The sequence below is a fragment of the Balaenoptera ricei genome, chromosome 11, assembly GCF_028023285.1.
Source record: "Balaenoptera ricei isolate mBalRic1 chromosome 11, mBalRic1.hap2, whole genome shotgun sequence".
Classification (NCBI taxonomy): Eukaryota; Metazoa; Chordata; class Mammalia; order Artiodactyla; family Balaenopteridae; genus Balaenoptera; species Balaenoptera ricei.
This window is the reverse complement of record NC_082649.1, coordinates 38,466,098-38,593,721: the sequence shown is the minus strand read 5'-3', so window position 1 is coordinate 38,593,721 and position 127,624 is coordinate 38,466,098. Positions and strand designations below refer to the sequence as shown.

Genomic DNA, 127,624 nt, shown 5'->3' with positions numbered 1-127,624 from the left:
ACGAAGAGCAGCCCCTGCTCACCGCAACTAGAGAAAAGCCTGGGTGCAGCAATGAAGACCCAATGCAGCCAATAAATAAATAAATTTATTAAAAAAAAAAAAAACCTAGACAGGTGGGGTAGGTTGGAGATGGAATACATTCTTCGTCCTATTTTGGTGTGTCCGTGCGTGCGTGAGTTTCCTCCCCAGAATGATTCTTGTATTCCCTATTTTTTTTTTTTTGTATTCCCTATTTAATCCTCCATAAACACACAATCCATCTCTACAGACACTAATGAAGGCTATTCTCCTGTGCTCACTCCTCCCCCTTTTTTTTCTAATATTGTAGCACCAATCCAATAATTTGAAGAATTGAAAATTTTCATTGTCTATTAGTGCACTTGATTATCTTATTCTAAAGGTTGGCCACAGAGTTTCACTTGCAATTTTACCTTGTAAATCTAAGCAGTTACCAGAAAGTGAAGGAATGGATGAGAGGTCAGACCATAAAAAACAACTAAAGAGGTAGCAGGGGAGGTCTTCAGGAGCCTCAGATCAGTACTATCCAATAAAAATTTGTGAACCACATATGTAACGTTAAGTTTTCTAGTGGCTACGTTAAAAAAGTGAAAAGGAACAGGTAAAGTTAATTTTAATAATATATTTTATTTAACCAAATGTATCCCTAAATAAGTCCCAATGTTATCATTTCAACAGGTAGTCAATATAATTATTAATGAAATATTTTATATCCTCATTAATGTAAGTCTTCAAAATCTGGTATGTATCTTACATTTGCAGCACATCTCGATTCAGACTAGCCACATTTCCGGTGCTCAGTAGCTACATTTGGCCAGTGGCTATTGTATTGGACAGTAAATGCAATAAAGTGGTATTGCAGCTTTAGAGGAAAAAGCAAGAATTGAAAAGAAATGGCTTTTAGAGAAAGACAATAAGCAGCTATCTCAGCTAGAAAAACCAAGGTAGGGGAAATCATCAAGTAAAATTCTGATTCATCATTTTTCAAATGTACCACATTTTCCAGTGTAGAATGCTATTACAAATTTTGATTATTGTAATTTGGGCCAGATTAGGGGAGAGGGAGTTGTGGGATGAAGGGTAGTGTGTGCCTGGGCATTTTTAGTGCCTTAGGCTGCCTGACATTTTAATTATACTCATCAGGCAATCTTCTAACCTTAATTTGATTTCTCAAGTAAACTTTCCAATGGGAAAAGGATATCCTCTACAGCAAATGCATCAGAGCCAGATCAGCCCTGGATAAAATTATTAAATTACTAAATGGGCAAAGTTGACTATCAAGATGTAGTTTCGGGGCAAGAGTCTTATCTGAAAGAGCTAGCTGACAGCCTTACCCATCAGCACATTGTGAAACTGTCATTTTGTACTGGGTGTTCACATGACATTGCTAGATAACTGAGAATAAAATATCTAACCATGGTCTTTTTTTTATTAATTAATTTATTTATTTTTAAATTTTGGCTGTGTTGGGTCTTTGTTGCGGTGCGCGGGCTTCTCATTGCGGTGGCTTCTCTTGTTGCAGAGCACGGGCTCTCGGTGTGAAGGCTTCAGTAGTTGTGGCACGCAGGCTCAGTAGTTGTGGCTCGAGGGCTGTAGAGTGCAGGCTCAGTTGTTGTGGCGCACGGGCTTAGTTGCTCCACAGCATGTGGGATCTTCCTGGGCCAGGGCTCCAACCAGTGTCCCCTGCATTGGCAGGTGGATTCTTAACCAATGTGCCACCAGGGAAGTCCCTAACTGTGGTCTTCTTTTTCTTTTTAGAAATTGACATTTTAAAAAATAAATTTATTTATTTTATTTATTTATTTTTGGCTGCGCTGGGTCTTTGTTGCAGCACTCAAGCTTTTCATTGCGGTGGCTTGTTGCGGAGCACGGGCTCTAGGTGCACGGGGTTCAGTAGTTGTGGCACGTGGGCTCAACAGTTGTGGCTCGCGGGCTCTAGAGTGCAGGCTCAGTAGTTATGGCGCATGGGCTTAGTTGCTCCACAGCATGTGGGATCTTCCCAGATCAGGGCTCAAACCTGTGTCCCCTGAATTGGCAGGTGGACTCCCAGCCACTGTGCCACCAGGGAAGTCCCTAACCATGGTCTTTTAAAATAAACAATCGAGAATGTTGGACTTTATTTTCCCCAAATAGGTTTTTATTTTAATACAATTATTCCCAAACAATTCTACAGGATGTTATGAGATATTTATTGAAAAATAATCAATGCTAATTATACAACCGTCTTTCAGTATCCATGGAGGATTGATTCCAGGATCCCCCTTGGATATCAAATCCACAGATGCTCAAGTACCTTGTATAACATGGCATAGTATTTACATATAACCTATGCACATCCTCCCATATACTTTAGATCATCTCTAGACTACTTATAATACCTAATACAATGTAAATGCCATGTAAATAGTTATAAATATAATGTAAATGCTATGTAAATAGTTGACAGTCCACAGCAAATTCAAAGTTTTGCTTGTTGAAACTTTCTGGAATTTTTTTTTCCCGAATATTTTCCATCTACAATTGGTTGAATCCAAGGATGCAGAACCAGTGGATACAGAGAGCCAACTATATTTTTCATCTAAAATTTATTTTTAAATATATCTAAGAAAAACACTATGCTCTTTTATATAGTTGTTAGTGTAACTGCCTTTAGAAAATGCTGTGCCTACCTGAAAACTTTAGGAAATCCCAGGATTCTCGAAAGCATAATAATGGGAGGCACATGGAAGCCTAAGCAATCGCTGAGCTGATATATGTTGTCTATTTAATAATCATTGGTTTATGTTGTTAGGTATCTTATTTCAAAATATATTTATGATATTTTTCACTTAATAAAGTTGTTTTATCTACTTTGTTTGGAGGTTGTTCTAATATAAAGTTTTAAATATATGTGAGTGAAGTTTTTATCATTTCTTGCAGCAACTAATGCATCTATGGATTCATATTTTGCTGTCTATGTGTGGTAGGCTGAATAATGGTCCCCACAAAGATGTCCACCTCCTAATTCCCAGAACCTGCGAATATTTTCCTTTACGTGGCAAAATGGACTTAGCAGATGTGGTTAAATTAAGGCTGTTGAGAAGCAGAGATTATCCTGGGTTATCTGGGCCTGGCCTAGTCATATAGGTCTTTATAAGAGGGAGGCAAGAGAGTCAGAGTCAGAGAAGGAGATGGAAGCAGAGGTCAGAGTGATTTGAGAAAGGGTCTATCATCACTTCTCAGCCTTTTGGCTAAGATCAAGTGTAGAAAGTCTATGAGCCAAGGAATGCAGGCAGCCTCTAGAAGCTAAAAAAGGCATGGACACTTATTCTCTCCTAAAGCCTCCAGAAGGAATGCAGCCCTGCCAACCCATTTTAGACTTTCAACCTCCAGAACCATAAGATAATAAATTTGTGTTGTTTTAGGCCACTCAGTCTATGGTAATTTGAAACAGAAGGAATAGAAAACTTATAAAATATGTTGATTTGAGCACATATTATATTATTGCCAGTACATGATAATTTAAAAAGTGTTCATTATAAAAAAAAAAAAAAAAAAAGTGTTCATTATAAAATAAATTTGGGAGATGGACAAGAGTCCATATTATAGTGTTTTCATATCAATAACTAGACAATTATAATAACTAGGATTGTTGAACTCTAAATAACTACTTATTGGTGGCGGCAATACATTAATTATTAAATTATTTTTTAAATTTATTTAACATTAATTTATAAATTAAGCTACAAATCTTTATAACGAGCAACATATGTTATCAACAATGAAAAACATATATGGACCCCCTACTGAATGCCAGGCATTACCCTAGAAACTAGCAGTCAACAAGACAGAAATGGTGCCTTCCCTTGTGGAGGTGACAGTCTAGCAGAGGAGATAGACATATACACTAATTAGAGTCATGGCAGGTATTATGAGAATCTACCATGGGGAGTGTACCTAACCTAGTCTGGGTGGTCAGGAAGGATTTATCTATGAATGATGTTTAAACGGGGACCTAAAAGAAGACTTGGAATTGGCCAGGAGGGAAGATGAGGGAGGAAAAAGAATGTCTCAGAAAGCTGGGACACCAAATGTAAAAGCCCAGCAGCAGTAAAGAATTCAAGGCATTTGAAGAACTAAAAATAAAAACAGTGAACGCTTTTCAATTCAGGGTAGTTGAGATCTTCCCCACACCACTTCCCTCAAAAATAAAAAGGAGGGAAAAAACCCCAGAAACACAAATTTCATCTTTATTGAACTGGTAATCACCCCGAACTACAATGCATGAAAATGGAAAATGGATGGAGGGTGATAAAGGACTTAGCAGACCCAAGAAAGGTCGCGTCTAAGTGGTGGGGAAGATGAAACCAAGGAGAAGCAAGGCAGGTCACCAGAAGGGACCCTGGAAAGACTCAGGAATTGGAAGCAGGTAAGACACAGGAGGAAATTAGAGGAGCGGAGATGGAAGGAGTGTAGTGCTGAAAAGAGAGATTTGTTTGAAAATCTGTTTAAGAAGTGGTCAGATCCCCAGGTCCCGACTCCACCTGATATAATCAGGCTACTACTTTTACCTTCATGTGAAACAAGAAATGTCACCTCTGGAGAAAGTAAGCCTGAGGAGTTCTAGATGTGGGGACACCGGCATAGATCAGAGAGGGAGTGAGACGCCTTACTGAATAAAGAGGAATTAAGTCTGAATCTGAAAATGAGACACCCAGGCCTCTTCTCTTGCTCACATACAGAACTTCACAGCCAAGTTCTACTCTCAAGCAGAAAATAAAGTGTGCTTCTCAGGAAAAATTAACCATGCCAGAGAAAAGAGCCCTGACATTTAGGGGACCCATAGGAAAAGCCTACAGTGAATCCCTTCAATTGACAAGACTCAAACACACACTCGGGGCACCCAATCAGCTTTTAGGACTTTACTCTTAAAATATAAGTGGACAAAAATCATCAGATACTTCAACATAAAAAAATTAAAAACCTTCAACATGTGAAAATCAGGGGGGGAAAGGAATCACAGGAAATAGAGACAATGCAAGGAGCATAAAAATACTTCAAAGAAAGCATAGTATCAGAAAAATATATCCATGAAACAAGAACAGGATGCTAAAAGAAGAAATAATCTAAGAGCAAGAAAGAGCAACTGGAAATTACAAATACCGTAATAATTAAAATTCAGTAAAAAATTATATACTGAAAGATAAAGGCAAAGAAATCCTCAAAGTAGAATGGCCTTGGAAATTGTTACAGGTCTGAAAGAATCATGAGAACATTCTGCAAGCTAACTGATCTCTGTTTTACAATTGGTATTATAGGGAGATAAAATGGTGGGCAGATGGGGAGCACTACCCTAGATTAAAACAGGCTAAAGAAATAAAACAACCAAATGCAATATGTGAACTTTGGATCCTGGTTTAAAAAAAAAAAAATGGTTATAAAAAAGTGTTCTAAGGTCCTTGCATTGTCCAAGGAGAGGTAAAAGTATAAATTTAAATTTGTTAGAGAGTTATACTTTTTATATGATATAAAATTAGATATATGTGATTATTGGCCTCATTTCTTTACCCAGCATCCACATCTCTGCCATGGCTTCGTGAGACTGGGGCAGGAGTGACAGTGTGCTAGTTCTAAACCTAGGCCCGAAGAAGCCTGATGTGTTTCTGCTTGCCCTTTTGCACCTCTGCCATCTCCAAGGGAAGAGTTTTCCCTGGGTAACTGCTGCCCTTCAGACTGAGCATCAGAAAGAGTGCAGAACAAAAGACAGCAAAACATCAACAGGCTAGAATTAGAGATTCTTTTTTTACCCTGCCTTTCTCCCAGAGAAAGAGAATTAGCGCTTCTTTATTCCACTCCCTATTTTCCAAATTTTCTAAGGAGCATAAGTTAGTTTCATTCTCAGAAAGAAAAAAAAAGTTCCTAAAGAAATGAAATCACAAATTCTTTTTGCAGAGTAATGCATATTTGTTTCTCCCAAGAAATGAATTTATCAGAGTGCCTTGCACACAGTGGATGGGCAATAAATATTTGTGGAATGAAAAAAGGAACTCCCTTAACTCACCTCTCCTGGCTTCTGCTGCGATTCTCTTTGTTCTTAGCCTTTCTCTCCCTTCTAAGACTAGCTTCCTCCCTCTCCCACTTCCAGTTTCTCTCTCCCTTTCTGATTCCTCCTTCTCCTTCCCTACCTCTTTGTCATTCTCTCTTTTCCTTCTGCCTAACTCTAACTTTCTCCTCCTATACTTCTCTCCTTTCCTTTTTCCTTCCCCCTTTTTTCTTTTTAATTTGATATTGCCTCCCCCTTTCTTTTTTCTCTCCTTTCCCCTTCTCCTTAATTGGGATTTCTCCTTCTTAGCTAGACATAATAAATAGTTATTTATTATGTTTATTGAAAGTGTATTATTTATAGAAATTTATCCTGTTTTTAGCATTTAAATAATTTTAAAATGTAAAAATATATTTGTATGTGTACTTAATTTTTAGGAGCTATTTTGATAACACATTAAAAACTAAATTAAGTTGCTTTTAATTATGGGTGACTCTCCTTTGACTTTTCAGTGGTTCAGTGGTTCTGGGTAGAAGAGTTTCACCACCCTTACTTATTTATTTATTTTTTAATTTTTAATTTATTTATTTATTTATTTTTGGCTGTGTTGGGTCTTCGTTTCTGTGTGAGGGCTTTCTCTAGTTGCGGCAAGCGGGGGCCACTCTTCATCGCGGTGCGTGGGCCTCTCACTATCGCGGCCTCTCTTGCTGCGGAGCACAGGCTCCAGACGCGCAGGCTCAGTAGTTGTGGCTCACGGGCCTGATTGCTCCGCGGCATGTGGGATCTTCCCAGACCAGGGCTCGAACCCGTGTCCCCTGAATTGGCAGGCAGATTCTCAACCACTGCGCCACCAGGGAAGCCCACCACCCTTATTTTTTTATTTTTTACTTTTTTATTTATTCTTTTTTTTTTTTCCTTTTTTGGCTGCATTGGGGTCTTCATTGCTGTGCACCGGCTTTCTCTAGTTGCGGCGAGAGGGAGCTACTCTTCATTGCAGTGCGCAGGTTTCTCACTGCGGTGGCTTCCCTTGTTGCGGAGCACAGGCTCTAGGCAGCGGGCTTCAGTAGTTGTGGCTCGTGGGCTCTAGAGCGCAGGCTCAGTAGTTGTGGTGCACGGGCTTAGTTGCTTCGTGGCACGTGGGATCTTCCCGGACCAGGGCTTGAACCCCTGTCCCCTGCACTGGCAGGCGGATTCTTAACTACTGCGCCAGCAGGGAAGCCCCAACCACCCTTATTTTATACCTTTTCAAAAAAAGGAAATGTTTGGGGTTTCCCTGGCAGTCCAGTGGTTAGGACTCTGCACTCTCACTGCCGAGGGTCTCGGAACAAAAATCCCACAAGCCACGCAGAGCGGCCCCCCAAAATAAACCTTAAAAAAAAAAAAGAAGAAATGTCCTCCAGTGACCTTCAAATCTTCAAAAGTCTCCTTACTTGGACAGACAATATTTTCACATGTAAGCGAGGTCATCTTTCGGAACTTTTGGAGCCTAGGCCAAATTCCACTTCCTGACCCACCTTCCCATATATATTTCTCTCCAAGTAGAATCAGTTTACAATGAGCATTTTGGGCAAACTTGAAAGAAAATAAATCACAATCATGCATTGGTCACTGATCCTCTTAAGACCTTAGATTCCTTCTCATCAAGTGAAAAACTTGGCACTGATGATTTCTAAGGCCCCTTTCACATTTGGCATTTCATGATTGAATCCTAAAGAATGGAATTTCTAAAAGAGAAACATGAGGCCCAAAGGGTGGATTTTCTAAGGAATCCTAGAATTTCAAAGCTTGAAATTGCTCTCTTCAACCTTGTTCATATATTACTATCATGTGATTAAAAATCAAAGAGCAGCTAAGGAAGGACGCAGTAATTCCTAATAATTCCTTCCAGATCCAGCCTAAGAGGGGGTGTGTGTGTGTGTATGTGTGTGTTTGGCAACCTCTTAAGAATTAGAATCTATGAGGGTACTTACTGTACTGTTAAAAAAAAAGCGCTAAGAAAAGGACATATTTGATAGAGAACCAAATGTCCCCTTAAGAAAAGATGTTAAATTCTCTTTAAAATAATAACTATTGTTGTCAATTATTATGAATAAAAGGAGAAAATATTGAAAATATCTTGTCACTATAAAATATTTTTATTTTCATTCAAACTGCATCATAAATGTTAAGGAAACCTATATATATATATATATATATATATATATATATTTTTTTTTTAATTGGAGTATAATTGCTCTACAATGTTGTGTTAGTTTCTGCTGTACAATGAATTGAATCAGCTATATGTATACCTATACCTCCTCCCTCTTGGACCTCCCTCCCACCCCCCACCCCATCCCACCCATCTAGGTCATCACAGAGCACCAAGCTGAGCTTCCTGTGCTTTATAGCATGTTCCTGCTAGCTATCTATTTTACGCATGGTAGTGTATAAACTAGTATATTTTGATATACAAACAATTTACAATTGACATTAAGGAGGTCAATTTTATCTCACAAAAAAGTCTTTCAGTGTTCCTTGTAAAGATAATGTTGGTTTGGATGGAGTGTGTATATAACATTAATACTAATAGAGCCTTAAAATTTTCTAGTGCTTTGAGGTTATAAAATACTTTCGTATACATTTTGATTATGTTTTCTTCCTTCCACATCCTCATGGCAGAGGTAGGTCAGTTATCTTACAGATTGGGAAACCCAAGCTTATGGGTGACTTGCTCAGTAACTGGTGGAATGGCCTCAAACTGAGGTCATCTGGCTCTTTTTCCAATGTTTTGTTTTTTGTTTTTTCACCATGTCATACTGCCTTATGAATCTGATGCCACTTCATGTTTCTATACTTCCTTTTCATGTACCTTGTACATTCACAAACATTGACTTATTTCCAGGTAGGCGTCACAACTCCAAATAAGCAAGGAGAACAGTTTGTTTGGGCTCCTTGTTGACAAGCAGAAGAAACCTTTCTGAATTTGCCTAGTTCCCATTATTTATCTTATTGTTTATCTGTTTGTTTTTCATTACAAAGTTTCTCAGAGAGCAAAGTTAAGGGGTCAGGACACATGCTTTGGTAAACAGATTTTGTCTTTTTTTCAGTTATTGAAAGTTTGGCGAAAGGAGGAAGTGTGATTTGAGCAAAGTAAAAGAACCTGGAGGTTTTATGTGTCGGCTCAGTGGGTGACTGGAATCTGTTTTGTGAGCCTAAATGTCACTGGTTCAAATCCTAGTTTGAAGAATGTATATTTTGGGGCTTGTCTTTTTGTTTGCTTTTTCAAATGCAGTTGTGTTTTTTTTTTTTTAATATTTATTTATTTATTTATTTGGTTGTGCTGGGTCTTTTAGTTGTGGCAGGTGTGCTCCTTAGTTGTGGAATGCAAAAACTCTTAGTTGCAGCATGCATGTGGGATCTAGTTCCCTGACCAGGGATCTAACCCAGGCCCCCTGCATTAGGATTGCAGAGTCTTAACCACTGTACCACCAGGAAAGTCCCCTCAAATGCAGTTTATTTAAAACACATGTAAGGGTAAAAAAAAAAAAACTTCCCAGCATTCTCAGTATTGGGTTCAAGAATGAGACTTGTGGGGACTTCCCTGGTGGTCCAGTGGTTAAGAATCCACCTTCCAATGAAGGGGACGTGGGTTTGATCCCTGGTAGGGGAACTAAAATCCTACATGCTGCGGGGCAACTAAGCCCGCGGGCCTCAACTACTGAGCCCTCTGAAGCCCACACACTGCAACGAAGAGGCCACGTGCCACAACGAAAGATCCCGCATGCCACAACGAAGATCCCGCATGCCGCAGCTAAGACCTGACACAGCCAAGTAAATAAATTAAAAGAAAAAAGAATGAGACTTGTGTGTTCGTAAACACGGGCACTGTGAGCGGTCAGAGCTGGTGCACCAGATTGGAAGGTCAGAGTCTGTTTGTAAACTGATAACAAGAGTAATGAGAGATGAACATATCGTCAGTTTACACACAGCCTCTGCTGAAGCCCGGGCTAACATGTACATTTTCTGACTCCCCATTCTGAACCCCACAGGACTTCTATTTACAGAGGTTTATTTGATTCTTGAATCTCAAGTTGAGCATTCTCTTCTATGTACTTTGAAAAAGTCATAGAGGGACTTCCCTGGTGGCACAGTGGTTAAGAATCCGCCTGCCAATGCAGGGGACACGGGTTCGAGCCCTGGTCCGGGAAGATCCCACATGCCGTGGAGCAACTAAGCCCGTGAGCCACAACTACTGAGGCTGTGCTCTAGAGCCCATGTGCCACAACTACTGAAGCCCACGGGCCTAGAGCCCGTGCTCCGCGACAAGAGAAGCCACCGCAATGAGAAGCCCGCGCACTGCAACCAAGAGTAGTCCCCACTCTCCGCCAACTAGAGAAAGTCAGTGCGCAGCAATGAAGACCCAACGCAGTCAAAAATAAATAAATAATAAAATTAAAAAAAAAAAAAGTCATAGAATTCTGAGATGAATTGTCTTGGCATGTGGGTGGGAAAGGGAGGGAGTTCATGCCCCCCAACAAAATCTCAATGGGAAATGTTAATAGATTACTCTCCTGACAGTTATTGGAATTTAACCATTAAGCTTCAAGAAATTGTTTTAGTATCCTTACCTTTCATCATTCCATTTTACCCCTTTTCTCTAACACTCAAAATACACTCTACTACCGACATGTCCATTACCTTCTAAAAAAGGACAATATCTAAATAAAATTCCCCAATTATATTACAATGTGGAATATCTTTCAAAAGTTTTTTAAAGCATTTATTTTTCTTTTTAAAGTAATTTAACCTTAATATTGATATTTTCCCAGGAAACCAAATGGATACATTTGCAAATAGCTCAGTGTGAAGAAAATATATTTCAGCTCTTGGGTAGGACTGGCCTCTAGCTCCAAACTTTTTCTTTAAAAAACTTTTTTAGCACAAAAAAACCCACAGAAACAGAAGACAACACAAAGAAAATGTTTGCCTTAATCACTTATTCTAAAGCAAACACCCTTGTAACTACCACCAGGTCAGAAACAACTTCCCTACCTACCCCTGGAAGCCCCTTCTGTAGTCACTTCCCAGTCACAACTGTTTCACCACCAACAAAGGCAGCGAATAAGTAACCATTATCCTAACCTTTACAGTAAACATTTCACTTCCTTTCTCTTACATGGTTTTACCACCCAAATGTTCTCCCATAGACAGAATAGTTTCCTCCCTACACACATATATACACTTTTAAAAAACTTGACATATCTTTTGTCTTTTTTTTTTCAACTTTACAATTTTTCTCCTGAAGAAAAGAGGCCTTTTGACCTGTAGAGTCTCCCGCAGTCAGGACTTTGCAGATTGCATGATCCCGGTGCAGTTCAACATGTCCCTCTGTTCTCTGTTTCCTACGAATTGGCAGCTGGATCTCAAGTCTAGACCCGATTTAGGTTCGATCCCTGTAGCAGCATTTTAGGTGTGGTCTTCCCTCAGGAGGCACATAATGTCTAGTTCTCTCTCTTTTTATGATCTTAGGAGCTGTTGATGCATAATGCCTATATCTATTAATTCACAGGGGTTTGCAAAAGTGGGACATTCTATCATTTCTTTTTTACTTCATAGTGGAATATTTTGATGTAGATTCACTTCCCCTTATCTCCTATTTGGTTACCCAAATAACCAAACTTAACTTTTTTAAGTTCCCTTAGAGGAGAGATCCTGCAATCATCATCTATGTAACTCTCTTGGGGTCCTACACCTTTGGACTGTGGCTATATGTTTGTTGAATTTGCAGATGAAACAATCCCTATAAATGAGACTAAAAGGCATAGTGAAGTTTTATGTAAAGCAGATGTACATTAATAAAGATTTAGTAGAAAATTCCAGCCACTAGAAACTTAAAATTCTTGCTTCTCTGGTTGATTATGTACTCAAGGTACAGTCTGTTTCCTGCTGGTCATAAAGCTTTGTGACTTTCATGAAGAGATTGTTAATGAAGGTGAACTGATGAAAGTGAAGTGAAAAAGATTCTTGTGAATCTACTTTGGGTCAATATACAGGGTTCTGGCCCCCCTCTAAAAAGTCAAAAATTAAATAATTTACATCTGTATTTATATTTCATCTATATTTGAGCACAATTTTGGACTTCCAAACAAAAGTGATTATTCTTTCAAAAAGTCTCATTTGATACGTCTGCAGTGATCTAGAGATTATACAACCTAAAGCATTTAAAAAATTGTTTTTGCAAATGTAATTATTTTGAGAGAGTTCAAAAATCTTGGGATTTGGGGGTTGTTTTTATATTTACTACATATGAAGTAGTATGCAGAAAGGATAATTAGTTTTTTATATGATAATTGATAATAGCTATTACTTTTAAAATATTTTCATTCTAAGACAAGTCAACCTTAAATTAGTTGGTTTGTGTTAACAGCTGATGACATTTAAGGTGCCACCTGGAAGTGCTCAGTTCACTTGGAAGCAGTTAGGTGGAGATGCCGAGCAAGAACTTTGGGGTCAGATGGTCTGAGTTCTCAGCCCACCAGCACCACTTAGTAGTTTAATGACCTTAGTTACTTTACTTGTTTATGTCTTGTTTTCCTCCTTTGTGAATCTGAGTAGTAAAATCTATCTCCCAGGTGTCAACCAAAAAATAATGCAGGAGACTGCAGATAAGAAAAGTTTATTTGGGGTCTTAAGAATTACAGTTGGGGAGACACAGATTTGGGTAACCCTAAAGGAGTGTTCCTGGGAAGAAAAAGAATCAGGGGCTTATAAAGACAAAAAGCCACGAGGTTGTTAAAAGTTGCCTTGTGAGAACTATGATTGACTCCGACTCGAGTCATACAATATTTGTCCTTAAGGAATCATGAGTTTTTTTAAGGTAAGGGTCCAATAAGTAGACAGACTGTCAGGAGTTTCTGTCAGATGCTCAGGATTACTTCATCAGGTCAAAAGGTCAGATTCCATCCAGACCAGCCATGCATAAGTCACACTTCCTTAATGGCCTCCTGGCTCCATTTTAGAGAGCTCTCAGCAATACCAACTTCATTTTGAGTTTCCTTTCACACAGGGCTGTTGAGAAATTTAAGTCATGTGAAATATTGGGAAAAGTGCTTTGTAATATTTACTGGTAGTAGATGTTATATTTAAGGAACTTAAATAACTCAGTTAATCAAATAAACTGAATTGGCCATTATGACAATTGAAAATTTCAGGCCTCCCAATTTGACATTAGAGAGGTTTCAGCTCCAGGGACTTCCCTGGTGGTCTGGTGGGTAAGACTCCACACTCCCAGTGCAGGGGGCCCGAGTTTGATCCCTGGTTGGGGAATTAGATCCTACATGCATGCTGCAACTAAGAGTTTGCATGCTACAACTAAAAGATCCCACTATGCCACAGCTAAGACCCGGCGCAGACAAAATAAATAAATATTTTAAAAAATAATAATAAAGAAAGGTTTCAGCTCCAGATACATCTGAGAGATTCAGATTTTGGAGATGCATTAAATTAGAAATAAAATGGTAAAAATCAGCATACACCTCTGCTTTCTGTGACTCTACATTTTTCATACTCCATCTCCTTGATGTCTACGCAAAAAAAGTACCAGGACTGATATGCTTTTCATTATATGAGATTAGAGACAAAAATAGAACCATTTAGTCTTAACGATTGATTAAAAGACACAGTAGTTAGCCTAATTCTCCAACGTTGGGGACAGATTTTTATATATTACAAATCTGCAGAGAGAAACCCTTCCAGAAAGGAAGAATTTGTTTCAAGAACTGTCTTGGATGAACATCAGAAAAGTTTTTTCTTCCTTTTGACTCAGAGGATGTAACGTTGTACTTTATAGAAATGGAAATACAGGCATTAGTTTGAATAATTCCCTATATTACTTTGGTTGTAAAGTTTGGATCCTATAACACATTCAAATTGGTTTATATTTAGTTTTACTATTGAACACTGTGACAGAGACAATGCTGTGTTCATCAAATCCTTTTTCTTGTTCATTTTCCCTCAGCACACAGGAAGTTATACCTCCTAGCCTTCTTAGAGTCAAGTCAGGTTTGGCCGGGTGACTAGTTCAGGCCAATGAAATGTCAGCAGAAGTGAAAGGTCCACATCCGGAGGAGGCAAAGAAAAGCCCTTGCAGGATTCTCCAGTCTAGCTCTTCTGGCATCCCTGATGTGAAACCTTGTGTTGGGTTGGCAGAGCCAGGGATGGAAGCAGCTGGGAACGCTGTGCCACCACGTGAAGGTGAGCTGCCCTGTAGAGTCACCTGACCTACTAGTGACCTACAGGTGACTAGTGCAGCACCTAGCCCATCCTGATTCAAACACAGTACTGGATGTTTTACAGTCATTGTAAGTGAAGTGAAAGAATAGAAATGGGGACTGACCCTCTACACCTCTAAGATAAAATTACAATGAACAAATTTATAGCTTCAGTTTTTTAAAGTTGTTGCCCTTAATGAGGCAATTTTACTATACAAGTATCTGGCAACCATTTGCAACCTACTGGAATGAGATATTTTCTTATATTCCTTCCATTTCAAACCTAATCATAATCATTAGCCCCAAATTAGTTTTTAGACTCTTAAGTAATGAAAAAGAAGTCGACTCAAAATTTAAGAAATCGTGCTATTATTAACTTAATTGGTTTTCAACAATTTTAAAACAAAATAGTTTGCATAATCAGTATAACTTTTTATTTAACTAGTATAACTTTTTATTTAACTAGTATAACTTTTAAAAGTACAAAAACCAGTAGAAATCATGACAGAAAGGACTGATGCTATTTCTTTTACGCTTTATAGGTCATGGACTATACATAGATAATTTTTTGAGTGTTGAAATATTTTACTAGTAACAACCAATTTTCCAATAATTTGCTTCAGGTTGATTAAAAATGTGTAATTCAGCTTTGCTTGCTATACTATGTAGTTTCCTTAAACTCAAGGTTTGAGAAAAACGTGGAGTTTTCCCCCCTCCTCTAGGTCAGAATGTATATCCAGGAGAGGGATTTCCAAGCAAAAGGTGTTTAAGGAACTCCATTATTCTCACTACCTCCTCCCCCCAAATGTATGTAAAGATCCGGGCTCCACAATTTTCTAAAAGCATTGGCTGTCCCGGGGCTGCGCGAGCTTGTTTCACAATTCAGATAACTACTAACTTTTCCGTTTCAGACTTCTAATAATTGAAAGAGGGTATCCGCAGCTCAGAAATCGATCTACCGTGGCTGTGCAGCGGTGGGAGCGTCCTCCGTGGGACGGTGGGGCGTGTCGGGAAGGAAAAGGGACACCCTGCTGCGCGCGGCCCAGGGGGCTGGCCGGAGCCCGGCCTTCCCGGCGTGCCCCGCGCGCCGAGGGGGGACTCTTAACGTGAAGCGCCGGGTGACTCAGCCGCGTGGCCGCGCGGGCCGGGGCCGGGGCCGGGGCTGGGGCTGGGGGGGGCGCGCGCGCGCCGCTGCGGCCCGGGCGGTCCCAGCGGCGGCTGCTCGCGGCGCCGTGTGCGCGCGCCTCCCGGGCGGATTCGGACCCCGAGTGCGAGAGCGCGGCAGGGAGCTTCAGGTAAGTGGCGGCACGAGACCGTTCGCCTCGAAGACCCGGCGGGCCTAGTGCGGCAGCGGGCCTGGCCCCGGAAGGTGCCTTTGTGTCGGGGGTAGGGGGCTGACTCCTCAGGACGCCGACTCCTCAGGACGCCCATCGGGCGGCAGCCCGCCGGGTCGGACCCCCAGTTTGAAAGCCCGCGGGGCTACAGTCATCTCGAGGCACAACGTTGGCTAATGGGTTCCAGGCGCCAGTTTCCGTGCTGAGGGTAAAGCTTGGTAATCCGGGGAAGAAGGGGGGTCGCCTTGGGTGGAAATCGTCAGCACAGTCGTGGGGACAGCTAAAGTATAACTTGACTTTCCTGCAGGCCTTTGGTGTTTTTAATCCCAACAGAAGAGAAATGATGAGAGCCCCGGAGTGTTTATTGATAAAACATTTGCGGACGTGTTTTTTCTGGCAGTTAATTGAATTCATTAAAAATTAGGTAGTTGGTCGGACTTCTGGCTCTTTGCACCCCTGCTTCAGTCTTCCTTCTCTGCCACCCACAAATTACTAGCTTTCATCAGTGCCTCTGAGTGCAAAAGAGCTGGGGGAGCCTGAACTGGTAATTTTCTTTTAAATAAAACCTTACTTTTTATAGCGTTCAGTGTTTTCAGGTTTACAAGCCTAGTTCTGCACTATCAAAAAAAAAAAAACTCTTCTATTTTGGAGTTTGTGATTCTTTCTGAAAATTCCTGGATTGATCCGATTTATTTTTAAACGAGAAACCAGTGAACAAACTAACAGGATAAACAGACTGTGAGGAACAGTTTAACCAGTTTATGAAAATGCATTTTCCAGGCTCTTTAATTGTGCCCCTGTTAGCTGTTAAACAACTAGCTGCAGCTGTTACCTGAGAAATTAAGGTTCTTTTTTTTAGTGGTCCCCCAAACAGTGTTGTAGTTATAGCAGTTGAATTTGAAGAATCCAGTTGAAGAACTCCACCCTTAACTCCTCTTCCTCACCCACCGACCCAAATTCTGGGACAGTAGTTCTCAAACATAAGTTTGCTCCTTAAGAGTACCAACACCCCTCCCAGAAATTTTTTTTATAATTTTTAAAATTGTTTATACAATTTTTAAAGGTTACTTTCCATTTACAATTACCAAATATTGGCTCTACTCCCCGTGTTGTACAGTACATCCTTGAGCCTTACACCCAATAGTTTGTACCTCCCACTCCCCCAGCCCTGTATTATTCCACCCCCACCCGGTAACCACTTGTTTTTTCCCTGTATCTGTGAGTCTGCTTCTTTTTTGTTGTATTCACTGGTGTGTTGTATTCTTTTAGATTCCACGTGTAAGTGATATCATACAGTATTCGTCTTTCTCTGACTGTTCACTTAGCATAATGCCCTCCAAGTCCATCCATGTTGCTGCAGATGGCAAAATTTCATTCTTTTTTTATGGTTGAGTAGTAGTCCATTGTGTGCGTGTGTGTGTGCGTGTGTGTGTGTGTGTGTGTGTATTCTACATCTTTATCTATTCATCTGTTGATGGACACTTAGGTTGCTTCCATATCTTGGTAATTGTAAAGAATGCTGCTGTGAACATTAGGGTACATGTATCTTTTCCAATTAGTGATTTTGTTTTTTTCAGATATATAGCCAGGAGTGGAATTGCTGGGTCATATGGTAGTTCTGTTTTAGTTTTTTGAGAAACCGCCATACTGTTTTCCACAGTGGCTGCACCAATTTACATTCCCACCAACAGTGTACGAGGGTTCCTTTTTCTCCACATCCTTGCCAACATGTTTTATTTGTGTTCTTTTTGATGATAGCTGTTCTGACAGGTGTGAGGTGATATCTCATGTGGTTTTGATTTGTACCTCTCCCAGAAATTTGATTCTAGAGATCAGTGATGGGTTTCTGAGTCTGCATTTTAAGCAAGCACCCCCTCCCTTGGTCTGTTATTGGTGATCCAGGGACCACACTTTGAGAAACACCAAAATAGGGCTGGCCTGAGAATTTTTAGAACTGCCCAACTTCCTTATCCCTTTATTGATTTACTCTCCCCTGCCCCCTAACCGATCATAAGCCAAGAAAATCTGACTCTTTGGAAGGAAACTTTAGAAAAGATAGTGCTTTCTTGGACTCTGACACCAGGGTAGGAAATACTTTCATACATATTGTAATATTGCCTTAGAGATGGTCCGTGCCTGTTAATCTGTCCTTTTACCTTCTGGGAGCTGCTTCCAGTAGCATCAGCTCATAAGTTATGCCATTAGGCCAAATCTTTCCCCCTCCCAACTAATTTAGTCTCCTTCCCCCTAGAACCAGGACAGCCAATGCCTTGTATTTCCCATTGCCTTGAGCTCTCAGATTTCCTGACATGTACCAGTACCAGTAGCATTTATGAGGGCTTTCAGGTCATCTGAACATTAATTCAGTCATCAGATATGCCAGTAATGCCTGTTTTGTGCACAGCACTGTAGTAGACCATTTTAGCAACAACATTGCAAAGATGTCAAAGAGTTGCCTTGCTCCCTTGAGGTAGATATGAGGGCTGGATAACCTCTGCTCCCAAAGCTTTTTGTTTCTTAGTTCTTCTTCAAATAGATGTGTAGGGATGAGATTAGAGTTAGACTGTGTGCTTCTGACTTTTTTTCTGTCTTTGGTTTCTTCCTGGCATCTCATTTTTCTTACTAATCTTTTCTGTTGATTCACAAAATACCACATCTTCCCTTCTATAGCCCTGGGCTTTCCGATTATTGTGTCTTCCTCTGCCCCTGAATCTGAACATGCCTACTCCTCCTTGGCTAACTGGAGTAAAAAGTTTAGGGAAATTGTTGGCATACTGAATGATTTCTAGTTGGAAGACCCAGAGTCATGGAAATATGAGGCTTAGAGCTATAAGGGAACCTATTACAAATGTATCTATTGCAATCCTCTTGCCTTTTAAGATGAGGAATCTGAGAGATGAGACAGCAGAGTGAGGACTCCTGGCTCCTAGCCCAGTGTTCTTTCCACTAAATCATCTCAAGAAAAATGCTTCAAAAATGGAAAAGGTTGGGCTTCCCTGGTGGCACAGTGGTTGAGAATCCTCCTGCCAATGCAGGGGACACGGGTTCGAGCCCTGGTCTAGGAGGATCCCGCATGCCGCGGAGCAAGTAGGTCTGTGAGTCGCAACTACTGAGCATGCGCGTCTGGAGCCTGTGCTCTGCAACAAGAGAGGCCGCGACAGTGAGAGGCCCGCGCACCGCGATGAAGAGTGGCCCCCGCTTGCCGCAACTAGAGAAAGCCCTCACACAGAAACGAAGACCCAACACAGCCATAAATAAATAAATAAATAAATAATTTTAAAAAGGGAAAAGGTTTAGAGAAGTTCAGTTATAAGTAGATAAAGAAAACAGAGACTTTCACATGAGTACAGAAGCAGTATTTGGAAAAATGGAGATTGAAGGAGAGTATGTTCTAACCACATAAATCAGGAAGAGTGGGAACACTAAAATAAGGAACGCTGAAGCTTGGAATAAGTAGTAATAGAAAAAATAAGAGCAAATAGTTATCTTGTAATCCCAAGAAATGTTATGAACTTGGTATTTTTTTTTTAATTCGGTAAAGGTTAAAGTAAGTACATTGGTGAATTTTTATTAAATGTTAGATGTTTGAGCAATGTCCAGAATCTTTTGAAGTTGTCGCATAACTGTACTGTTGTCCTTACCCAAGTTATTAGGTATCTCTGTGGGAGACAGAATATAAGACTGATCTAACTGCTAATCTGATTCAATATACTTCTTATGAAAAATGAGATTATTGGAATAGTATATGCATTTCTAGAATCATAGGAAGGAAAGAAGTATGGATGAAAGAAGAGAACCCTTTGCTATTTTTGCTTAGAGTCCCCAAAGTAGACATTGTTTTTTGTTTTTTTGAATAAATTTATTTATTTATTTATTTTTGGTGGCATTGGGTCTTTGTTGCTGCGCCCAGGCTTTCTCTAGTTGCGGCGAGCAGGGCCTACTCTTCGTTGCAGTGCGTGGGCTTTTCTTTGTTGTGGAGCACGGGCTCTAGGCGCGCGGGCTTCAGTAGGTGTGGCATGCGGGCTCTAGACCACAGGCTCAGTAGTTGTGGCACATGGGCTTAGTTGCTCCGCAGCATGTGGGATCTTCCCAGACCAGGGCTCGAACCCATGTCCCCTGCATTGGCAGGTGGATTCTTTTTTTTTTTTTTTTTTTTAATTTTATTTAATTTATTTTTTTGGCTGCGTTGGGTCTTTGTTGCTATGCGTGGGCTTTCTCTAGTTGCAGTGAGTGGGGGCTATTCTTCGTTGTGGTGCGCGGGCTTCTCATTGCCGTGGCTTCTCGTTGTGGAGCACGGGCTCTAGGCGCGTGGGCTCAGTAGTTGTGGCTCGCGGGCTCAGTAGTTGTGGCTCATGGGCTCTAGAGCACAGCAGGCTCAGTAGTTGTGGTGCACGGGCTTAGTTGCTCCGCGGCATGTGGGATCTTCCCGGGCCAGGGTTCGAACCTGTGTCCCCTGCATTCGCAGGCAGATTCTTAACCACTGCACCACCAGGGAAACCCGGCAGGTGGATTCTTAACCACTGTGCCACCAGGGAAGTCCATCCTAAAGTAGACATTGTTGAATTGTTCTTGTATATTCATGAAAGTAGAATTAGAAATAGTAAGGACTTAGGGCTTCCCTGGTGGCGCAGTGGTTGAGAATCTGCCTGCTAATGCAGGGGACACGGGTTCGAGCCCTGGTCTGGGAAGATCCCACATGCCACGGAGCAGCTGGGCCCGTGAGCCACAACTACTGAGCCTGCGCGTCTGGAGCCTGTGCCCCGCAACGGGAGGGGCCGCGATAGTGAAAGGCCTGCGCACCGCGATGAAGAGCGGTCCCTGCACCGCGAGGAAGAGTGGCCCCCGCTTGCCGCAACTAGAGAAAGCCCTCGCACGAACCGAAGACCCAACACAGCCAAAAATAAATAAATAAAGCAGCTATAAAAACACTTTCATGCATCCTTTAAAAAAAAAAAAAAAAAAAGAAATAGTAAGGACTTAGTAATTAGTAGACATTGTTATGTTCCAGACACTGTGCTAAATGTTTTTACATCCACTGCCTCATTTAATTATCTCCATTTTATAGCCAAGGAATCTAAGACACAAAGAGCTTAAGTTTGCCCAAAGTCATACAACGTGTAAGTGGCAGAGCCAGCATTCAAATTTAAACTGACTCCAAAGCCATTACAATTTATGCTCAATAGTGCCCTCATTATACTTCATTGGGCAGTGGTTAAGAATGTGGGCTTTGGAGCCAATTTTTCCTGGGTTTAAGTCTTAGTGCCTTCATTTACTAGCTTGGATATTCATCAGTTTCTGTGTCTCCGAAAAAGACGTTGTTATAGTACCTACCTCAGAGGGTTATTAGGATTGGGTTAATTCATGTAAAATGCTTTGATTTGCACCTGACTATTGTGAGTTCTCAGGAGATGCTGGCTGTTAACTGTTTTTTTTTTTTTTTAATATTTTAATTTAAGATATTTTCTTTAGATTCAGATTTCAGATTCAATGTCCTTTCCAGCATTGAAATATTAAGGTTTTTATGATAAGTATAGATATAAATTAAACTTTATCTCTGTTCTTACTATAACATGGGGGCAGGGCTTACTAACATTTTGGAAAGCACTGGGGTGTAGTAGAAAGATCTGTGACATGATTTGGTTAAGAAAGTTCAACTTCCTTAGAATAAAACAACTAATGATCTACACTTCTATATGAAAATCACAGTCCATACCTTAAAACCATGTAAGACGCCTGCATTGTGTTTGCCCTAAATTACTCTTCTTTTGTGGGAGAGGGTAAAATTTAATTTTTGCAGTTGTATCTGTGTATTAGTTTGCTAGGACTGTCCTAACAAAGTACCACAAACTGTGTGGCTTAAACAACAGAAATTTATTTTCCCACAATTCTGGAGGCTGGAAGCCCAAGTTCAAGGTGTTGGCGGGGTTGGTTTCTTCTGAGGCCTCTCTCCTTGGCTTGTAGGTGGCTGCCTTCTCCTCCCTGTGTCTTCACATGGTCAGTCTTCCCTCTGTGCCTGTGTGTCCTCATCTCTACTTAAAAGGACACCAGTTGTATTGGATTAGGGCCCACCCTAATGACTTCATTTAATCTTAATCACCTCTTTAAGGCCCTATTTCCAGTCACATTCTGAGGATTTAGGGTAATGGACTTCAACATATGAATTTTGAGGGAAACACAATTTAATTTATCTCATAACAATCTGTTTAGGGAATTAAATGTCAGGTAATCTGAATGTTCCATTGTCATTATTGTTGAGCGCCCTCTGACTTGGGATTCGAGCATCATCCTTTATCCTGTGCCTACCCACCTGTCCTACCTTCTACCTGTTCCTTAGAACCATGCTTGCTGTTGAGTACCCTAAGAAGCACACCATGCCTCCACATTAAGCCCTTGTGTTGGATTTAAAGCTACCAAGATTATTCTGTCATCCTATTGAATAATCTGCTTGAGAAACTATTTCATGTTTTTAACCTGAATTCCTAATTTGTCTTATATTCCTAATATTTCTTCTTTAATCTAGATGGGAAAATTTTAAAAAATTACCAAATCTCTTTAGTAATATATCATTTTCTTCTGAAACTTTAAAAAATTTCTTTTAAACTGTACTAAGCTTTAAAAATACTCCAATATTTTCTTGAAGAGTTCCATGTTTTTACAGATACATTTTCCTTTGTCATTTTAAAAGTAATAACACATTCATTTTAGAGACTTTGGCATACTCAATAAAACAATTTTTAAAAATCACATATGATAAGCCTACAATTAAGGGAGAATAGTTGTTTATATTTTTAATCTTTTTTTCTATGACTATATTTATTGTTTCAACCTGCCCTTTTTAAGTCTAGTTTACCTATACTGTTTCATGCTATTTTAGTTATTATTCTAAAACTTTTTTAGCCTTTCAACGTGGCGAATTATATTGATTTTAGAATGTTAAGTCAACCTTTGCCATATGTATTATCCTTTTTGATGTATCTGGGTTTGATTTTTTAATAATTTGTATAGGATTTTGTGCTTATGAGAAAAAGTCATCTGTAATGCTTTTTGGTAATGTTCTTGTCAAGTTTTGGGTCAGTGTTATGCTGGCCTCAGAAAATGGATTGGGATATAGGCCCTCCTTTTCTGTTCTCTGGAAGCGTTTGTATAAGATTGATGTAATTTCTTCCTTAAAGGTGTGGAAGAATTTGCTAGTCAAGCCACTTGGTCCTGAAGTTTTCTTTAAAGGACGGTTTTAATTATGTAGTATGGTTCTGCGTAGTATTTATATATCATCAAAATAATCTATGTCATCTATCTATTTGTATATAAATATACACACATATATATTAAGCTGCTTATTGAAGGGAGTTGGTGTATACATTGTGGAGACTGGACTAGGCCATCAGGAACGGCAGGCTGGGACTCTTGGGCAGGAGTTGAAGCTGCATTCCAGTCAAATTTCTTCTTCCTCAGAGAAACCGCAGTTCTGTCCTTAAAGCCTTTCAATTGGTTGGATCAGGCCCACCCACATTATCTAGGATAATCTTCCTTACTTAAACTAAAATGATTAAAGACTTTAATCACATCTACCAAATACCTTCACAGTAACACGTAGATTAGTGTTTGATTGAATAACTAGGACTGTAGCCTCGCGGGTTGCCGTATAAAACTGACCATCACAGCTTCTCTGCAGTCTTGGCTATCTTACTAGTTGTCTAATGCCTTCAGACAGATGGGGGTTTTTTTTGGTTTTTGTTTTCTGTTTTACCCATCCCATTCTGATGGATGCGTTATTCCAGGGCATAGGACTTGCCAATGTGTGGAAGTCACGGTGGGTGTGGGGAGAAGGCAGACTGCAGCTTGGCGCAAGGGAAAAAAAGTTTTTTTTCCCTTGAGGATTGCTGGCCACCAATAGGGTGAGCTAAGCAAGAGATTCTTTATTGGGGGATATTTTTAGGTAGACTGGACTGAACTAATAAAAGTTTTTGTAGTCCTAGATGGAAGGTGATTGGGACCCAGATTTTTTTTGAGATTTATGATTGGTAAAATTGTGGGGGGAAATTGGGAGCCCATCATCAGGTTGCCAGCCTTTTAGGACATTAAAAAAAAATCTATCATTTTCTGTCACCATTATGTTGTAAAAGAAAAGACATTTAATATCGAAAAAGAAGTAAAGATTTAATTTAGGTACCAAGAAAGCATTACACTAATATGTACCATAATTTTCAATTCACATTTTAATATTTTTGAAATCAGGCTATATCTTAAAATCATGTATGTATTTAATATAATAGTGCTTTCCTGAAACGCTGTTATTATATTGATGTCTTAGTCAATGTCAGGTGTCTTAAAACTGGGATAATAATTGTGTGTGTGTGTGCCCGCCCCCATGTGTTACATCATCTCCATTGTCCTCATTTTTGCTAAGAGTCGGTGAAAACTTCTGATGCTAATTGATACTGGTCCTTGAACCATCTTCTGACACAGTGATTTTGGATTGTCTCCAGAATTTTCAATGTTTGTTCTATTGCTACAGTACTGATCCATGGATCTGTCCCCTAAGACCTTCCGATCTTTTCTAACTGTACCAAAACTTAGCTCTTTCTTATAAAATGCCCTACTGTATTGAGTAATACTTTTAAATTTTTTTTAATTACACTCCCTTGTACTGTTTAAAGACATTATTGCTAATAGTATATCTTTGGATATTTCCTGGAAGTTTGCCATTAAGTAATCTTTAACAGCTTGTGTATCTATAGAGGGTTTTAGATAATAGCAAGCAGAAGAGTGCCCTGGACATTAGGGACTTCATATGTTGACTGGCTGTTTCTTAGGAGTCATGAGCTTTGCCTGGTCTGTTATGTACCTTGGATTGTTCCTAGCTTAAAGGTGTCGTTAGAATGACCATAACTAGTTGAATCCATCAAAAGATAGAAGCACCTGTGTGGAAATTACAGAATTTGGTCTACCTTGTTTTTAGGTAATAAAGTTGAAAGTTACAGCAGAATTAGGTAAGGTCTTAATTTGAACTCGGGGAACTCAGATTGTAAAATCAACCCCTATCTGGAGTTAATTGATTTAGAGGTCATCTCAAAGCAACTATTTAAACAGAAAAGGTGCTAGGTGTGCCTATTACTGGCACAGAAAGGTCATATGTCCTGGCTCCAGATCCTGGGCTTGAAATCATATCTCCAAACCTGTGAAACTTACGTAGAATTCATGAAGTAAATCAGACCTATAAGGAGAGGCAACGCAGCTTAAGGGTAACATGCATTTGACTCTGGAGCCAGAAGCCTGGGTTTTGAAGCCTGGCTTTACTATTTATTAGTTATGTGACTGTGGGAACTTAACCTCTTTCTTCCTCAGTTTCCTCATCTGTAAATGGGGGTAATAATAGTACCTACTTCATAAAAGTTTTTTTTTGAGTATTAAGTTAAATAATATTTATAAAGTACTTAGAATAATATGTAGCACATGATATATGTTCTCAGTGAAGTTTAAGTCCATCTGGACTTAAGATGGAATGTTTGTGGTGATTTGGCATATTGAAGAATCTCAACTGATTAATTTGATTCCAGTGTAAAATGTGTTCTTGAGTAACTGGGTTTAGATTTGATTATTAGTTTAAGGATGTAAGAAAACTTTGCATTTTGAAAGGGTGCTGCAATATTTAAGAACTTCTTGAGATATACTAGATTCAAAAGTTTACTTTTTTAGGATTTACTAAAGTTTTTTTTTTTTAATTTATTTATTTATTTTTGGCTGTGTTGGGTCTTCGTTTCTGTGTGAGGGCTTTCTCTAGTTGCGGCAAGCGGGGGGGCCACTCTTCATCGAGGTGCGCGGGCCTCTCACTGTCGCGGCCTCTCCCATCGTGGAGCACAGGCTCCAGACGCGCAGGCTCAGTAGTTGTGGCTCATGGGCTTAGTTGCTCTGCGGCATGTGGGATCTTCCCAGACCAGGGCTCGAACCCTTGTCCCCTGCATTGGCAGGCAGATTCTTAACCACTGCGCCACCAGGGAAGCCCCTAAAAGGTTTTTTGAGTACTTAAAGATTTGCTTGGGAGACAAAGTGCTAAAACAAGAAAAGAGAACATATTAAGATGATAAGTATAGTTTTAAATGTTTGGCAATGTCAAACTTAGGATCGTGGTTTTAGGGGATTAAACTATATTTGTCTTATTTTATATTTTAAACTGAGTAGTGAGTAAAAATGTTATTGTTATTTAAGTCTTTTTTTTAATAGGTAATTTGATAAAGTTGTAAAGGAAACTGTTTAAAGGCCTTTAGACAGTTATAAATTAATGTAAGGTCTTAAGTCTTAATTTAAATCCAAGTAACTGTAATATAGTCTCTTCTGGCACAAAAGCTGTTCTTGGGCATAAGTTATATGGACAAAAAGGTACTAAGGGCGGTAAGTTAGGGATGTCAAGTAGAGAAGACAGGAAAATATATCCAAGCAGTTATAATCTTGTCACTACTGTCCTTGTGCTTTTATCTGCCAGCTTGCTAGCCTGGCCTCAGCAATTCATAGAGGAAAATGAAGGAGAAGGGATGTGGAATCAGAGGCGTTCCTGCCTTTCTGTGGAATTGGAATGCCCTCTTCTCTCCTTTATCTCTTCTCTTGTTACGGCTTTCTTCCAAGGTAGAAATGAGGAAGAGAAGTGGTTCTGGCAACAGATATCTTCAAATGTTATGCCTTGCCCAACTTGTGTAGTTTTTTTGCCTTAAATTCTATTTCCTAGCCTATTAATGTAGTTTCACCAAGTTCTTGGGTATTTCCCTTTTTTCCCCATCCTTTGCGCATTTTTCTGTTGGGTTAGTTTCATGCATTTTCATAAGCCCTTGAATATTGTGATAATAACTCTTTGTAAAAGTCTGTTGCAAATACAATTTTTCAAGTTTTTTTTTTTCTTTATAGGATTCCTTGCCATACAAAAGTTTAAAAAATTTTTTGTAGTCAGATTTGTCTTTCTCTTCTTTTTTAGCTTTTGGGTTTTTGGTCTTGATTAAAAAGGCCTCCCTACTCTAAGTTTGTAATCTCCTAGAATATTCTTCAAAAAGAATATTGTTGTGATTCAGTCTCTCATTCATGAGATGAAAGGGTATACCAGATGAGTTGTTCCCAAACATAGCTAGTCCACAGGATCAGCTGAGGAGTTTGTTAAAAATTCATATTCTTGGGACTTCCCCGGCAGTCCAGTGGTTAAGACTCCGCGCTTCCACTGCAGGGGCATGGGTTCGATCCCTGGTCGGGGAACTAAGATCCCACATGAAAAAAAAAAAAGCACATTCTCAGATCCACCCTAGACCTACTAAATCAGAATCTCTGGGGAATAGGGCCCAAGAATGTTTTTAACAAGTTCCGCTAGGTTATTCTGATTATCAGCTAGACTTGAGAACCACTGGACAAAATAATCACTAAGGTCTCTTCTGATCCTAAAATATCACTTTTCTGTATTATGTAACTCTTGTGTTTCACATTCTCAACAACTAGGATTGTAAGCTCTTTGAAGGTAGGCAGGACTGTGTCTTAGGTACTACCCTTCTTGCTGTCAACCCACTGAGATCCTTTCATGCCTAGACAATTCCAATAACCTCTTACTCTTCTAGTCCCTCTGTGATTGTATTTATCTTAAAGCAACGTGTTGAACATGACACTTCTCTGTGTAAAAACTTTGGCTACAAGACAAAGTCCTAACTGTATTTTACTTTATAGCTCAAGGCCTCCATAAGCTAGCTCCAGCTTGGTTTTCAACCTTATCTTCTAGGGCTGTTGTATACAGCCATCTAAGTTGTGCGTTGTACAGCTCCTTAAATGATGGTGTGCATGGGGTTCCCTGAAGTCGTATGGTATGGCGATTCTGATTTCTCCCACCCTTCACTCTAACCTGGTTGCTCTCCCCACCGCCCGCACTCCTTCATATAGTATAAAGCCTGTTCACGCTTACTTTCCTGCTTGTTATACACCATTCATCCTGTCTAAAATGCTCTTTCCTTTTTTCTCTATCAAAGTTCTACCTATTAACATCTAAGAGTGGAGTATTAAACAGCCATTAAAAAGAATGAGGACGACTTCTAATCACTCCTATGGAGTGAATTTGAGATACATTGTTAAGTAAAAATAGCAAAGTACAGGACTGGATATGGTATTCCATCTTTTGTATAAGAAAAAGAAGAATTAAGAATTTATATGTATATACACACATTATGCTTATTTCTATAAATAGAAACATGAAAGATAAATTAATAAAACTAGTTATCTGTAGGGAATAGATAGGAAAATATTGGAGGGAAAGGGGAAGGGAGAGACACTTCTCTGAGCATTCCTTTTTTGTAACAGTTTAACTTTTGAAGAATGTAAATGTTTTACATATTCAAAAATTAAATTTAAAAATAATGAAAAATAAGCTATAATTGAGTGTTAAAAAATGAACCTAAATTACAGGACATACAGAGAAAAAATAAAAATAAAATAACTTGAACATAGCACACTGACTGTACATCCCTAGTGGGATATACTTTAAGGACAAAAAGAATTGACCCCCAAAAGACTTAAACTCAGTAGGTTTATTGTTAGTAATATTAACGTTATAATTTAAAAACTAGTTTATGAACCAAGATTTTCATTGTGAGAGAAAAGATATAGTACTAATATAAAGTAAGTAAAGAAAAACTAACTATAATGTTGAATTTGAGTTGAAAATATCAATATAAACTCTTTTTTTGTTGAAAATATCAATATAAACTCTTTTTTTTTTTTTTTTTTTAATCCCCAACTTTGCTTCTAGACCATTTCAGGAGACGATGACATCTCAATAGCTATGAAGACACCTAGTGCTCAGATCCTGATTTATAAATGCTTTTGTCCACTAAAAGGAACAAAGGCTCCAGGGAGGAATAGCTGATTCTAGGTCTGGGTCAGAGATGGTAAAAGGTGAGCTTAGAAAAATCTTGTACAAAATAAAATAGAATAGAATAGAATAAAATAAAATAAAATTCCTCTCACACACACACACACAAAAGAATAAAGCTGCTATGAACTTTCATTAAGAAAAGAAAAATCTTGTACAGGAAGTAGCCTCATCAGCCAATAGAATTAGGGTTAAATGACACAGATGAAGGCTTGAAGGGAACCATATTAGCCATAACTGGGACTATTTATTTATTTAATTTGGTTGTGCTGGGTCTATTTGGTTGTGGCAGGTGGGCTCCTTAGTTGTGGCATGTGGGCTCCTTAGTTTTGGCTCGCAGGCTCCTTAGTTGTGTCATGTGAGTTAGTTGCGGCATGCATGTGGGATCTAGTCCTCTGACCAGGGATCAAACCCGGGCCCCCTGCATTGGGAGCGAGGAGTCTTAACCGCTGTGCCACCAGGGAAGTCCCACCTGGGACAATTTGAACCAAAAATTGGACAACTTGAAAACAAATGATGGTAATGGATTGTTACAATACATTAGATTAAAACAAATCTTTGAGTTCATAATAATACTTAAAAGGAAGATAAAGGGAGAGTGAAGAAATAGTTTACTTAACAGAAGAATGCTAGACAATAAATGTAGGAGGAATGATAAAATTAGAAAGTTATCATTTTGTAGTCCCAAATGTAATAACTGATTCAGGCAAGAATCATCAACAGATGCTAAAACCACTGGGTGAAAAGTTATTGGGAGATAGGGTATTAGATCTCTCTTTACAATGGATAGACCTATGGTCACCACTTTAACCACATGATCAAACTTATCCCCTGTAGTGGGGTAGCCTGGCATTATGTGCCTCTGATGTGATGGCATTTGGAAGGACTTAGCTTTCATCTATACATGTACATACTCTTGTTTAAGAAAATTAAACTTGTATCTAATCACGTGGAAACAATCAGACGGATGTTAGAACTGACCTAGACTTCTTAATTTAAAAAATTTTTTATTTTTATTTTATTTTATTTTTTATTGAAGTATAGTCGATTTACAATATTGTGTTAGTTTCAGGTGTACAGCAAAGTGATTCAGTTATATGTTTTTTCAGATTATTTTCCATTACAGTTATTATAAGATACTGAATATAGTTCTGTGTTATATAGTGAATCCTTGTTGCTTATCTATTTTATGTATAGTAGTTTGTATCTGTTCATCCCATACTCCTAATTTATCCTCCCCCCCTTTCCCCTTTGATAGCCATAAGTTTGTTTTCCATATCTGTGAGTCTGTCTCTGTTTTGTATATAGGTTCATTTGTATTATTTTTCAAATTCCACATATAAGTGGTATCATAATATTTGTCTTTGGCTTACTTAGTATGATATTCTCTAGGTCTAACCATGTTGCTGCAAATGGCAATATTTCATTCTTTTTTATGGCTGAATAATATTCCATTGTGTGTGTGTGTAGATATCTACCAGTCATCTGTTGATGAGCCCTTGGGTTGTTTCCATGTCTTGGCTATTGTAAATAGTGCTGCTGTAAACATTTGGGTGCATGTATCTTTTTGAATTAGAGTTTTTGTCTTTTCTGAATATATGCCCAGGAGTGGATCATACGGTATCTCTATTTTTAGCATGGAACCTCCATACTGTTTTCCATAGTGGCTGCACTAATTTACATTCCTACCAACAGTGTAGGAGGGTTCCATTTTCGGACCTAGGCTTTTTTAAAAAGTCAATTTCATGTAAAACAAAACAATCCCCCCCAAATTGCAGGGGGGGGCAGTGGTATAGAATATGCAAGATTAAAAGACTCAGAACAACCAAATGTAAGGAATGAGCCTTGATTGAATTATGGATCCAAAAAAAAAGGTTCTGAAATTAAATATGAGGCCAATTGAGTAAATTTGATTATGGGTTATATATTAGTATTATGGAATTGCTCATTTTCTTAGATGTGAAAACGGTACTGTTGTGTTTTTTAAGAGAATGTTCTCAGAATATGCTTGCTAAAGTAACTGGGTGAAGTGTTGTGATGTCTGTAACTTTAAAGTGATTCAGAAAAATGTGTGTGGTGGGAGAGCACAGGCTCACACACAAATTAGGCAGATAATCATTGGTCAGTCTGGCAGATATATAAGATTTTACTGATTGTAATGATTTTTTCCATTTTCCTGTAGATTTGAAAAGTTTCAAAATAAAAAGTTGAGGAGAAAATCTTATCTTTACTTCAGAGCCCAGCTCAGATTTTGTCTCATATGAATACTTCCTTTTCCCAACCATACTATCTAGAGGTGATTTTCTCTAACTTTTATGTTTATCTTAAAACTTGAATGCCACATGAGAGCTACCTGAGAAGCTGACTTTTTAAAAAATTATAAATTCCCAGACCCCACTGTAAAGATAGGCCCGAGAATCTGGAACCACTGGTTTGAATACTTATTCTGTATTTATTACGTAAATTTGCTTATCTTTTTCATATATCCCCACCTAACCAGTCGGAGCTTAGCGCTAACCCTTGAAAATGTTGCTCAATCCTTTGTGTCCCTCAGTGCTGGCACAAAATGCCATGTGCCTTCCACACAGTAGGTGTTTGGAAAATATATGCTGACTGTATATGTTGACTAATTTGTTGATAATCTGAAGAGACTACCAGAAACTTCTCTATAATTTTGAGAGATTTAAAAAAAAGAAACCTGGCTGATAAAAGTGCTTAGTCAGTACAAAACATCCATTAGAAAACTGTACAGGTTTTAGTTCTAAAACTACAGGTTTGGTTTACAGAAATAACATGTTTGTTATCAGCAAATGTTTGGAATTAAGAGTTAACAGTGGTATCATAATTAAGTTTTATTACCTCTGCAAATGGATATATAAGGATTCTAGTACTTGTTCTCTATAAAAATACAGATACCCAGTGATACAAAGAGTTGTTGGTACTGGAACTGAGGTGATGGGTAATGTGGAGGCTAGGTGTTAACGCAAGAAAGAAGAAACAAGTAGAGATTTTAAAAATAAGGACTTTGAATGATTTTTGTAAGCTTGAAGCTAGTTTTAAGTATATAAACAGTAATAACAGCTAACTTTTTTCATTGTTTACCATATGCCAGAGATTGCTTTCTTTGAAGTATTTGTAATCCCTAAAACAGTTCTTCCACGTAGATACTATTATTATTAACTTATAGATGAGAAAATTGAGTCTCAGAGAAGTTTTTCATGGGCCCAGACTCACACAGCTAGTAAGCTGTGTGGGCTCCAAAGCGCTTGCTGGTAAGGTGAGAGGCAGGATAGCTTGTGATTAAGTGTAGCTTCCCTTAGTTTGAGACTTCATGAGGGAACCACATGGAAAATGGGAAAACCTTTTATAGCATTAGTTCTTTGAAAAGAAAAAAGCAAAAGAGAAAGGGGTTAGGGGAAGGGGATTGATCTTTACCAGGGATTAATTATACAATTGCTTAGGCCCACAGGGAGAGTATATAAGAAAGGAATGTGTATGAGCCTTGACCGGTATTCAAGAAATGCAATATCATGAGAAGTTATTTGCCTGCACAGAAAAAAGTCTTCTAACCTATCTTTAAAGTATATAACGTATTTATGTGTATTAAAATAGCTGAAATAAACTTTTAAAAATTTATTTATTTATTTATTTATTTATGGCTGTGTTGGGTCTTCGTTTCTGTGCGAGGGCTTTCTCTAGTTGCAGCGAGCGGGGGCCATTCTTCATCGCGGTGCACGGGCCTCTCACTGTTGCGGCCTCTCTTGTTGCGGAGCACAGGCTCCAGACGCGCAGGCTCAGTAGTTGTGGCTCACGGGCCCAGCTGCACCACGGCATGTGGGATCTTCCCAGACCAGGGCTCGAACCCGTGTCCCCTGCATTGGCAGGCAGATTCTCAACCACTGCACCACCAGGGAAGCCCTAAACTTTTTTACTTTGAATTAAAATTTTGATTAAATACTGTCTCTTAATAATAAACAGCAAAAATGCTCTAGTATTAATACATCTAATTATCCACACATTTTTTAAAAATATTTCATTGGAATGAATTACAGCAGTGATATTTTTAGGTAAAGCAAATTTTTACTTCCATATAGTAAGAGTTAGAACAAACAAAGCTACATTCTGGGTAATAAACTGGTATGGGGAGTCTGTGCAACTGCCATATCCATTAAATTTACTGTTCTATGAAACTTAACACAGTAATTCTAAATTAGTAAAACTGGTGTTAATCATTGCAGAAAAAAAGGTAAACGAGCAGTTAAGACATAATTTTAAAGATTAGAAGGAAAAATTTACCTGTTGACAACTTAAAAATACCATTTTAGAAGTTCTAGATAAATGACATAGAGAAATGATGTCAAGATTGTTAAATTAAAATTATACATTATATTTGCACAGAAGTAAGATTAATCAGTGGAACAGAGTTTAAAAACCAGACCAAGCATAAATTATATATTAGTATTTGATGAAGGTGACATCTCAAATCAGTGCAGAAAAAATGGACTCTTCAGAATATATTAAGGCAGTTAGTTGGTTAACCATTTGAATTTTGTTAGATCTATATACTGTGCTGTATGCCAAAATGAATTCTATATGGGTTAAAGGTTAAATGTAAAAAAAAGATATATGAAATCAGTTGAGTAAAATTTGGTACAACCATATAATAAAATCTTGTGTACCATTGAAAATGATTTAAGAGGGACTTCCCTGGTGGCACAGTGGTTAAGAATCGCCTGCCAATGCAGGAGACACCGCTTCGATCCCTCGTCTGGGGAGATCCCACATGCCGCAGAGCACCTAAGCCCGTGCACCACAACTCCTTAGCCTGCGCTCTACAGCCCGCGTGCCACAACTACTGAAGCCCGCACGCCTAGAGCCCGTGCTCCGCAACAAGAGAAGCTACCACAATGAGAAGCCCGCGCACCGCAATGAAGAGCAGCCCCTGCTCACCACAGCTAGAGAAAAGCCCGCGGGCAGCGACAAAGACCCAATGCAGCCAAAAGTAAATAAATAAATTGGGGAAAAAAAAGAAAAATATTATTTAAGAATATGATTGACATACAGCCAAGTTCATGATATGTTAACACCATATAGTAGTGTTTACAGCAGAATTTCAAATTGTAAAAATGAAAGGAATATATGTATACTTAGGAAAGTTTGGAAGAGGAGTTACGGGTAATTTTTGTCTTTTCAGTATTTTCTTCCAGGAACAATGAAATGTACAGTACTGCCCAAGTGCAAGATTATTGTTTGTCTGTTTTTTAAAAATTCTACAGGAGTAAAAGAGCTAAAGAAAAGACAGCTTGAGGACTTCCCTGGCGGTCCAGTGGTTAAGACTCTGTGCTTCCACTTCAGGGGGCGCGGGTTTGATCCTGGGGAACTAAGATGCCACATGCTGCATGGCGTGGCCAAAAAAAGAAAGAAAGAAAGAAAGAAAAAAGACAGCTTGGCAGAAAGGGAAGATATGGTGTGTTCCTGAGGGAAAAATGGAAAGACACAGAAGATCAAAAGCAAATGGAAAGTTAGGCACCTGAGGCAAAAAATAATTCAGAGAATTCTAAAAGCAGTACAGTATGTCATTTCACTGAATCAAAAAGAGAAATGTAGCTGAAATCAGTAGAACTATACAATAGAACATAAAAAGTATATCCAAAAGTGGAGGATGGGTATGATGAGCTTAAAGAGCCAAATAAATGCTAACTCAGCAGTTAGATAAGGGAGATTCCATACTAACTATATGTCTCTTGCCCTTGTATAGCACTTAATGCTTTTTGAGGGCTTTTCCATACATCCTCATTGAGAAAGGATTGCCTAACTTGGTAGTGGCCAATATCATCCCATTTTTATGGATGAAAACACTGAAGCTTAAAGGACCTTTTCTTGGTGACGTGGCTTAGTAACAAAGCCAAAGCCAGAACCTGCTTTGCCTCAGTCTAGTGGGTGGTCTTGTCATCATATCTTGTTGTCATCTTAGACTTGCAGGGAGATAAGAGCAAGTTATGGGAAACATCCAGTGATTCTAGTCAAGCCTGACAAACTTGATGCAAATAAATCACTGCTATTACCTAATATCTACCCAGCATGGGTTTTTTTCCCCACCCACCCAAATCTTTTAAGGCTCTCAAAGGTGAAATTTTGCAAGTGTTGATAAAAATGAATGACTTTTTAAATGACCACATTAAAATGAGCTATCATATTTCACTTACCAAATTAGCAAAGATGAGGAAGATTGAAACACTGAGTGTTAGCCAGAGTTCTGGAGAATGGATGCTCCGTGCTGCCCAAAGGAGTATAAATTGGTATATTTATAGAGGACAGTCTGGCAGTACATATCAAAACCTAAAAGTTATTTACCTTTCTCCATAGCAATTTTATTTCTAGGAGTTTATTCCGAGGAATAAATGGAGCCCATGGAGTAGATGCCCAAAGATATATCTGTATGTATTTTACCACAGCTTTGATTTTTGAAGTTTTTATTTCTTTCTATATTGACTGATGTTTTTCATTGAGCATATATTGCAATATAAGCAGTAAAACACTAATGCTATTTTTATTCATGGAAAAATATAACCCTTCTATCACAGGATTCTTGCATTCTGACTATAACTCCTGTTTGATAAGAACTGCAGCAACAATGACACTGGAAACTACTGGTTTTCTCTTTAATTTTTGACAAGCAATAGAAAGAAAAACTTCTAAAATCAATAATGGATGAAGGCAGGATGGTTTGGGGGAAGCAGTGTGATTAGATGAAAAGAATATGGGAAACAAAAGACCTAGATTTGGAATCTATCCTTGCCTCTTAGCCAAAGTTGTGATTTAGGCGAAGCTGCTAACCTTTCTAAAGCTTCTTGTTGTAAGTTTTTCAGCAGTGAAGTGAGGATAATTACAGTCTTTCTCCTAGGGTTGTTTTAGTTTCAAATGAGATTAGATTTGTAAAAGTTCTTTGCAGATTCTGTGGTTCGGGAATAACAATAATCCACTTTATCAAGTGCTGTGTGCCCTGCATTGTGCTAAGCACTTTAAGTGTGTTGCCTTATTTAATCCTTATATCAGTCCTGGGTGGTTAACGGTTATTATCCTCTCTTACAAGTGAGGGAGTTGAGACACAGACTTAGCCTGCCCAGGGCCACAGTTATAAGAGATAGAGCCATAGTTAGAAGTCATATTTGGGGAGCAGTGTAGCAAGAGGTCTCTAAGAAGTATTCATCTCACCAGTCTGCCAGAGTTCTTTGAGGAAGACAGCAAGTATGGGGGAAGGGAGAACCCAGTGGAAATAACTTACTGACAGAGGTCTCTTTTCTTTGCTAAATTATTATGGGTTTGGGGACATACTGTAGGAAAACTATGAGATTTAGAACTATTTAAAACTATGAGATTTAGAAATATTATGAATAGATTTTATATGGGCTTAATACTGGAGTGGTCTCACTCAGTATTTTTAGAAATAATCTAGAAAAAGGAAAACCAGAAAGCCTTAAACAGTCAGAAAACAGAATTTCTTCTGAGATTAGAACATTAGGGGTACACATGCAAAGGGAGTGAATAGAAAAGCTTCAGTGGAGTTGGTTTAAAAAATACATATACCCAGAGTACATTTTGAAGATGGCAGTCTGTTAGCTATCAATTAATAATATCCTAGGAGATCTCCTAGATATTTTAGATTGTATCTATCACCTCTATTGTCTCTCCCCTCACCTTCACCCCTTTTTAACCTTCTATTCGCAGAGATGCTGGGAATCATCACCAGAGAGCATATGTGAAGCAAAACTGGAAAAACTGTTCACCTTTAATAGAACACACTAGCAGAGTTCTCATTACTTTGAATTAAGAAAACACAGTGGAACTAGACTAAAGTCAAAGTAGTTAAAGAAATGTAGTGGTTTTCACATAAGAACAGACTGAAAGGACTAGGATTTGTCAGTGTGGAATGAAGGTTTGGCAAAGATATAATTACTTTCTAAATTCAAGTGTGGAGTATAGACGAAGGGTAGATTGGTTCATTTACCAAATTCTGTGGCATCCTACCTCATCTTTACCTCCTGGCTTTTACGCAGAAAGGAGACATGGCCCTGAAGTATAAAAGGATCCTACCTTTTAGAAGATCATACCCTTGTGTCATTAACAGTCTGAAAGCATTATGCTTTTGAGATACATCCGAGTTGAGTTTGCCCCCACCCTCGTTCCAATGAGATTTTCAAAATCTGAGTAGTTCAATTGCAAGATACTGAACTTAATTAACTACAGATTACATTTCCATTATCTTGTTTTCTTCATAAATAATTGATTAGAAGAAATTGCAAGTGAAAAGAAGAAAATACATAGACTTATTATCTAGATTATTTTGGATTAATACTTGAGACGATTATGTTCTAGGGAGAAACCAGCATGTCCTTTTTTAGGTGCAAAGAATATGTGGAGAAAATCCCACTATCAAAGATTGTATGCAAATCTTCCAAGGTGGGGAGATTATGGTGCTAAATGGTTTTGCTGTTCCAGGTCAGCAAAAATAAGACTTAACAAAATAGGGGCCTTCACGGGAGGCTTATGAAATGAATAATAAAATGTATATTTGTGTAGCTCTTTAGAGTTTAAAAATGCTTTCACGTACTGTGCGGAAGTGATGCTTCAGCTGGCTTGCTGGATATTAAGCTTGTTTTGCTTCACAGCTATACAGTCTGAGTTCCATTATTAATATATTTCTAACTCCTAGTTCTTTTCTGAAGCAGTCTCTTCAGTGACTGTTAGGTGTACCAGGGCTGTGTCATGATCCTTTGTTTCCTGTAGTTGTACATTGCTGTGACTTTTAGATCTGTGTTGGCCATGAATAGTTTTGTAGCAATAGAGAACTATATTGTTCAAGTGCTTTGCTTATTTCTTTCTTTCTTTTCTTTATTATTTTTTTCCTTAGATCTGTTCTGAGGACCAAGATTCAGTTGGGGGATGGTTACAGAAATGAACCATGGTAGGCAATAAAAATATACATTCAAAGTTGAATAAAACATCCATCCTGTTCTGGTATATGTTGAAGAATTTGGTGTCGGTCAGTTTACTTCTTAGGTTTCATAGATCAAGAGAGTTTTCTTCTGTCATTCTAGGATTGTAGAAACATTAGTTTATAGGGGACTTTGGTAAATGATGGGTTAGGTAATTTCTTAAAGTGTGTGCCATTAAGCATTAATCCTGAGATGGTTTCTTGAAAAAAGGAGTTTTGAAGCCAAATTCTTTTGGGAAAAGTGCAAATTGAGTCCTCTCCTGGAATTTCATGGTACACTCTGATCCTATTCATTGAAACATTGTTTGTAATAGTTCAGTTAGAAACAACTTAAAAATTCAAAGATAGAGTAGAATCATAGAATATTATACAGCAGTTAAAAAGGAATGAACTAGATAGATATGTCTTCCAATATGGGTGGATTTTTAGAAGGTTAATTTAGAAAAACATATTGCAGAATGAGAATGATGTATATAGTTTGTATGTTTTTTAAAAACTGTATGCTTTTATAGTATACCTGTATAGCATGAAAGCATTTTTTAAAGTCTAAAAGGCTTCATACCAAGCAGGTCATGATATAGTTACTTGGAGAAGTGACTGGGATTGAGTATGATGGATCAGTGTCCGTTCTTGCCTTATCTATCAGGTTTGAATTTTTTTAGAAGGGAAATATTCATGTATTATTTATAATAAAATTAACAAGCATTTTATTTGTATTTAGTTAAGTGCTCAGCAAGTTACTTTCTTTTTCCTCACTGGAGATATCTACCCTGCTAATTTCCAAGTATATCTTTCTATTTACTAATTCATCGTATATAAGTTAAACTGAAGTTTGAGCCCTGGTATTATAGACTAGGAAGAAGATGTTTTCATTATAGTCTATTACAGTGAAACTTTTTCACACATTATAAGGAATAAATGAAGTAACTTATACAATAAATAATCTAGTCTGTGCAAATTCTTAAGAAATCAGCTTATTCAAATTTATTTTGTTTTGGTCCACGAGATCTTTTGGAGAGCAACAAAGAGAAGTTCGAACTTAGTTGTTGAGCAGCTAGTGAAGAGTTGAGAAGTAGCTCAAGTAGATGGAGTGAAACATAGTTCAAAACCAGTTAAGCTTAAAGAAGCAGACCCCCTTTTGGCCTTTCCAGTGTTAGTAATGCTTTTTCCAGTTTCATGGATCTTCTTTATCCTGTTCTCCAGACTTGATTTTGACTTTGACTTTGAAATCTTCTGAATCAAACTTGAAGGCAGTGGTGGTTCTATTTGACTTTACCAATTGCTGGGGATCAATTTTAAGGGGCTGAATTTTTTGTGTAAATATGTTTTTCTTTAAGAAAGGGTAATCCTGAAAAAGCTGTAGCCACATTATCAGGTTTTCCAGCAGAACATTCACTTTATTTCCTCAATTTGCCTTATGTTGTAAGAGCTATTGTCTGAAAATTCAAGATTTCATCAACTGTGAAAGTATCTCTTTCTTTAAAATTATGTTTTCAGGCATATGTGTTGGCTCCTTTTTTCAAAGGGGTCACTTTTATACTTCGTGCAAGTTAAAACAGGGACTAAATGATCAATCAATTTTATGCTCAAAAATGTATTAATACAGGTTATGAAGTGATTCAAAATTTAATGCACATTACAAGTGTTTATTGGCACCTCTGCATGCTTGCATCTCAGGAAGTTCAGAGTATTAAAACATGTTGCTGATCTTAGTGACATAACTTCGTCCTAAAACAGTGTTATCATGCAGTCCTTATGCATAAAAATTGCTAGTGATATGATTCTTCCACCAGAACACCAGGTGGAACTCAGTGCCGTATAAACTGTGAAAGTGCTTAAGTAGGGTGAATTTCAGGAATTTTGTCAGCAGTTGGGCAGCCCCCACGGATGGAAGGGCTGCTGGGCAGGGTGTCATTACCTAGAAGAAAGGTGTGAGGCCTCCTGCTCAGGGCCCCCCCCCCCCATTCTGCCTAATCAGCAAATGCCTCGCACGTGGCAGTCACTCAGGAGGTGGTGTTCACAGTGGTTGTGCACTGCTGGGGGACAGTTAGCCTTATAGCCAGTGATATCTTGGTATAACTTTGAGGTGGGGGTTGAGGGTGGAGCATAAGGGAGAGAAAGTGAAAGAGAGAACTTATAAAGGAGAACTTGAGCAGTATAAGTAAATTTTTTTTTTTCTTTTTAAGTGCAGGTGACTTCTGGTTTCTAACTCTCATACGAGCATTATAGTTGTGATTCTCATTTCCTAGTGCTTAATTGTTGCAGGAATGTATGTGTCTCAGTTTTTAAAACCATATGGGCTGGTTTTCTTTAATTGACAAATTGAACTCTTTGCCCCCTATGTGTCTCTGTGGATAAACACCACCAAATTATTTTACCACCATTTAATATGCAGAATTGAACGTGAATGTGGCCAAAGTCAGTGGATTTGATGTCTGTTTATGAATAAAGCTTAAAATTATTCCCTAGTAACAAGTTTATCAGCGTTCTTAGTGATTTGGTAAAGACAATTTAAATCACAATTTAGAGCACAATTCCTCTCAATATAAAATCACAGAAATGTTTTAAGATGTCATTTCTTCTCAGAATAAGAATGAGAGCTGTCTGTCAGTCCTCTAGTTAGGAGAAGGTTCTAAATCATGTACATTCCTGTCTTCCAGGATTTCTCCCTGATCAAGCAGACAGTTCAGGATACACAGTCCAAGGATGAATGTTCACCGTGGCACTGAGAGCGACAGGTTATTGCGGCAGGAGGCCAGCTGCCTGATGGATGAAGCCTCAGCTGCAGCCCAAGAAAAAGAAGCAAATAGCCTGGCTTCTTCTGGTCTTCAAAATCTTACTTATCCTCTAGGTCCCAGGAATGATGGTACGATGATTAGATCTTGACTTAATGTGGAGGGCTTTCTGACACCTCAGCACCTATTCTGCCCAGAAGGCATAAATGTTCTTAATAAATAAAATATCCAGTTAATTAGCTTTGCTTATATACCACAATTATATAAAGCTATCACAAAAAACCTCCACTTATTTAATCAGTTTAGTACATTTAACTTGGTAATGGTATAAGAAAAATAGTCTCAGGTTTGGAGTCAGAAGACAGATTCACATTCTAGCTCTGCTGCTTATCAGCTGTAACCATGGATGAGATCCTTAATCTTTCTGAGCCCTGCTTTCTTAATCTAGAAAACAAGGTTGTTAATAATTCTTCTTACCTCACACGGCTAGAAGACTGTTGAGTTAATGGATGTGAAGGCTCTTGGTAAATTGTCAGGTTCTTTTTAACTTTTAATAAAAACAATAGCAACAATAATAATAGCAATTACCATTTATTGAGCACTCACTGTGCTAGAAACTTTACTTTTTTTAGATCAAGGGTGGCAGACTATGGTCAAATCTGAACCACTGCCTGTTTTTGTAAATAAAAATTTGAAACACAGCCATCATGCCCATTTGTTTACATACTGTCTGTATGGCTGCTTTCCTGCTATAGTGGCAGAGACTGTGACCCACAAAGCTCAAAATATTTACTTTTTAGCCCTTCACAGAAAGTTTGCCGATCCCTGCTTAGATTAATCCTCCTGTTACAGATGAGGAAATTGAGGCTTCAAAAGCTTAGGCATAACTTGCTCAGGTTCACACTGCCAGGAGGTAGGGGACTGGGTGGGATTTAAACCTCTGTCTTTCCGGCCAGCGTTCGCTGTTGTTTTATATATATCAACGGACAAAAAAGCAGAGTGTGACTGCCACCCTAGAGTGCCCCATTACGGAGAATTTATGCAATGAGTCTCTTTTCCTACTCACCCATTTAAGCAGGGTGGAACCTGAGGCATCCTTCAGGAATCAACCCAATTTAATTGCGTCATAGCTGGGGGAAAATCAAGTGTTCTAAAGAAGTGAATAAGTTAGGTACCTACTTTCATTTTTAAGAATAGCACTTTGAGTGTTGAAAGCCTGTCTTGGTGATTAAAGCGTTTCTTGCTACAGGCTTGCCCATGGATTGTGTGGAAACTTAGCTCTTTGTGAGTTGAAAATTTATCAGAAGCTCTAGGATATGATCCCTAAACAGGTTTTTGGTCTAGATTTTGGTTTCCTTTTCTCTAGAAGCACATGGGGAAAGAATTGAGTGTACTCTAGCTAACAATGAATTATTGTGTAGAAACTTAAAATACATGAAGGGCGGGAGTGAGATATTAAGTTGTATCTATAACATTTTATTTCTTTCCAATGTAGGAAAATGTTAGCTAGCCAAATCTAGGTGATGTATACATATTGTATTAACTCTGCTTTGGTATATTTGAAATTTTTCATTAAATAAAAAAACATTATTTTAATATATTAGGAGAACTCCCTATTTAAAAGAACCTTCTAAAAAAAATGTACAGCTATATAATAAAAACAGCAAACATCAATTAAAAAAAAAAAAAAGAATCTTCTGGTAATCCTTTTGAAAATACTTTCCCCTGATTCTCTTCTGTATACATCCAGATTTCATATATTTAGTTTTAAGCCTGTTTACATGATGTGGTATTAATACATTTTTAAGTGCTCTCACATACTTTATTTCAGTTGATAGTTAAACCAGTCCTGTGAGGTAGGTGGAGTGAACATTATTTTCATTTTACAGATGATGAATCAGGTTTAGAAAAATCAAATAAATTACTTAAAGAAAATGGCTCTTTGGTGATACCAGGACAAAAACTCAGATTCCATGAATGAATCCTAATCCAAGACCATCCGCACTGGAACTTTTCTGTTGAGAGCAAGACCTGCCTGTTCAAAAAACGGTGTTGGTAATGTTAGGATTCTCCTACGCATAGTGAAAATGCATTTTTCAGTGAATTTCTAGGAAAAGTGACAATTAGAGACTATCACTATCCTTTCTGGAAAATAACATTTAGAAATGTTTTTTAAGAATGTGGAAAACAAATAGTTTTGGCTAACAGAGTTATCAAGTTCCTTAAATAAAACACAGGAAATATGAGTGTTATTTAGAGATAGAAATGAAAACGGAAATAAAAAAGCGATGCCTCTGTGAAACAAGACTAGGGAAGGTTAAGCAGTATGGCAAAGGATTGCTTGTTTTCCACAGAAATGCTTCTCTAGTGTTTAATTATTTTTAACCATGTGTGTAGTTTACTTTAAAATTGTTTAATTGTTCTATTTTAAAGTGTAGGCATTACTGTCTTCATTCTCCCCTCCCCAGCACACACACACACACACACACACACACACACAGAGACACACACAGACACACACACACACACAGACACACACACACAGAGACACACACACACACACAGAGACACACACACACAGAGACACACACACACACACACACAGAGACACACACACACACACACACAGACACACACACACACACACACACACACAGAAGAAAAAGTTCAGGGGGACCCAGTATGAGTCTCTAGTTTGTGTTTTTTCTTTACGTGTTTTAGCCAAGAGTTTTTGCGTAAGGATACTTAAAGTTTGGGTTTTTTTGTTTGTGTAATGGTTTTTGTTCTTGTTTTTTTTTAAAGAGGACAAGGTTTATTTTTCCCCAGGGCTTTTTGCTGTCAAGTTATTTTGGTTTGTTTGTATGATCTTTTAGACCTTCCACTTGACTCTGCCTCTCAGCCAGCAAATCTTCAGTTCCCTCACATGATGCCACTTCCTGAAGACATCAAAGGCTCTTGCTTCCAAAGTGGGAATAAACGGAACCATGAACCCTTCATCGCTCCAGAACGATTTGGAAACAGCACTGTGGGCTTTGGCAGTAACGTTCATTCTCAGGCACCAGAGAAAGTGACACTTCTCGTAGATGGCACACGTTTTGTTGTCAATCCACAAATTTTCACTGCTCATCCAGATACCATGTTGGGAAGGTAAGTGATATTTCCTTCCAGATTCACTCTGTTCTCTGTGAATAGAAATACCTACTGTTTGCCTTGCATTAGATTTGAGAATAAAAACATTTCATTGCTTATTTTTCTACCTTCATACTTTTGCGAGACAGAGGACATAAAAACCTTATATGTGTTGGTGATTTTGGGGGGTGGGTACTTTCATTTACAAAACCAGTATAGTGAAATGAGCCCCCCTACAAAAGGGAGTGCAAAAGGTCCAAATGGTGTCAATTTCTAATGCCTCCACTACTGTTCAAGTTTTCTGAAACTGGATCTTTGTATCTGGCTGTTTTGTTTGACGATTGCTCTCTTTATTCGTCGTGTTCCTTCCTATGTGTTGCTTCATTCAGACTATAGTCTTACCCTCCCCTCACCACCTCCTGCCTCCAGCTTTTTAGGGTTAGAGCTTAGGGATGGAAGGAGTCTACTGAGGAGGAGCGCTGTCCAGGAAGTACTTTCAGAGCCTGGGCTGGGAGTTAGGAGATCTCTTTCTGGCCAACTGTAGACCTTAACATGAAGAGCAGATTGGGATAAGAGTAAAATAATTTGAGTGTATACACACACAAGCATTTGGCGTTTGAGGATTTCATCTAGTACTTGAAAGTGGATCTAACCTCACTCCGACTTTGAACTAATTTGAACTGAATTAGAAATCAGAATCGATCACACTAACTTGCTGAATTTTAGGCTAAGTGGAATCTAGCTGTTCAAATATGTGTGTACTTAAACATATACATACAAATTCATGATGAACCATTTTTAACCAGAGCCAAACCTATATATTTCTTAAACATCTGAATTAAGATTAAGATAGAACATTAAAACATTTTCTAAATTGGCCCTAATCAGACTTGACTTCACGTCTTCAGTCTTGGTATCGCCACCATTTCCCCCCAGGCCCTTCCAAAAGGGCATTCCTCAGGGTAGGCTGTCTGTCTGAAGTAGGTTGCCTCCAAAAGTAGCGCTCAAGAAAAGAAAAGCAAGCATTTTCTGGGTAATAGACCCCTTTATCTACATGGTTCATCAGCTGAGTCAGCCGAGGTCATGAATTCTGAGTTTCTTAGGTTTGTTCTGTCCTGTGGCTACGTAAAGTATTCATAAGCCTAGCCAGTGAGCTTACAAATGTGGGCCACTGGTCACAAGGGGGACAAACTAAGAAGCTGAGAATGGATTAATGCAGATCCATGCCACTAGTGGATGAATGACTCTGAGGGGGGATTATATTTATGGCATGTTGTTCACTATTTTGATTCATAGCTGTCTCGGCTACACTTCAACCAAAACATTCCAGAAAAATGTCAGCATCCTTTGAAGACTGCTTTTATCTAAATGGATTTCTTATGTATGGTGTAGTGATTTGGAAAGCATGTGAGTCTTTTTCAGACCTTGGAAAACAGCCAGTTCAAAGTGGATGATAACAGTTTTGAACAGTTGGACAGCAGGGCTTCCCAACAGGTTAAGGAAGGAAAAGGCAGTGAGTCCCCAGTGGGCCAGCTGGAGATACCAGCGCCTGTCCTGTCCTGCTGCTCCTTCCACAGCGCCGACACAGACGGGCAGCAGGAGTAGTAGAAGTCATGGGGCCAGTTTTACTGGAGGGGCTCTGAGAGAGAGAGGAAGGATGGGAAAAGATGAATATAAAAGCAAGACTTCCTCCCTGTGCCCTCATGAGCTCTGAATTCATGCCCAGAGCAGGCCTGCCTCTCTGAAATATGTCAAATTGCTGATGATCCTAATACCTACCCTCCTTTTCTACTTGACCTGAAATTCCCATCATTAGTTACTCCTTGGATTGAAGAAGGGCATTTTTTCCGGAGTTACGCCATTAAAATCTACCAGGAAAGGGAAAGCAGTAACATCTGCACCTACTAATACAGATTCATCTATCAGATTAGATATTGAAAAGCAAAACTCAGAGATATCGAGGATGGTGTGCTGGATAGGTACATGTTGATGGGTGAGGAGAAGGAGACACTGTCTTCCTGAGCTGCCGGTGCGTGGGCAGGTTCCTGGGCGCTGGGGAGGGCAGGAGAGGCGACTGTCACACACTCCAGAGACTTTCCAAGGGCCAGCCCTGCAGGTGCTGTTCTACTTTCTTTGCTGTCACAGAAGCTCACTACAGTGAACTGTGAGGGCTTGCTGCTTTGTTCTTCCTTGCACTCAAACACTGAAAGCAATTGCTGCCTTCTTTTCCTATCTGAAGGGAGTTTCCTAAGACTTGAGTGTGTCATATAGGGGTTGAGTCCTAGTGCTCTGTTTTTAACTTACACTGAAAGAGTGGAACGGAGTCTTCCAGAATGAGGTGAAGTAGGGAGAAGTCTCATCTGTGAAGAATCCTGCTGCAGCGGGTAACATTGTTGCCTGGGTATCTTTCAGGATGTTTGGACCAGGAAGAGAGTACAACTTCACACGGCCCAATGAGAAGGGCGAGTATGAGATTGCCGAAGGAATCAGTGCAACTGTATTTCGAACGGTGCTGGTGTGTAGTGGCCTTCTTGTTACATCATCTTCCCTGGGGGGGTGCATGGTCAGAAGCCTTGAGAGTTCCATCAGACTGTGTTCTGACTTTAGGGTTTCTCATTTCTAGTTATTGCCTTTCCCGCTTTATTTTCTGTTCCTATAATTCTTAAGTCCTTCTTGCTTGTGTGAGCTCAGTCAGGTATCAAGTTGTGATTAAACATGTCAAGATGGCCAGGAGCCACTTTGCTATCTAATGAATCACCAATTTGGTGATAGTTCTAGTAACCCACCACTTTAATAGAACCAGGAATGAGTAGGGGGTTGAAGAGGGAATTTTTCATGTTGTTCTTTACCTACATTTCTTCTTCCCAATTTATTTATAGGATTATTACAAAACTGGTATCATCAATTGTCCTGATGGCATCTCTATCCCAGACCTTAGAGATACGTGCGATTATCTCTGCATTAACTTTGACTTCAACACTATCCGATGTCAAGATCTGAGTAAGTACGGGAGAAGCTGCCAGCTGCGTTTGAGCAGCTGAACTTTGAGTGTGCTTGGAATTGACATTTTTTATTACTAAACAGAAAGCGTTTCAAGTGTGGGTTGAAAATCATCTGTAGAGGCAGAGACATGGTACTAACCATTCCCTCTCTTGTTTCAAAGCTCTGTGAGAAGTGGAGTAAACAAGAGAACATGTAGTGAGTGGGTTCTGAGTCTAGCTTGACCCCGTGAGTCACCAAGCTAATTGCTTCCCCTCTTGGGACCTTGGTGTCTCAACTCTTTAACAAATAAGGATACTGATCCTCAGATATGAGGGAAGGTTCACTAATAAAGTCACACAACATAAATTGGCTGGGTTCTTCTTACAGTTTATCATTATTATTAACTTAGTGTTTAAGTGCTTTATATATGTGAACTTGCATAAGTTTCACAATTAACCCGTGAAAGATAGGTGATAATCTCACTTACCAAATGAGAAGATGGAGAAATTAGCTTTTTCAAAGCTCTAAACATTAAAGCTGGGATTAGAACTGATTGTCTGAATATAAACTCCATGCTCTTATCATTACCTAGGCTTCCTGAAATGATTTTAAAATTCTTTGAAGTTCATGGTACATTTCCCTGCATATTCCATGAAGTTCTCTAGATGTGTGGTGTCTCTGCTGAGTCTAGTACACACTTAGAGCAAGTCCCTTGGTGTCGCCAAACTTGAGATCATTCCTCTTCTGTGGTACTCTATGAAGTTGCGGTCCAGAGCATCTTCAGAATAGGTACTATAAAGAGTCATCCCCAAATGATGGTTTTGTCTCTTGTAGAATTAATGTTTATGTTCTGACATTGCATGTCAAGAAAACCTCAGTTGATCGGAATGCTCAGGGTTTATTAAACAGGAGGAGATTGGTAGAATGTGAAAAGTATCTAACATTATAGCCTTGGAGTAGGAGACATACCCTGCCTTTAAATGGGCCACTTCTCTGGACCTTATCAATGATAACAGCTGTTACCTCATAGTCTTTTCACTCCAGTAATACCTGCATTTGAGCAGAGAGGATGTTCACTTGCCTTTTGTCTCCCAGGTGCTTTACTGCATGAACTGTCTAATGACGGCGCTCACAAGCAGTTTGATCACTACCTCGAAGAGCTGATCCTGCCCATCATGGTGGGCTGTGCCAAGAAAGGGGAGCGAGAATGCCACATCGTCGTGCTGACGGATGAGGATTCTGTGGACTGGGACGAAGACCACCCCCCACCCATGGGGGAGGAGTATTCCCAAAGTAGGAGCCCCTTGCATGATGTACCTGTTTCCAGCAAGAAATGTGCTGCCCAGAGTGGCGGCTAAATCCTAGAACCAGTGTGACTGTCGCTGTTGAGCTGGTGATGAGCACACTCACCTGGATGGGGGTCTTTCCTGCGGGGAGCACAGGGAACATCGTTATACTTCCCATGCCTACCGCTGGTGTCTGGTACCATGTCAGTACTGCGGCAGCACATTAAGCAGTGGTGTCATTCTTCTCTCCATTTGTTTCACTTTAAATCCTTTTGAATTGGTAGTAATTCAAAATTCAGAAAATACAAAAGTATATACATTGAAAAGTCTTATTCCCACCCCGCCTCATCTACCCAGTTTTCCTCCTCAGTTTCTTTTATATTCTTCCAGATTTATTCAGTGCACATACATAAGCAATTACATGTTCTTTTCCCAAATGATACCATATTGTAGAGACTGTTCTATATCATGTCTTATATTAAAAGCTTCCACAGTCTTTTTTATGGCTGAATAGTATTCCATTGCATGATTGTGCTATAATTGATTTAACCAGCCCTTTTGATGACCGTTTAAGCTATAAATTATAAATAATGCTGCAGTGAATATTTTTTTAAACAAAGTCTTTCACACATGTATATCTCTGTAGAATAATATTCCTAGAAATGAAATTTCTGTGTCAAAAGCTTTGTGCTTTTATGATTTAGATAAAATTTGCCAAATTCTCTTTCATAAAGTTTAAGCCAGTTTATACTCACAAGACAATATATGATGGGTTTGTTTCCCATACGCTCACCAAGACAGAGTTTCACTGAACTTTTACCTTTGCCACTCTAATAGGTGAAAAACAGCATCTCACTTGACTTTTAATTTGCATGTCTCATTTCATGAATGAGATTGAACATCTTTTTAAGAGCCATTTTCATTTCCTTTTCTGTTAACTGTAATCATGCCTTTTGCCCATTACAAAATTGGATTGTTAGTCTTTTCCTTAATGATTTGTAAAATCTCTCTATTTGTGACCACTCTCTTTATAGATATCAAGGAAATTAGCCCTTTGTAATATGAGTTGCAAATATTTTTCCCAGTTGGTTGTCTTCTTAGCTTTGTTTAGTGTTTTTGGATAAGCAGAGATGTTTTTTTATGTAATCAAGTGTATCAGTTTTTCTTTTATGACTTCTAGGTTTTATGTCATATCCAGAAAGGTCTTTCCTACCCTGGGACTATAAAAATTTCTTGTATGGTTTCTTTCTTATGGTTTATTTATTATTTAACATTTAATCTGTGATCCATATGGATATTTTGGCATCAGGGCTCAGGTCATTAGTCTGAATCTGTTAGCTCATCTCCTTCCTCTTACAGAGGTATTCACTCCGTGACTAACCCCAGATTTTTTTTCCCCCAGTTCTTTATAGCTCTAAGCTCTATAGATTTTTCAAATATATTGAGAATCGGGATGTCGCTAAAACAGTGTTAAAGGAACGGGGCCTGAAAAACATTCGCATTGGAATTGAAGGTAAAGAACATCCCAGTCAATGTTCAGCTTGCATGGCTCATGGAGTAGGTTGGATCTGTGGCCACAGCTTTTGTCCTTAAAACCTGGCTTCCGAGGGCCTAGAGAATAGACACACATGGAAACTACATTCCTACCCAAGTTTGAAGATTCCTATTTTTGTTTTAGTTTGCCCTTACATTTCCTTGTCATTTTATTTCCAGTTGAAAATGCTTTAAAGCAGCTGTAGGAATAAGTTCCAGTTTACTGCCTCAGGATAAAGAGCAGTGAGGACTAGGCACCGGGGGGGTAAATGTAGCAGGGCTCGTGGGCTCACCAAGTGGGAGGGCCAGCCGTTTAGCCAACAATCTTGGTGAGGATCTTTCTGGGATCTGGAAGGGTCCTTCTGAAAACTATAACTTGGAGACTCATTTTATTCCACTACATACCTTTGGGGAGTGTCTGGATATATTGACCAAACTGCTTTAAATGATTTGAGCAATGGCTCCCAACCTGTGGTCTCCATGGAAGGGTATTGGAGACTGATTCCCGGAGAGTGCTGAAGCCATTCTGGTCTCCCCTCCATGGGTCTTTGACTCTTGTGTTTTGCTACTCTAGCTGTCTCAATATTGCTCACAGAACCCGTCGTTGTGTCCGACTTAGGTTGGAACTTAACGTTGCAAGAGATTTTTGAGATCATTTATGAAACCTCTTTCTACTGTGTCCTCCTTTGTCTCTTTGGAAACCACAGGGACAGAGTGACAGGGATCACTCCATTTCCCACAGTAGCCCATCAAACTGTCCTACCATGAGAATATTCTTCCACATATATAATAGATAACCTCCTCCCTCTTCTGTCGTCCTTCTAGTTCTAGCCTGTGAAGATACATACTCTGAATAAGATTTCTCCCATATCCCTGTGACAGCCTTTCAGATATTTTAGGCAGCATCCCAGTTTTTTCTTTAGGCTTAAACATTTCGCATTTCCTTAACTACTTCTCATACAGGTTGCCCTCTAAGCAATAGCATTAGAGGACTAGAGTAACCATGCCCCAGTAGGATTTTTGTTCTATAGTATTGAAGCCAGTAAAATAAAGACTTCTGAAATCTGTAAGAGGCTTCTCCCCCTTCCATTCGAAGGGATACAATTTTTGTTACTTCCCTTCTAAGGACAAGACCTACTAACCTGAGCAGGAGAGAAGCAAGCATGTAGGTGGCTGGGCCTCGGGGAACGTGGTCACTTCCCTGTAGTTTTCACATAGTCTTGGGATTTGGGAGGAAATTCATGAGGTTAGGAAGAAGGAAGTATGGAAACCAGAGCAATTTGCTGGGGTCATGATGGCTTTTTTCCCATTTCAGGTTATCCTACCTGTAAAGAAAAAATTAAGAGGAGACCTGGTGGCCGGTCTGAAGTGATCTATAATTACGTGCAGCGCCCCTTTATCCAGATGTCATGGGAAAAAGAAGAAGGAAAGAGTCGCCATGTGGATTTCCAGTGTGTTCGAAGCAAATCCCTCACTAATCTGGTAGCTGCTGGAGAAGATGTCTTGGAGGACCAAGAGATATTAATGCACCACCCGCCCCAAGTGGATGAACTTGACCGGCTAAACGCCCCACTTTCTCAGATGGCTTCTAACGACTTTCAGGATTAGGGGCAGCTGTGGGCCCCTCTGCCGGCCTTTTCTCTGTCTGGGATGCCCATAGCCAATCCTCCCCATGGTTTGTCTCACACTAAGTAGGAGACATGCTTCTCCCCCATCCTTTCCTTTTCGACCATAATTAATGTGTGTCCTTTTCAGTAAGTCTGTGCCTCCGGCAGGAGATGAAAAAGCACTCGCTGGTAATTAAGCTACCAGCTTTGCAGCAGCCCTGGTAACTTGAAAATTTTGGGTCTGGTGCTGTTCACCGAGTCTTTGTGTAACTGCAAAAGCAGGAGAGGAGGTGAAGACTCCTGTTGCCTCATATTCAGCAAAGCAGTTCTCATCCTTTACACTCTGTTCTTGGCTTTTGTTTGTTTTATTTGGTTTTATACTAGGCAAATTACTTAGCAGCAAAGGGACCAAACTTAGAAGGAGACAATCTCTATCTTCTACAAGCAGGCACTAATTGGATGCCCATTAGAGGTTCGTGAAGATACCATCCTGGTGGCCTCTGTGCCCAGGTTGCATCTGGGAAGAAATAGGCTCTCATTCAAAATGTCCAAAAGGAAATTCTTAGGAGCTTCAGTTCGGGTTTTTTTTTTTTTTTTTTTTTCATTATTGCAATGAACAATCCAAAACCTCACAGATTCTTTGACAGGAAGGATAATGTATAACAATGTTCATGAAACCTTTTTAGCTTCAAGGTTTTTGACCCTAAACAAATTGATTATTCATTTGGAGTGAAATTCACACTTTGATTATCCTGGCTTGGAATCTGGTGTGAAGCCATAGGTCTTCACCCTTGACCAGCATGTTGCTGTGGGTGTGGCTAGGAGACCTTAGATATGGCTTAAAAGGCTTTCAAGATGAGGGCAGTGATTTCTCAGAAGTGCTCAGTTTCTCAGTAGAAAGACTAATAAGAGCTCGGTGGGTAGGACTGGGGGTGAATCTGGGTGGGAAAACGTCACCTGCCTAGACTTTGTCTTAGTGCAGGGTTTTTCGTAGTATATTCTTTTCATACTATGGAATATTTTTAGGTATCAGGATATTTTAATTTTTGAAATAGCCTATCAGCTGCTCACACTGGGTAAGAAAACCATATTAATGTCATCTCCAAAGGAAGAATGAGTTGAAGGGAAATTAGGCCTAGTCATTTTGATTGATCTGTCAGCTCTGGGTTAACAGTACATGGTGTGTGACGACCCAGATCACTCCTCTCGGTACTGTACCACCTACCCTGATGTCTCCATGGCTGTCAACAGTAGAGCTAAATTTAGATTCTAGAGTCAGATGTGTCTTGAGATCTTTCCCATTTTATGGTAGAGGTTGGCCTTCCAATCACCTACCCTGAGCATGTACAAAGAGACACATAGTTTCCTTCAAGTTCTCTGAGAACAGGACTGGTTTTCTTAAATTCCGTTTCCACAGGATACTGTAGGGCAAGCTACTTGATGCTATTTTATGACCGCCCTAGTCAGAATTCTCCAAAGGTAAAGTCAGATTGGGTGTTGACAGCTACTCTTTCCAGGCTTGAAGAACAAGAGTGTTCTTAAGGCGTGTATTCTCTGTGCATGTGACCAGGGCCAGTGTCACAGGGGACATCAATGCTCTGTTCCTTATTCAGAAAAATTAGGAGTAAGGGGTTAAACCGAGCCATCCCCCAGCTACAGAGTTATTCTGGTTATCATTGGCATCCATTTGTAAGGCTGATGGCCAGGGTTAATGTTTAGGGTTAACGTTATTTTGTAGCCAGGGGTAGTTTTATTCCTGTGAAAAGAATTGGCTGTTTGAGGTCAGGTTTGGCTTTGACCTTACTGGTACTACATTCATACCCACGACCAGCCAGGATAATTGTTGAATGGTGCTTCCTTTACACTTTGTGGTTGACTTCCATGCCATCACAAAGTAAATTTAACTTTTGTGTAGACTATAATAAGTATGTATAATTTCTGTTTTATAGCTTAATATAACATTTAAGGGTAGACATGTCTCAGCTAACACTCTAAAACTTATTAGTCATTGCTTAGGTAAAAAGCTAGGTATGAAAGTGTGGCATGTACTTAACACTTTGTTCTACGTAAATGATGAATTTCCTCCGGCTTTCCAAAACTAGGTCTTTTTCTCCCCCAAAACTGGGTTAACGTGCTTTCGGCCCCAAACCTTAGGGTTCGAGTGAGCTGGAAATCTGTGGAGGTAAATCTGCCAGTGTTGCCAGGTGGTGGTGATGGAGGGAAAAACTGGGCCCACAGGTTCCCTCTGGTGGAGAGGACATTTCTTCTGTACCCCACGCCCTTCCAGCCTGGAGCGCAGCATCACTGTAATGTGGTGGCTCCTTTCAGCCACAGCTGCTCTGTTCCCAGGGCCAGGACATCCCGTGGTGGCAGGACCTCGCAGTTCTCGCAGGAACAAGAGCTGGGTTGCAGTCATTCCCTTCAGAGTCATTTACTGGCCAGCTGGGCAACAGGTATTTCTAATTAAAAAGGTGAAACTCAGGTTTGGTGTTTTTTCCCTAAGTGCCTAAATAAGTAAGCCAGGCTGTTAATACAGAAACATTTTCATAAGAAAATGTTTTTACCCAGACTGTCTTATTCAGAGGTATCTATCTTAGCAGGCCAAGATAAACCTGAATTTGAGGTTTAGGATCTGAGTTTGTGTCTGCATCATATCATGTATTGTTGATTAGGAAACATTTGCCATTAAGGAATTGGGAGCAGGCAAGGAGACAGTGTTAAAATGTGTCTGATGAGCTTACTTATTGGTTTCTCCAAAGTGGAGAAAAGGTATTAAAAGAATGACAGTAAAAAAAAGGTAAGGAAGCTAGAAAGTAGCTGGATTTATTGCATGATATGCAATAGCCAGTATTATTTTGAACTAAATTCCGTGTGAACCTAATGTATACAGGTCTATGAAAATACTGTGGCATAAGCCCAGAAAGGATGGATAGTGTTCCAGCAGGTCCTTCTGTTAAGTAAAAACAATCAGAGCACAGGCTTTAAATTGTCAAAGTGTGATGGGGAGCCTTTATCGAGTAATAGTCAATAGAAAGTTAAGAATCAGTTAGTGATTTATTCAATGCCACTTCTTGCCATCATTTTGAAATTGTTACACTGGGCATAGTTCAGAAAGCAAACCTGATACCTTTATGGGAGATGGAGCCACATCCGTGCTCTGGGTGGGATCACCTCTGCAGGAGAACATTACATTTCCTCTTAAAGGCAAAATGCTTGTAGGTTTTGCCTCTTTACTTTGTATTTACTTTTAAAGTTGCACTTGTTCACCTACCAGTGTTTATGAAATCCTACATTTGGGATGCTTTTTCTATAATAAAATGTTATCATTTGTGTCCATGTTGTTGTTGTTGTTGTTGTTTTTTAGCAGAAAATAATATTGGAACTCAAGATGTTAAAGGGGACTGAGTAGCAGCACCCGGACTGCCCAGGAGAGGCTCTTCCCTACAGCAGCCGGCGGGGGTGCGGCTGGCCGGGAGCCTGTATGTGCTTTCCCCACCCTGCTACTTCTTATAATTCACAGGTTCCAGAGCCATAATGATCTGCTCTCTTTTGAGTTTCCGGTTAACTTGCATTCAAGACCCCTTGAACCCTCAAATCCAACCAAGTAGTACCCCACAAAACCAAATGTAAATTTGAAAGGTAAGATGACTCACAAACTTCTATGTTCTACTTCTTTTGGTTTCAAGCAAGTGAGGAAGCATGGCAGGCATGAAAGGCAGCTAAGAAGGTAGGGCAGGGTCCAGGCAGGTCCCTGGGAAACACTGCTGTGGGGCACCTTGCTCGTCCTCTGCTCTCTGATTCGGCCCTCTTCTAGTCAGGTGCCTCCTGAGCTCCCCTCAGCACACTTGGCCTGAGAGCTTACTGGTGACACTGACAACTTGAAGGGGTGCTAAAGCAAGCCAGGGCCTCCCTGGCAGGCCTGCCTTTGTCAGCACAGAGGTTAAGAACATGCTCTGAAGGCATGGCCCGTTGAGTATGTTCAGTGCCAAGCGCTGCTTGGTCACAGGGACATGCTGACTAGGACACAGTTCCTCCCTTCAGAGGGCTCTTGTAATTGCGCAAAGACAGATCCATAAATAGTCCAGGTCACTCAGGAGGCACGTAAGGATGGAGTAGCCAGTTTTTACTGTGAAAACTAGAGGAGAGTTCACAAGAGGGTTCTATACATGACACATGAACCAAACTGTGAAAGACAAATACTAGTTGTTTTGGATTCATGAATCCAAAAGGAAGTATTCCAGGCCAACTCAACTACATAAGCAAAGATGCAAAGGTGAAATAGTTGCTTATTGTCATCAGGGAAGAGGATGGTGGGGGCGGGGGGAGGACAGTAATGCAGAGATAGGCCAGAGTAAGGAAGGGCCCTTGTACCGCAGACAAAGGTGTTTGGTCTCAGTATATAAACTGTCAGAGGAGCCTGAAGGATTTTATGCAGGAGAATAACAGGATCAGACTTGAAATTTAAAAAGAGTTTCTTTGGCAGCAGAGAGGACGACAGACTTGAAAGGGGAAGGACCAGGGACAAAGAGGTCAGCTAAGAGACCACAACAATGGACTCAGCAAGGAATGATGAAGACACTGGTGGGATGGACAATCATGCCCCAGAATTATATATGTTTATTGATGGGAATCATGTAAGAAATTTCTGGCTTGGACAGCAGGTAGAATGAGCTAGAAAAAAGGCTGTGGAGGCAAGAGGAGCTCCATAAGGACAGTTTGCACCTGTAAGAGGCCTTCCAGGTGGCATTTTCTAATAGGCACTTGGCTACATGGGATCTAGAGTTCTGGGGAGGGATCCAGGCAGGATGGTCATTTTGAAGATCTCACCACAAAAACGGCAGCTGAAGCCACAGTATGGGGGAGACCACATGAGTGCAAAAAAGGCAAAGGCATTGCTCTGAGGAGCACCAGCATCTGGGCAGTGGTAGAGGAACTACCAAGAAGGAAGTCAGAGAGGTGGGAGCAGAGTTTTTTGTTTTAACTCAACAGTGTGAATGCAGCAGGGTGGTCAGGTAGATGAGGGCTGAAGAGAAGCCAGTGGATGTGGCAGTTAGGACGCCAGTGAACAGAGGAATGATTATAAAAATTAGTACTAGCACGTTTTGCACATGGGATAATTAATACTAACGTGTTTCACACAAGGGGAAGAAACCAGACTGAAGTGAGAGGGAAATGAAGTAACGAAAGTGACTGCAGAGTGTTTCTCAGGAAGCAACACTTACTCACAGCTCCACACCTCTGTCACAGCACGGGACCATACCTACCGGCCTCCCAAATCCTGCACTGCTCACCTTCCCCTCTGCCAAATCACTGCTACTTACTAACATCTCTGGGAAGCTTCCTCAACCTTCCCAACAACTCAGGGTTGGCTTAATAGTACTGTTACAGCAACACTAACATAATAACTTTATAGTTGATGCTGCAATTCTGTTAAGCCAACTTTGTGGCTGGCAATTCTCTCCTCAAACTGATCTGTGGTTCAGAACCACAGTGGGCTTCCCTATTGCATCCCCAGTGTACCTGGGATTGAACTCTGTATTTTATGAATGCTTAAGTATTATGTGGGCAAGATGTTTTTCTCCTCTGAAAATATGTCTGAAGAGCAGCGTGGAGGCTTGTTTGTTTTTAAGTCAGTGTTGGTTTTGACAGATCATTCCAGGGAAATGGTTGCTAACTAACTAGGAAAGGAAAATACCATTCATTGACTTCTTTTGCATTCAATTAAAAACACCGTTTGGGTTACACACAGAGGCCCAGGAGAGAGTAACAGGGGAAGGTGATCCAGGAAATATGCTTTCCAAGGAGATGATTCAGAGAAATAGTAGTAGCAATCAATGGCAGAGGATTCCTACACTATACAGATGAGTGTTAAAATTAGCGATCTGCTATTCACAGCCTGACCATTAATCCCAAAGGAATTCCCCTCTTACTTTTGAAATTCTTAAATAGGTACTGAAGAAAATGCTGATGTATTCCTGAATGAAGGAGTCTGAATGACATCAGCATTCAGTTTCATTTTAGTATGCAGTACAGTTCAAGTTCTATTATTTTCTAACTCCTCCTAAGAGACAGGACACAGAATTATCTGTGAATAGGACCAACACTGAGCCAGTGGTTCCCGACATGTTTCTTGAAACTCATCAGCCTTGGAAAGGCTGCATTTAACTAACCTCTGCCTGCAGCTCCCACCCTGGTTGGTCTTTGCCCCTTCCTCTTTGCCTGAGGGTCCTTTTCCTGACCCAGAGAAGGAGCTAAGAAGTGGGACCCATAAGACTCCTTAAATCTACATCCAGAGACAGAGCCCTGCTCTGGTGGACACAGGGAGCTGAGAAGTCCATCCTGGGAGCTTGTGAGATTCCTGGTCAACCCCAGGCTGAGAAAAAATGGGGCTAAGCTACAAACAACAGTTGTATAAAGGGTCCACCGGTTGACAGAACTTTCGTCGGCAGGTCTCCCCTTGGCCTAACTGCACTTACTGCAAGAGTGTCCACTGCCCAGTAACACTGAGCCAGGTGAAAAGAGCACAGGTGCGAGGCCAACAGAAGACAGTCTCTTTACGTGAACTCCAGTTCAGAAGACTTGTTCTCAGGGAACAAAAAAGCAGGTCCCGTCTTCCCCGAGATGGTAAAGCATTTTGCCTAAAGGTGGTCTTCAGTGTTTAACGGTTTGCAGACAAAAGGGTTAGAGGAAGCCATCAGCACTCTGGCTCCTTGAATTACAAGCCACATTTGCTTTAAAACACATCACAGACTTATACTATTGTTTTCACACGGTTTATTCAGACATTTAAAAGTTAAAATGTGGGCATTCCCCCCCCAAAACAAATTATCCCCTGCCACTCCCCAACACACAGACTACCTACCACCCTCCTACTACCTCATTGTCCAAGCTTACCACACACTCTTGCAAAACACAGAGGGGTCAAGACCCCAACTATTTGGTAATCCAAAGAAGCTACAAAGTTCCACAAAAGAATCTCACTTCCTTCTCACTAGCAAACCATGAATGAAAGAATAAGGGGAAACACATTACCTTCATCCAGAGTTAATATTTCCCTAATATTCTTTTTTCTTCCTCTAAGACATTAAAACCCAAAGCAGTTTCCCTTACTACTGTAACTTTGATAGTCCATTTTTCTTTTCTGAATGGCTAAGCTAGGACATAGTTTCCTTTCATAGCTGATGTTAACAACCTCAAGACTGGCAGAAAGCAGTCTCCCAGCTGTGGCTTGGCTATGACACTCTGCTGTTACAGGCAAAGTTACCACATAGGTGCAAATGATGCTTTAAGAGTTATCAAAATTTTTAAAAGTAATAATGCATTAATATGGAGCCTCCACATTTTTCTGATGCAGCAAAAGTCCTCTAAAGGCGGTGGCAGCTGTGAAAGAAAAGGCACTTTGTGCTAAAATTCAGAGGGTCTCTCTTGAGAACACCACAGCAGAGAGGCCTGGTCAGCCCAAGCCTGCAGGTGACCCTTTAGGGTGAAGAGGACCATCCCCCAGGAAGGCATCTGCAAAGGAAAAATTTGTAATCATGATTCCAAGGCAAAATGGTTACTTAAAGTTGGGAGAGGAGAAGTACTAAGAGAATACAAATACAGTTGCACCAAAGATTGAGGCGTGAACTTTGCACGGATTTGCAGGCTGGCTCTGCACTTTGTATTGGGCTCGTTCCTTCACCACTTGCAGGGAGGTTCTGGACACGGAGCAGGAGCAGCGCCTTAGCCAAGAGGGTTCTAGGCCTCCTGCTTCTGCCTGGGCGCTCCTTGCTGTGTTCCCAGGAATAAACCGAGGTCCTTTTGGCAGCACTTGTGGGTATTGCTAGTCCACGGCAACATCCAAAGGGATTTTCTAACACAGCCGTGAAGAGAAAGTGAGGATTTTCCACGTGATCCGGGACTCCTTGGCAATGCCCAGTGGCTTTTTGGGCCTTCTAAGAGCAACAAAGGATCAAGCTGGTATCTTCCCATCAACACTCAGAAAAGCAGCGTGAGTATTTCAGATGGGCGGAAGGAGATAAATCAAAATGGATTGAGGGTCTTTATCCTAGTACCATAAATAAAGTGCACCATGAATGGAGGCTATAAAAAGCTACTTGCCCGAGGCTGAGGTTTTGGGGAGAAACTACCACCACCACCCACTCAGAATGGTGGATCATTTCCTTCAGCCAGAATGCTGGCTACTGAAGCTTTCTTTATTGCTTTATTTCCTTAGTACTATGGAACTTTTAGCTGTAAAGAAAAAAAAATACTTGGTGGGCTTGGTAGCAAGCATGTCACAAAATCACAGGAATTGGCTGACACTCAGTAAGTATATGTTACAATCTCAATGTTGGATGATGGCTGTTTTTCCCCCTTCATTCTGATGAACTTAGGAAAACTCAAGTTTTTTTAAAACATCAAATTGGCTCATGATGCTTCTAAAGAAGCAGGACAGCCGTTAATGGCTGATGTAGTAGAAATGGTTGTCTTTGTTCTACAGGTCATCAGATGCATTATGGAAGAGAATCCACTTACTATCACATTTCAGGAGTTTACCATGACACGTTGATAGGTTCCATAAACTTCTTGGAAGCTCTTTCAAAACAGTTATGTGAGAAGAAAACCATGATGTTGTACAAAGAACTGCTCGATTTAGGATCCCATTTCAAGGAAACTATTTTGCTGCTTTCATGTAGGAAGGTATTGCCCCCCGCGCAGTCAGACCCTCAAAGCGCTTGTATGTGTAATTGATGAAGACCCAGTCTTTGTTCTTGTAGTCAGTGTCAGGGTGATTACTTGTTGCCACTGGGAAAGAAACAGATGTGAGAGTTGATTCACTGCCTTACCCTGATGGACTACTCAGTACTGAAGACATGACATTCTGAAGAACATACCACAGCTTCTATCTGGGAAAAGTTATTTTTCACTCTGCGAATTTTCTACATTTGCCTGCCTATGTTCTTTGAACCTCATGTTTTTCACAATATTTTAAAAGTTTTATTTTCTCATTTCTGTCATTTCAGATTACCTAACCTTTAATTTAATAAATAACAAGAGAACAAATCTTTGTGGTTCACCCACCCAGCTGAGCAGGCTAAATATGGGCGTTTGTATTCACTACTTTCCATTCAACAAGGTCTCACTGCTGCCCTGCATTAACACTGGAAAAATACTTAACAAAGAGCCTGAAGACCTGAAGTTCCTCTCCATGTTCTCTACCCTGATTTGTAAACATCACCCCAAAATTTGGGGGAAATAATGCACTTATAAGGCAGCCTGAGGCGGTGGTAGTATTACCTGTTGGCTTAAGAATATCGGATTCTGGAAACTCATCGAAGTTTGAGGTATCATCAATGCTTTTGATTTCAATAGATATTGCAGCAGGCCTCTCTCTGCCAAGAACATACATGCCAAAAATTACTACGATTAGTAATCATATGGATCACAAGTAATCAAGTCTTTCTCCAAAAAAGACCCCTGGTCTGACAAGGGAAGACTGTCCACTGGCAGGCAGCATTAATTTCCTTTGAAAAGCTTATGACCACTGACCAACCACACCAGCTGACTACAACCAAAGAAAACTATGATGAAAAAAATGTAACAATTATTCATAGCTAGGAAGAAAGACAAGAAAAATAAGGAGAAATTAAAATCCAAAGTTAGCACACTCTCCCTGACAGCCTGCCCTGTCTGCTGAAAAGGGAAACTGAACCTCTAAATGGTCCCTCGTGTAGGGCTCTGCCCCTCTTCTACCAGAAGTGCCAACGAGTAGAGTGGCTAAAAGGCAAAGGTAGAAATCACAAGCATGCGAATTAGAACACTATTATGAAATGGATGACAACTTCATCTTCTGCTCAACCAATGAATGCTGAGTACGGAGGTCTGTGCAGCGCTGGCAGCTCTCTGCGAGCCCTGTCCGCCAACAGTTTCACGCTTCCCCTCCACTCCCCCTCTGTGCCCTTCCCCACTCCATCCTTCTTCCACTCCTCTCTTCCTTCTCTGTCTCCCAGTGATAGCCTCCACCCTAGGGGCAGGGACAGTTCTGCTGGTGGCTCCTAACACTAGAGAAGTTGGTGTGTTCTTGGTAAAAGCAAGTGCAACACAATGCTTAGGTAGTCCTTTCACCGTGGAATCCAAAGTTCACTTCACCTTGGAAATGACTGCTGGCTTCAACGTGTCCCGTGGCACACGGGTGACAGGAAGCCCCAACTCCCAATCCTCGCCATGAATGGAAATCAGGAAAAGACCCTGAATTTCTAAGAAGCTCTCTTCCGAACATACTTGGCTTGCCAGTAGTGGTGCTTCTAAATTAGTATTAAGCAAACTACAGACTTTCTGAAATTATCCTGAAACTTTTTATATGGATATACCTGATATGTTCCCAGTCAACACCTTCAAAAAAAGAATTACTTTTGATTTCCTCAACTCCAGGGGCTCCAATTCTATGTTCCCATTCACAGCAGAATCTGGAAAAGACAGAGGCCTTTCAGCATACCTCAAGTAGTCTCTTCAGAAAAAGAAAAGGAGAAATGGGAGGAAGGGGGGACCGACCCAGGAAATGATGAAAATTTTTAAAAAATAGATTCACTCATGTCAAAAAGCCTGGCTGGGGGACAGGGGAAATGTTCTCTGATACCTCAAAATTAGATCCTTGGCTCTCTCAGAAATAGGAACTTCTGGAGGAAAAGTCAAAGTTTCTTTCCAGTTCATCACCTTCTTATATGTCTCTTGAGGGGTCTCAGAACAGAAAGGTGGGTAGCCTGTAATAAAAAGGGAACTTCGGAGCTTTTACATCCCAGAACTTTGAATCTGAGATTATTCCCCTTAATCTGATTCTAATAATATCTTTAATGATCCTATATGTCCTTCCCTACATGACATGGACAGGATTTCCACTCACCCCAGAAAACATCTAAACCAATTGTTCATTTTCCCCCAAACTCCTAAACCCAAAGTGAAGTTGTGCTTCTGGTACCACCAGGGAGCCAGCTACTAGCTGGAGCTGGAAAAAAGAAGGAGGACAGAAGCAGAGTTGCAGAGGCGGGGCTCACTGTGCCCAAAGAGGAAAACGAAAGGATGAAACAACATCATTAAGAAACGACTCCATTCTAGGAATATCCTTATTTGGGAAAAGTGACCACCATGCCTCTCTTTGAGAACTACAGGTGAGAAGGATAGTCACCGTAATACTCCACCTGCCCTCTACACAGGCCACATCCGCCTCCACAGGCATGCGTCCAGTGTTCCCAAAGACAACACAGCCAGACGACGCCACACCAGTCATTCACACAGACTCACTCAGGGCCACCACAGACAGATGGGCTCTCCTAGTGCTCAGGCATATAGCCAGCCCCACAGATGTGTCCCCTAAATACACAGATATACCAAGCAACAGGGAGAGAGGTCTGAGGGGTCCATGCTCTGAAGGCTTTGAGAGAGAAGGGGGGACAGCAACTAAGAAGTAAAGAGTGCTCAAGACACGGCCCAGTGAAGGCTCTCTGTATACAATGGGTGTTTAATAAATGCCAGTGAATGAAAGAGTTGCCAGATGGAGAGGATGGAAAAGTCGAAGAAAACCATGATAAATGATCAACAAAGCCACCAGAGGGTGCCAGGGAGCCAGAATATAGTGGGATACATTTGATGGCCCAGCGTTTTCTACCTAGGAAACTTCACTTTGAAAGATGAGGGGGGAAAAGTGCTCACTTAGATGACCCCCACCTGAAACAGTCTATTATCAACATAGGACTCTTTCCTGACTGCACAGAAAAAGTCCTCTGAAAGCACGCAACTTACCGATGAGCATTTCATACATGATCACCCCCAGCGACCACCAATCACAGAGCTTGTTGTACCCGGTCTGCATGAACACCTCAGGAGCAATGTAGTCAGGAGTGCCTACTGTGGAGAAGGCCTGAAACACGTACACACATCAGGAAGCCCAGCAGGAAGGTGGGTGCCCAGAGTTCTGTTCTAGAGACCAAAGGCTACAAGTATCACCTAGAGCTACCCACAAACTAAATAAGCAGGATGGCCCAGCAGCTTAATGGCAAGCCTGGCTTGCCAGAGAACTTCCAGAACGAAAATAAAGCTTTGTCAGTGAGGTGAGAGACCATTCACTAGGTCAAAGGTATCTGTCATAGCAACTAGTACCATAACTGAGCACCCAGTAAGTGCCAGGCCCTGTACTCCTTTTATGCTTATGAGCCTATGACAAAACTCAGCGAAGAGGACCTTATTAGCCCAACTTTGCAGATAAAACTCTGATGCCCAAAACGGTTTTGCCCAAGGCCTCAGAACTAGTTAACTGGCAGAGCCCGGTTTGGAAATTAAATATCTTGCTCAAAACCATCCCTCTTTCTACCTCTTTAATTTGGAAAATCATAAAGGGAAACTTCATTATCAAAAGCTAAAGTTATAACCTAGTGCTCAAAGGTTTATAAATGTCTACTTATCAAACTGAAACATTTATGTAAATAGTTCTTAGAAGAGTATTTTCTAAATTCAAGTAATCTACTCTCATATACCAGGACTGCAATACTAGAGGAAGTACAGTCAAAAAGCCTTCCTGTGCTCAGCATTTGAGGGCTTACCACATGGAAGGCTCTAATCTAAGTGCTTTCCATATTATATAACTTCTAAAGTTAAAAGCTACAGCTGTGTGGACTTTTAAAAATACTTATTATGAAATACTGCAAACATACAGGAAAAAAAGCACAGACAATACAACATCCATGTATACATTACCCATATTAAAGAGAGGTTAATAATCTGTGATATTTGTCTCAGATCATTCCTTTTTAAAAGAAACAAAACTACAGAAATGATTAAAGCCAGAATCCTTCTCTCCCCACTGAAGTCATAACTACCCTGAAATCATAACTACCCCTCTGCTATGCTTGTATGGATATTTGTATAAATGGCATATAACTTCTTGTATATTTCAACTTTTAATAAAGGGTTTCATACTGTACTGCATTATTCTACAGTGCTAAAACTTGCTTTTTTCCTCCATATTATGATTTTGAGATTTATTCATGTAGCTCTAGTTCACTAATTTCACTGCTGTACACTATTCCATTATACACATGTCACAATGTTTTTTATACATTCTTCTCTAAATAAACACTTACATTGCTTCCAATGTTTCACTATAACAAGTAACACCTGAATAAACATTCTTGTAGCACGTCCTGGGCACTGGGTAGTATTGCTGGGTCTTGCATCATGAGCATCTTCAACTTAATCAGACATCATCCAGTTGTCCTCCAAGGTGGTTACGTCTATTTAAACATGCCCAGTGGGATGAGCTCCTAGTGCTCCACTTTCACCAACACTTGTCTTTGTCAGACTCTTAAATTTTTACCAATCTGATGAACATGAAATAGGATCTTGCTGTTTTAATTTGCATTTCCCTTATTTCTAGTAAGGTTGAGTGCATATTCATATGTTAATTAGCCATTCAGTTCTTTTTTCTGTGAATTACTGTTCAGATCCTTTGACCATTAGTTTTTTTTCAGTTGCATCATCTTTTTTCTTACTGATTCCTTGGAATTCTTTCTTTTTTAGCTTTTCTTTTTGGCCTCACGGCTTATGGGATCTTAGTTCCCCGACCAGGGATCGAACCCTGGCCCTGGCAGTGAAAGCGTGGAGTCCTAACCACTGGACCACCAGGGAAGTCCCTCGTAGTAATTCTTTATGAATCCAAGGCATTAATCCTGATTCAGAACATTAATCCTTTATAGTTTTATATATTGAAAATATCTTCTCCCAGACTGAGGCTTATCATTTTTATTATGATTTTTTTATTTGTTACATACCAAAAAATGTAAAATTACCAAATTATGAAGCATAATAAAATGAATACCCATGAGTCCAAATGAAGAACCAAAATATGTATCACTGATATTATTCAAACTAACAGTGTACCCACCAGCCCATCCTCCTGCTTCTCCTAACCCCCATGCTCAATTTTATGTTTATCATTCCTCTGCTTTTATTTTTTTATTTTTATTTTTTGGCCACACCACGTGGCATGCAGGATCTTAGTTCCCCGACCAGGGAATTGAACCCATGCCCCCTGCAGTGGAAGTGTGGAATCCTAACCACTGGACCGACAGAGAATTCCATTCCTCTGCTTTTAAAAAGTAAGTTTGCCACATGTGTCTCTCAAACTGAGATCTTAGTTTTGTTTTTGAGCTTTGTAAAAATATTCTACATGCAGTCTTCTGCTACCTAATTTTTCCTCTCAGTATTTTGTTTCTAAAATTGATCCATGATGTCACATGTAGCTGTAGTTCAATTATTTTCACTGCTAAACAATATTCCATTCCAGAATGTAACCATTTTCCTGTCGATGGACACTGGGTTATTTCCAGTGTTTTGCCATTATGAAAATGCAATAAACATTCTTATACATGCCTCCTGGTACAAGAGTTTCTCCATGGCATCTGACTAGGGGTAGAACTGCTGGGTTGTAGGGTATGCACGTGAACTATAAGATAATTCCAAAGTAGCTGGACCATGTGGCTTGTCTTTTCATTTGCTTACATCTTTCAATATATGAAGGTTTTTTTTTCTTTAAAGTAGTAAAATACACCAAGTATTCCTTTACAATTTGTACTTCTTGTACGTTATTTAAGAAACCCTTCCTTTCTCTGAAGTCATAAATATATTGCCCAGTATTTTCTTCTAAAATTTTTTAAGTTTTATTTTCCATCTACAATCGATTTTTGTGTATACGGTAAGGCAGGAACTCATTTTTTCCATATGTAAAATTGTACACTGTTTTCTTTTAAATACACATATTAAATAACATAAATGCCAACTGTGTTTTTTTTTAAAGCTTTAGAGTCTGAAACATGGATTGGGCCTTCCCCAGGAAGCAGAAATATTTTAATTCTAATTATAAAAGTTGAGAAACTACAGAAACCCTTCAATTTAGACTAAATATATTCCAGCACAGCTGAATGTTAAGTAAATCTTATTTGTCCAAAGATTTCTATTATAAAACCAGAGACCTACTGCCACAAAAAAAGAATTTCTTCAAGATACTAAGGTGTAAAAAAAAAAATTTTGGGAGTTATAGAATGTAGGCAACAGCAGGTTCAAAACTGTGATATAAGGTAATGTTCTCACCTGGGAACTAGAGTCCCACCTTGGGAGCCCACTCTCACTTTAGCACATGGTAAGTACAAGTGATCCAGGTACTGCCTCCTTCCCAAACCTTTGTCTATTTTCCATACTGGGGTGTCCTCCAACTTGAAGCTCTTAATACCTCAAATCTATACCCTTCTTTTTCCTTTTGTTGTCTGGGTGTTCACAGTGTCAGCTAGAGCTGCGCTCTAAAAGAGTTTTGTTCATTGTTAATAGTCATTTCAAACATATGATATGTTCCAACTTATGATTTCATTTAAGATTTTAGGGGATATAAAGCAATTTAATTTCCTACTTAATGACTTCTGAAAATTCTACACTCAAAAAAAATGAATTGACAAAGATTGGATGCCTAGACGTACCTCATCTTTTACCTCTGTGGTTTAATACCTTAAAGTTAGCTCATATCTATTGCCTAATCAGTTACTAGGGCTTAAGAGTTACCCAGGACCATGCTGGTACTACAAATATTAGAATAGGATTTAATCAGCCAAAGATGAAGCTAAAGCCTCTGCTTTTTTTCAGTGATTCTCAATGGACTGAAAAGTAGCAGGCAGGGTGAACAATTATATATGTTAGGCTTAACCTAGAGCAATAAATTTATATTAAGCATTAACTAATATTAACCTTCCACTTGGTACTAGCTGAATGGGATCACTTACAACAGGTCAAAAGCACAGGGCTAACTGACCTTTTGAAGACTGAAAGTTAGCTTTATTTTCTTCAAGTTATCAAAGGAGGTCATATGAGGATGACCACTTCTACTATAGACAGAGTAAAAAGGCAAGAACCTTAACCACAGCATGAGAACCTAAGTTTATTCAGATTAAAAAACATTAACTATTAAAGAACACTTAACTCCAAATATGGAACTTGGGAAATTTCCTTCCTTATAGACCTATAAGGGGTTCCTAGTAAGTCTGACATGACCCTTTGGAATATGTCAAAGGGCATAAAGCTTCTCAGAGTACAAGAATAATTTAAGGTATTTAAGCTTAATTACCCCCAAAATTAAAGTGGCCAAAGGTTAAATCTTAGTTTGCTTTTAAAAAAATTTTTTTTAATCACAGAAGATTCCTTACCTTTTGTTACCCTCCAAAACATAGATAATTATCAGTCTCCCAATAATGGAGAAGCTACTGTTTAAGAAATAGTCTCTTAGATAGAGGGTCTCAACTTTCACTGCACAGTAGAATCACGCAGAGCCCTTTTAAAAATCAGATACCGAGACTATATACCCCAAACCAACTGCATCAGAATCTCTTGGGGTGGGACCCAGCATCAGTAAGTTCTGAAGTTCCCTAGGTGATTCTGGTATGCAGCCAAGGCTAAGATCTACTGCTCTATGAGAGACATAATAGAAGCACCTGACCAAATTTGTTCCTGACATTCCCTAATCCTTAACAAGCTATGGAAAGAAGGCTATGATGTGACTAGCTATACCAAACTTAAGTATCCCCAAGCTAATGTTAGAAAAAGATATCACAGATTAATTTCATTTTCTACATTTCCAAAAGCCCAGGTTTAACATAAAAATCATAATATTCAAAGCATGGTCTTGAGGCCCACTGATGGGCCTTAAATGAATCCAAAAAATGCAAGCCTTTCTTTTGATTCTTTCTTAATCCTAAGGCTTCCACTTTCACATATGACTAACAGGTACTTAGTAGCAACCTACTAAAAGAGTTCTTAAGGATACTATAGAGAACTCTAATTCACTATTTTACTAAGAAATCTGGCCAAAACACTGTATTTGGCAAACCTGTTAAGTTACAACTGTATACACCAACAAGCAGAAGTGCCACTATTTCTAGCTAATACACATGCATGATCATCATTTCAAGTTAATCATAGTTTTCCATCCCTGCTATTCTTGCTTTCTAATGACCAACTGCTATAGTTTAGCTTTACTATTTTCAATTTGCTATTGGGTTTCTAGCAAAGCCTAAGTATGTAGTGATACACATTTCTATTATATCTGGTCAATAATTCTCCAATAACTAGACAGTGGGATATGTGCATTGCATTTTATGAACCAATGAGTCAGAATAAAAGTTTGCCTAGACAGCAATATTTCACTGGTGAATTTGTACTATTTAAATAAATTCCAACATGCTATTGATATCAAGGTAAATGCAATAATGCTACTTATTTTTAAGCTTGTGGGGCATAATTTTATGTGTATATACTCAAATACTAGTAAAGTAAGCATTTCCCTTAAATTTCTCTCCAGTTTTTATCACCAAGTTCCTTTTTCCACCATAAAGTAGGAAAGGGTGGGGCAGATGAACTGATTTGACTCGGTGAATCAAACTTTTATAAGTTTGAGAACCACAGCCTTAAAGCTCTGGGTAGGTATTTGTACTTAGTTTCATTTTGCGAGAACTCCATCTTAAATATAACCCCTTTACCACCATAAACATAGGGAAAAGGTACAACAGGAAGGAAAGGGGTTGTCACCAATGTAAAAGGTCAGAATGAGGTCATCCACTGAAAACGTCACAACCAAAACAACCTCATATTATCTGCCCTCCTTCAAAAGATTACTTTTGGCGCTACCAACATAATGACAGTGCTCTATTAAGGTAATTTAAAACAAGGAATAGGTAAGCTGCAAACATTTATCAAATGCAAATTTATGTGCATACTTTTAAACTGATTCATACTTGGTTTGTAGCATTTAAGAAGCCACAAATATTACTTACTAGCTGACGTCTGTTTCTTTTCCAGGTTTCTGCTTTCCTTTTGGAATTCATGTTCTGAAAAGCTAAAAGCAGAGAAAACAAGTTCTAATCAAAGTTCAGGAATAAAGTTTACTACTTTTTTAGGCTCTGGTTCAAGCCACATGAGACCCTCAAGTCTTGCTTTTCTGCCCATACATCAATAACTCTGGATGACACATTTCCCAGCAAATTCATAAGCCCAAATCAGAGGCTCTAAAGCATTAACTCAAAGAATCACACAATAAGAGTTGTAAGCCACACTTCTATGTGGATCAGGTGGCCAGAGAGGACACGGACAGGCCTTAAACAAAATTACAGGGAATTTAATCAGAATCACAGTGAATTCAGTCTCATCAGAAGCAAAGGTCCCAAAGTGGACCTAAAACATTCACAACTTCTCAAAATTACTATCAAATTTCCAACAGTAGTAACTGTTACATAGTCAGAGACTTCTGAATATATAATACACTATGGACATAAGCTTCTCAAGGATGAACTGTAATTTTACTATAGAGTTTCAATGGTTTGATAGAGTGAAAGTAACTCATAAACTTCTTTCTGCCATGACAGGAAGAAGCACCAAGGATAAATCTAATCTGGAGTTGTTCCCAGGACTCTTTCCTCTACTACTTTTGCTTGCCTGCTCCTTATTCATCCCTTGTAACCTTCTCAGTAGAGCTCCAAAGAATGCTCTTTTGGACATCTGCCTTTAACACATTTGGTAGCCTTCATCTTGCCTCACCATATAGTACAAATCACAGGCAAACCTGGGAAGGTATTTTTACTCTCTAAAGACTCAAACTGTGAGAATCTCCTAATCCATCCCGCATATTTTGGTTACCAGGGGAACAGCTCTTCCAGGCCCAGTTAAGGGATAAAAAGGCTAACATCACTGTTAACACTTACTGAAATCACTGGGGAGGCTGTGGTTCAGATTCCTATAAAATTCTGTCCTATGTGCTTTTTTCAGTCCTGTGCAAAGGCCAAAGTCAGAAAGTTTCACGTGGCCCTACGGGGAGGAAACAAGGTAATGAATGGATGAACATTCATGGATGTGAAACAGAACATTATCTTCTCCAGCTCCGTGCAGTATCCATTGCAGCTCCACAGCCAAAGGGTGCTGCTTTTTCTTTTACCACAGGGAGAAATATATAATAGCAAACAAATTCTTTAAAGATCACCCCAAATCCTATTATACAAATAAAAGTATTTTCATTTTTGCACATTACCTTTGTTTTTGTCCAAATATAAACTTTAAAACTAGTTGAACCCTCCGTGGCATCTAACTTTTTTTTCACTTTTTTAAAATATTGAAATATAGTTGGCATACAATATTATATTAGTTTCAGGTGTATCCACAGCATCTAATTTTACTTCTTAAACTAACTCAATCAAATATTCTTTTGTGTTTCTTCAAAATCATTTTTAATGTCTACATAATATGCAAATGACTTAGTACATCACTGTCTGCCTATCCCCGATACTGGATGCTTAATCCACTCTCAAAGCACCCCTGTGCCAGAGAGGGCCTGTGTTCCCAACCCTAATCACACATGGTACAGAAGATGGTCTTAATAAACGGCTGTTAAATGATGAGTAAATAAATCTTTGTTCATATAGCTTTTTCTCCACTTGAATTATTTCATCAGAATAAATGCCAAGGAGTAAACTATTCCAAAGACAAAGGGAATAAACTTTATTGCACAGTTATTGACAAATATTGCCACACTGTATTCCAATCATAAGTCTCTGACTTTATCATTGTCTTCAAAGAAAACTCACACCTCCTGTGACGCAGGCACCATGCCTTTAAGTGTGCTGTCTCATTCTTAAGCCACACTTCACAGACTCAAGAGTCATTAAATGACTTTGGGGTGAAATGGCAGAACCAAAGGCAGAAATCAATGCTCTCTCTCTCCAGACCAGGATTACTTAACCTCTCCAACCCCCTGATCTCATCTGGAAAATGGGAATAATGATATCTTCCTGGCAAGAATGATGAGAATTAATGCATGTAAGGCTCCTAACCTGGAATCTGGCACATGCCTAGCCCTAAGGAAGAGGAAGGTGTTCTTGGGGTGGTGAGATTTTCCTTGCAGGACATTTGGTCCACGCCAAAAGGTCCTTGATACTTGGTTCTGTCCAAAACCACTTGGCATGGACACTTTGGATTGGACCAAATTGCAAGGAACTTTTTGCATGGACCAAACGTCTTATGAACATTTTAGACAGGACCAAATGTCCACTAACCAAAATTTTAAGTAGATAAGGAGGTAAAACCAAAAACAGGGGAGGGACTCCTGATGCTCAGGGATCTATACTGCTCAAGGTCACACAGTTAAAAGTGATGTGGCCAAGGTCTGAGCTCCAATGACTCATCTGTGGTCTTTCCATGATACCACCTTCCTTCAGCCCGTAACATACAAACTTCCCAGCATACAAGGTTACAGAAGCTTTGCTTAGGGTCAGGTTTTTGGAGGGTTTTTTATCCCATTAGGTTTGGCTGTGTGTGTGTGTGTGTGTGTGTGTATCTGTGTGTGTGTGTGTGTGTGTGTGTGTGTGTGTGTGTCTGTGTGTGTGTGTCTGTCTGTCTGTCTGTCTTTGGTAAACTACCAAAGACAAAAGACAGCTTTGGGCCTGCTAACCTAGTATCTTCCTTTAAGACTTGCAAATAACCTGTTCTGCAAGCCAAGGAAGTGTTTTATAGTTCTCATAATTACATGATTTACCTGGACACCTCCAAGAAAAAGTGTCTTAAAAAGCAGTGCCGGGGCTTCCCTGGTGGCGCAGTGGTTAAGAATCTGCCTGCCAAGGCGGGGACATGGGTTCGAGCACTGGTCTGGGAAGATCCCACATGCTACGGAGCAACTAAGCCCGTGAGCCACAGCTACTGAGCCTGAGCTCTAGAGCCCGCGAGCCACAACTACTGAGCCCATGCGCCACATCTACTGAAGCCCATGTGCCCTAGAGCCCATGCTCCACAATAAGAGAAGTCACCACAATGAGAAGCCCGTGCACCACAACAAAGAGTAGCCCCCGCTCGCCACAACTAGAGAAAGTCTGCGCACAGCAACGAAGACCCAACGCAGCCAAAAATAAATAAATTAAATAAATAAATTTATTAAAAAAAAAAAAAAAAGCGGTGCCTGGAGCAAATGCTATTCAAACCTAAATTTTCAGGGAACTCTGTAGCTCTTCTGAGTATACAGCAGGAACTCAAAATGTCTGCATTTTCACTTCTATAATCTATATGGCTAAACACATACATGAGCTCTCCTCTACAAGTCTGGGCTACCATATTGTAGAGAGCATGTATGCACCAAACAGGGTTCCCAAATCCTCCTCAGTAGACTGAGTCCCCAAGCTCTTGGCCTTCAGTATGTTTGCTGACCTTGAACACAGACTACGGCCTACAACTAAGCGAGAACTACGGCACCTGGGGTACAGAACCAAGGCATCTGAACCCAAGACCACACAAAGTAGGGCTACTGCTTTATTAAAAATATATCTGGGACTTCCCTGGTGGCGCAGTGGTTAAGAATCCGCCTGCCAATGCAGGGGAAATGGGTTCGATCCGTTCGGTCCGGGAAGATCCCACATGTGGTGGAGCAACTAAGCCCAAGAGCCACAACTACTGAGCCCACACGCTGCAACTACTGAAGCCCGCGCACCTAGAGCCCGTGCTCCGCAACAAGAGAAGCCACCGCGATAAGAAGCCCGCGCACCGCAATGAAGAGTAGCCCCCACTCACTGCAACTAGAGAAAGCTCGCGTGCAGCAATGAAGACCCAAGGGAGCCAAAAATAAATAAATTTAAAAGAAAACCCTTCTATCAGGCGCAGTTTAAAAAATATATATATATCTCTGAACTTAAGGACAGAAAAATAATTTCATATACATTAACATTTTAAAAGCAGAATACCAAGCTATTTACTTTTACGATGCTAACTGTACATAAATTGACACAAACAGAAAAGGTACTGAAGCTATTTTACTAAAATAGTGGTTATCTTTGAATGATAACATTATAGGTATTTTTCTTTATAGCTCTCTGTATTGTCCAAATTTTCCACTACGTATATACATTATTCTTAAAATAAAGAAAAAAACTATTAACCAGAAGAAATTATCTGACAAACCTCCTACCCTCTTGAAACAGAAAGATTAAGGTTTCCAAAGAAAGCAGACCAAAACTTCAGATTTTTCAAAGACTGTTATCAAAAGACAGTAAGAAAGAAAAATACCCTAAGAATTAAATTTACTTTCCTACTTAAAAGAAAAATTCAGTCTAGACAACAATTCTATGTACCAGAACACAACAACCTAGAATTTTAGAGCTGGAAGGGACTTTGGAGCTTCTCTGGATCAATATATTCACTTTATAGATAAGTGAGGTCCAGACAGTGGAGGAACTTGCCAAGGAGCATCCAACAATTTAGCAGCACAGGGATTCTCTTCTGATTTGCTGTGAGTTTAAGAATCACGGAACTAACCTCATTTGCATGTCTAAAGATGACTACAAAGATGACTACAGAGACTGAGCAGGACTCTGTCTTAAGCAGAGGGCGCAGGATTTGGAACCTGAACTTTGTGGCAGATTATTGTTGTTGTTGCCTTACTTCCTGGTTCTTGGCTGGGATCCTCAACAGATGAGGTTGACCCAACAAAAGGGTTCTTGATAGGTGATGCATTAGTATAGTTAATTATATGCTAAGAGAAGATGACTATCTTTGGCTTTATTACAAAATAACTTAAATCAATTTTATTCTTCATCATTTTCCAAAATGTTCTTTATCTTTACGAGGAACGTTCAGTCAAATTATGGAACTCATAAGCCTTTCAGAGAAAGTAAGTAACAGCAAACTTACCTGTAAGAAAAAGAAAAAAATGTACCGGGTAGCTCACAGCCCCCCTCCTGTGATTACCGCAAGCCACGCAGGTGTTAAAGCAGAGGCTGCTCAGACAGGTAAAGACACGCTGGTCAGGCTGCTACTCCCCACAGTACCTTGCTGTCCAGGAGAAGGTTGTCTGGCTTGATGTCTCTGTGGATGAATCCGAGTTGGTGGATGGAGTCTATGGCTAATACTGTCTCTGCTGCATAAAACTGTGTCTCCTCTTCTGTCAGTGTGTCCTTCTTCATCAGCAGGGTCATCATGTCCCCTGGAAACAAGAAGATACAAAGTACACACACACACACAAAACAACACATGAATAAATGCCGGTTTTCAATATGTCTCCCTCATCTGCCAACGTAAGGCGGTGCTAAACAGGCCTCTGCTCTGTCCCAGGGATTACCCACTACGGGCGGAAATGCCCAATATGAGCAGAAATGGTAGCCGTTTCTAACACTTAAAAGGTAAAATTCACAGCCAGGGATTGCAAAACACTTTCACCTAAGCTAACCGATGCTGACCACTGAGCTGTGATTTCCCTTTTACTTTGGAGAGAGAAAGGAAATTTCTCTCACACTAAAATAAATAAATAAGTAGACAGATAAATAAATTTGCTTAAGATAATTTTTTGGACTGGGGGAAAAGCTACTTTACTTTTCACTTTGCACAAATATCTGCAAACTTCTCTCTACCTAGAACCAAATGGCATTTCCACATAGGCTGTACTGCCATTATCAGAGAGGCTGAAATGCCAAACAACAGAAACGTAAAAATTCTGGGAGGCTGAGAACAAGCTCTCCAATGTTTATTCACAAAACACTAGAACATAAATAAAAAGGTGGGATTTAGGTAGCAAAGTGTTAGTCAACAAAAGCTAAATATGAACTGAAATTGCTACAGACTAGGATGTGTAATAGCTGCCTCCCAAAAGTACACGGGGAACACCTCCCTAGATCAGTTGGGTTTTTTCTCCAGTGTTTTATTGTAGGTAGTTAAATATACACCAAAATGCTTTATGCAACTTTTACAACACAACATCAGTATTTTAGCAGTTAAAAGGTAACCTTAGTTTTCTGCAAAGTCAAAATTTAATTATTTCTGCTTAATACCATCAACATAAAATGGTGAAAAAAAGATTCCGATCCTAACACAACAGTCAGACAAAAGCAAAGGAAATATGAATAAGCAGTTTAAAGCTAAAAGAAACAGGAAAGATTCAGTTTAGATCGCATAGGAAGACATTTATATTAGAAAACAGGGAAAAGAGATAGAAACCTCTGATTTTAATAGAGCGCCATCCTGCTTTTTAAATTTAATTTATAACTTTGAGGGAATTTTTGTATTCTTGGAGAAAAGTGGATATTTTACCCTTGGGCAAAAATTAAGCCATTTATTAAAATGCTCCTTTTTGCCCCAAAACTTGAAAAACATGATTGCCTTATCACTCCTGGCAGCCACGCATTCAATCTGGAGGCACATCAGAGACTCAGGCTGGCTCTAAGTTATCTGTGAGGCCTCAGCGCTGTGGCCCCACCTGTGCGGGCTTGCTCAGATGATCAGAGCGCTCAGGCCAGGCGGTCTATGGCTCTGCAGGCCAGCTCCACCAGGTGCAAAGGGCAGGGTCCAGGAGACAAGAGAGGCTATGGAAGATGGTGCAGGTAAGGTTTGAGGAGACACATGTCAAGGGGCTGGCTGGTTACTAAACTGGTTCTTACTCCGATTTAACGACTGGCATCTAAATGTTAAAAAGTTTCTCCTCATTCTATCAGATAGATTCTTTGCTAGCCTTCATCAGTTGTTAATAAAAAATTATTGATGACCCTAAAACTAAACTAAAGGTTGTCACAAGATCAAATATTACACCACAATTATATTAGTTTTGCTATAGAAGCAAAAAAGAAAAAGTTTTCTTTCTTTCCTACCAGTGTGCTCACAGTTTGTCTGCTCCCTGGGAAACAGACTGTGTTCCCCAGAACAGATGCATGCTCTGTTCTGGGTGTACTTTGGAGCTGTCTCAGAAGATGCACATGCCGAGTTACATAAAACTTGAAATCTCAGAAATGAGAAACTGATTGTGGCTACTAATATAGGTAATGAGAAATTCACTTCTTATAAGTTATAGAAAAAAGGTTGAAGCAAAGAATGTAATAGCTTCAATTCTGTCACTTGGGTAACTAATTATACATGATTCCACTGACAGGAGGGTAGGCAAAGCCCATAGTTTATTCCTATATATTTAGAAAGAAAAAGAAAAGAAAGAAATATCCATCTGAAATCATGAGAATGAAGGAGAAGGTTACTTTTATGGCCCTAAAGCTGTAGAAAGGCACCCCAGCACAGACAGGTTACTGACCTCCTTATAGACCTAAAAAGATACAGAAAGCAACTTTGTGAGCACGATTAAAAGTAGAAAGGAGGGTTAATTGATGTGATAGAGAAACCATAAAACAAAAAGGAAAAATGACCTTTCATCGTCAAGTAATTACCTCCGGGCAGGAACTCCATGATTAGGTAGAGGTTTAGCTTATCCTGAAAACTATAGAACATTTTCACAACCCACAAACTGTCTGCCTCCACTAGAATGTCACGCTCCGCACGAATGTGGCCAACCTGGAGGTACACGCATTTGATTAATGACAAGCCTTGCTCTGCTTTATTAGACTGTATATTTGTTTAAACAATTTAAATACTGTTTTGAGTATTAAACTGTGATGATACAAAAGATCTAATTTATGCTTAGGCAAACCTACTAACTCAAAATTGACAACATTTGACTTGAAGGTATTCGGTGATGAAAACTTGAGTGATGAAAGGCTTAAAAAATGGCAAAATCAATGGCTTGAATGCAAAGGAAAACTATAACAGTGCTATAAATGGAACCTCTGATTAGTTAAAATTACCATCCTTTTGCATATCTTTTTGTTCTAATAATCCTTTTTGATAGAAAGAAGTCCCCAAGATGAGACTCTCTAAACACATCCTCCCTCAGGTCTTCAATGACATCTGCAAAGACAATGCCCTGGTTGACAATACCAGAATGCTCTGATGCCACAGAATTCAGTTCACTGCTGTGCACACAGGATGTGCTCGATCAGGTCTTACTGAACTTAAATACAAGAACACCTAAGAAAAGTTGTAGATTCAAATTTATGACCTTGCCGTTTTCTATTTTTACTGAAATATCTAGCTAGGAAGACCAAGTTGCCAAAGGTTTGGGAGAATTACTTCATTAATTTATTATTATCAAGCTTAGTTTATCTACTTTAAGTATATAATAGTAATCAAAACACTGCTGCACATTATCAAGTCCCACCCCCTCTCCTCTTATATAAGCGTCACAAGATGCAAAACTGGGTTGAATCAGGTCTAAATTTATTAAGACTCCATCCAATCCTTGAATAGAGGTTTTGATCTTAACATATGTTCCAGGGCTGGACCTCCTAGAATATGTTCAGAGGTAAAGATATACCAAGTTCACAAACCGGCACTTCTATTGGCAAACTCGGCCCATGGTTTTTGTTTTGAGACAATGTGCTGTATGCTTGTTTGTTTTACTGGTATGTCTTTACCAAAGACACAGATCCCAGCCCTCTCTCCTGTCTTACACCTAACCTGCCTCATTCTTCCATGCTAACTCCCACAGGCCTAAAAGCATTTGAGTTTTCAGTTTCTACTAAAATTGTTCTTTAGGAAATGTTTAAATAAATTCAATGTCTTAAAACAGGGGTCCCCAGTACCAGTCGGCAGCCTGTTAGGAACCGGGCTGCACAGCTGTAGGCGAGCAAGCGAAGCTTCACCTGCTGCTCCCCGCCACTCCCCGTGGCCTGCGTTACCACCTGAAACATCCCACCTCCCCCCGCCAGTCCGTGGAAACACTGTCTGCCATGAAACCGGTCCCTCGTGCCAAAAAGGTTGGGGACCGCTGTCTTAGAAAATTTACATTTTTACATCTCTACTTATGGTATGAGGGTGGGAAAAATGGAAGAAGATAAGGGTGATAAGGAATAGTGTTATAAAATCATGAAGAAGCCAAGTAATGCTTTGAGGAAATGCTCATGCCGCTTGCTAAAATGCAGCCCTGGCTATGACCCAGTCAATTACTACACGAAGACCATACACGGCAGCATTCACCCACCTCTGCTTCCCTTGTCTCCTGTTAAGGCCTCTACCTACTGCAGGGATGTACGGAAAAGAAGAGACACTACCACTGCCACTTGTCACTCGCCTTAGAGGGCAGGATAGTGACTGCAACATTCTCAGTTTGTCACAGGGAAGGCTACAGGTACTGTGACCACACCTTGCCCTTCTCTCCTGGGGCTGAGACAGCAGCTAAGAACCTCAAGATACAGGGGTGGAGTCACGTGATTTTAGGGTAGGGGAGGGAAGAGCCAGAGGTGCAACTCACACCAGAGGTTCCCTTTCCCCTGTTCCATAAATACTGAATGGGGTGGGGGAATCACATGCTAGCTGCTACCCTGGGCACTAGGAAAGCAGAGATGAAAGTCAGTCTTTGGTTCCATCCTAACACTATACTGGCATCACAACTGAGGTTTTCCTTTTGCACTGGAAGAGAAACATGAAGAGACTAGCTACATGCTGGTCTCTTACCCTTTAAAATTTATTTTCCAGGTAGCAGAAATTTCCATCTTGTGGGACAGAATAACAACCTGAACTCTTAGTGGGTAGCTGTAATTCCTGCTCAGTTTTGTAATAGCAAGCAAAAAGTTTTCCTCTGGATAAGCCACCTACACCTACAAAAAGTTAGGCTCTGAATCTATACTTTGTCAGTCCCACCCAGAAGTGATGGATTTGCCCCACAAAGCTGCTGCATGCTCCCTCAAGACGGCTGACCCAGGTAGAGCCTGTGGCCAGAAACTTTAATTGGACCACACTGAGATCAAACTTTAAGAGCTGAGTCCATCAGCAAGGTGAGCTACTAATTTAAGTTAACGCATCATTTAAAATCTTAATTTGAACAGACATTTCCTTTATTTTCATGTAGAAAATTTTTAGAAACTGATTTTGAAGAAGGTACAGTACTTGAGCAAATGTTTTTACACAATATGTTTGGATCATCCTGTTACCACTTCTGTTACCTCTGGCACATGCTATGAAGGATTAATAAGTCAAACTCATGATGTGTACTTCTCTTTACGATTTTATTCTGAATGCTAATCATTTGATAAAGAAAGATTTTGAGTCTTGCTTAAAACTATAGGAAATTTATCTTGTAAAAATAGAATTTACTTGTGAAATACAAAATATACTGACTAATCAATACAGCCTTACATTTTGCTTTTCAAGATTAACTGAAACTCTTTCAGTGCCTACACCCATATCACACACTAATTTTTAGATATAAATTAATAGGGCTAGTGTGCATTATGAATAAAGTTGGTGTTAGCATAAACTATATTGTCTGAAGATATACTGCCAGGGTATTTGATACTCTCGACCAAAATTCCTGGGAGTCTAAAGCTTCTGGGTAATATTGGAAAATTAAAGAGAAAATTAAAATCCCAAATTTTGAGCTGGTGTTTAAATGAAGGGCAGAGAAGCCTTGGTGATTATACCTCCTCTCGAGCAGCAGGAAGGACTGGGTGTGGGGCTGGCCTCCATCCCGGCTCTTAGGCTCTTTATCCAGAGCTCTCCTTTCCATGGGGTATCTCTGCCCTCCTGTAGCAACTGGTATTCTACAGGATATTTGCAGGTGTCACCCATTACAATCTGTTCTTAAGCAACCTGCTAAATTAAACTAGATTTATAGAAAGTCTGCATTCTCATTTTTAATGTATTGTCCAATATTTAAAATCTTAGTTATTCTACATGAAGTACTTAATGCATCTTATAAATCTATTTGCAAAGTAGGTTTGAGGTTTTAGAAAGTATTCGTAATCATTAAAGGAGAATCTGCATTGCTCTGCCGTTTGCATTATATTTTTTCAAATGAATTCCAAAAGAAGACTGGTCTTAGGTAGTGATGAGCCACTGAGAAGACCCAACTTTGGTTTGCATGTACAGAATGAAGCATGGTAAGACACATTCTAGATTGCAAATTCTAAATTCTAATTCCTAAGCCTCAGTTCCAAGGTGTATATACAACTTCTATCTCTCAGCATTCAGTAAGGAACATGCTACCACAGTAAGAAAGAGCTCAAAAAAAGGCTCCTGATGACAAGGACAGCTTGTGATCAACTGGGAGACACAAATATCAGATATTTCTCTAGTAGGTTTTCAACTTTAAGAAGTCTGCACATAATGTATAGGCATTATTTGTACTTTTAAAATATATGTAACTCCTTTTGGGGAGAAAGAAAAGTAATATTACATGTATATTCATACATGACAGGGCTAAAGAAAACTAAAATAGGAATATACACTTCAATTAAGCAAAAAGAACAGTTCTAGGAGACAAAAATTCATAAGCTGACTAAAATCGCTGCTACAATTGTGCTTTTACCTGTTCTTTTTCAAGCATATCTGCTTTACGGAGTATTTTCATTGCATACACATGCCCTGTATCTTTCTTCTGAACAAGCCGCACCTAAAAGTTATAAAGAAATGCCAAAAGTTCACAATGCCAAGCTAATGCTTTCATGTGTTATAGGAAGTAATATTTAAACTGGAAAAGTACTGCAATTTTTATATAAGCAACTAGCAATAACAAAGCAGAAGAAAATGCTTTTCAATGTTCCAAAATGGATATATTACACACAGTGAAGTCAGTGCTGGAAACATCCTCAAATATCTCCACATCTGAACAGCTCTGGCTCCCTAGTTGAACAAATCAATCTAATTTTAAACCCTCACTGTGGGAATTCCCTGGCGATCCAGTGGTTAAGACTCGGCACTTTCACTGCCAAGGGCCCGGGTTCAAACCCTGGTCGGGGAACTAAGATCCCGAAAGCCACGTGGCGTGGCCAAAAAGAAAAAAACAAACCCTCACTCTGGAACTTAAGGACTCATTAAACCCACGGCACATGTCAAGCAGTCAGCTCAGAAAACCTAAGGAAATGATTACAACAATGTTTAAAACAATAGCAAAAGCTCAGGTATAGAAAAAAAAAATGCCTGGAAGCATTAATAGGATAATAGCATAATTAGGGAAATAATACCATTAATAGCATAATCAGGGAAGTAGGGTTTTCTGCAGTTCTCCTTTCTCTTTCCTGTTTTCCATTTTTTTTTTTAGAGAGAACAGATAATTTATGATGAAAAGAAAATAAATGGTCTGCAAACCCAAACAAAACTTCTTGGAAATTTCCTGCACATCCTGCCCCTCTTCCCCCAAGATACATATGTTTTCTTCTCCCTGCACCATTCTTTATGTTCTCCTCGAGTCCCACGTCCCCTCCTCACTGAACAGAGAGCTCTTTTAGAGGTAGTCCTGTACCTTTCCCTCTCTCAAGGGGCCAACAGGGATTCTGAACAATGAGGGATCAATTTAATCTTTCACCTGTGCCTTTGATATGTACTCACATTTCCCCTAGGTACTGGTTTTTAATACTATGTTGCTCCTTTTATACAATGATAATGAAACTAATACATCAGTAGGTCATCCACTTTAGGCATTTTCCATGAATGGAGGTGATCCTGCATGGGCTCATTCAAACCCTCCCCAACAGACTGCTCTTGTGACCAAGCAGGATGCACATGCAAGACCAGCTGGGACAAAGTTGCAAATGCTTTCACTCTATACCACCACTTACATAACTTATTTCGATAAATTCTGTCACCTAGGGCCATCTTTTTAGAGCTGTACCAATCTGGCCGGAAGAAATAAAGGGTGGAGATATGCTGTGAGTTTGCTCCTGGAGAAGCAGTGTAATGCGAAAAGCAAGACCTTTAAGATCAGGAAGACCTAGGCCCCGCTTCTGGTACCACTGCTCAATGGTTATGTGATGCTGGAACATTACACATCCCCTCGGAGTCTTCATCTCATCGTGTATAAAATGAGTTACTGTCATGATTATAGGAGAGAAGCACTCAGTAAATAATAAATATTGATTTCTTTCTACCTTTCAACTCTCCCTCTAGATCAATACTTAAAGCATCAACATCATCTCTGGAAAAGCAGAGAACAACCAGATCCCTGGGACAGTGGAAAGGGGAAGAAAAAGAAGACAGAACACTTAAGATGTGGGGCTGGCATGCTTGACCCACGCACTCCATACTTCAGTTATATCAAGAATCATGAGCTCATGGTATGTTAGAAGCTTTGAAGTTCTGTGGTATTTCTGTATTTGACAAGTCGCTGTGGTTTTTTTACCTCACCAAATGCTCCTCTGCCTATTACTTTTAAGGACTCAAAATCTTCCAATCCAAGTCTTGTTCTCTTCAAACGAAGAAACTCTGTTTCCTTCCGAGCATGTGCTGATCTCCTGAGTCGTTTCTAATGTTTAAATAAAGAGGGAGAGAGGTGGGAAGGGGAGGAGTTGGAACTCTGAAACTCTGCAACAAAGTTGTATTTGTGGTTTAACCCACCTGCAAAGCAGGGCCATACCAGACTAAGCATCATCTGTTCACACATGAAAGCACCACAGAATGACCCTTACAAGATCACTCCTCCCTTCCCAGGCCTTCAGATACAATAACCAAGCCATACTGAACAGACGGTGCCTCCTCTGAGGGTTCTGACTAACCTACGTCAACAATCGACTTTTCTAAGGCTTCTAATGAAGGATAAACAACCAACATTTTCCTTTAACCTTCCTTATATAAAAGTGTGGTTTTTAAATTTCCCTCTGGATTTTCTTTACACATTGTGGTTCATTTTATGCATTAACTTTCTACTGTTCCTACAAGTCTTGGGTATTTTTCACCATTTTCCTGGGTTCGATGATTCATTCCTCTTTTTGAAAGCATTTCCACTGCCATTTCAGTTCCTTACATGGTTTCAAGTTAACTATATTTTCTGCCACATCTGTGGGCATTGGAGGGAAGGGCTGATTTGAGAGAGATTTTGCCTTGACAAAGATTTTAGAAATTTGCCCCACTTCTGTGGAGCCTTTTCAGTGAATTAAAAATGCTATAATTTGCTTTTTTAAATTTTAATTTTATTTCATCTCTTCCTTTTCTTGGAGTTCTAAAGCTAATTAATTTATTACAACAGAGCCTAGAGAAGTCATCCTCTCCTGGTACTTAATAATTAACTTCTCCCTCTGCATGAGTACCTAAATCCAGAAGTACACCAGCCCTCATAATTTCCTGTTATTGCGTCAAAACCATTCCCCTGTGCACCAAGGCTAACAACTTGCTGGATAAGATATGATCTGCCACGCTGGGTTTCAAGGAAAATTTTTTCAATATTAATTACCTCTTCATCTTTTAGGCCTTCTTCTTCCATCACTTTTTCTAACTTCTTTTGTCTAAAAATAAATAAAGACATATGAAATAACATTTGAATGATAACTTTCCATTATCTATATGCAAACAATTTTTTTTTACTGATAAAAGCAGGTAAATTTCAAAATGCTTCATTAAAACAACAAATTACAGTTATTAAGACAAATGAAAAGATTCTCACCCTTTGTCAGTTCTACATTTTGACAAAAATTGTATGTTAATGCAACAAAGAATCTTATTTCAAAATGAAAAGTTCTCTTTTTTTTTTTTTGGTAACATTTCCTCCTTAACAAACCACAAACAGCTGGTGTTTGATAACCTCTTCTATCAGGGTGTTTCTCTCCTTGTCCCTGACTGAAATCTACTTCCTTTACTTTCACATCTTCCTCCTCCTCCCTGCCCCAAGCAAAGAGTAATAACAACAAAGGTAAACACAGAATTTGGAGATTCAAGGGGGGGAAATGTTCAAAAAAGGTGACTGGCACTGCTGTTAAATCTTAAGACTCAAAGCCGCATGGCACGGCCAAAACAAAAAAACAAAAAACTTAAGACTCTAAATCCTTGGAGTACTAAACTTCAGAAACTGCATCCAAGAATGTTTTTGATCTATAGTCTCATACTCATTTGATAAAACTAAAAGAAACAAGTAAAACTTCCTTACAACCAATTCCACACAACTTTTACTTATTCAGCATAATAAATGAAAGCACAGGGGCTGGAATCTCCTTTATCACTTATCAGCATTCCAGACAACAGGCAAGCTGAGCAGAGCAGGGAAGAACAGAAGTACAAGGTACACGAAGCAACAGCTTGTGGTCTAGCGCAGCTGAGGCACACACAACTTGGAATGCCACACTGAGAAGGCTGGCTCTTAGTCTGTAGACCTCAGAGCTATCAGAGGCTTGTGCACAACAGAGTGATGTGATGAGGTTTCTATTTCAGAATGGCAGCCCGAAGTAATGAGCTGATGGACTGGCAGGGAAAGCAACTGACAAAGACGGAGGCAAACTGGAAGCTATGGTGAGTCAGACGGACAGTAAAGACCTGGAACTAGGGCTGGAAACCTCGAATGAAGTGAACAGAGCTATTGCAAAGATGACCAACTGGCAGAAGGAGTCAAGTAAACAGTCTTAGAATTTCTTGTGTGGGAGGATAATGATGCCACTAACCAAGACAGGAAACACAGAGAGAGGAACATGGGAAGATAATGAGTTTTATTTTAGTCAATGAATATTTATTGCTATAATAGTATTTAGTTAAAATGAATATTTTTATTTAATTATATTTAATTACTGTTAGAAATCATATTACAGTACAAATCCACAGGCTGAGATGATAAACAAGAATTTGTGTCCAAACTCCCAGGAAGTGAAAAGATCTACTCTGACCGTGACGGGAAGAAGAAAGCATCTGCATGGCTCCCAGTCTGCCCACTTTTCTTCTCCTAGCTCCCAGAATATTTGGGGATATGCATCTATGTGTGCATATGTATTGGAGGGAGAAGGCTGTACTATTGGCAATTTCAGGAGTGAAAATTAATTCCATTTCCGTGGTTAAATAGCTGAAGTAGGGAAGAATAAGAAGAGTCAATGCATGGCAAGAACTATAAGAACTCAACCATGGTCAGCTCCTTTTGTGCCTTGAGTATCAAACACCGTCATACTTTCTGACTATATATTCTTTGAATGACCACACCAGACTGTGACAGCAGTCCAATGTGCTATCACACAATGTGTGCCACAGAGACAGCCCAAATTTTAAAACTAAACTAGACAGTATTCTACAGCTCTGTTGCAAGTGTAATTAAACTGGTCTCAGTAGATAACCTGCCTGAGAGTAAAGTTAACAGAATCAACACCTTGAACACGATCAGATTCTTTTCTTCTTTTTTTTTAGGCCGTACCACGTGACTTATGAGATGTGAGATCTTAGTCCCCTGACCAGGGATTGAACCCAGGGCCTCAGGAAGTGAGAGCTCAGAGTCCTAACCACTGGACTGCCAGGGAATTCCCCTCAGATTCTTTCATTAGAGAAAGTATCCAGAAAAAGCCTCTATCATGCAAAATTATCCATGGTAATGATTTATTGGGACCAAGCAACAAAGATCTTGAAGACACAAAAATGGCAAACACAGTGACGTCTTACAAAAAAGGCTTACAAGTGACATCCTCTGTAAGACAATACCAAGGAATTATTAACTTTGTTAGACTCACGTTGGCATTGTGATGACAAGAAAATGGCCATATTTTTGGAGATGCATACTGAAGTACGTAGGATTTAAATGACAGATATTTGAAATTTGCTTTAAAACACAATAGCAAGAAAGAATAAAATGGAATAAATGAAACAAATTTAGCAAAGTCTTGATAATTACTGAATCTGAGTGATGACTATATGGGGGCGCATTGTATTAGTCTTTCTACATGTGTGTTTAAAAATGCCCACAATGATTAAGAAAGGCAGGCCCCTCCACCACATGCTCTGGTCGCAGGGCCCAGCTAGCTAACACTCCAGCCTTTGTTGAGGCCTCCTCAGCTCAACTCCAGTGTTCCAAACCAGAACCCTGGGAGGGAGAGGCACTTTCACACACAGAGGCCACACCCAACCCCACCCAGCTAGGCTTCCGTGAGCTCCATTTATTATCGTGTGAGACCATTTCCCACACGAGATGGTAAGTTCATTTGAAGGCAGGGACCACATCTGAATCCTCCTTCTCCACTAAGAATAATGCTTTGTACACAGCAACTTTTTAAGATGTATGTTGCTAAATTTAAAAAAAAAAAAGAAAGAAAAAAGGTCAGAACATGTCACAATGTACACACACATTCATGACTACTTCTTTTAATTAGCCCCCTTTACTACACCTAATTTAGACTCGCCTCCAAGCACAGCTTGATTCAGAGGCAGCAGGGATGGGAGGAAAAGGCTAGTCCACTCTACAAGCAAGTTGAGTAGAAAATATTTCTAATTTCTGCTGATGACACACTTAAAATAACCAGGAAAAATGGTATAGAAATAAACAGTGGGTATCTCCATGATCAAAATTGAATTCTCAAGAAATACCCTAAAAATGAATATTACACAAAATTTTAAAAATCTCAAATTACTTTGGTTTGACTGATATCTAGTCAGTGAATATCATTAGATAAGTCTAGACTTAACCATTTCTGGGGCCCAAATAAAACTGACACTTGCTCACTAGTAATAATCACACATTGCAACTCAGTATCAGATCAGACTAAAAGCAAACAGTTAGGAAAACCTGGGTAAGAATATGGAAGAGAAGTAGCAGAAAATGCTGGTTCTCAGAGGGTAAAATGCAGGGTAGTTCTTATTTGATTTAGGGGGAGAGAAAGGGGGAAAGCATACAATTATTGCCTATTAAATTAGGCTTTTATGGCTTTAATTAATCCACCAAAATAGTATTCATAAAGAACAGAAACAACACAGAATATTTTGTAAAAAGAAATGCCAGCTGCCTCAGTTTTGATTTCAAACTGCTCAAATTATCCAAACCATTAATTTTCTATGAACAACTAGGCAATTATCAACACCTATCTCTCTTATGTGTACCTAGGATCACATAAGAGAACAGGAGAATTGCTGTTCCTGGAGAAGCTTACCACAGAGGCCACTATCGAAGGCAAAACACAGATTAAAAAAAGAATATGAACTTGCACTACTGAAGGGATTCAGTTTATCATCTATAAGTAGCTTTAATAAGCATTCTGCAACACTGTACAATGGGCACTAGACTCAGGGAATTTAACTGTGTTGAAACCAATATGTAGAACTTACTGTAGTGTTTCTATGAAATAGCCCAATGTTCTCATATTCTACATTTATACAGAAAACAATTCGCAAATGATTTTTTTTAAACAATCATTTTTTTTTAAAGTTTTTTTATTTATTTATTTATTTTTTTTATTTTATTTATGGCTGTGTTGGGTCTTTGTTTCTGTGCGAGGGCTTTCTCTAGTTGCGGCAAGTGGGGGCCACTCTTCATCGCGGTGCGCGGGCCTCTCATTATCGCGGCCTCTCTTCTTGTGGAGCACAGGCTCCAGACGCGCAGGCTCAGTAATTGTGGCTCACGGGCCCAGTTGCTCCGTGGCATGTGGGATCTTCCCAGACCAGGGCTCGAACCCGTGTCCCCTGCATTGGCAGGCAGATTCTCAACCACTGCGCCACCAGGGAAGCCCTCACAAATGATTTTTTTCTTCTGCCTTTAGGCTTTGGTCTCATTTCCCCTGCAGTAAATCCTTTGTTCAAATATAACCCAGTGCTCTACTATAAATGGAACAGCACAAAAGTTGCATATAAGTGGGAGAAATACTAGCGATTTTAAAGGCAACAAGACAAGGCATATATGAACAAAATAAAATTTTGTATTACAACATGATCTCTTTTATTAGCCCTCAAATTTACTAGCCCAATACCTATTATTTCAAACTGCTCATCATATATTAGCCATATACCCATAATAAAATGTTTCTTTACCATCAATTGTCTCATATCATTAAAATTCTGCTTATTTATCAAGGTTCTGTGATTTTCCCCCATAACATCAAAACACTTGAAAATCCATTTCTGACAGTTATAATTTTAGTTTACTTACTACTGTGGTAGCACCTGCCAATCACTGTTTCTCTTTCTTTTTTTTTTTTAATTTTTAATTTTTGATACAATTTTGAAAGCTAACAATCCATTTACAGTTATTACAAAATACTGGCTATATTCCCCATGTTGTACGATATATCCTTGTAGCCTATCTTGCACCCAATAGTTCATACCTCCCACTCCCCTCTCCATACTGCCTCCCCTTACTGGTAACCACTAGTTTGTTCTCTATATCTGTGAGTCTGCATCTTTTTTTTTTGTAATTTTATTTATTTTTGGCTGCATTGGGTCTTCGTTGCTGTGCGCGTGCTTTCTCTAGTTGTGGCGAGTGGGGGCTACTCTTCGTTGCGTTGCGTGGGCTTCTCATTGCGGTGGCTTCTCCTTGTTGCGAAGCACGGGCTCTAGGCGCATGGGCTTCAGTAGTTGTGGCACGTGGGCTCAGTAGTTGTGGTGCACAGGCTTGGGTGCTCTGTGGCAGTGGGATCTTCTCGGACCAAGGATCGAACCCGGGTCCCCTGCATTGGCAGGTGGATTCTTAACCACTGCACCAGGGAAGTCCTCTTTTTTTGTTATATTCACTGGTTTGTGGTATTTTTTAGATTCCACATATAAATGATATCATAAAGTATTTTTCTTTCTCTGACTTATTTCATTTAGCATAATGCCTTCCAAGTCCATCCATGTTGCTGCAAATAGCAAAATTTCATACTTTTTTATGCCTGAGTAGTATTCCATTCTGTGTGTATGTATATATGTACATAAACCACATCTTCTTCATCCATTCATCTGTTGATGGACATTTAGGTTGCTTCCATATCTTGACAATTGTAAATAATGCAGCCATGAACACTGGGGTGCATGTATCTTCTCAAATTAGTGATTTTGGGTTTTTTTTCAGATATATACCCAGGAGTAGAATTGCTGGGTCATATGGTAGTTCTATTTTTAGCTTTTTGAGAAACCTCCATACTGTTTTCCACAGTGGCTGCATCAATTTACATTCCCACAGACAGCGTATGAGAGGGTTCCCTTTGCTCCACATCTTCACCAACATTTGTTATTTGTATTCTTTTTGATGATAGCCATTCTGACAGGTGTGAGGTGATATCTCATTGTGGTTTTGATTTGCATTTCTCTGATGATTAGCTATGTTGAGCATCTTTTCATGTGCCTGTTGGCCATCTGCATTTCATCTTGCAGGTGTCTGTTCAGTTCTTCTGGCCATTTTTTAATTGGGTTGTTCGATTTTTTGATGTTGAATTATATAAGTTGTTTATATACTGTTTTTCTTTTTTAATTTTTTAATTTTCTAGGGGTGATAAAACCTGAAGTAAAATAGTCTTATCAAATTGTATCAACAAACTCAAGACCAAGTATCAACTCATGTCCAAAAAAGAGGGCACTAGAGAAATGCAAAAAATACAATGAGATACCACCTCACAACGGTCAGAATGGCCATAGCACAGGGAGATCAGCTCAGTGCTTTGTGACCACCTAGAGGGGTGGGATAGGGAGGGTGGGAAGGAGGGAGACGCAAGAGGGAAGAGATATGGGAACATATGTATATGTATAACTGATTCACTTTGTTATAAAGCAGAAACTAACACACCATTGTAAAGCAATTATACTCCAATAAAGATGTTAAAAAAAAAAATCTACAAACAATAAATGCTGGAGAGGTTGTGGAGAAAAGAGAACCCTCCTACACCGCTGGTGGGAATGTAAATTGGTACAACCATTATGGAGAATGGTATGGAGGTTCCTTAAAAAACTAAATATAGAACTACCATATGATCCAGCAATCCCACTCCTAGGCATATATCCGGAGAAAACCATAATTCGAAAACATACATGCACCCCCAATGTTCACTGCAGCACTATTTACAATAGCCAAGACATGGAAGCAACCTAAATGTCCATCGATAGAGCAATGGATAAAGAAGATGTGGTATATAAATATACAATGGAATATTACTCAGCCATAAAAAAATAATAATGCCATTTGCAGCAACAAGGATGGACCTGGAGATTATCATGCTAAGTGAAGTCAGTCAGAGAAAGACAAACATCATATGGTATCACTTACATGTGGCATCTAATTTAAAAAATGATACAAATGAACTTATTTACAAAAACAGAAATGGACTCACAGATCTTGAAATCAAACTTATGGTTACCAAAGGGGATACGTGGGGGGCAGTGAAAAATCAGGAGATTGGGATTAACATATACACACTACTATATATAAAATAGATAACTAACAAGTACCTACTGTATAGCACAGGGAACTCTACTCAATATTCTGTAATAACTTATATGGGAAAAGAATCAGAAAAAGAATGGATATATATATGTATAACTAACTCACTCTGCTGTACACCTGAAACTAACATTGTCAATCAACTATACTCCAATAAAAATTTTTAAAAATAAAAAACAAAACAGCAACAAAAAAAGAGGGCACTAAAAAGATTAACAAGGAAATACTATTTCTGAAAAGCTCAAAGTATCTACTGTTTTTTTTTAAATGAAAAATAATGGTGATTTGATAACAAAAATTACAAAAACATTCTAATCCTCTTAAATGTCTAACATTCTCTTTTTACTGTCTTTTGACTAATTTGGTCTTCAAGAAAAGAAAAACCATGAAAGCTTTTGGAAGGTCTTTCCATCTTGAGAATCCAAAACAAAAAAAGCACTGATTTCAACCCATTTTTGGGGTGCAATCTTAGTGTAAATCGAAATATAACACTTACTAACAAAGTAAATAAAACCATTTATCATCTTGTTCCTGGAGAATGTGATACCGATCAATGATGCACCATAGGGCAGAGCCAGTAGGATTAAAAACCAACTGACTGGGCTTCCCTGGTGGCACAGTGGTTAGAATCCGCCTGCCAATGCAGGGGACGTGGGTTCAAGCCCTGGTACGGGAAGATCCCACATGCCGCAGAGCAACGAAGCCCATGCGCCACAACTACTGAGCCTGCGCTCTAGAGCCCGTGAGCCACAACTACTGAGCCTGTGAGCCACAACTACTGAAGCCCGCATGCCTAGAGCCCGTGCTCTGCAACAAGAGAAGCCACTGCAATAAGAAGCCCGCGCACCACAACGAAGAGTAGCCCCCGCTCGCCGCAACTAGAGAAAGCCTGCGCACAGCAACAAAGACCCAACGCAGCCAAAAATAAATTAATTAACTAATTTTTTTAAAAAAACCAAACCAACTGACTATTATCAAGTAAGACAAGTAACTTAATCAGAACTCATAAGTATTTCCTTTGTAACTACAATACCAGAAGCTCTGATTTCAAGAGAGTGGTTGTATTTGAAAATAACCATCTCCAACAGGTTTCACATGCCTAGAGATAGAGTGTGCAAATATATTTTTGAATTCCCCATGATCCTAACAAAGAGCACTGTACAGGCTCTTGTTTGTCCCAGTGAACAACAGCTAGCCACCACCAGGTATAAAGTACCTTGCTATTCCACATACAGAGCTGCATATTTAAGGTCAAGTCATATATCCCATTTAAATTATGATCGACACCCTCCTGCAGAAAGCTGTTGCAAAACATCCTTATCCAAACGTTAGCACACTGAATCCAGCAACACAGAAAGAGAATAATGCATTATGACCAAGAGGGTTTACCCTGGGAATGGAAAGTTAGTTTAACATTCAAAAATCAGTCCATGTAATTCACCACAGTGAGAGAATAAAGGAGAAAAAAACAGTATGATCATTTCAAAGATGCAGAAAAAGCATTTGACAAAATTCAACATCCACTCATGATAAAAACTCTCAGTCTCATAGGAACATAAGGAAACTTCCCAACCTATGAAGAGCATCTTTGAAAAAAGCTACATTAACATCACAACTAACAGTGAAATAGTGCTTTCCCCCTTAAATCAGGAACAAAAGATGTCTACTCCCACCACTTACATTCAACATTGTACCTGAAATCCTAGCCAATGTAAAAAGGCAAGAAAAAGAAAGAAAAGGTGTACAGATTGGAAAGGAAGGCATAAAACTCTCTATTTGGCTATGACATGCTTGTTTACATAGAAAATCCTAAGGAATCTACAAAAAAGCTACTAGAATAAGTAAATTAGCAAGTCACAGAATATAAGGTCAACATACAAAATTCAGTTATAGTTCTATATGCTACCCGCAAACAAGTGGAACATGAAATTTTAAATATCCACTTACAATAGCATCAAAAAAACTCCAAAAATACTAGGAATAGACAAACAAAAGACATGAAAGACCTCCACCCTAAAACTACAAAATACTGCTGAGAAAAATTAAAGACCTAACAAAATGGAGAGATAAGCCTCAGAAGATTGAATATTAAGATGTCAACTCTAGGGGCTTCCTTGGTGGCGCAGTGGTTGAGAATCTGCCTGCCAATGCAGGGGACACGGGTTCGAGCCCTGGTCTGGGAAGATCCCACATGCCACGGAGCAGCTGGGCCCGGGGGCCACAATTGCTGAGCCTGCGCGTCTGGAGCCTATGCTCCGCAACAAGAGAGGCCGCGATAGTGAGAGGCCCACGCACCGCGATGAAGAGTGGCCCCCACTTGCCGCAACCAAAGAAAAGCCCTCACACAGAAACGAAGACCCAACACAGCCATAAATTAATTAATTAATTAAAAAAAAAAAAAAGATGTCAACTCTTCCTCAAACTGATCTACAGATTCAATACAATTACAACCATAATTCCATCAGGCTTTTCTGCAGAAACTGACAAGCTGATTCTAAAATTTATATGGAAATTCAAAGAACCTAGAATATCCAAAGCAATCTTGAAAAAAAACAAGAACAACAAAGTTGAGGACTTACAGTTTCTGACTTCAAAACTTACCACAAAGCTACCGTAATAAGACAATCTGATACTGGCATAGGGACAGACAAATAAATCAACGAAACAGAATAAACAGCCCAGACACAGGTACACAATTACACAGTACTTGATATTCAAAAGTGCCAAAGCAATCTAATGGGGAAAAGAAAATCTTTGCAACAAATAGTGCTTAAATAACTGGATATCCATAAGGAAAATAAATAAATAAATCTCAAACCCCACCTCATACCATACACACTTATTAACTCAAGATGGATCATATAAATGTAAAAACTGAATCTATAAAACTTCCAGAAGAAAACATAAGAGGATATCTTCATGACTTAGGGGTAGGCAAAGGTTTCTTAGAGGTCACAGAATGCAATAACTACAAAAGAAAAAAATGCCAAATTAGATGAACAGGAAAGCCACAGACTGGAAAAACTTTGCAAAACACACCTACGACAAAGGACCAGTATCTAAGATATATAAGGAACTCCTAAAACTCAATGGTCAAAAAATTTGAACAAACACTTCACAAAGGAAAATACACAAATGGCCAAAAAAGCACATAAAGAAAAATGTTCAACACCATTAACTGTCAGAGAAATGCAAATTAAAACAACGAGGGACTGCCCTGGTGACGCAGTGGTTAAGAATCCGCCTGCCAATGCAGGGGACCCAGGTCCCACATGCCGCGGAGCAACTAAGCCCGTGCACCACAGCTGCTGAGCCTGCGCTCTGGAGCCCGCGCGCCTCAACAAGAGAAGCCACCGCACTGAGAGGCCCATGCACTGCAACGAAGAGTGGCCCCCGCTCGCCGCAACTGGAGAAAGCCAGCGCCCAGCAATGAAGACCCAACACAGCCAAAAACAAATAAATTTATTAAAAAAAAGAAAAAGAGGAAGAGTTTAAAAATAAAATAAAACAATGAAATGCCACTAAGCATCCACAAGAATAGCTAGTTAAAAGACTGACAACACATGGTGGGAATGTAAATTGATACAGCCACTATGGAGAACAGTATGGAGGTTCCTTAAAAAACTACAAATAGAACTACCATACGACCCAGCAATCCCACTACTGGGCATATACCCTGAGAAAACCATAGGTCAAAAAGTGTCATGTACCACAATGTTCATTGCAGCTCTATTTACAATAGCCAGGACATGGAAGCAACCTAAATGTCCATCGACAGATGAATGGATAAAGAAGATGTGGCACATATATACAATGGAATATTACTCAGCCGTAAAAAGAAATGAAATGGAGGTATTTGTAATGAGGTGGATGGAGTTAGAGTCTGTCATACAGAGTGAAGTAAGTCAGAAAGAGAAAAACAAATACAGTATGCTAACACATATATACGGAATCTAAGGAAAAAAAAAAAAAAAAAAGGCCATGAAGAACCTAGTGGCAAGACGGGAATAAAGACACAGACCTACTAGAGAATGGACTTGAGGATATGGGGAGGGGGTGGGGGGAGATGTGACAGGGTAAGAGAGTGTCATGGACATATATACACTACCAAATGTAAAATAGATAGCTAGTGGGAAGCAGCCGCATAGCACAGGGAGATCAGCTCGGTGCTTTGTGACCACCTAGAGGGGTGGGATGGGGAGGGTGGGAGGGAGGGAGATGCAAGAGGGAAGAGAAATGGGAACATATTGTATATGTATAACTGATTCACTTTGTTATAAAGCAGAAGCTAACACACTATTGTAAGGCAATTATACTTCAATAAAGATGTTTAAAAAAAAAAAAAAAAAAAAAGACTGACAACACAAATGTTAAAAAAAATATATAAAGCAACTAGAACTCTCATACACTGTTGGTAATATTTTAGAAAAAGGTCTAGTAGTTTCTTATAAAACTAAACATATACCTATGTATGTTTACAAACCAGCCATTCCACTCCTAAATATTTACCTAAGAACTGAAAACAAACGTTCACAAAAAGATCTGTACACAAATGTTCAGAGAAACTTATTCAAAACAGCCCCAAACTTTTAAATGCCCAGATTTTTATCGACAAAAGAATATGTAAACAAACTATGGTAGTCATAAAAGAGAATGGTACTCAGCAATATAAAGGAACAAACTATGCACACAAAAACAACATGGATGAACCTTGAAAACATTAGGCTGAGTGCAAGATGCCTTATTCAAAAGAATCCATTATACATGTCCCATTTGTATGGAATACACAATATTAATCTATGGTAGAAACAAAATCACAAAGTGGCCTGGGGTTGAAGGAGAATCTCCAGGGATGAACTTTCTGGGATGATGGTAATATTCTATGTCTTGATAGGGGTTTAAGTTATACAGGTGTATGTATTTGTCAAAACTCCGAAACGTACCCTTAAGGTGGTACATTTCACTGTATGCAGATTTTCCACTCTCTTAAAATATATATAGAAAACTCCATTTGTTATACAAGCAGAAATATTCAGAAGTAAAACATATAGACATCTGTAGCATATTTTGAAGTACAAACAAAAAGTTAAGATGAATTAATGAATGGATAAAGGAATGGATAGATCGATATGTGATAAAACAACAGATGCTAATAGTAGAATCTATATGATGTCTGTATGGGTATTCACTGTATAATTCTTTCAACTTTTCTGTACTTTTGAATATTTTCATAATAAAATATTGGGAAAAAAATTTTAATTATGAGTTACTACATGGATAGTGCACACTAGATCAGTAACAATAGTTGCTACTGTAATAGGGAAGAACTTTTTGTATTCTATTACAAGTTAATCACTAAAGGGATGTTGCCTATAAGCTTAAATTATACATAACTGCCCATCTCTGGGAACCCAGGTAATGAGCATTAAGCTAAAATACCTTTGTTTAGTTCACAGGAAACATCCTGACCAGGCCCACCTGTGAATGACTGCAGGGAGGAAGAAATTAACACAACGCCTCTGGAGGCTGATTGGAACCAGGAAATGTTTGACTTTACTCCCTTTCCTTTTAGTACAAAAGGAGCCTCAGGCAAGATGGTTCTTTAGGGGCAAACCACCTTCTTGGTTTGCTGGCTTTCTGAATAAAGTCGCTATTTCTTGCCTCAACAACCCGCCTCGATTTACTGGCCTGTCGTGCAGTGAGCAGTACGAGATTGGACTCGGTAACACTACAACCCCATTAACTATGTGATTACTGTGTGAAGCACTTTGGTGGGTACTCATATATGTTATATCTAATCCCCACAGCAATCCTGCAAGGCAAGTAGTAGTATCCCCATTTTCCAGATGGGACAGCTGATACGCAGGAAGACTAAGAACTTGTTCCAACCTCATACAGCTACTAAATGGTAAAGGCAGGATTCTAAACCCAGATCTGGCTCCATAAGGTTTGCTCTTTCCATTACATCACGTTGCCTTAACAATGAACTCTAAGGTTTTGGCCCAATTAATTTTTTTATACTACCATGAAATTTTATGTTATTGACTAGTAGTAGAAATAAGTGGGTTAATAGCAAGGGCTTTGGAAATCAGTGACACTGTCACTCCACTGTACTCGAATAGGCTATAACACGGCTGCTGCTATTCTTGTCTCCTTTCAACCATATTATGAATGTGATTTACGATACTAGACATGGATGCCAAAACCATGACACAATTTTCTCAAAATTCTTTACCTCATTTCTCGTTCTTCATGTTGAGCGATAAGGTTGCTATAAAAATTCTCCAGTGTCACTTTGGTCATTGTCACCCTTTCCTTTGTGTGATTACTCATGGCCGAGCAAGGTGTTGAGCCTGTCATTGCCATGGCTGCTAGAAACAACACAAAAAAGAGGTATTAGTTTTGGAGTTAGAATCCACCAATTATGCACTCTCTTACCCTTTTGGTAGGAATGTAAATTGACCCAAGTTTTCTGGAGGACAAACAATATATAACAAAAAACAAACAGAATACTTGGTGAAAATAAGTATACATTAATGTTTTTTGACCCGGAAATATCATCCCTAGGTATAAGGCCTAGAGAAACTGTCACACAGGCTCTTAAGGGAACATGCACAAAGATGTGCATTACAGAGGACGTTCACTATGCCATCATCTGTGTTATGGGAAGTTGGAGGCAATTCAGTAAGCAAATCATAAATAAAATGTTGTGGATGCATACAAAGAAATACCATACAACAGTCAGAAGCCAATCTACCTGTATCTAAAAGCAACATGAATATATCTTTAAAGCATACTGTTGCATTTTTTAAAAAGAAGAGAACAAGATTACAATACCAGATACATATATTAAGAATATATAACATAGACAGTACAATTCTTTGCCATCCAGGAATCTACCTTGAAGAAACCAAAGACCCATAAGGATTCATACACAAGGGGATTCAATGCAGCATTGTAATGACAAAGAAAAACTAGAAGTAACTTGAATAACCAACAGAACTGATTAAATTATGGAAAAGTCCTACAATGAAATTAATATGCAGACAATTAAAATATGCTCAAATGTTTAATGTCAGGGAAAATATTTCCAGTCTAAGTGAAAAAGAATAGGTTAAAAAACAGAATGTAGGGCTTCCCTGGTGGCGCAGTGGTTGAGAATCTGCCTGCCAATGCAGGGGACACGGGTTCGAGCCCTGGTCTGGGAAGATACCACATGCCGCGGAGCAACTGGGCCCGTGAGCCACAATTACTGAGCCTGCGTGTCTGGAGCCTGTGCTCCGCAACAAGAGAGGCCGCGATAGTGAGAGGCCCGCGCACCGCGATGAAGAGTGGCCCCCGCTTGCCACAACTAGAGAAAGCCCTCGCAGAGAAGCGAAGACCCAACACAGCCATAAATAAATAAATTAATTTTTAAAAAAAAACAGAATGTATACCATTTTATGTGTTTACTGCATATGCACAGAATTATTAGAAATATATATCAAAATGTTATTAGTGGCCTAACTCTAGGCAGTGAGAATACAGTAGATCATTTTATTCTTGTTTGTGTTTTCCACATTTTCTATATTTTCTTCAATGAGTGTGTACTATTACCATTAAGTTACCAAGAACTTTTAAATTTACAATTTCTATAGTTTAAAAAAATCTATGACTAAAATCTTCATCTATAGGTATATATGTACTGTGACATGACTTATGGTTATTTTATAGACGTTTACCGTCTAGTTGAATTGACAAGTTAAAACAAAGACCTATGATGGAAACAATATTACAAAAGAAAAAACCTGAATCATAATTTTAGTGATGGAAGATATCTTAAAAACAAGAGACCCTAACCTCCTAGTTTTACATATTTGAAAACCGATACCAACAAGGTTTAAATAGCTTACAAAACTTTTTTCCTGCCTAAATTTAAATCTCATTTAAATATTTTTTGCCAACCTACATTGTCACACCTCGCCAAATTGTTCACCAACCTTGACTTGCTCCAGCATTGGCAATAATGCTCAATATTTTATCCTTATCATGCCTTCCTCCTACAGGACCTGCCTCTAAGTCTATATTTTCATCCCAATATGAAGCTGAGTAAAAATCAGGAGGGGCCAAGGGCCATTTTCAAGGACTTTCAAATTGTTTTGTAGATTAAACTTAGGCTTTTAAGGAATGTGCAAACACTTATTATTACTAAGAAAACAGGCTTAACATTAAGCAATTTTATAAAAAGATACTCAGGGAAAATCACAAAGAATACTGTCATCAGAGAAAAAAGATTCAAAATCAAGGCTCTACTTCAAAGTCAAACATTTTGATTCATGATGCGCCAAAATGATCAGTAATCACAAATTCAAGATATTGAACTCATCTCTACCTTACTATAAAATGTTATTTTTTATGGGAAAGTTTCTGCTAACACCAAAGCAAACGCAAATGTTTTTAGGCTATCAGTAGAATTTTTTTTAAAACCTCTGTTTGGTTTATGAAGCTCGGGTGTGGTTCCTTACTTGTCAGCCTGTACCCCCTCCACCCACAATGAAAACCACATGTACTTTAAGTTTGGTGAAGAAATTTTAAAACCAGATTTAAAAACAAGTCTGAAGCAAGAGAGCCCTTAGTACTCCTCCCTTGTCTGAAAATTTCTGGAGAATCTCTCTCTTTCTCTCTTTCTCTCTCTCTCTCTCTCTCTCTCTCTCTCTCTCTCTCTCTCTCTCTATATATATATATATATATATTCACATTTTAACAAATGAAATTATTTCCACATAAAAATACAACTAGAGAGTGTTTAAGTCTAAGACAAACAGCGCCTTCCATATAATAGGCAGTTAGTAAACGTAAGTTGAGCAAGTTAATGATTTTCAGGTGTCAACAAAGGTAAAGAACAAAATTACATGTACATTGACAGGTATATAAAAACTGGGGCACAAACGTTTTGACCCATTTAAGTCACTACCATGACTTCCTACATTTGTAAAAGATCAACAGGAGATTAAGTGCACTCAAAGAAACTCATATAGCAGGCCAACAATGTTCCACCTGAATTGTTTCCAACCTTCATACAGTCTCTGATGTAATGGCAAAGGTTGCACTGTCCTTCCCTTTGATGATTCTTCAAACCTCCTCCCCATCCTGTTCCTCCGCTCATAAAAGGGTTAGCCTAATTCTAATAACCTTTCATCAAAAATTACAATCACTAGTGCCCTACAGCAATTTATAGGTTTACTGGGCCAACCAAGTACTTTACAGGGCTTTCCCTAAAGCTTTTGATAATTCAAGCCTTCTTGCCCTGACCTATAGGCCACTGGAGGCCTTTGCCCTATTTGTTTCATTCTCCAACTCAGAATTAAGAAATAAGAGGTACGTAAGAAATTCTTAAAAGTTAAAAAAAAATTAACAAAAGAATGTGATCCTCATAAGTCAGGGCAAACGTTAAAAGGATATCAAATGAAAACTACTGTTATATTCAATCTAGATAGTTACGCATGGTTAACTGATTGACTTTACAATGGTACCCTGTTAACTCCATAAATACCCCCTTTTCTCACCAAAATTCTTTATTTCTTTGTGACTGACAACCCAATATTTGGACAATTCAACACTGGGGCTGAGACTATTCCTTAAGAGTTACATATCTAATTTCTCCTACTGAACTAACTGTAAGCCACTGGACAGCAAGCACCCTATCTTTTACTACTTTTAATATCCTTCCCCATATCATGCACAGTGCTATGCATAGTTAAGTACCTTATAAAAGATCTGCTAGGAAAACACTGGTTTCTTATGTCTATTACCAGGAGCTGAAAATATGTATGTATGACTGGGGTAGGGTTAGGACATGGAATGGTTTTCCATACAGAGTTGGATAGAGCTGTTCTCCTCGTCTTATGAGGAAGCTGCCATCTAACGCTTGGGTGGACAGTGGAGCCTGTTATTGTGGCGGTGGTTATTTTGTGCTTAGGGAAACCACATCCACTGCCTGGCTAATTCTAAGTCAGAGCCAAAGGGAGCTGAAAGGGAGAGGAAGCACGGGGCTTCTTCACTCCAGCCTTCCTCTGTACCCTTCAAAAAGAACACGTTTCTCTTTGTGTCGTTTAGTCAACTGGGAGATCTGGTCTCTCTACTTGCCGTTCTGCTTGCTTTCCCTAAGTCTTTCTGCACAGACTTTGCTCTAAGTTCTTACTGGCATTCCTTCTCCACTCATCTTAAGAGTCTTCACTAAATTTCCCTGAGGTTTTCAGTCAACTTCTCTGAAGGCCAGTACCCTAAGACTGACCATCAGGAAGGGGGCAGACGCAAAGGTACCAACATCTCTGCCTCACACAACACCTCTCAGGGTCTTAGAAAAAAGACAAGGAGGTGCACATTCGTAACGACCGACATCCCGGAGGACACTGAGCGGTGGCAGGGAGCAGACAAAGCAGGCAACACGGAAAGAAAGCCTGGCTCCCCGCCCCAACTGCACACGAAGACAGAGAGGACGGGGTGGGGAGCCTGGGACTGGGAAAACGTGCAGAGGACCGACAAGGAGCCTCTGGAAGCCAGGAGGAGGGGGACTGTCAGGAGGGGCCGAAAGGGCAGTGCTGGAAACAGGACGCCGGCGGGAAGGGGAAACCCTCAAAAAGAGTCGGGGGAAGAGGAGAGAAGGGAAAAGCCAGGGATGGACCGAAGACAACAGCAGCTAGACACTCACCAGAGCCCCAGGGGAGGCAGGGCTGGGGGCGGCGGACAGCCGCAAACGCCGGCCGGGCCAGCAGTCTCGACGTGCGGAGAAACGAAACCCCAGCACCAGCAGCCAGCCGACCAGAGGAGGGGGCGGGACGCGTGAGGGGCTCTGAGGTAGGGGCCGAGGGGCGGTTGCGGGTGCGAACAACAGGAAGCGCCCCAACTGCCGGAAAAGACGGCAAGCGGAGGGGCCAAGGCAGCCCGGTCCCTCACGGCGGAGACGGCTGCCGCGGCGGCCAGGGGCCCAGACTGCGCAAGCGTTACTTCCCCACGAAGCGGTGGGGATTTCAGGTCTGCGCGTGCGCGACCCCACCCCTCCTCGCCTTCTTACAGCAGGAGAGGCTGGATTGAGCGCGTAAGTGTGAGGTGTGGAGCCTTCTCGGAGTGGGCGGAGCTGGGCTCGGGGGAGGATCTTTTTATTTTTTTTTACTTTTTATTTTGAAATAATTATAAGCTCACAAAAAGTTGCAAAATTAGTACAAAGAGGTCCCTTTTACCCATCACCCACCCAGCTTCCCTCAACATCTTACATAACTATACTACATTATCAAAACCAGGAAATTAACATTGGCGGGATACAATTGACTAGACCAATGCAATTAACTAGATTACAAGTCTGACTCAGATTTAACCAGTTTGGCATGCACTCATTTGTGCGTGTGCGTGTGGGTGCGTGCTTGCGTTCATGTGTGGCTCCATGAAGTTTTGTCACCTGTGTAATCTTGGTCCCCCACCTTCTCTTGATTTTCATCATAAATATGTCCGCTGGAAGCCTTGGCCCTGCCTACTCTTCCTTAAAGTGAGGATTAACACGCCTTGCCTTGGATGGGATTTGGAATCGGATACTGGGAGGGCATCCCAGTGTGTACAGAAGAACCTGCTTTTCAAGGCTACCTAGCCGCTTAGTCCATCCCACCCCTTGAGTTAAAGAGGTCCCAAGCCTTTGGGCACTCACTGGTTCCTTGAGAGTGGAGTGCAGTGCTCTTAACCGGAAAGTGTCAGGCTCCTGGAAACAAAGATGAGTAAGACATGGTCCCTGCCTGCCTTCAATAGAGGCCGTGTAGGCAGAGAAAGAAGCGTGTGTGCAAGTCATTCATTAGTGTGTTTTGTGATATTAGGGTACCCCCACGCTCTTGTGTAACTGTGTAAGACCATAGGGCTTGGTTTTATCCTTCAAGCTTGGAGTCCCAGGCTTTGTTTCCTTAATGGTCTTAAAAACATAGACTTTCCTTGAGTACTTTCATCTTTCTAGACTTCAAAGCCTAGTTTCCTTTTGTCTTAGCACACAAAAAACCACTTCGCTGGGGCTTCCCTGGTGGCTCAGTGGTTAAGAATCCGCTTGCCAACGTAGAGGACTCGGGTTCGAGCCCTGGTCTCGGAAGATCCCACATGCCGCGGAGCAACTAAGCCCGAGCGCCACAACTACCGAGCCTGTGCTCTAGAGCCCGTGAGCCACAACTACTGAGCCCACGTGCTGCAACTACTGAAGCCCGCGTGCCTAGAGCCTGTGCTCCACAACAAGAGAAGCCACCACAATGAGACACCCGCACACCACAAGGAAGAGTAGCCCCCGCTCGACGCAACTAAAGAAAGCCCGCGTGCAACGAAGACCTAATGCAGCCACAAATAAATAAATAAATAAATTTATTTTAAGAAAAAAACCACTTCACCTTTCATTCTCCTTGCCCAGAGGCCCTTCTCCCTCAGTGCCTTTTGTCAAAGTCCTCCCCATCCTTAAAGACTTAGGCACAGTGCCATATGTTTGCATCGCGCTTTTCAGTCTACAAACCACGTGCAAACACTTAATCTCAGGTGATCCTCACAACTCTTTTCTTCTTCCATTTTTATCGAGGCATAATTGACATACAGCACTGTATAAATTTGTGTACAACATAATGCTTTGACTTACATACCTCATGAAATGATTATCACAATAAGTTTAGTAAACACCCATCATCTCATATAAATACAAAATTAAAAAAACAAAACTTTCATATATAACATACAGCAGTGTTAATTATATTTATCATGGTGTGCATTACATCCCTAGTACTTGTGTTATCTTATAACTGGAGGTTTGTACCTTTTGACCACCTTCATCCAACTCCCCCTCCCCACCTCTGGTAACCACAAATCTGATCCTTTTTTCTATGAGTTTGTTCATTTATTTGTTTTTGAAGTATAATTGATCTACATTATATTAGTTCCTGTTATACAACATACTGTTTCAATATTTCTGTACATTTCAAAATGATATGTCTAATTACAAGTGTCACCATATAAAGATATTACATAGTTATTGACTATATTCTCCACACTGTACATTTCAGACCCATGACTCATTTATTTTGCAACTAGAAGTTTGTACCTCTTAATCTCCCTCACCTTTTTCCCCCACCCACCTCCCCTCTAGCAACCACCTATTTGTTCTCTCTATCTATAACTCTGTTTCTGTTTTATGTTTGTTCATTTATATTTATTTTAGATTCCACATATAAGTGAAATCATACAGTATTTGTCTTTGTCGGACTTATTTCACTTAGCATAATACCCTCTAGGTCCATCCATGTTGTTGCAAATGGCAAAATTTTATTCTCTTTCATGGCTGAGTAATATTCATATGTATATGAATATTATACACACACACACACACATACCATCTTCTTTATCCATTCATCTATTGATGGGCACTTAGGTTGCTTCCATATCTTGGCTATTGTAAATAATGCTGCAATGAACATAGGAATTCATATATCTTTTCTAATTAGTGTTCTTGTTTTCTTTGGATAAATACGCAGGAGTGGAAGCTGCATCAAATGCTAGTTCTATTTTTTTAATATTTTGAGAAATCTCCATACTGTTTTCCATAGTGGCTGCACCAATTTACATTCCCACCAATGCATAAGGATTCCCTTCTCTCCACATCCTGTTGTCTTTTTTTTTTTTTTTTGGCTGCATTGAGTCTTTGTTGCGGTGCGTGCGCTTCTCACTGCAGTGGCTTCTCTTGTTGCAGAGCATGGGCTATAGGCGCAGGGGTTTCAGTAGTTGCAGCAAGCTGGTTCAGCAGTTGTGGCATGCAGGCCCTAGAGTGTGTGGGCTTCAGTAGTTGTGGCTCCCGGGCTCTAGAGCGCAGGCTCAGTAGTTGTGGTGCACGGGCTTAGTTGCTCCGCGGCATATGGGATCTTCCCGGACCAGGGCTCGAACCTGTGTCCCCTGCATTGGCAGGTGGATGCTTAACCATCGCGCCACCAGGGAAGTCCCCTGTTGTCTTTTTGATAGCAGCCACTCGATCTTCACAGCTCTTCGGCAGGTCCCAAAGGATAAGTTTTTTGTTGTTTTCTTTTTTAATGTTTCAAGATCAAGGTCTTGCCCTTTACTTTTTTTTTAAGATTTATTTATTTATTTATTTATTTTTGGCTGCGTTGGGTCTTCGTTGCTGCACTCGGGCTTTTCTCTAGTTGCAGAGAGCAGGGGCTACTCTTTGTTGTGGTGCACAGACTTCTCATTGAGGTGGCTTCTCTTGCTGTGGAGCACAGGCTCTAGGCGCACGGGCTCAGTAGTTGTGGTTCACGGGCTTAGTTGCTCTGCGGCATGTGGGATCTTCCCAGACCAGGGCTCGAACCCATGTCCCCTGCACTGGTAGGCAGATTCTTAACCACTGCGCCACCAGGGAAGTCCTTGCCCTTTACTTTTATTTTTACTTTTTTTTCTAACTTATTTATTTTTTTAACTTTTACTTTATATTGGACTATATCTGGTTTACAATGTTGTGTTAGTTTCAGGTGTACAGCAAAGTGATTCAGTTATACATATATATATATCTATTCTTTTTCAAATTCTTTTCTCACTTTGGTTATTATAGAATATTGAGCAAAGTTCCCTGTGTTATACAGTAGGTCCTTGTTGGTTACAAAGGATACGTTTTTAGTGTTAAAGAGAAAACCACAGGCCCAAAATGGCATCACTTGTGCTAAAGCCCATGATAATAAACTTAGATTTAATACCTGATCTAATTGCAGTTTCCACCTTCCCTCAGTAATGTAATCTCAATCATCCAGTCTGGAATTTTCTGGTGAGCACCAGTGAGGTAATCTGTCATGTGGACCCTCTCCATCTCCCCCACAACTCCCACAAAGGAAGAAGATGGAATCTACATGATCAAACCTCACCCTTTCCCCAAAATATGGTGATCTGGCCTAAAGCAATTCTTTCTTTTCTTTTGCTAATAGCTTCCTTGCCCCACCCTCCTCTTGACCACAAAAACCTTCCATTTTGTACAACCCATTAGAGCACCTTTCTGTTTACTAGCTGGAATGCTGCCTGATTCATGAAGATTGAACAAAGCCAACAGATCTTCAGATTTACTTGGTGGAATTTTTGTTTTTTTAACAACAGATGAAGTAACTAACACTTGGGGAAGCAAAGTGACTTGCCTGAATTCTCACAGCTGGGAAGCCAAGTAGTGAAGCAGGGAACCCCATTTTCTAACTGAAAATTCACTGTTCTTTCTGCTTTCCCCTTTCCTTCCTCTAAAGCCCAGCTCAAACCTTATCTTCTCCTTGGAGCCTTCCCAGTTTCAGGAGAGGAATTTTGTTCTCCACTCTCTATAGTCCTATATTAATTTATCTGTATCCCAACTCTAATAAATACTAAAGGTTTCCTCAAAATAGTCTAGCCAAAATATGCTGATCTAGCCCTTCATGGACCCAAATGGTGACATTTTACCATGACTCCATTAAGTGTAGTGGACATTTGTCATTCTTTTTGACGACCTAGCTCCTGAATCCCTTTCAAGTATTTCCCACTTCTCACTATCAAAACTGAAAATTACAGGTAGTCTCTTTCCTAGACTCCCTTGCAGCTAGAGAGTGGGCATAAAAACCTAAGTGCCATGAATCACTTATTCCACCCTGACCCCCCCACCTGTGGGTTGGAAATTAGGGTGATCTGATCCTACTCTTGCAGGACTCAGCCTCATTTGCCTCACTCTAAAACTCTGGTGTTGTCAGACCCAGCCCTTATTTTATTTTATTTTATTTATTTATTTTTGGGCCCTGTGGCATGTGGGATCTTAGTTCCCCGACCAGGGATCGAACCCGTGCCCCCTGTAGTGGAAGCAAGGAGTCTTAACCACTGGACCAACAGGGACAACCCTGGCCTTTATTATAAATGTTGATATTTCATTCATCATAGATTTTTTTGCATTAATTTTTATTTTTTTAATATTGCATTAAAATATTACCTTGATTACTGATTTTTTGCCACCTTCATAAATCTTATACCAAGGTGAGTATCTGGCTCACCTCTCCCTACTCCAGGCCCTGGAAAGATCACTCTGAATCCATTCTGGTGAGAGTGGTGGTGGCTCCATATGACGTCTAGAGACCTCCACAGGGGTCTCATTGGCCAGAATTGCATCCCATGGCCACCCTTCCTGGGAGAGCATACTCAGCTTTTTATGATCTGTTAGGGAGGCAGGCAAGGAAAAAAGAGGTTAAGAATGTATATTGGCTGATACAGTCAATAATGTTTGCCATGGCAGTATATAATACTTTGCTGTTCTCTTTTTTTTTTTTTTTAATTTTTATTTTTGGCTGTGTTGGGTCTTCGTTTCTATGCGAAGGCTTTCTCTAGTTGCGACAAGTGGGGGCCACTCTTCATCGCGGTGCGCGGGCCTCTCACTATCGTGGCCTCTCTTGTTGCAGAGCACAGGCTCCAGACGCGCAGGCTCAGTAGTTGTGGCTCACGGGCCCAGTTGCTCCGTGGCATGTGGGATCTTCCCAGACCAGGGCTCGAACCCGTGTCCCCTGCATTGGCAGGCAGATTCTCAACCACTGCGCCACTAGGGAAGCCCTGCTGTTCTCTTTTAATCTAATTTACTAATCTAAATGGAGAGCAGACATATAGCAGGACCCTTATTAATTGACTTCTGGTTAATGGGAACACTGAAACAGAGTCATTCCCTTTGTATTTCCTATTCTATATTAACTCTGCCTTCTTATAATTTTTTTTAATAAATTTATTTATTTATTTTGGGCTGCGTTGGGTCTTAGTTGCTGCACGCGGGCTTTCTCTAGTTGCGGCGAGCAGGGGCTACTCTTCTTTGCAGCGCACGGGCTTTTCCTTGCAGTGGTCTCTCTTGTTGCAGAGCATGGGCTCTAGGCACGTGGGCTCAGTAGTTGTGGCGCACGGGCTTAGTTGCTCTGCAGCAGGTGGGATCTTCCCAGATCAGAGCTCGAACCTGTGTCCCCTGCATTGGCAGGCAGATTCTTAACCACTGAGCCACCAGGGAAGTCTCTGCCTTCTTATAATTACAATATAATTCACCTAATCCAAGCTTCTCCGTTTTATAACAGATTTCTCTAAAAACTCTTGGAATGAACAGCCTTACAGGATACTAAGTTATTCTTCATTCCCATGGGACTTGACTTGGTCTGAATATTAGCACTTCTTTTGTCTTGCTCCTTTCCCCAGTTTCAGACCCATTAGCCTTTCCCTTCTCTTTAAACTTTGCTCTAAATTGTTCTTTGTCCCAAAGGAATCACCTGCTTCTCCTCCATCAAGCTAACCTGTGATTGCTTCACCAGCTGAAGCTCAGGCTCTTGGCAAAGACCACAGTCCTCTAGAGAACAGGCATCTTACCCCCTGGCAGTGTGTGTCCAACCCAGTGGGGGCCATGACAGCAATTGCCTCTGAATATTCCCTCCAGTTGAGGGAAGGAACTGTGCTTGGTGCCTGCTAGCCCTGGGCTTCTCAAACTTCAACGTGCAAACAAATCCCCTGGGATTCAGCTAAAACGCAGATTCTGATTCAGAAGGTCGGGGGCTGAGCTGAGATTCTGCATTTCAAAGAAGCTCGCAGGTTATTCTAATGCTGCTGGTCCACATACCTTGGAGTTACAAGCAATTTAAATGTATATCTAAGTGAAAAATATGAAGGGGAAAGTGCCCACAATCCAGCAGCTCTACGTCTCCACCAGGGCAGAGACTGAGGCAAGTGAGGCACCTAGGGCACAGCATTCAAGGAGGCACTCAAGTTCAGGTGCGGCCCCTGCGCTTGCATGATCCTGAGAGTGTGTTTCCTTACATTGTGAGTCCTAACACCTCACTTGCCCACCCTAGTCCCAGCCCCAGCCCTGGTCACTACCAAGTAACATTTTGGTGGGTATCCCTTCAGAGTACTTTCTTACTTTTTTAAAAAACATTATTTTATGTTTTGTTTATTTTAGTGAACTCCATTTAGCAACTACATGGCCTCATCTGACTGAAAGTATCATCGTGGATAATAATGTTTATTTGGGAGTATGCTGAGTAGTACATTGAGATTCACAAATTTTGGTAGAATAAATTAACTGCCAAGAGGTTAGTAATTTTCCTTTTTCTTTATATCAGCTTCAGGTGTACAGATTACTTTCTAATACACACATAAACATATATGGGATCATACTGTATATGATTATACTGTATGTAATTATACCTACAATATTTCACATGCAGTATTGTACTCTTATTATCTGTCCATTTGTATCTGTTATGATATTTTAAAATCCTCAAGCTCTGACAGCTTAATCCCAATAAATTCATTTAATAATCCTTTTCCTCAGAAACGTGCATAGTTGGGACTTCCCTGGTGGTCCAGTGGTTAAGAATCCGCCTTCCAATGCAGGGGACACGGGTTCAATCCCTGGTCGGGGAACTAAGATCCCACATGCCGCGGGGCAACTAAGCCCATGTGCCGCAACTACTGAGCCTTTGTGCCACAACTAGAGAGCACACCTGGCACAACTACAGAGCCCACGTGCTCTGGAGCCCGCGCACTGCAACGAAGAGCCCAAGTGCCGCAACTAAGACCCGACACAGCCAAAAATAAATAAATAATAAATAAATATTAAAAAAAGAAATGTGCATAGTTGCACAACATTGTAAATTAACTATATTTCAATTTTAAAAAATGTGCATAGCTACCTTCTCTGAGTGGAAGAATTGTGAGTGGTTATTATTTCTTTCTTATACTTTTCTGTACTTTCCAAATTTTCCATATTGGACCCACATAACTTTTAATTTAGTTTTTATTTTTATCAAAGTAATACACATATGGACTTGAAAAAGACCAAATGATCTACAAGATTTATAATGATAAACAGCAGTTCCTTGCCCACCCACTCCCACTTGAGTCAATCAGCAAGCAGCTGCTTTCAGTGCTTTTATTTGTTTCTTCTCCTATTTATCTCCTTGTTTCTAAATAATATTGCTTTTTCTCAAATTTTCAATTTTAGATATTTTTTAACTTCCTCAGTGAAGATGAGGATTTGACTTACTTACACCACAACTTCCATATAACTTCTTCCACCACCGTCATTTTCCTTAAACCGATATTCAGCATTTATTCTCCAAAGACGATATACAGAGGGCCAACAGGCACATGAAAAGATGCTCAACATTGCTAATTATTAGAGGAATGCAAATCAAAACTACAATGAGGTATCACCTCACACCAGGCAGAATGGCCATCATCAAAAAGTCTACAAAATAATAAATGCTGGAGAGGATGTGGAGAAAAGGGAACCCTCCTACACTGTCGGTGGGAATGTAAATTGGTGCAGCCATTATGGAGAACAGTATAGAGTTTCCTTAAAAAACTAAAAACAGAGTTACCACATGATCCTGCAATGCCACTCCTGGGCGTATATCTGGAAAAGACAAAAACTATAATTCGAAAAGATGCCTGCACCCCAGTTGATAGCAGCACTGCTTACAATAGCCAAGACATGAAAGCAACCTAAGTGTCCATTGACAGATGAATAAATAAAGAAGATGTGGTAAATATATACAATAGAATATTACTCAGCCATAGAAAGGAAATAGTGCCATTTGAAGCAACATGGATGGACCTAGAGATTATCATACCAAGTGAAGTAAGTCAGACAGAGAAAGACAAATATATGATATCACTTACTTATACGTGGAATCTTAAAAAATGATACAAATGAACTTATTTACAAAACAGAAACAGACTCACAGACATAGAAAACAAATTTATGGTTACCAAAGAGGAAAGAGGAGGAATAAATTAGGAGCTTGGGATTAACAGATACACACTACTATATATAAAATAGATAAACAGCAAGGATCTACTGTGTAGCACAGGGAACTATATTCAATATCTTGTAATAACCTATAATGGAAAAGAATCTGAAAAAGAATATATATGTATTTCTTATATATATATGTAAAACTTTGCTGTATACCTGAAACTAACACATTGTTAATCAGCTATACTTCGATAAAAAAAATTTTTTTAATTCAGTGTTTATAACTGAACCAAATGAGGCAGAATAATTACTGTCTTCTTTGCCACTTTTTGTTTTCTCTGGAGTTAACAATTGCTTCAATTTTTTCCCTTGCATAGTTTTATTTTAAAGTATCTATCACTGACTTATCTGCAAGCTCTCTGCCAAACTGGAAAGCTTGTATCAGATTATGGTCAAACAGTTCCATTTTTTTCTCTAGGGTCATCCTTCCTAGAGCCCTCTGTATTAATCAGGCTTCTCCAGAGAAAGAGAAGCAATAGGGTAAAGAGAGAAAGAGACAGGTTTGTTTTAAGGATTGTGGGGGCTGGCAAATTCTAAATCTGTAGGGCAGGCTGGAAACTCAGGCAAGAGGTGATGTTGTAGTCTTAAGTCTGAAATCCACAGGGTAGCCCAGTAGGCTGGAAACTCAGGCAGGATTTCTATGTCGTCATCTTGATGCAAAATTCCTTCTTCCTTTGGAAACCTCAGCCTTTGCCCATAAGGCTTTCAACTGACTGAATGAGACCCACCCACATTATGGAGGGTAATCTGCTTAACTTAACAGTCAAGTGATTATAAATGTTACTAATATTTAAAATATACGTTCACGGCAACATCTAGACTAGTGTTTGACCAAACTGGGCATCATAGCCTAGCCAAATTGACACGTAAAATTAACCATCACACCCTCCATTATCCTAAGTAATCTCTCTCCCATCACGTTTATTTTTTTTCTCTTTGGTGTTTCCTTCCCACTTAATTTCATGGCCTTCTCTTTAAATTTCAACCATAGCAACAGTTAATACTTCCCAGGCAAATTAAGACAACCCATCAAAGAACTGGTGCTAAGGTAGACGGAGTGGGCGGGAGAGTCAGTGGGTACCTCCTCCACCCCCATCCAGCTGCCTTCTCATCTCCATGTCTTTCTCACTGACCCAGGAGAGCACGAGGGGACAGCATATACTATGGGGTAACTGCCAATAACGAAGGCTGGTCAGGAGAAAAAGAATTTATTTGCAGCTGCAATTCTTCAGGGAAGCATTAGTATAATCAGCTGGCCCTGCAATAGTCACCTGACTGGTCATTTTTATCTTAATGCTTAGGCCACAAACCTGAATACTCAAAGAAAGCGCTAAATGTAAAAGTAGCTTTTCATATTGTTTCTTGATTTCAGACTTACAGACATGCCAACACATAGTACAATGATAGTTTTGATCATATGATTTTGCCTGCTTAGAGTCTTTCTTTAAACTAAATGCTTAATGATGAGGCCAAAATAATTGAGAAGTCTTAAGAAATACAGATTTTAAATTAATTTTTTCCAAGTGACTCTGTGTGTGTGTGTGTGTGTGTGTGTGTGTGTCATGATGAGTCAATGTTTCTTTGGGAATTGAGGGTGGAAAATCTCAAAAACAAATGCAGGATGTGAAGTGGGGCAGGTCTAGCACCCAAATAATGCATAAACTTTTCCTACCTGCCTGTTTGGGAGTGAAAACATTAGGAGGGAGGGAATTAAACAAACCTTTTGCAGCAAGGAGAGAAAGAGAACTATAATTTCTGAACAAAAAGAGTGACAGAAACAAATTTCCCAAAGCAAAAATAAATCTGACCTCATTGTGCTTAGACAGGAAATTTCCCGTAAAACAAGGGAGTTTCTGAGGCTCCCACTGTTGAAACGGTTTTTTTCAATTGGTGGGGTGGAGAGCTGCATGAATCACAAGACTCTCAGGCTCCCTTAGGAATGTGTTCAATCTTCCCATGTTTGCAGAAGCCCCAGAACTGTCCTAACTGCCAAATGATAGCTGATCTCATGTATTCCCTAAAAATAGAGGTATGCGAATCCCACTTGTTCTAAGTAAAGGTAATATGACACACTAAAGTGTTCCATATGCATAAGTTTGGAAAATGCTAGGTTAAGTAAAATTAAGTGTTTCTTTTTCTCACTTTTTTTTTGGCTGCGCCACCAGCTTGCAGGATCTCAGTTCCCCAACCAGGGAGTGAACCCGGCCACGGCAGTGAAAATGCCAAGTCCTAACACGTGGACCGCCAGGGAATTCCCTATTTGAGTTTCTTTATTGCAGGATTTCTTAGGTCCTTTAATACCATTGTGATTCTCCATTGGGAACGTTTATTGTACAGGATACCCGAAATTCATTTGAGATGTTTCATGGAGCACTAATTAACATTTCCCTAAACTAGTGCTCTGAAGAACACAGACCTAAATAGTCATCATCAGGGTGCGTGTGTGTGTGTGTGTGTGTGTGTGTGTGTGTGTGTGTGTGTGGTCGTAGGAGACAAGGGCCAAGAAGATCACTTGCTAGTTCTTGTTGTAACTTCAGGTCAAAGGAGCAAAAGGTGACCCAACAGTCCATAGCCATTTCCTGGCCTTGAAAAATGATCTCATAAATTCCCCTTTAGTTCTAAATTGCTAACAACTGTTTCAGACTCCAGTCATATCAGAGAACCTAGAGATCACTTCATCTAATCCTTCCATTTTACAGATGTGAAAACCGGCCTAAGGAGAGGAATTAAGTTGCCTGGAGTCACAGGTGAATTAAATTGCAAAGTTCGGTTAGAACCAGCTTACCTGTCTTCCTGTCCATTGATCTTTGTCCTGCTCTGTGGTGCCTCTTCATATGACTGAATCCACAAACTAGCAAGGGGCTGTTACTGCATGATTTTGACAAATCTGTCTATAATCAAAAACAAGATCTAAGGCCAGCGAATGGCCCATGTTATCTCAAACAAATCTCAATATGACAAAATAACTCCGACTGTCATGGGCATTTGAAGCAGCAGGATTTGACCTGTGGTTTCAACACCAGATTCTTAATTTATTTCTGAGCCCATAGCCTCATAGTGTCTTCCTTGAAAACTGAATTGTAAGTCATGTAGATGTCAATGGTCCATCTCTCTTTTAAATAGGTTTGTATTGTTCAAAAAAATAGTTCAAGGATTATAAAAGGTTCAAAGTGAAAAATCTCATACCTATCCCTGTCTCCCACCCTCCCATTTCTCACCTTCCCTCTCCATATATTAGCCATTGGTATTAGTGTTTTGTGTATCCTTTCTTCATATCTTCATGCAGATATGGATAGAGAGACTTTTTTTTCTCCCTTATTTACACAAAATGGCATTATCTCTTTGTTAGGCACAACTCTTCCCCTTTAGCCTTAGTCTCCTCATTTAGAAAAAAGAGGATTGGGGCTTCCCTGGTGGCGCAGTGGTTAAGAATCCTCCTGCCAATGCAGGGGACATGGGTCGGAACCCTGGTCCGGGAAGATCCTACATGCCTCGGAGCAACTAAGCCCGTGCGCCACAACTACTGAGCCTGAGCTCTAGAGCCCGTGAGCCACAACTACTGAGCCCATGTGCCACAATTACTGAAGCCCACGCACCTAGAGCCCGTGATCTACAACAAGAAAAGCCACCGCAATGAGAAGCCCACACACTGCAACTAGAGAAAGCCCGCGCACAGCAACAAAGACCCAACGCAGCCAAAAATAAATAAATACATGTATTAAAAAAAAAAATCCCACTTGGTCATCGTATATAATCCTTTAAAAAAAAAAAAAGAAAGAAAAAAAGAAAGAAGAGGATTGTACCAACTCTCTCCAGGGTCCCTTCTCTCTGACATTTTCAGACGCTGGGAATGCTTCTGAGCATTGACACTTGACAGTGTTTGGCCTTTTGGAAAGTCACACTTGTATGGCTGGTTTTGTTGGTGACCTCAAATTTAGAGCACTCAGGGTGTGGCTTGCAGACTCTGGTATTTCATGCTTTAAGAAAATCCAGTACAAATGTCAACATTTCCAAAGCAAATTAGGGAATGACTGTTTGTATTACAAACGAAACTTGCATAATGATTCACCAAAGGCATCTTTTATGTATTTACATATATTTATTTATTAGATAAATAATACTTGGTACAACATTCGAAAGAGTGTACAATGCGAACTCTCTGCCTTGATCCCAGGTCACTGAGCTCTCCTCCCCATGGGCCACCTTTGTCACCAGTTTCTTGTTTTCTTCCGTATTCTTTGTATATGCAGACATATCCGTATAGATCCTTTTCTGAGAAGAGCACTCTAAACGCATGGCTTTGCACTTTGTACTTTTCACTGAAAAAGATATCTCGGAAATCCTTGCACATTGGGACAAGTAGAACTGCCTCATTCTTTTTTTAAGGGTTGTATAATTTTCAGTGATGGATATACCAAAATAAATTAATCTAAAAGGGGTCGTTAGGGAATTTCCTGGCAGTCCAGTGGTTAGGACTTGGCACTTTCATTGCCGGGGCCCGGGTTCAACCCCTGGTGGAGGAACTAAGATCCTGTAATAATAATATAATAATAATAATAATGATGATGATGAAAGGGGTCATTCTTTTTTAACAGTGAACTCCATTTTTCCATGGATAATCTGATTTAATCCCTAAAGTCCTGTTTTCAGTTGCACTCTGTTATAGGAACGAGATTCTCTCAGGGTGCTTCCATTTCTGTGCAAACAGAGCAGGCATCAGTGCCTACAGACGAACTTGTGCCAAACAGAAGCTCACAGTTTTCACCTCCTAAATCTTTTTTTTTTTTCCAACCAAAGGTCTCACATATTTATTTCTGAGCCAACCTACTAGTGCAGAAACATAGAAACAAAGGGAAAAATCATTTTCCCAATAAAACACATCCAGCTATCCAGATAGTGATGTTTTCAGAGTGATATGGTAAGAAGCAAGTGACTTGATACAGAATACATATGTGTGCCATCTCATGTGCGATTCCTTATAGAGCCAGCTTGATTCTTCTCCAACGTCTCCTCTTGGAGTTATATCTGATTTTATTACCAGTTTTCATCCGAATCCACTGGGGAATGGGACGATTCTGCTTTTGTTTCTTAGCCAGGAATTGCTTGATCCTGAAAGTCTTGTGAGAAGACATGGTGAAGAACAGCGTCCCTACCTCCTAAATCTTAAAGTTGAATTTCAGACTGCTTCAAGATCCTCAAAGCTTTATCTCTCTCTCTCCTTTTTTTTTTTTTGGCTGTGCCACTTGGCTTGCAGGATCTTAGTTCCCTGACCAGGAATTGAACCCAGGCCCCACTGCAGTGGAAGCGCAGAGTCCTAACCACTGGACAGCCAGGGAACTCCCCTCAAAGCTTAATCTTCCTAATTTTTAGAATAAGTTTTTCCCTCTCCTAATTTTTACAATAAGCTCCTTTTTCTCTCTCTCTCCACCTGCTCCTTATTACTGAAGCTGAACAAACTAATGTAGCATTTTTATTTAAGCACCGAGCTTTTGACACCTGCCTCATTCTCTGAGGCTCTGGTGACCACTAGCAGCTCTTAGCCCGGGCAGTCCCCAGCTCTGCCCTCATAACAAGAAAACTTCTCTACAGTCATACTCACTCAGTTAATATATGATTGATTGGTTGGTTGAATGACATAATCCGGCACTATATACTCAATAAATAGTAGGTATTATGATTATATCCTCTCTATATTTTTTTTTTTGTGCCCCAACTCAAAGAAAGAAGACATGACATCCATGAATATTTTATAATCCTAATCCTAGTTGACCTCTTATTTCAATTCAAATACTCACTTCTCTTAGTTCTGTGACATGACATTCTCCTGCTTTTCTTCCTACCTTATGAGTTTCCCTTGCTGATTCTTCTTCCTCTACTGGGCCTTTCCCCCAAGTTTGGCAGTTTGTCCTCTTCTTTCTCGCTGAGGCATGTCAATGACTCCTGGGACTCCAGAGACAAACACTGTGTTCTGATGAACCCCAGATGGATGTTTTCAGCCCATATCCCTCTCTGAGCTCCAGACCCATGAATCCAACTGCCTCCCTGTCATCTCTTCCTGAACTGACTGAGATGAAGCCTCTGCCACCTAGAGGAATGAGAGCTCAAAACAGAAATAAAGGTACTGGGATGTAAGGTTTTGCTGGACGTCTGGAATTTGTACCGACTCTACTAGCTATTTCAGATCTCTTCTATCTTTTTCAATTCTTTGATTTTACTAACCCTTCCCATCCACTGACCCACCCCAATTAGCAGATCCTATCTCCTCCCGCTTCACAGAGGCCATTAGACAGCTCCCTCACCTCTGCCACCAAATCTACGATTTCTCCAGCCTTTTCTCCTCCTATTTAGGCCAATTTCCTACCTGAGCTTTGGCTCCTGTCACTTCCTAGTTCCCCAGGGGTCTTTTGCCAATGAGAGTCCCCCCTCTCCATCCTCTCTTCTTTACCTGCTCTCTACTTGCTGCTTCCTATCAATGTTTACACATGTTCAAAGGTTCCCCAACCTAAAAGCCTCTTCCTTTGACTCCCTATCCAGCTTCTACTACTGCCCATTACCCTTCCCTTCACAGCCAAATTTCATGAAAATTTGTCTGTTTATTTCTACCATCTTTATTTCTACACCTCCCACATCTCAGCCTCCTGCAATTTTTTTTTCTTCCCACAATCTGCTGAAACTATTCTTGACAAAGTCAACACAATGTCTTCCGTATTCTTTAATCCAACGGTCCTCATGTTGCTTTGACTTTTCTGCAGCATCTGCTGCTATTGAGCAATCCCTTCTTCTCCTTTCCTTGCTCTTTTCCTCACGGCACTATTTCATAAGTGGTTCTGGGTGGCTCACTGGGTAATTGCCAGCTCAGGGACTGTATTTTCTTTCTACCTTCACAAACACCTCGTTATCTCTATCTCACCCTTTGGGTCTCAGCTCAGGGTGCCCTTCCCTCTCTGCAAAGACCAGTCCACACGGCTTCCTGTGCTTTGCCTGACTAGCAATTATCACAGATTACAATTAGATGTGTAGGGTCACTCTACACCCCCAGATTTTCCTCTGAGTCATATCTAATTTCCAGGGACACTGGTGGTGACAGGACACGGGGGAGAGTGGCTTTCTGCTCCTGAATATCACCTGTTATGCTGGCCAAGCTGAAATGTACCGAGAGGTCACAGTCCTCATGAATGCTAGTTTAAAGGGATCAGAATGCTTCCCTTCATCGTCCTCACATATTTACATTTTTTTCCCTATGTTTTTCCAGACTTTGTCCAAAGTGATCATTAGGAATGATTAAAGTAGCAGTCTCTGAGGGTGGCCTGATAGTGGCCACACAGCCTCTTTGTATGAAATTTTGCCTAGCAACCACTGAAGACACAAAAACAGTTATCAGGGCACTCCTCTCATCTGGGTTCCTAACTCCACCCCAGAAGGCCTGGTCCAGTTAAGGGGGCACAGCACCGGGCCTTGTGTGGAATGCACAAGCTCCCCAGCCACACTCTCCTCAAGTCTGGGAACACTGATCTCATCTAGAGGTCCAGTAGACCCTTGCAAACCTTCAGTGTTGTCTCTGTACATGAGTCCTTTCTGCTTCCCAAAGCCAGAAAAAGACTCCTCTTTCAGCTGGGTCCACCCTTCCCTGAGTTGAGACAACAAAAATTTAGTTCACCGAATGGGGGTAAAGGCCATGGAGAAAAGAAAATCCTGTGGACAAAAGCCACCAGTTAATATTCCAAAGTAGCCTCCTGTCATAGTACTGCGGATCAGAATAGAGGGAAATAGGGGTTTGGAGGCAATAGATGAATCCAGAAGTGCCTGATGCCCTTAGTAGATAAATAGATATGGCAGAAGGAAAGAAATCGTTTTGCCAGTGAGTAGAAAAAGAAGGGCTGTTTCATCTTCAGCTTTACACAGAGGACTTTCTGGGGAGAAACGGGAAGAGTTTGTGATTGCTGAATTGCAAAGGGTATGAGTCATTTGTAAATATTAAGAAAAATAAAACATGTGCTTATGCCTAAATGTAGCTAGCAAGAAACTTAATAATCACCCACGTATCTCCCCTTAATTATCGAATTAATCTAATTACTTCCTACCATCTTTTGACCCTTCTCTTCCCACACATCCCCACTTATTATTTTTTACCTAAATGACACAACAGTCACCCGAAACAAAAAACCCACAGATAACCAAGAGAAGCCACAGGTTTGAGAAAGAATCCCGTTATATTTTCATGTCACTCTATATTAACATACCTCCTTCTTTTAGAATCTCAAACTCTGAGAGGAAAATATAAGATGTAAGTAGAAGGCAAAGTGACCTCATGCGTTTCTGCAAATACTGTTGGTTCTCCAAGGGTCAGGAAGCCGACTCCAGAGGCCTCTTGCTTTTTGATAATCCCTCAGGACACAGCAGAACAACATGCATAAAATGTCTGAATACAGGTGACTAAAACTTGACTCTACCAGGATGGAGTTTGTCCAGCTGCCTCCTCTCTCAACGCCAAAATGCACCTTGAAATCTGCCCCTTTTTGGTTTATTGAGAAAGATCTTAAACAGTTAAATATTTTTTCTTCTTATTGACATCCACACAGTGGAAATCTGGCCTTTGGGGGCGCCTGCAGCTGACTTTCTCCCATGATACTCTCTCTATATCTGCCTTTGTTTTTGAATGCTCTGCTTTCTTATTCTCACTTATACTTCTCTTTGGAGAGAGAGCTTTGGAGAAACCAAAATAATTGGACTCCAGGGAGAGGTGAGTTGCAGAGCTGAGGTGTAAATGAACTGACAAAATACTTTTTCTCCATATCGTGTTTTTATTTCAAAACCTTGCTTAAAAACTGGTTTATAATTGAAGTATTCTATTTTTTAATTATTATTATTGCTATTAACAATTACTTATTGAGTACCTAATTAGTGAACATTGTACTAGGCTCTTCAGCTAGGTTCTTTCAGCTGATCGTCTGGCATCCATGAGAAATAGGAATTGCTACACCTATTTCAGAGATTAGAAAACGGAGTGTCAGAAAGAAAGGACTAGGGACTTCCCTGGTGGCACAGTGATTAAGAATCTGCCTGCCAGTGCAGGGGACACAGGTTCGAGCCCTGGTCCGGGAAGATCCCACGTGCCACAGAGCAACTAAGCCCGTGCGTCACAACTACTGAGCCTGTGCTCTAGAGCCCACGAGCCACAACTACTGAGCCTGTGTGCCACAACTACTGAAGCCCGCACGCCTAGAGCCCATGCTCCGCAACAAGAGAAGCCACCACACCACAATGAAGAGTAGCCCCTGCTTACCGCAACTAGAGAAAGCCCGCGCACAGCAACGAAGACCCAATGCAGCCAAAAAATAAATAAATTTAAAAAAAATTTTTTTAAAAGAAAAGAAATAAAGAGCTAATAAAGGGCAGACAGGGGCAAATAAGCAGAAAGCTAAGGAAGCTTAAGCCACAGGGCCCTCTCTTACATGGGCCCCTTTCAAGGCCCGGCACTTAATTCTGAATACATGAGTTCCTCTATTCTTCTCCTTAAGAAGAGCTTTCAAAATTGCATAAAGCTTCAGTTCCCACAAAGTCTGGATCTGTCCCTGGTGTGGAGCCAGTATGTGAACCCAGAATTACCTGACTTGGAAGTCTATGCTCTTCACACAGAACTATTGTTCATTGTAAAATATGAGTCAGAAAATATAACTTCTGCTCCCTAAATCTGCTGTAACCTTGAACACTCCAATAATCTTAATAGAGCACTCTGTTCAAATACCACTTGAATCACTCCTTCGGAGAATCAGAGACATCTATCAGCAGATACTCACTTACCACCATGTGGCAGGTGGGATGAGAGAGGCCCTGTAAGAGAGTAGTTCAAAGGACTGTCTTTGAAGCTGGTTCCCTGGGTTAGAATCCTGGTTCTCCCACTTTATCCCTACCTGTGTGTGCTTAGGCAAGTTATTTAACCTCTCTGTGCCAGAATTTCCTTTTCTGAAAAATGGGTACAATAACAGTTTCTACCTCATAGGAGTTTGTGTGTGTCTGTTTGTACATATATTAAACGAATTAAAAGGGTTTTTCAAACTGCAGGTCAAGACTCATCAGTGGGTCAGGAAATCAACTTAATGGGTTAACTGCATTTTTTAAAAAAATGAAATAGAATCAGAATACAATCTAACAGAAGATATCAGAATGCATTACACACAGTCAGGGTAGGTAATTATTTTCTGAAATCTTTGGTTTCCATTGTGTATGTATGAGTGTGCTGCATTGCTTTGTAAAATGTATTTCTTATGGTGAGTCACCACCCAAAAGTTTTGAAAACCTGAGTGAATACAGGCAAAGCAATTAGAAGTATACGAGGCAGGCTTCCCTGGTGGCGCAGTGGTTGAGAATCCGCCTGCCAATGCAGGGGACATGGGTTCAAGCCCTGGTCCGGGAAGATCCCACATGCCGCGGAGCAACTAAGCCCATGCACCACAACTACTGAGCCTGTGCTCTAGAGCCCACGAGCCACAACCACTGAGCCCGCATGCTGCAACTACTGAAGCCCGCGTACCTAGAGCCTGTGCTCTGCAACAAGAGAAGCCACCACAATGAGAAGCCCGCACACCACAATGAAGAGTAGCCCCTGCTCGCTGCAATTAGAGAAAGCCCGTGCACAGCAATGAAGACCCAACACAGCCAAAAAAAGTAAATAAATAAAATAAATCAATTAAAAAAAAAAAAGAAGTATACAAGGCTTCAAGGCCTGGGAATAATTCTCTATGCCTCTCAGTTCTGTCATCTGGATTTGAAGCTCCATCCTCTGAGCCATCCTTCCTTTTTCATGAAAGGTACACATGTTTACAGCTAAGTAGTTTTATCAGCCTGCTTCCTGTCTGTAGAATTTTGGGGGTACAACTTCTTTCATTTTATCTTCTTTTTGTCACTTTCGGTTCAAGCTGTCAATGTTTCTGCTGGTATAAAATTCTCAAGAGTCTTGTAGGCCTCCTGTGCATGTCATGGGAATTCACTCCAGTAGACACGAGGCTCTTCCTCTTACCTTTCCTGGATAATTTCATCTCTATTTTTTTCTTTTGTTGAGATGGCTGATGGGATCTGTGAGTCACACCCTTAATCTCTTCAAAGAGCCTTTTTGGTCTACTACAAAGAAAGCTGCTGTGAACATTCATGTATAAGTCTTTGTATGGACATATGCTTTCACTTCTCTTAGGTAACTATCCTGGAGTGAAATGGCTGAGTCATATGGTGGGTATATGTTTAATATTTTTTTCTTTAAATTAATTAATTTATTTTTTGGCTGCGTTGGGTCTTCCTTGCTGTGTGCGGGCTTTCTCTAGGTGCGGCAAGCAGGGGCCACTCTTCGTTGTGGTGTGCAGGCCTCTCGTTGCGGTGGCTTCTCTTGTTGCGGAGCATGGGTTATCGAGAGCACGGGCTTCAGTAGTTGCGATGTGTGGGCTCAGTAGTTGTGGCTTGCAGGCTTGGTAGTTGTGGTGCACGGGCTTAGTTGCTCTGTGGCATGTGGGATCTTCCCGGACCAGGGCTCGAACCCTTGTCCCCCTGCATTGGCAGGCCGATTCTTAACCACTGCGCCACCAGGGAAGTCCCTGTTTAACTTTTAAAGAAATCGCTAAACTGTTTTCCAAAGTGGTTGTACATTTTACATTCCCACCAGCATTGTATGAGAGTTCCAACTACTTCATATCCTCACCAACATTTAGTGTGGACAGACTTTTTAATTTTAACCATTCTAACGGGGGGATTACCTAATGATTTTAACAGCAGTTGACAATATTTGCTTGAATCAAATTCATTAGAGCTTGCAAAATGCTGATTTATTATTTCTACATTGATTAGCTGGCATTCTTCAGTAAAATAGACCTTTCTCTCATAAACTGAGATTACGTAGTTACCCTAAATATAGTGCCCATTAGAAAGGAGGTTAAATGTTTAATTCCTTCCCTTTAATTGCCAGTTTTCAAAACAAAGAGTTATTTTAATCCTTACATACCTTTTTGATTCAAGTAGGTCATTCTTGTTTTCCCGTTTTGCAATATGAAAGATATGACTATGAGACTCAAAAGGGCTTAAGGAAATTGCGTAAGGTCTCAATCTCAGCCAACAATCAAAAATCCTGATAAGAGTTTTTTTCTAAAATAAAAGTCTTGGTTGCCAAGGTACTCTGAAGACTCGTCACAGTATGCCTGTACTGGGCGCCTGCTTCCTAGTAACGTGCTCAGATTTACTGAGAAACATCTCATCTCCCCGCCATTAACTCCTTCCCTGACAGCAGGGTCATTACCCTGAGTGTCTCACAGGCTGTTGTGCTGCCCTTCCCAGCACCTGCTGGCGTGAGGCGGAAGTTGAACACTGTGGCGCAACAGGCCTGGAGTACTTCCCTTTGCCAGGAAAGACCCTTCACTGACTTCTGTCTGAGCAGGCTGCTTTTCTTTCAGAAATTAGAGTTAATTAGGGCTGACCTCCTGGGCTCTTTTCCGAGCAAGGATGGGGCAGAAAGTAGCAAGTGGCAGAAAAGCCAGGAATCTGAAAGTGGGTTTAGATGGTGGAGTCAGTAAGGGACACAGAAGCTAAGGGGTAGATGGAGTGATTGGCGTTCAGCTGGAAGGCTCTGGAACAGAGGTAGCAGTTGCTAAAATGTTCAAATACATCTGTGTTCTTCCGTAAATAGCTGCTGCTCTGAGAACTCCCCACCCATACCCCAGTGCCTGTCTTCCTCCCGCCCTGGCACCCAGTCTCTTCTCTCATCACCCTCCCATGACTGTTTTGATTAGCTAGGGTCCAGGCTGAACTATGGTTAAATATTTTGAATAACTGCCCTGGGTGTGGACACAAAATGGATTGGAATTCTCACTGGTGTGACCTGGCACCTATACTCTAACTTGAACATGAACATGGTGTTGTCAACCACTGTTGAGACAGCCTAGATGCTGCCTACCCTTGGGGTCATGCACTCATGGGTACTGGGTTGTGAGGTCACATGTATTTCTTACTCTTGGGATCAAAAGTTTGAAAAACCCAAACTAGGGCATACCAGGCAAAGGAGGCTGAATGCAGAGGTACACAGCTTGTTTCTGGAAAGGAAAGACAAGCTGACTAGGCGGTAGGCCAGGCCGGAATGAAGGCTGTGCGACTCACGGTCAATCAACAGTGGCCGGGAAGCAGTGAGAGTCAGATGTGGGGCACAGGATGGAAAGATAGTGAATTGGAGGTCTGAAGTACATTGGGGATAAAAGAAAGAAGCATGTGTATTGGATGTATAGTTCAGGCATGAAGGAATAATCACCCCACCAAAGATAAAGCAAAAAACTTAAGTCCTGAAAGTAGAGGAGGTTCCTCATGGACAGACACATACAGGGAGCCAGGAAGAGACCAGGAAGGAATTCTAAGGGCTCCCTGCATTAGTAGGCAGTGGAGAAAGAAGCACTCTGAAGGGCACTGAGAAGGAGGAACCAGAGAGCTGGGAACTTGCAAAACTGGGAGGAGACAGAAATGCAAGAGTAAGGGCTTAACAGGCTGAAATATAATAGGTCAAGTAAGATAAAGGCCTCCAGATCCCTGGGGTGCCTCAGAAGTAGAACGGGCCTATGATTAGTATCCTGACTGCAGGGGCAAGCCTGGCTTGGTAATTCTGAACTCTGGGACCTTGGGCAAGTTACTTAAATTCTTGTGACTCAGTTTTTTCACCTATAAAATGGAGATAATAATTCCCTGGCAGTCCAGTGGTTAGGACTCAATGCTTTCACTGCCTTGGCCCGGATTCATTCCCTGGTCAGGGAACTAAGATCCCTCAAGCCATGCAGTGCAGCCAAGAAAAAAAAAGAAAACATAAAATGGATATAATAAGAACATCTACCTCACAGAGTTTCAAAAATTAGATGAGAGAGAGAGAGAGAGAGATACTCTCTGAACCGGGTTTAAAATGTTATTCATGCAACATATAAGCATATGCTAAATTATGATAACTATGGTACCAGCTACCTAAAATTTTTTATACTTTCTGGGCTTGAGTTTCCTTGCATTGGTGTATAAACTCTAGAAACTCAGGAAAGAGGAAAGAAAGAAAGACAGCCATGAAGGAGCTGAATAAAGACAAATCTCTTTCTAATCACAGAATTAAGCACACATTAAATGGGGAATTTCCTGGCGGTTCAGTGGTTAGGACTCGGCGCTTCCACTGCTGTGGCCCAAGTTCAATCCCTGGTCAGGGAACTAAGATCCCACAAGCTGTGCAGTGTGGCCAAAAAAAATAATAATAATAATCACACATTAGAAATTGTGACATTGGCACCTCCACTCTGCCCTCTTCAGTTGCTTTTTGTAGTTGTTTTTGAGACTAAACTTGCTTCCCTGTATTTGTGACTTTCAGAGCACAAGCCAGGGTCACTAACATAAAGATTTCTCACCCCTTAGCTGCACAAGCAATACTTTTATTCTGGCCTGGATCCTTTTCCAGACTTCTTTGTGGGCCCGAGAACCAAATAAGGTAATACACTGAGGCAGGCATGGAAGTTCAGGCGCCACCGAGGGGGGAAGAGGGTGGAGCTGAAATCAGAAAAGGAGCCTCAGGAACTGAGCTGACTCAGGGGGCCGGGCACAGCGAGGAAGGACCACTGTTCACGTGACACTTTGTTCCTTAGGGTTCCCGGAGGAACGTGGGGAGCTGAAAAAAAACACACACACCCAGAGACGTCAAAGGCAGTCTTTCCAAATGGCTAAAATTTCTGAGCATTACTGCTTTCCACTCAAGTTATCACCAGGCTTCAGAGCCAGACTTGAGGTTTGAATCCCATCTCCATCCCTTACAAGCTGTGTGACCTCGGGCAACTTACTTAACCTCTCTGTACCCCAGTTTCCACTTACTTTAAATGCTACAATAGGTCTTCCCTGGTGGCACAGTGGTTAAGCATCCGCCTGCCAATGCAGGGGACACAGGTTCGATCCCTGGGCTGGGAAGATCCCACATGCCACGGAGCAACTAAGCCCGTGCGCCACAACTACTGAGCCTGCGCTGTAGAGCCTGTGAGCCACAACTACTGAGCCCGTGTGCCACAACTACTGAAGCCTGCGTGACTAGAGCCCGTGCTCCTCAACAGGAGAAGCCACTGCAGTGATAAAGTCCACCTGCCGCGAGGAAGAGTAGCCCCCATTCGCTGCAACAGAGAAAGTCCGCGCGCAGCAATGAAGACCCAACGCAGGCAAAAATAAATAAATAAATAAAATAAATTTATAATAAATAAATAAATAAATGGTACAATAGGGAAATTCCCTGGCGGTCCAGTGGTTAAGACTCACGCTTCCACTGCAGGGGGTGCGGGTTTGATCCCTGGTCAGGGCACAACCCTCATGCCACACGGTGCGGCCAAAAAAAAAAAAAAAATCTAAATGCTACAATTACATTTTATAAATCCGGTAAATTCCAGAGAAAACCACAGGGTGAAAATTATTGTGTGTGCTGTCGGGGGAGCTGCTGCTGCAGGTATTCGGTGGGGGAGCGGGCGGTGCCAGGGAAATAGAATTACATGCTCTCAGCTAACTCACAAACTTCAGTTGTCATGTGACATATCCCCAGACTAGGAGAAATTAGATAATCAACTGATGAGTATTGGAAAGTAATTATGGACCAATTTAAAATGAAAGTTTTAAACCCAAGTTATTTTGGCTCTTCAGTAAAAAGAATTTTCATTAATTTTTATTAAATGTAATTATAAAAAATTAGACCATACAGAGAAATAAATAGCCAAAAAAAGAGAAATCTTCATCTTACCACCTAGAGGTAAATGCTATTATTCTGGTATATAAGCTTTCCTACTATTTCTCTGAGTCTGTGTGTGTGTGTGTGTGTGTGTGTGTGTGTGTGTATAGGGCATATGCACACACATGTAATACTTATATATTTGAAAAATAAATCATACCTGCATTGTTCTGTAACCTGCGTGGGTTTCTGTGGGGGTTATTTGCTGGTGGTTGTGCGGGGAGAGTGTTAAGAATAGTTGTGAATCCTCTTAAAGTCCACTAAGTGGCCATCAGCCTTCCCAGTTTCCTTACACACGTAATTCCTCTTTGCTGATTCAGTGTTTCCCAACCTTTTTGATTCTGTAACACACTTTAAGAGGACTAAACTTTCCCAGGACACAGCATGGTGAATGAGAGGAAGTATAACCTGAATAGAGCCATAAACTATAACCTGAAATGAACAGGTTATAGTTCATAAATGAACAGATTATAACCTCATTTGCTGGCCCTGCCCCTTAAAGTTTAAAACAAAAGCAAACAATGAAAGCTCATGAAGCAAGCTACAGAATTTTATCTGGAGAATAAAGCTTTATCTGGGTATATTTGTAATTTAAATTCTGAAATATGTGGCAAGCAATCAGCAGCAATCTAGACATCCTAGGGAATGTACATCAACTATACTTCAATAAAAATAAAAATAATAAAAATAAAATAAAATAAGGGACTTCCCTGGTGGCACAGTGGTTAAGACTCCACGCTCCCAATGCAGGGGGCCCGGGTTCGATCCCTGGTCAGGGAACTAGATCCACATGCATGCCACAACTAAGAGTTTGCATGCCACAACTAAGAGTTTGCATGCCGCAACTGAGAGTTCGCATGCCGCAACTAAGGAGCCAGTGAGCTGCAACTAAGGAGCCCCCATGCTGCAACTAAGACCCAATGCAGGGCTCCCCTGGTGGCACAGTGGTTGAGAATCTGCCTGCTAATGCAGGGGACACGGGTTCGAGCCCTGGTCTGGGAAGAAGATCCTACATGCCGCGGAGCAACTGGGCCCGTGAGCCACAATTACTGAGCCTGCGCGTCTGGAGCCTGTGCTCTGCAACAAGAGAGGCCGCAACAGTGAGAGGCCCGCGCACCGCGATGAAGAGTGGCCCCGGCTTGCCGCAACTAGAGAAAGCCCTCGCACAGAAACGAAGACCCAACACAGCCAAAAATAAATAAATAAAAATAAATTTAAAAAAAGAAAAAGACCCAATGCAACCAAATAATAAATAAATAAATATTTTTTAAAAAATGAAAAACAAAATAAAATAAAGTAAAAGACATGCTAGGGAAGGCTGAAAAGAGACCAGGAGCAGGGGGTGCAATTCTGTGGTTCCCTACCTTCCAACCTCCCTTTGCTCTAAGATCAAGGCTGGAAAGATTGCAGCAGAGCCTCTGTGCAAGTGTGGGGAGGGCTGGGAATGAGAGCTTCACACTCATTTTTGATGAACATTTATCATCTTTTATGTGTCAGGCTGGCTTCAGGCTTGTGACAGGAAGGGATCTTGTGGCTGAGAAGAGGTTTAGGAAGAAGCTGGGAGCCAGCCTGTCTCTTCCAAGTTACTGAATGTAAATGTTCCGTAAATGTTCTGTAAAATGCTACACTATTTTGATATCATCGACAGCATAATTATTCTTTTTCTTTCTCGTCTTGCTCTCCTCTTGTGGATTCTCTCCTTTTATTTTCCTTTTTTTCTGACTTTTTTAAAAAGTTTTTTTGATGTGGACCACATTTTTAAAAATAAATTTATTTATTTATTATTTATTTTTGGCTGCATTGGGTCTTTGTTGCTGCGTGCAGGCTTTCTCTGGTTGAGGCAAGCGGGGGCTACTCTTCGTTGCGGTGCACGGGCTTCTCATTGCAGTGGTTTCTTTTGTTGCGGAGCATGGGCTCTAGGCGTGTGGGCTTCAGTAGTTGCAGCACACGGACTCAGTAGTTGGGACTTATGTGCTCTAGAGCGCAGGCTCAGTAGTTGTGGCGCACAGGGCCTAGTTGCTCCGCGGCATGTGGAATCCTCCCGGACCAGGGCTCAAACCCATGTTTCCTGCATTGGCAGGCAGACTCTCAACCACTGCGCCACCAGGGAAGCCCCACCTGCACTTTTGAACACAGAGCTATAAATGTAGGAGTTCCCACAATCCCCGTAGGTTTGATATTCACCAGAATGACTCACAGAACTCAAGAAACCACTATACTTGCTGTTGCATTTTTATCATAAAGGATGCAGATCAGGAACAGCCAAATAGACAAATGCACTGGGCAAGTTCTGGGAGGGTCCCCGAC

General features: G+C 40.2%; 3 protein-coding genes across 9 annotated transcripts; 1 reads left to right on the top strand and 2 right to left on the bottom strand.

Annotated features, from left to right (window-relative positions):
- The first annotated feature begins 15,476 nt into the window (after positions 1-15,476).
- KCTD20 (potassium channel tetramerization domain containing 20) lies at positions 15,477-54,118 on the top strand. 4 transcript variants are annotated; one of them, XM_059938813.1, is made up of 9 exons: positions 15,477-15,587; positions 37,427-37,480; positions 40,171-40,376; positions 43,119-43,392; positions 45,787-45,889; positions 46,254-46,374; positions 47,452-47,649; positions 49,045-49,155; positions 50,491-54,118. In XM_059938813.1, exons 3-9 carry the CDS (start codon positions 40,217-40,219, stop codon positions 50,781-50,783), a joined length of 1,260 nt encoding a protein of 419 aa, XP_059794796.1. In that variant the 5' UTR covers positions 15,477-15,587; positions 37,427-37,480; positions 40,171-40,216; the 3' UTR covers positions 50,784-54,118. The 4 variants fall into 4 exon arrangements, with proteins under 4 accessions (XP_059794796.1, XP_059794795.1, XP_059794797.1 ...); XM_059938812.1 differs by lacking the exon at positions 37,427-37,480; XM_059938814.1 differs by lacking the exons at positions 37,427-37,480; positions 49,045-49,155.
- Positions 54,119-57,541: 3,423 nt separating this feature from the next.
- On the bottom strand, positions 57,542-121,583 carry STK38 (serine/threonine kinase 38). 4 transcript variants are annotated; one of them, XR_009505748.1, is made up of 15 exons: positions 121,556-121,583; positions 95,992-96,124; positions 82,851-82,902; positions 81,804-81,926; positions 79,995-80,078; positions 76,021-76,144; positions 73,648-73,802; positions 69,550-69,652; positions 68,626-68,687; positions 62,561-62,678; positions 61,401-61,524; positions 61,135-61,230; positions 60,062-60,156; positions 59,300-59,569; positions 57,542-58,294 (listed from the first exon to the last, which is right to left on the bottom strand). XR_009505748.1 is itself a non-coding variant. In XM_059938809.1 (14 exons), the coding sequence occupies exons 1-14, from the start codon at positions 121,575-121,577 to the stop codon at positions 59,439-59,441; spliced, it is 1,422 nt and encodes a 473-aa protein (XP_059794792.1). In that variant the 5' UTR covers positions 121,578-121,583; the 3' UTR covers positions 57,542-59,438. The 4 variants fall into 4 exon arrangements, 3 of the variants coding, with proteins under 3 accessions (XP_059794792.1, XP_059794794.1, XP_059794793.1); XM_059938809.1 differs by having other exon boundaries at positions 57,542-59,569; XM_059938811.1 differs by lacking the exon at positions 121,556-121,583 and adding an exon at positions 100,447-100,733 and having other exon boundaries at positions 57,542-59,569; positions 95,992-96,127.
- LOC132374010 (large ribosomal subunit protein eL39-like) lies at positions 114,546-114,701 on the bottom strand. Its single transcript, XM_059937485.1, has one exon. It carries the CDS (start codon positions 114,699-114,701, stop codon positions 114,546-114,548), a length of 156 nt encoding a protein of 51 aa, XP_059793468.1.
- Positions 121,584-127,624: the final 6,041 nt, after the last annotated feature.

Bases quoted from the DNA above. Each gene is read 5' to 3' on its own strand.
- LOC132374010 (XM_059937485.1), bottom strand. From the start codon at position 114,701: ATGTCTTCTCACAAGACTTTCAGGATCAAGCAATTCCTGGCTAAGAAA.
- KCTD20 (XM_059938812.1), top strand. From the start codon at position 40,217: ATGAATGTTCACCGTGGCACTGAGAGCGACAGGTTATTGCGGCAGGAG. The intron at 40,377-43,118 runs GTACGATGATTA...ATGATCTTTTAG, and splicing joins TCTAGGTCCCAGGAATGATG to ACCTTCCACTTGACTCTGCC. The intron at 45,890-46,253 runs GTGTGTAGTGGC...ATTTATTTATAG, and splicing joins CTGTATTTCGAACGGTGCTG to GATTATTACAAAACTGGTAT.
- STK38 (XM_059938809.1), bottom strand. From the start codon at position 121,577: ATGACCTACTTGAATCAAAAAG. The intron at 82,903-95,991 runs GTAAAGAATTTT...ATTTATTTTTAG, and splicing joins CATGAAGAACGAGAAATGAG to ACAAAAGAAGTTAGAAAAAG. The intron at 59,570-60,061 runs GTAATACTACCA...TTTCTTTCCCAG, and splicing joins CGATATTCTTAAGCCAACAG to TGGCAACAAGTAATCACCCT.